General features: G+C 35.5%; 3 protein-coding genes across 4 annotated transcripts; 2 read left to right on the top strand and 1 right to left on the bottom strand.

Annotated features, from left to right (window-relative positions):
- Positions 1–8,395: 8,395 nt before the first annotated feature.
- LOC121428680 (LIM/homeobox protein Awh-like) lies at positions 8,396–22,145 on the bottom strand. The gene is made up of 5 exons (XM_041625480.1): positions 21,378–22,145; positions 16,808–16,992; positions 15,999–16,225; positions 11,913–12,317; positions 8,396–10,719 (listed from the first exon to the last, which is right to left on the bottom strand). The coding sequence occupies exons 1-5, from the start codon at positions 21,477–21,479 to the stop codon at positions 10,640–10,642; spliced, it is 999 nt and encodes a 332-aa protein (XP_041481414.1). The 5' UTR covers positions 21,480–22,145; the 3' UTR covers positions 8,396–10,639.
- A 42,992-nt stretch (positions 22,146–65,137) lies between these two features.
- On the top strand, positions 65,138–69,118 carry LOC121429116 (TNF receptor-associated factor 2-like). The gene is made up of 3 exons (XM_041626029.1): positions 65,138–65,297; positions 65,779–66,094; positions 67,251–69,118. The coding sequence occupies exons 1-3, from the start codon at positions 65,176–65,178 to the stop codon at positions 67,482–67,484; spliced, it is 672 nt and encodes a 223-aa protein (XP_041481963.1). The 5' UTR covers positions 65,138–65,175; the 3' UTR covers positions 67,485–69,118.
- Positions 69,119–77,592: 8,474 nt separating this feature from the next.
- LOC121428304 (TNF receptor-associated factor 2-like) lies at positions 77,593–140,550 on the top strand. Of its 2 annotated transcripts, none has more exons than XM_041624860.1 (6): positions 77,593–77,686; positions 96,800–96,988; positions 105,963–106,026; positions 106,656–106,754; positions 110,740–110,916; positions 139,004–140,550. In XM_041624860.1, the coding sequence occupies exons 2-6, from the start codon at positions 96,831–96,833 to the stop codon at positions 140,267–140,269; spliced, it is 1,764 nt and encodes a 587-aa protein (XP_041480794.1). In that variant the 5' UTR covers positions 77,593–77,686; positions 96,800–96,830; the 3' UTR covers positions 140,270–140,550. The 2 variants fall into 2 exon arrangements, with proteins under 2 accessions (XP_041480794.1, XP_041480793.1); XM_041624859.1 differs by lacking the exon at positions 77,593–77,686 and adding an exon at positions 94,704–94,800.
- The last annotated feature ends 3,629 nt before the right edge of the window (positions 140,551–144,179 follow it).

The following is a 144,179-nucleotide window of genomic DNA, read 5'->3' as shown; positions in this document are numbered from 1 at the left end:
TTCTTTTCTTATAAAATCATAAAGGCTGGGAATGACTGCCCCTCGCCCCTATTGCACTGCCGATGATCATACGCATACATGTATAAAAATATTTTTTAAATCCATTTTTCAAGCAAGTAGCTTTCTCATACGGGTAACATCTGGTGCAATCAGTCACTCGATTCAAGCATCCGCCAATAATCCATTTCTCAATCTGCTGATTGATAATTGATTTTTAATCCAATGCCAATAATCAAGCGTTTTGACTCGTTTCAGAAGTCTACCTGCTCGAGGCGATGCCAGCTTAACCCTATTTGAGCCGGGTTATTTAGACCCATCTTGCCGGCGGCCGGAGGGGTCGGAGTGAAACCTGCCATCTGAGATCCCGGCCGTAGATCGTCCATGATGGCTCTTGTTGGAGGGAGGCGCTACCTTTTCTAAAGCCTACGAGGTTCACAATAGATGCCCAGCGCCAATCTTAGTTCCAACCTTTTCATAAATCTTGTTTAATATCAAACTTACAATAACAGTTGAAATGTATTGAAATCTGATTTACTGCTATCAATTTGTTGTATGGAAATAAGTATCACAAGTCTAAGTGATAGTCCATTGACTACACGTTCGAGACTAAAATCGGCACCCTGTCACTGTCTTATGAATCTACAAAATTGTTTCGTCAATAATATGACTCCGAATATATTGTTTTATATTTTCTTCAATTATGAATAAATTACGAAATTCATACATTTATCAAATGTTCTGATACTCAGTTCTATGTAAAGATGCCCGTTTTAAAGATTATATTCGACTGTATAATATATATGTCAAAAGTGCATTTTATTAATTTTCCTTTATATAATTTATTGTTATCTATACTTATTTATATCATATATTTATATATTTTCTAATGTCTGCTTATAGAGGCCAAGGGGATTATTTTTGTTATATAAAAACAACTAAAAAGAAAATCTTCATGGTTTTCGCAAAAATAATTGTTAATGGTTCTCTCGATTTTTGGTTTTGTTAAGTCATCATGACGTTAGAATGGACTTTCTCTATTTAAAGGACAAGTCCACCTCAACAAAAACTTGATTTGAACAAAAAGAGAAAAATTCAACAAGCATAACACTGAAAATTTCATAAAAATCCGATGTAAAATAAGAAAGTTATGATATTTTAAAGTTTCGCTTCATTTCACAAAACAGTTATATGCACATCTCGGTCGGTATGCAAATGAAATAGTTGATGACATCACTCACTCACTATTTCTTTTGTATTTTATTATATGAAATATTTTGATTTTCTCGTCATTGTCATGTGAAATGAAGTTTCATTCCTCCCTGAACACGTGAAATTCCATTATTTTAACATTTTGTGCTTCAGGCAAGGAGGTCCTAATCGTCAAATTCGTAAAAATTGAAATATTGTATAATTCAAACAATAAAGAACAAAAAAAAAATAGTGAGTGAGTGACATCATCGTTCTCTCTCATTTGGATGTAACTGGCTCGTTCATATAGCTATTTTGTTAAAAATAAGCAAAACTTTGAAATGTCATAACTTTCTTATTTTACATCCGATTTTGATGACATTTTCAGCATTGAGCTTGTCTTGATTTTTCTCTATTGATTCAAATCAACATTTTTCTGAGTTGGACTTGACCTTTAACAATAAAATGTCACTTGCGAATTGATCATTAATAACTTACGATTGTGATTTAAAATACAAGACTTTCTGTCTAAAACAGCGCTCCGTCGAATATTTTGCACGATATTAATGATGAATATGCTGCATACCAAATCATGTATCAATGATATTTTTTTCTCAAACAGTGCTACACACATTTTTAGGAGATTTGAGAATTGTTCCTCTTCCCAGTGAATATATATAAAGAAAGACTATTAAGGTAAACTGCATGCTGCCCCTCTTCTATAAAAAATAAAGTAAATGCAGAGAGGGGGATGGGAGAAAGAAAATAACGGCATTTGTATTTTGCCTCCTTCGTCTATTATACCCCTGTGTATTTTACTGCTGGTGGATATCATTTATAGCGTAATAATTTATTACATAATCTACTCCCCGTTTTGATTTCATTTACTTTTTTGTTGAATAAATTGTTGACCTCTATAACCGGAATATACCAGAGCATGAAATATTGGAGAAGAATCAAATTGATGATAATTAGCACGGCGTCTAATCACTACTAAAGTACCTATCCCTTAAATAGTACTTCAATTAACAAACATTCCAAACCGATGTTAAAATTCTTTTCAAACTCAAGATCTTTCTAATGATTTTACTGGCAGGGGGTTTTCTTTGGTCCTGAGGTAGCTTTTGTACTCCCATCAGAGCATGTTCCTTTTGGTTCTTTTTTCCTCTTTTTTCGTCTGGATATATTAAAGTGCGAGAGCGCTTAGCATTTGGGGCTTCAGTCTGCGTAACCTGTCAAGATGATATCACATTTAAACAACTGATTGACAGGATAACGTGTGCGGGGAAACAATCTATTCATGACATTAGGCCGGTCGATACGTGACCAATAACCCTACTAGAACCATTGTCATGTTCCATTTAGCGATGAAGTCAATTGAGCGACAATGCTCTACGTACGCATTCTACGGCGGACTTCCAGTCCACGCCACCGCCACGGAGGCGCCACCGGCTTGCTCTTCTGTTATCCACCTATCTCTCCCATCCCATAAAGACATAAACTATCAATACAATAGGAAATCTGTTTTACTCCTCCTCCTTTACACATTTCCTTTTCAGCTCCACATACTTACCTCCATGCCTCGCTAGTTCGCTTAAAAAAAATCATTTTGTCACTTTCTTTGTTCTTTCATTTCGCTCCCATCCTCCGCATATTTTCGTTTCTAAAATGGATTCAGAAGGGTTTAAGTATCCAAGTTCTTTTATGGGGTTAAAGCATTTAACCGGAGATTAAAAAGGGGAGCAGCGGTGTGATAGGATATTGGTTTGTGAGGTCTGGATGGTTCGAAGCTGGCAGGTGACTGACAGGTAGGGGGTCTTTGTTGCACCCCTAATACCACTCCCTTACCCCTCGTCAATCCTCCCGTTGGTGGTGATGGGGGAAACCATGCTCTATGTTTAATCCGCTCTAATGAGCTCTAAGCCTTTGCTTCTTGTCCAGTTTTCGTCGCCTTTTGTTCGATTTGTTGGGCTTCACCCCTTTCACTCTAACTTTATGATGGAAGGATGGAAGAAAAAAGAAAGAGGATTCACCTCCTCCATTTCGCCTTAAATGTGGAAGGATAGAAGAGTGGAGGAAAGATAAATAATAAAGGGAAACATCAATTTGTCATCCATACGAATAGAAACTGATAGAACATTCGAAAAACAAATACATAAATCACAGATCTACTGGGAATACATACAAGAAAATCTACAGATTGCATAAAAATGCATACAGTTCGTGTTTCTTACATACAACAAACATCGATGAATCTGGGCTTGCCATGGATAGCTGCCTGATGGGTCATTTTTTTCGCCATTTCATGTTTCTTTTCGAAATCTGGAACATTGATATTTAAAGGACAAGTCCACCCCAACAAAAACTTGATTTGAATAAAAAGAGAAAAATCCATAACACTGAAAATTTCATCAAAATCGGATGTAAAATAAAAAAGTTATGGCATTTTAAAGTTTCGCTTATTTTCAACAAAATAGTTATATGAACGAGCCGGTTACATCCAAATGAGAGAGTTGATGACATCACTCACTCACTATTTCTTTTGTATTTTGTTACATGAAATATGAAATATTTTTATTTTCTCGTCATTTTCATGTGAAATGAAGTTTTATTCCTCCCTGAACACGTAGAATTTCATTATTTAAACGTTTTGTTCTTCAGGCAAGGAGGCCATCGTCAAATTCGCACAAATTGAAATATTGTATAATTCAAACAATAAAAAACAAAAGAAATAGTGAGTGAGTGACATCATCGACTCTCTCATTTGATTTAACTGGCTCGTTCATATAACTATTTTGTTGAAAATAAGCAAAACTTTGAAATGTCATAACTTTCTTATTTTACATCCGATTTTGATAAAATTTTCAGCATTGTGCTTGTCTGATTTTTCTCTATTGATTCAAATCAACATTTTTCTGAGGTGGACTTGACCTTTAATGAGACTGTACTGAGAACGTTTTTACACTGTAAAAAAAGTTTACGCAACATTGGATAAAATGGGAACATGTATGTTGGTTGGGTAAAACTATACCAAATATTTTGTAAATTTTACGCAATGTTGCGTTGAAATTTACCCTTAAAATTTGCATTTAGCCCAATATGGGGTAAGAAAAAAATTTCCCAGCAAACATGCATGTTCCCTTTCTACCCAATATCGGGTAAAATTTTACTCGGTGTTTTTAGAGTAGATTAATTTTTTTTAAACATTATGGATCATAGATTTGATGATTTATGGCCTACTTTGATTTTGTTTGCATGGAGCTGAAAAACATCTGTAAAAAACAAGCTCCATCAGAACAAATGCCATGTATACAAATAGCTTGCTTTTCAGTAATATAAAAGTATAAAAGAGGAAACTGCAGCGTAAACAACATCTCCAAATAGACAAGATAAATATCAGATCTTTAAACTTATTTATCGCAGCTTACATTACTATAAAACGATTTGCGAAACCGCGTCACTAATTGCCCGAGCCGTAAAAATGTGGGACCTTTATTATATCTTTCCAATTCAAACTTTCAAAGAGCATTAAATTCTTCTCAATAAACATCTCTCGATATCTGAGACCTCAATCCATATACGGCCAAGACTGAAAGGGAAATGTTTTAAGGAGTTTGTTGAGAGGGGTGTGACAAAGAAAAGGGTAGCGGGATGCCACACTCGGGGACCTAAATGCTTGAATAGATCGACGAAAGCAGACATGACAACGTAATGATTTTGGGAAAGGCTTTTTTCGCTTTGAGAAAGGAAGAAAATGATTCTCAACAGGCACAAATTAATTGCCATCCGGGGAGCCAATTGCTTCAAAAGGAGATCGGCTTTAATTTGAAAATCGAATTCTCAGGGTGTTGGAAGAAAAAATAAGATATACTAGAGGATTGATGAGGTAATCAATATTGGTTGATTAATAGAAGGGAAAATTGAGGGATGTCTAAAACCGAAGACATCTCATTTTGACAGAGGTATTGATTCAGTGTTTGCGAGGATAGATAGCGAAGGGCTATGTCTGCATTTTTTTTCTTGTGACAAAATGATGTACAATATTGCAAGAAAACAATATTTCCGCGATGATGCTATTAAACTAAAATCTGTACGGTAGATAAATCGTTTATACTTCGATCAATCAACCGATCAATTAATCAGATAATAAAAGCTTTTGGTTATTTTTATTACCCGAATTATTGTAAAACGGAAACAAGTTTATTATTATATAGAAACAATTATATTTTATGAATGAACATTTATAAGGAATGTATCTTAATTCGTTCATATTTTTAATATATTTAATCGTTTACTGATTTTTAAAATATACATTAAAAAACCGGTTTTGTGGATATTTTGAATTATTATCAGTATTGGCATGTCTTTTCAGATCAAGTGCTGGACCTTCATGTGAGTGTACTGATCTATCACGGTTCGAGATTATACATTCGTTAAAAAAAGGTCTGTTTTAGATCACTTTCTCTTCACTAATCGTTTTAGAATTACATTTACAGAACTCTGCCCCCCCCCAGAAAAATAAATATAATTATATATAGATTTACAACTTGTTGATTTTATGGAAACAATAAAACATTTCGTCAAAATTGTAATGCAGTACTTCGCATTATACCGACTCAGACCGTATTAACAGTTGCAATCTCGTTCAACTACGTGGTATAACATTTTGACATACTGGTCTATCATAATATAATTCCATCTTTTGACTTATTAAAAATTTGGACCCCAAAATTTGTTAATATAACGTCTGACATGGGAGAAAATGCTGATAAAGAGGCGATTACTGGTCTTAGCAAAAAACACTTGTTGTTTTTTGTAAGTTCTTCGGAGACGATATGTGTGTATAGGCTATTGCTATTTGATGAAAATTTCGACGCCAATTCTGAACACAGACGTGGTGTGTGGTTAGGTATTGGTCTAGAGCATTATGATGGCAAAATATCGCATTTTTCATTATTTTTCACAATCATTTTCAGCTCGCCCACTTTGCTCACTCGTATGATAGCAATAGTATTGCTTTGACCTCTCGAAGTTCAGATTTTGAGCAATGAACTATTGGTACCCCATTGCTATTCTGTTCCTTCCAGCCAGCGTAAAGAATTTTATCTTCCAGCGTAAAGAGTTTTATCTTATTATGGTAAATTGAAATACATCCTTACTAAAAACCAAAGCTGAAGGGTGCTCTAAAAACGAAAACCTCTTCAAACACCCTTAAAGGAAGAGGTACTTTAACTTTTATCTCCTCAAACAAAGGATGCCCATCCCTTATATCCTCCCCATCTAAACTAACCCGAGTACAGACATCTTTCTTCTTGGCTTTTTAGTAATCTTTGTTGGTCTACTTCATGAAGTTTCACTTTTGAAGCTTTACATCTGACCGATCGAATGAGAGGTCTGCCCTCTCTAAGTAAACATCATATACTAAATGAATTCTATAACGGAGATAATAGGAAAGGAAAACTTATTGTTATTCTCCAAAATGAACAATAACTGGAAAAGGACGTCAAGAGGGGGGTGTTTGAAAAATCGTCTATACACGGGCTGAAGAGACAAGGTTTTGAAGAGCTTTGTTTCGAGAGGGGCTGAAGGTCTTGAGGATGATATTGGGTTCTTTAGAGGGGATTGACCTCCTGTGTGGAAGGAAAGGGGGTTAGAAGGGGGTTTCAGCGTGAGGTCATTCATAGATCTTCTGTTCGACGCCGCGGGGAGGCTGAAGTCAAAGGAGCTGCATCGCAGCGGGATGCGACCGGCTCAATGCCCGCGGGATCAAGCGATAGAGAAAAGCTTCTAAGAAGACTAGTATTGTCTGCTGAAACTGTTCGATACATCTTGTTACAGAATTAATATTTGTGACATGAATTGATTCTACAAGAATACATTATCGAATCCAATACACTGTATTACAAACCTATGGTGTTAAAAGCAATAGTTATTGTTGTGAGAGGCGGGTAAGAGGCATCATTAGGTGTTGAAAGTGCACTACAGACAGTCATGACAGAGTTTAGAATGTAACACCAAAATTGTGTTGATATATTACACCAATGGATGTTGAATTAACACCTTCATTTAACACCAGTGTGAAGTGTTTGATGTAGTCTTTTCTCAGCACCAACTGGTACGGTATAAGTTTACATGGTATTGAATGTTCTCGCAGTTATTATTTTCAATCCAGGGGTAGAGCAAGGGTATTTCATTTACATAGTTCTCAACGAACCCCCCCCCCCAAAAAAAAAGGGGGGGGGCAAAAATTAATTGTTCTATACGACTCAACGCTCTCCTCTTCACATCCTCTCTCCTTCCATTATCACCTTCCCCTCATTTTCTCGATTTCCCCATTTTTAAAAAAAAAATGATAATAATAATGATAACCCATTGTGTCCAGCCAGATGGAAAAGATGAAAAGCTTGATCAAGAAATTAGTGACAATACGATGGATGCCATTGGCACTCTTCTGATGTTTGAACAAAATAGAGATTTTCGATGATTGTTTTTTATCAGATTGCTTGATTGACACTTTATAACAAAAACATTTGTTCAGAGATAATGTTCTTATAATTTCAGCAAGGCATACTTCTATTATTTTCTACATTCTTATATCTGTAAGCCTACATTCCTATTTACATGATGCTTTGAGAGTAATTTTTCACATCGAAAATAAACAAATATTTTAAGATAATCTTCCTGTTACATCCGGACCCCCGCCCCTCTCTCCCACTCTTCTCGTCCCTCCACTCTTTTTCTCTTTTATCTCTTATCCCCCCCCCTCTTTGCCCTTTATAATCATCCTCTTCTCAACCGTTTTTCTCTCGATCACATTTCTCATCTCAATATTTTCTGGCTTCCGTCCTATTTTCATTGATCATGATGATTACCAGACATACTTAAAAAAAAATTGAACAAAACATCTCAATTTTAGCAAGGCTGTGGATATCTATATATAAATAAAAACATACGCAAACAATCTTGATCATTGACTGGATTTTCACGATATTGTTTTGAACATTTAATCATGCCTCTTGTAACAAAGTTTGTAGATTCGAATATAATTTCACTTTCAATAATACAACACATCACAAAGAACAGGGGTCAGTTTCATAAAAGTTGTTATAATAACACATTTACGATGACAGTTAAAAGCTACTGAAATCCTTCGATCTGATTGGCTGATAGTAATTTGTTATAGACATTGAGCATTTGTTATTATAACAAGTCCTTATGAAACGGGGCATAGATCAACCGAAATGGCTTTCGTACAAGGAGAATGAATATTAAACTTATCTGGGATCATATACTTCACGACAAAAAAGTTTTCAAAGTAATACTTTGCAAACTGCTGTTTTAAGTATTTTTTAAATTCGCTTGAATGGTTGAATATTCTAGTTTACAAACCTTAGTTCTTAAATTCAAGTCTCGACCAACGTGATAACTATATGGAAATGACAACACAATTTATGATCGTAACTAAGTAAGTAAAATTACGTCGTAAATAATAGATGCGTTAAGAGTTGTGCACAGTGTACATGCTAATTCAACAACAAATAAGCAATCATAATTATCAGCAATATATACTTTTCTTCGAAAAGTGCAATTATACCAAACAAGACTTTAAAAATATTACAAACATAAAAACGTATTTATCAAATTGTACACAGGTGATGGTCATATTTATGTAAATCGGATTAGATGAAAGTGCCTTCAAATAAAGAAATTTGTTAGTAAAAAAAGCAGTTTCAACATTTAGAAATAAACGTGATGTTTTTGAATAACCCAAGTATTGGTGCATATTGTGACGAAATCCGAATGGTTAAACTCAATATTTTTGTTTTTGTAATAATGATGATAATCAAAATGGGTCATGCAATATATGAGGCCGGACGTATTGATAAGTTTGACCAATCTCATTTATGATTAAACAACAGTCTCAAATGGTTGTTTGCGAAAAGTGAAACAACCTTTCATTGATTTGTAAATGAAAATAAATTTTACACATCACTGAAGAATCGATACAAAAAACATAGACGAAGAAACAAAATATGAATCCGGGATGAGATTACGTAACGTTGCGCAGATCACCTGCGCACAGGACCAAACTGACAACAGCTGTTCGTCGCTTCGCATGACCCCATAGCGTACTTTTAAAAACTCATCGATTGACTTTGTTTTAACCAATATTTAAACGGAAATTGGCCTTGTCCTGCCATATCAAAATTTTTAAACGATCGTTTTGTATAGATTTATTTGTTCGATTAACACACCCAACGTTTGAAAACCAATGCAATATGTATTTTTGGCGCCATCGCACTTTTGGCTCGTACCAGTGAATGTACTTTAGTTTCGATGCACGTCTAATGTCATGATGAGAAAGGAATCTAAAAATGCAGGTCATTGACTGATTGGTATGACTCTCGTCGAAAATGACACCACAATCTGGTCAAAATGACTAGGTTCTCGTCCACTATTTAACTAGATTGTAGGTTCAATTTTTATTTGAGAACTATTATTCTAAATAAAATAATATTTTGATAGAATTCAGATAATTTTTACTTGATAACTAGAATACTATGGCGCTCATACAGTCGCAGGCTATCTTGGCATATAACTCTTTCTCCGCCCCTATAATAATGTCGATTTTACCGTAACTTAATCTTGAAATTTTTCACTTGCGTAAACCCCCATTCCCGCCCCCACAATATTAGTACCCATCTCTTTATCATCACTCTCTTTCTCGCCATTGCATTCTTTCCTATATCCCCTCCACCCTCTCTCGATCCTCCCTTTATCTCAAAGATTGTGAAAAAAAAAGTTTCTTTCTATAAATATAATCATTTTCTGTACAAAACAAGCTTATTGTGCGTGAGTGACAACAAATTCATGTTTTTGCAACAAAAAGAAATGAAGAGAGAACTTTGGTATTGTGCCTATGTGTAATAAATTCTAATTTCTCGGTGAAACATATAATCTTAAAAACAAACTTCACAAGAATAGATCACATTTGGAAAACAAAAATTGTATATATACAATAAAGATTTGAAGGTTATGGCAGAAAAAATACTGTATGTCAACAACATTTACCTACAAGCTTTAATATTGCACTGAAACTTCCATTAAAACATAAATATAATAATTATGATACATTATCATGTAGTGACACTATATACCTATCACCAGTAAAAGCTCCTTTCCGTCTACCCCCTCCCTCTCCCTTTTGTTTCGATCAACAGAAAAAATTGATGACAAGTATTACACTGTTTCCTGAAGAATTATGCAGAATGTCCTTTGCTTTGGATATTTTCATTCTTATGTATAATTTCTCCATAATTTTCGAGAGATAAAACGTTCTCTCATCTCCTCCACATAAGAAGGTTCTAGTCTTTGTTTTTTTGTGCTTTCTTGCAGGTGACATGTGATTGTATCAGGTGATTGCATCAGGTGATCGTGTCACGTGATTATGTCATGATGAGGAAGAGATGGCGAGTTTCTCACAGAGGCAGTAGATCATTCCACATTTCCCGCAGGATTCCAACATATCGACTGTAAATAATACAAAAAAGAATATAGAGCAAAATGATTATATAAATATCATATAGTCATACACAAAGTGAAAGTGATAGTAGTGGCCGAATGAGGTTAAACATGCACTGTAACAACTGTGGTGTTAAAACTGACACCAATTGGTGTTAATAGAGGACCACATCCTGAGGTGTTAAAATAACATCCTAGAGATTGAACATAACACCAAAGAGGGTAAATGTAACAACCATAAAGGTGTTGTAATAACACCTATAGGTGTAAAACTAACACCACCAATTTAACACCGGTGTGGTCCTCTATGTACACCGGTTAACACCACAGTTTTTGCTGTGTGGGAGCGATATATCCTATTGAATTAATAATAATGATGATTATCAAGATAGTGACATGAATGATGATTATGATGATGACAATGAGGATAATACTAATAATAATTATAAATAATAAGCCATAATTGATGATATCGATAAGACTCGTGAAAACAAATTAATGAAGGCGTAAACACTGAACCCTATAGGGTTGGTACAATATAGCAGCATCACAGAGGATGCTAATTAGTGCAATTTTGATCATTATTTGCGCACCTTTAAGGGTGCAATAGCCTAGGTGCAGAAATGAACCACGTAATAAGGGTTCAAATTTGAACCTTTTTTTAATGTCGAGTATTATGCACCTCAAAAGGTTCAAATTTGCACTTTTTAGGAGCAAACGAGCTTTTCTTGGTGCAAATTAAAATTAAAAAGTTGCATTTTTGCACCTTTTCTAACTAAGGGTGTAAGAGTACACCCCCAAAAGGTTGGTACAAAATGTTCATTTATTTAGGGTTCAAGAATTTCTTAGTGGGTATAATTCTATAAGATGCAAATCAGTTAAAGCAAATACTCAAATTAATATAGGTATATACAGATTTGACGTACAACTTACTTTTTAAGCACACTGGCGTGCCTTCTTTTTAATTTCTTTTAAATAGATAGTGGGTTTTGAAAATCGATCTCTTGGCAAAATAAATGCTCCCTGCACCCCCCCCCCCCTCCCCCTCTCCGCTTCGATTTAGGATTTATCTCAATCATAAAACAAAAATGAACAGCCTTCAGCAGCTTTTGCAAAGCTATACTCGAAAATAGCACGACCAATATTTTTTTCTGAAAATATTTCCTAACTGCATGCTCAATAACCATGTAAACACGTCTTACCAAATTTTGGCTGCAAAGGGGATGATTTCCTCACGGCGAGTGACATACCTCCACCACTTCCCCCGTTGTACCCGTCCGATCCGGTCAGTCCAACACCATCACCACCACCTGTGCCGCCACCGCTCCCCATCCCTCCGGGCGTGCACTTCCCGCCTGTCTCCATACCGTGCGGTGTGCTGTGTTTCTTCTGCCGTGCCCGTGAGTTTTGAAACCAGACCTGTGTGACACGCTTACTCAGCCCGGTGATCTGGGCGATACGTTCGAGGTCCTGCCCGTCTGGATTGCTATCCACGTTGAAGTTCGCTTGCAGCACTTCGAGTTGGTCCTCGGTGAAAGTTGTTCGGATTCGCTTGGTCTTTTGCTGTGGACGTTCGCTACCGCTTCCGTCACCTCCATACTCCGAACCTGATTGTGAAAATAAGAGAACGATGAAAAACAATTAAGACATTTTCTGTCAAATTATTGCAGCCTATAAATACTGGAAAATATCAGCAGACAAAAATAAGCAGTATACAAATGCGTCGTATATAGTCCCACAAATTTTTATACAAAATCAAGTTTATTAAACTTAATCGTTTATACAAATACATTAGGATTCAGACAAGCGACCAAACACTGCCATTCAAAGAACAAAATATAAATAAAACTATTTTAGATTATTTGAATTATTACATTGACAGGGGGGTTTACCTCGCTTGGAAGATATCTACTCTATGCTCGTGATTTAAAAACCAAAAGTTTTAATGGGTCAATGATATCACACACTCATCATGCTCATTAATATTCATTACTTGAATGTATTTGAATATATATATATATATATAGGCCTATATATATATATATATATATATATATAAAATAGGCTGAAGATAATGCTTTCATTGCCAATATAGTTTTTATTCTTTACTCAACTATATTGGCAATGAAAGCATTATCTTCAGCATATTTTGTTACCTTACAGAAGCCAATACGTGAAACTTTAAGATATATATATATATATTTTTGTTTATTTTCCCTTAAATAATATAAAGCTTGGTTTGTTTCCTTATGTCATGTTTTTCTATTTCCTACGAATCAATAAAGATAGTTCTTATCACCAAAGTTGTCAAAAATCATAAGTATTTTGATATCATGATAAAATACAAAAGAACTTTTGAGTGTGTTACCTCATTGGCTCCCTTATTTTCAAACAGGGCATAACTGGTTTATGAAAATAAGCAAAGTTTATATATATCATAACTTTCTTATTTTACATCCGATTTTGATGAAATTTTCAGTGTCATTTTGTTGATTTTCTCTTTTCATTCAAAACCAGTAGTGTAATTGCCCAAGTAATTGTTGGTTAGACTGATTAAGGCAAACATAGGTAGGGTATAGAAAATTGTTTTTCCTCGCTTCTATATATATTCAAAGACAATTATGAAAAAGATAAAGAGAGGTTGCTAGGCTGATAGCGAATTAAGAATGGTATTAAAATGCATAGCTTCTCTGACGTCAAATAAAACCTTACAATATTTGAACTAAACAAACACACTGTCACGCAGTGGCGTACGTAGGATTTTTCACAGGGGGCAAATTTGTCCGCTAAAAAAATTGACAAGCAAAAAAAAGTCTTCAACCACAAATAAAGGATTATACCCCAAAAAAAATTGACAAGCAAAAAAAGGGTCTTCAACCACACATAAAGGAATTTCGAACCAGAAAAAAAGGAGAAAAAAAAGGTCAAGTTCAAAGAAGCGGGCCAGGGATCAGTTGTGACTTGTCAGGTGGGGGTGCAGGGATACAATGTACGTCCCTTGCATGGGTTGTGACTCGTCAGGGGGGGGGCAGTCTGTCCCCTCTGCCCCCCCCCCCCGGTAGGTTCGTACTGCCACGTTTAAGGTTCATCATGACATTATGAGCCTATACACACAACTGTGGAAGTAGAATGTTTATAGTCGGGGGTGTCATTGCTCCCCTCCCCCCCCTTCTCCCTGATAATTCTGAGATTCATAAATTTTTTAATGACTGGGGTGAAATTCAAACCCCACAAAGATTCATTCATTATTTTCTCAAGAGGGGAACTATAATAAGTGAAGACAGGAAGGCTCCCTTAAGATTTCAATCTCAACTCCCAAAATCCAACGTAACTTGCTTTTTCAACCAATCAGACGCGAGTATACAAGAGGATGTTTCATATAAAAAGGAAAATGTAAATAGTCGAAGCATTTTAGACTTGTAGTAAACACATGAGGTCAATAACTAAGTACTGTTATGAAAGGTGTCACTATCCAAACGCTACTATAATGTCTTCTCAGCCGATCAAAACAACAGAAAATTGTTAAATATGACAACTTTGATCAGACGACAATTTTGATGAATCTCCCCTGAATATTCATCATGTTGATGTGACGTAATCTGTAACCGGTTTCTTATACTCTTGTGGTTACTACACAGTTTCTATGGTAACATGGTTAGCAGATCTCAGCAGTCAAATGAAATAAAAGTTTGCATGGATTATGACAGAGCTACCATGGTAACCATAATCGTTCTTTATGAAACAGGTCTGTATTAAAAAATCAACAACACGGTTACAGTAAAGTGGTAACAAGCGCCCTGAGCACTCTCCAGAGTAGAATTGTAAGAGCCTAAGAATAAGAGCCTAATAAAAATCCTCATCACTCCGAATAGAATATATTTGGAAAACTATATTTGGCGGAACAAAGGTGATTAAAATTTGAACGTAAACCCAATCAATTGAAAAACATGATAACAAAAGAAAGAAAGTTACATAGTTAAACTCAAATAATAAGAAGATAGAAAATGCATCAAATTGAATTACAATTGACAATCGTAATTTGAGGAAACTGAGGAAAAATCTTTTAATTGACTACGAAAACTTTATAGACCTATCGCAGAGAAGTGAAATCACGTCCTGAATATATTTGTGAGATAAAAAATAGAACATTTGAAAAACAAGAATTAATCCAGCTATATGCACATACACAGGGACCTGTGAACGATTTCTTTTGCAAGGGGTGCTAAAGTAAATTTGAGAGAAAAAAAAGAAAGAAAGAAAACAAAACAAAAGTTGTTCACTACAAAATGAGGGTCGTTTTGGTCCCAAGAATTTGACTAGCAAAAAAAGGGGGGTTAAACAAAACAAAATGCTGATCATTTTCCTTACATTTTTTTCATTTTTTTGAGGGGTGCTGCCTATAGACGATACTACACCAGAACCCCCTGCGAAAATCTTGGTTGCAGTGCTTCAGCACCCCCCTTCCCAGGGCCATGATAATACTACCAAGACCATTATTCTCAGACACATCCCTCCTACCCCCATCTTAATAAGCCGAGTTCCTAAATGATAGTTATGGCGTTACTGGTTTTGGCCTTTCTTGTCTTGACGAATGTAATTACGATTATTTAGCAGCGATGTCTTAATTGCATTGGCCTTTACTAATGATCGTCTATTGAAAGATAATTCTCTAAGACGCGTTTTCTGACAACATTAAAATTACTGTAATCACTGGCTTCGTTGAAGTGTTCTGTTTGAATTTTTATTTCAAACATATTATGCAATGTAATCACTCGTAACTGAGGTATAAAAATAGTTCTTTCATAATAAGTTCTTTTCTTTAGAAACAAAGGAACATTGTGGGAAAACATGCAGGCATATACACAGTAAAAACCCTGTTTAAAACTTGTATATGACGCTGTTTATTATATGAATTAAAACACAAAGTTTAATTCTTAAAATTTAATTCTAAATAAATTAATCATGGTTGACTGTTAAACATCTAATGTATATAAGGTTCATAAAGTAAGCAACGTTGTATAAAAATATATGCTAATTTATAATACATTAAATAGGGATGCGTCAAAGCTGAGGTGAAATGACAGTTGCTGACTGATGATTACAAGTCAAATGCAAACAGACAAAGTCAGTGTTCTATCTCCCCTTTTGAATTACATCCTAAGGTCCCTCAGATATGACCAAAACCTGTTAGTCTTCTACATGTTCTAGGTGCTTACCTACAAACTTTCTTGCCAATCAGATAAACTTCATAGTCTTAATAATCACTGCAAAGGAAAAAAAATGCTTACCGCTTCCGTCTCCGTTGCTGCGGCATGTTGCTTCCACCAACTCGAGATAATGCGACTTGCACAACACCCTATTCTCAATCATGGCAAACTCTTCCCCCGTTGAGAGTTGTCTCTTGCAGTTGTCGCAAGCAAAGCAAGCGAGATGGTAGACGTGCTCCCTCGCCCTCCGAACCCAGTCGCTTGAGTCGATGCTCCGAAGGCACCGGGCACACTTGGTGCCGAACTCTCTGGAATCAAATTTGAAAAAAAGGATATGAATTAATGTTACTTAAAAGTAATGTATTTTTGGGCCCAGTAAGAAATACAGGTCTGTGATTATTATGATATCTTCTTAGTCGTTATCAATATCATCATCACCATCACCACCGCCGCCAACACCACCATTATCATCACCATCATAATGCGTCATCATTATTATCATAAACGTCATTTGTCATGCATCGTCATCATCATTATCGTCATCATTATCATCATCAACATCATCATCATCATCATAAAGTCATCATCACCATCACCATCAGAAACGTCATCATCATCATCATCATCATCATCATAAATTATCATTATCATCATCATCATCATCATCATAAATTATCATCATAATCATGATCATCATCATCATAAATTATCATCATTATCACCATCATCATAAATCATCATCATCACCATCATCATCATCATAAATTATCATGGCGATGATGATGTATGAGCACTTCAATCATAACAACCGCCGCCACCACCATCATCACCATAACAATCGTCACCAAAGCCACTGCCCTCAACATCTTCATCATCCAACCTCTTCTCACCTGGAATAGCATCTCCTGCAGAATACATTCTGGTCCTTGAAGTAACAGCTCTGATGTGAACTCAGACTCTCCTCACATTCCAGGCATCGAAGACACGATGAATGCCAGCTAAGACCACGCCCAATCTTCAATAAGAATCGATCAACTATAGGCTTGGAACAACCAATACATTTCTCAAACTTGCTCTGGAGATGAGGGAAGGAGAGGAACAGGTGGAAGAGGAGGAGAAAGACAAGAAGAAAGGAGGAGATAAAGAGGATAAAGGGATTAAGTCAGATATTAACAGCAACAATGATATACTTCTGTTAATGAAAGCGATAATGATGATAATGATGAAGATGATGATGATGACGATGATGATGATGGTGCCAAAATGACCATGAATCCAATTAAATACTAATCAAGTCAGAGAGATTTCTAAATATTTATATAAACATACCAAAATTTCTGATAAAAAGATGAATCATGGCATTTGTATTTCAGCGCCATAATCATCTAATCTTATATGTAGTGTTGAATCGAACAATCAAACTGCGTTTGACGACCGTTTTATTGTAATTGTGATTAAGAAAGAAAGCGTGACAAATTCTTAACGGTCGTAAAACAAATATAAACACATCGGTTGGTTGACCGAGATGGACTATGGTACGAATAAGAGTGACGTTCGGGGATCAATAAAATACTAGTACGTAAATCCAACTCAAACGCTATCAAAGGGATCCTTGTAGATTCAATGCACAGATCAGTAATTGGTATCATGGGTATAGGCCTAGTATTGTAAAATAAAAACCATACACAGGGCCTGCTCGAAGCCACAAGTAGCTTTCGTTAGAGTTATTATCATTATTGTTATTAATATTATTGTTATTATCATTATTACTAATCGCAAGTAAAACAGGTAAAAGAATAAATTTTTGCTGCAGTTTTCATTTATTCAATCATCTTGTGTTGTATATGATTTTTATGAATTTTGATGAAAATGTGGAAATTAAATTAGATTAAATCTATTCAATAGAATGAGGATGTAAGGAAGAAAGATCAGAGTATATATACAGATGGAACATTGGATAATATATTTATTTTTCAGTGTTACGGTCATACACTGTCTAGAAAGAACAAGAAATGCAAAGTTGTCTTAAAGAAAGATTCAATGTCAAAATTAAGATACACTTAAAAAAATGAAGTGCTAATTTAGCACTTACAGTGCTTGTATATAGTGACTGCACAACGAGGGCTGATATTTCAGATTAAATTTAAACTAGAAAATCAGCACTCGTAGTGCAGTCACTATACAAGCACTTAAAGTGCTATAATAGCACTTCATTTTTTACAGTATATAATAATTTGTTTTATCATAATCATAAAAACTACACTTTCGTGCGAAAAAATATTTAGACACAATACTTTCGAAAAATGTATATTTCACTCCCATTAGGCACTATACTGCATGGGTTTGACGCTTAATATACTATTTGTGTGTCGTTATCTTTATCGTTATCATCATTATTCAGACTTTCTTTTCTATTGCTTTTTGTAATATGATAAAATATCAGAAAATTAGGACTTCATGAAATGGTCATGATAATTAATTTGACTTTGGTTATATTTTAATAAATTTTGAATGAATGGGACTTCAATATATTTTAGGCTGTGGACAGATAGTAGAAATATATAAATATCGAATAGTTTGAATATTTTTTTTCACTTTTGTTTCAGCTAGTATCTGTGCGAGTACGATAACTAAAGAAATTACTCTCACATAATTTCCCCCTCGAGCAGTAATAAACGGTAAAAATTGACTTCCGTTTTTCCTATCTATTTATTGTCTTATTATGAATGAAATATGTACTTTAGCAATCAGGATAATTAATTATTTTCGAGATTTCCATGTTCTTCAGTAATTAGTTTCCTCTTATGTCATATCAGTTATGATGGCAATCCTTCCGCTAAAATTGTAAATGTTGTAATATTTTGGTGGTGGATAATTTTTTATGTTGAATTACAAGGATTTAAATATATCCAGATCGGCTGTCAACAGTGACCAGTCGAATATTAGATTAAGATTTAAACTACACTGTAAAAAATGATGGGCTAATTTAGCACTTATAGTGCTTGTATAGTGACTGCACTACGAGTGCTAAATTTCTAGTGTAAATTTGGACTAGAAAATCAGCACTCGGAGTGCAGTCACTACACAAGTGCTAAATTATTGGCACTTCATTTTTTTACAGTGTAACGGTACAATATTTGTATTCAAATCATTTCAGATTTAAAAGTTAATCATAAAGATAAAAAATAAATAAAAAATTGAACTGGTCACCATCAAAAGTCGATCTGGATTTATTTCAAATCCTTTGAATTTAGAGAATATACAGTATAATGCCAAAACCGTAGTAAACAGTATTATGTTTGTTATGTTATGATTTTTTACGAATGATATGAATGTATGCAGAAGAGAACAATATATAATCACTTTCCTTTTGATCAAATTGAAATATACAGGGCTCCTCTGAGCCTTGATATTGAGAAAATCAATACATGATTACTCATAAGGAAAGCAGAAATTCTTACACTGTAAAAACTGTGGTGTTAAAACTGACACCAATTGGTTTTAATAGAGGACCACATCCTGGGGTGTTAAAATAAAACCCTAGAGATTGAACATAACACCAAATAGTGTACATGTAACAACCATAGGTGTTGTAATAACACCTATAGATGTAAAACTAACACCACCAATTTAACATCGGTGTAAAATAACTGGTGCGGTCCTCTATGTACACTGGTTAACACCACAGTTTTTGCTGTGTATAAAATATTAAAAGAGGAGTTTTATTTATTTCCCCGAGAGTGGTACACTTAAAAAAAAATCATTAGTTGCAATTTTAACCAGCACGAGAGTTGTTCCGTGTCTGTATCAATTTAGGGCAATACGGGAAGCATATTGTCAAGTAAGGCTTAAAAAATAAGCAGCAATTGCTTTAGAATGGGCAAAGTTTTCATCATACTGAAACAATAAAAATACCCCCAAAGAAATGCCCAATGTTGGTTGGACACATAATTACCCACATGGATCATTTTGACCCAATAATTTTCAGAGTGGTATCAAACACATGTCGGCGGCACTCGGCATTAATTTCACCCCTTTCAAATCGTAGTTCAGCATCATTTTGTGTTTTATCATACGAAATTAATATGTTTATTATCGACATAATTAGTATTACATTAAAATCACATGATGATTTTAATATCTGGAGATGTGTTTCATTCGGTTTTGTTTTACATCGTACAATTTAAAAGATAACCTCCAAATATAGTTATAAACTCAACTGACGAACTGTTAAAAATTTTGGTTCTTGCTGACTTATTTTAACTTCCGGTCAAATCGTATATACACACATACAAACACTATTGAGTTTCATTCATAAGTTTACCGAGGTATTCTACGATATGTAAGAATCTGGTTGTGATCTGTCAACTAATGAATTTACCAAAAACAATTTCTCTTCATATAAGAAAGTTTATGAAGATATCAAAAGCGTTAGTACAAACAGGCCGAGGGTAATATTGTTTGTTAATCATTGAATTGGTATAGTGTAGTTTTCATGATCTGTGTAGAAATGTACTAAGTCAGCTTTCAGTTTCAAATAGTATTTTTTAATGAAAAGATATTTCCTATTGCATCACTTACATGTTGAGACATAAAGCAATATGTTTATGTTTTCCTCCATGATTATTTATTTGCTTTGGTAGGGTCTGTACTTCAGAGGATGGTTGTGTCAAATATTTTCAAATCCTGAATTGACCTGATTCAAAATGATAGCCTTTTTTTCTTCGAGTTTCGTTTCACAATTCAATAATATTTAATATCAAAATATTATATAGAGGGGGTACTTTTTGCTGTCTCTTTGAAATTTAAAATGTCGTGTACAAGCTTATACTAACATTATTATTTGATTCAATCCTGATTTAAATTATATTATCATAAAATCGTTATTGATAATAATTTGCCAAATGGTTATAATTTTTCTTTTAAACACTATCACAATTCATATATAACTTTATTAAAACGATTTTGAAAGTAAATAGTTTAGCAGTCTACACGCTTTTACGGCAATTTTGATACTTCTTCGTGGACAAAATAAAACGCTCTGTAAAACCAAATCGACGAAATATCTATAACTTCTTATTTTTTTTCATTTGAAAGCATATTTCAAACCTGATTTGTCATGGTTTATAATCTTTGAGAATGTGATGAAATCCATAAATATAGCCCTGGAAGTCATGATCATTATGACCACAACAGACGAACTGTCTTAGATACAAGACATTGAGTATTTTCTGAGAGGCGACTGGACAATTACAGGGTACATTGTAAAGCAGTTTACATGCCTATTAAGTATAGTTTAAAATAAATAAAACAAAACATACGTTTAATTAATATTAAAGAAAATTTTAGTTGGGGTTTTAAGGAGATAAGTTCATAAACTAAAATGTTAAGGATAAATCGGTAGAATATGATCAAAGAGGAGGAGGGAGAGAAGATAAGTGAAACAGTTTTGATGCAGACCTCTTGTGTACACGGTGTATCTATGGACTTGGAATCCAGTTGACTCATCGTTTCCTGAACCGTCCCCGCCGCGGCCGCCGAGCCGTGCGTCTCAAGACCCATAAAGACCCCCAGTCTCTTACCCCCAACTATTCCAAGTCAACGAAATCAGGTCCTCAAATTAAGATGCTCCTGAAGTTGTCTAAGTCCGAGAGATAAATCATTTGTGATGAATTCCTGCCATCGTTCTTGTATGGAGAATATGCGTCATTCTTCTTAACTTTCCAAGACGAAATGGTGAAATGTTTATCTTTCTAAATTGTTTACGTTGGCGAATGATTGTAGATAAATAACTGCTTGCAATTTTTCACCAAAATTAAGCATTCAATTCACAAAACAAGACGAGAATGCGAAGATTTGAACATTACTCTACGAACATTCTACTGAAGCAAAAAGAAATAAATCGTCAGTCCTTAGTTCAATCCAAATCGCAAGATCACTGCATCGGGAAACGGCCCTGTAATTATTTATGACGACTGAATATGCGTGTTAAAACAAACGCATGTGTACATGGCATTCTCTATTTGCTTTCTGGTGGAATATAGCTCTTGAAATGGATTTATTGATGGGCTGATTATGTAATACCTTACGGAGAGGCGACACGGATTCGTCCGTTGACCGCTACGGCTGGAAGCTTTGGTCAAGCTGGCGTACTATCGACTGACCGTAGCTATCAGCTGTCGTGTCATGTATTACGCCTTCTGTTAGCTCTTGACCAATCGCTGGCCTGAAGTCCACTCAATGGCGGTCACTCTACTGGTCAGTTTATTCACACCAATAGCAAAACATTTCCCCTGGTATACACAAGTGTATTTTATAAAGTGTACATTGAATCGCTTTGGGGCATTAAGTCATGTATAATCCTATTTTTATCATGCTAGTTTGAATCATTTTATCTCCATGGTTAAATACTACTTTGCTTTTATGTTTGGATGAATTTTGATTTTCATTTACATAATTGGTCCATAATATAATATAATATCTATTATTTTATTAAATGCACAAATGTTCATTTTATAATGCGAATTTTGTTAGGAATGGTTTATTGACATACATTCTGTTACAAATACAATTGTTATGACCTTTTATATTTTGTTTGACGGGTTTTTTTAAATAAAAAAAAATACTGGATAGCTATTGGTGTTTTTCTGAATGTTCTGTTACAAAATAACTTCATAACATTTCGGTTGCACAATTTACCGTACGCCTACAGTACAGACAAAATGAATTCATAACAAGAGCATGATTCAGATTGTAATTGAGACTAATTAATTTCGAATGGATCACACATACAAAAAGAAATCGGTATATATTATTCAGAAAGCAACTGATGTGAAAGATAACAAGTAAGGATAATTGCAATATATTCATGACATTTGTTGCTTTATATATTTCACATTAGGTATATATTTACCAGGACCAAGATGCAAAACAGTAATTTTATCTCTGATCTTGTGAACCTGTTTAAATATGTATGAATAATAAATATTTTGGATGCGGTATTTGAGTGGTGCCTATTTTTATCTTAGTTAATCATTGAGTATTTGATAAATGTGGATTTAATTCAATGCAGTTATGCGAAAACAGCCGAATTTTATTAAGAAATATTTCTATGTAAACCATCGCGATAATGACACGGCAATGTTTACCAGTATGTCAAGGTTACTCATCATGTTTTGAATCTTAAATCTAAAGTCTCTTATCCATATTTTATAGGGAAAGTTTGTCTTAAATCGTAGGCATAGTGATTAAAATAAACGAAATGAACATGAACTTAAGTGTTGCAGTTGACTACAGGGTCATCCTTGATAAAAGCAAGTGTCTATTTTGAAGATCTTTTGAAGCGTGCCTCGAGATCCCCCGTCAATCTTGATCCACTTTATAAATGGGATTAAAGAGACAAAACCACACCAATTAATTGACACATCAGCCCTCTAAAGGAACCATAATGCTTTTAAAAGAAGTCCCAGTTCTACCTTTGAACAGAGGGTGGATCCTATTGGAAGATGACCAGGGAACGTGGCTTTATAGACGGTCAAAAGAACAACGGAAGGATTATCCTACCCTAATTCCTTGATCACTTTCAAGTCGAAGTGCTTTTGTCTTGACCATCGTACCTCTCAAAGGCCATCCTGTCGAATGAGGTGACTGACGGCTGGGAATTCATCCTTAACATTCCAAGCTTCATCTTATTTTATGTGCTTCCCAATGTCGGAAAGTCAGAACTCTAGCATGCAGTTGGAGTTCTTAAATTCTAGGAATTCTCAAAACTTGGGTTTCTTGAAGGTTCATGTATAACCATCTGATATTTTTAATAATTTGCACAACTTGCTCTTGCAAAGAAAAAGACCATTGCTGTTTTTTTTTCAAGACACTTAAAACTCAATTTACCAAAGTACAGTGTTTTTTTTTTTCTAAAGCATGTAAAGTATCGGCTGAACTGATGTCGGTTAATATCACATTGCTCATGACTGGTGACTTCATGGTTTTCCAAATTATTCACCATGATTGTTACCTCCTTAATCTCTTCTGCTTTATGATATTAACATCATCGAATCTACTATTATACTTTCAATGATGTACAATAATTTCTCTTTGAATACAGCTCTAAGGGATTAGTATAACTTGATGCTAATTAAACTAAATTTTGACAGCTTTGGCGTTTATTTACTTATTTCCATTCTGGCGACTAGTCAAGTTTAAAGAATGTGCTGTTTTCAAGAAAACTCTATTTTACTTGATCTTGTTTATTCAATTTCGTTTATTTCAATATCCATGCAATTAAAACACATGGTTATAGTGAAGTAATAAATTGTATTTACGTTATTTTATCAATTAAATTTGTCCAGTAGCTTATACTGGCATTATACAGAAGGCGTTACAGGATTTTTTTCTGTCCGTGTCATTTTTTTTTTTTCATAAAACGAATACTTGAATCTCGATATACACTGTTAAAAATATTGGGTCAAATTTTACCCAGCACGAGGGTTGTTATAATTATGTGTCCAATTTGGGGCAGTATATTACCCAATACGGGAAGCATATATTGTGTCCATTAACATGATTAAGGTTAAAAAATAAGGAGCAATTACTTTAGAATGGGCAACATTTTCATCACACTGGATAAATAAAAATGCCCAAAAGAAATGCCCAATATTGGTTGGACACATAATTACCCTCATGGAACATTTTTACCCAATATTTTTATAGTGTAAATGAATTTCATAAATAGATTGGTATTGGACGGGCTGCTAAAACACTGATTGTAAGGTGCATTCCAATCTTCATCCGTAAAAAATAATAACCATACAGAATTGATCAGTAGTAATGAGAGGATGTATTGAAAGGGAAAGGGTAAGCTCGACAGAGAGAAAGAGTTTTTGATTTACGAAATTGTAAGATATACGCGTGGATACCATTAACAAATAAAAAGAAATCTATGTTTCCATTAACTCCCTTTAAAAAATGTATATTTCTTTCATGATTTCCTATAGGGGCAGTCACACTTCCTCTCCCAATGCATACCCCCCCCCGTACAAGGAATCGAATATACATATTTTTCTGCGGATATATAGAAACAAAGTAAGTTCATCCAAGTGACATGATTTGAGGCCATAAACCAAGCGATACAGACTTAAAACCACTTCCGAAACAACCGAGGATAGAAACCACTACGGCACAGACCTTCTCTAGCATGTCTAGTGGTTGTAATACCGCCATGCCACGGTCATTGTCCGCGAATCCTCTTGGTGAATGTGTTGCGTGTGTGCGGGGGGAGAATTCACGCCCATTGGTCAGTAGTTTTCTCTCAGCGTCGCGCCGTACGGATAATTCAAGAACAGAGTAAAATGTACTGTTAAATGTCCGTCATGACAAGGAACGATCAAGAAGGCTTTGTCAAACAATTAAAGGTCAAGTCCACCTCAGAAAAATGTTGATATGAATCAATAGAGAAAAATCAGACAAGCACAATGCTGAAAATTTCAACAAAATCGGATGTAAAATGAGAAAGTTATGACATTTCAAAGTTTCACTTATTTTTCACAAAATAGTGTTATGAACGAGCCAGTTACATCCAAATGAGAGAGTTGATGACGTCACTCACTCACTATTTCTTTTGTTTTTATTATTTTGTTTGAATTATACAATATTTCAAGTTTTACAAATTTGATGATTAGGACCTCCTTGCCTGAAGCACAAAATGTTAAAATAATGAAATTCCATGTGTTCAGGGAGGAATGAAACTTCATTTCACATGACAATGACGAGAAAATAAAAATATTGCATATTTCATATAATAAAATACAAAAGAAATAGTGAGTGAGTGATGGCATCAGTTCCCCATTTGCATACCGATCGAGATGTACATCACCGTTTTGTGAAATAAAGCGAAACTTTAAAATGTCATAACTTTCTTATTTTACATCCGATTTTGATGAAACTTTCAGTGTTATGCCTGTTGAATTTTTCTCTTTTTATTCAAATCAAGTTTTTGTTGTGGTGGACTTGTCCTTTAAGTGGTGAGTCAAAACAGCAGTCGAGACCTTCATTCTGGACAAACGATACACTTAAAGTCCTCCATCAGCTCTGAAAACTAGGATGAAACCGGTGTTCCGTTCACAAATTTTCGATGAAGACTTCTTAGCTGTTATTTCTTTGTTTGATCATTTCATTTCATTCACATAAAATACAGGTGATTACAATATAACATAATGAATGCAATTATGTACAAATTGATACAAATAAAATAAATCTAAAGAAATTACAGTGTAATTACAATGCCTTTCAATCAAAAAGAAAGGAAGAAAGAAAGGGTATAACATGCAGAAATTTAGCAGATGAAAATGAAAAAAAGGGAAAGTAAAGTAATGTCATGTGGCCCTGTAAAATAAGTTCTCTTATACGGAAAACAAAGTATTGTATTATAGATATTATAGATAATAAGTTACCGTTCTAAAACAACATAGAAAACCGTATATAGTCCATGAGCGAAAACCCTATAGTATTCGATTGACTGCATACTGCAAGGAAAATGGCAGCTTGTATCAACCCCTACGATTCGATCGATAATCAATGTTTATGTCCTAGTCAAGTTAAGTGGAAAGTCTGTTAAACCATGGACCTACTATATAGGTTCATGGTTCAAGGTATGTCGTTGAGAGGTAGATGGAGAGATGGAAGGGCAAAAAAGAAAGTGAGAGGGGAGAGGAGAAGGGGAGACACTTAGAGAGGGGAAAGGGGAGCATAAGAGAGGGAATAAAGTAAGGGGGGAAGAGTCGGCCGATCAATTATTATCAGAGCTATTTTCGGCGGAGCAAATATCGGACAATATTGGAGCAGTTGTCGCCGGAGCATTTGTCGCATTTTGGTAAAGGAGGGGGAGGAAGAGAGAGGGAGAGAGAGAGAGAGAGAGAGGGGGGCGGTATAGAGAGTGGAGGGGGTGTTCAAGTATAATTTCAATAATTAAATTCACAGGATTCCAGAGATTCTAGAAGCCCGTAACACAAAGCTTAGTGATGATCGTAGAACAAATTTTTACGATTGATTGCATTGACTACAATGTATAATCAATCGTGAAAATCAAGCGTACGATCAATCTAATAATAATTTTTAGATTTTGTGATTTATTTCAATTCGTTATAATAAAAACAGAATAAAAAAAAAGCGTACGATCAATCGTTATGCTTTGTGGTACGGAATGGCAATTATTGATATTTCAAGTAAATTGTAAAGGGGAAGTTCACCCCGACAAAAAGTTGATTGTGAAAAAAGCTACAAAAATGAAAATAAAATAAAGAATATTGACGAAGGTTTGAACAAAAATCAATCAAAGAATAAAAATTTCTTAGAATTTTCATTTTTTGATATGTGACGTCTTGGGCGATCAGCTTTCCTACATTATCGTAAAGTTAAAAAAAATCAATGAAACATAATTTTCTCAGCAAATTTAAAATTGTTTTTTTACTGTACCTTCAATATTTCAAAAGAAAAATCATTTCACACGGTTCCTGAGATGAAAACAGAAATAAGTTATCACGAACCATTAAAAATTGAAATTCGTGCTTTTTATATTAAATAACATATGGGGTATAGCTGCTCGTTTATGACGTCACAAATCCAAAATTTTAAATTCTAATAACTTTCTCAATCTTTAATGGATTTTCCTCAAACCTTCACCAATATTTTAATAATTTTCCGCTATCTTTACCAGAAACTTTTCGTCAGGATGAATTTCCCCTCTAAGTTTATCGATTCACTATAACCCCTCCTTGAATTCCACTTTCATTCTCTTCTCTACTATCCCTTTTTAAATTGAATTGATTTATCTCATTGTTAAACACTAAGTTTTATTATTATTTATGAGAAATTTTACCATTTAAAAATGCTTTTGTAATCCAAGGCACAATTTAGTTGTCAAACTATACGACATATGGAGATTTGTACACGTATTGTTTCTATGTTTTTTATTCTAATTAAAATCCTGACCATCTATCTATCTATCTTCTCAGAATATGCTTTGAAAATAGAGAGTATTGCCTAAACTGGTATAGACTGCACATCTTTTATTTGTGATTTCACTTTGTTTTCAAGAAAAAAAAAGGATAATCAACAAGGAAGGAGTAAACAATATCATGAAATTGATTATTGCCGATATTAACATAATGCATTAGACCGACTTTATGATACAATATGCTGAATATTCTTGAGTGAATATTGTATGAGATCGGTGGGTTCATTTTTCCTCTTTTCAACTTTACCACCTCACCAGCCAAACCCCATGACCCCATTTCCGCAGCAGCATGCAGTGAAGCGAAAATACTGACAAAAGATGGCAGCATACACTTTTTCTCTTTCATTGTCCATCAAGTGTTTGCTCAGACCATGGACCTAATATAGTAGGTCCATGCTCAGACGATATCATATCTTGATAAAAGAGATAATCGTGAAATTAATTGAATAAACAAATTACACAGGGTAAGTGAATTCAATTTAAAATGGGAAAATAGCGGCATTAGCGTGGCTGCCTAGAGTGACAGTAAAATACCTGTATTAATAAACTTCATGAGACGTTCATTTATCAAAACCTTATGGTCGGATCGCCCTTTACGTTATGAAATATAAATAAATGAATAAATAACACAAACTGATTGGTATTATCACAATTAATACTTATTGAATAATCTATCAATTTTGGTGACATGTCATAAAGAGCTGTAAGTTTGGTTACACTGCTGAAATGGGCAAAATTCATACCTTTGAAATTCGTGGTCAGGGTTTGTTTTCTCTGCCTGTAATTTACCTTTGTTTTCCATGGATGTAATTCAATATTGTTCATGACCAGGGCTCATTTTGCTTTTATTACGTATACACATATTTTTTTTAATTCTTAATTAAATGATGATATAAGCAATGCATAAATGAAAATTCCAAAAAAGGGAGATAATGTAAATAACAAATTTTGACAATGTCTATCTCAAAATAATCTTCTTGTATACAGAACTGTTCTGAATGTCATACATCTTCAGAGCTTATTTTAGAAGTTATATATCACAATACAACTTGGAAAAGAAATCCCTTGAAAAGTTACTCTCAACTTACATGCGTTTTCCTATGCCCCCTCCCATCTCTCTCTCTCTCTCTTCCTCAATCTGCTCTTCCACCTTCCACCTACATGGAATACATGTATTTTTAGTGTATCATTTTCATTATATCCATTTCTCTTTCATATTTGTAGTTGAGCTGTGTTGTTTAGCTTTCAAAATGAGATATCGACATGATAGATTAGTCTGCAGGCACAGACCCTGATTGGAACTTTGATCAACAAGTGTGCCTCCACGCAAAGACTAGCACATACACAACTTGCTGTTCCAGAGAGCCTTCAGTACACAATGCATGAGTAGGCTGCACATTCAGACCCTTATTTCGAGTGAAGGGTTTGCCCAGCAGACTAATGATAGATAGATAGGACAAGGGAATGCTGTACTGCATACGTTGTCAACATTTTAAAAAGTGTATACTCCACCATCCGTTTTCGGGTATAGACCCGAGTATAAGCTCTTGACATGCGACAATTTACTAGATCATGAACTCCTGCCTTGAAATGAAATGAAATTGGATTAAGGGAAGGTTGTGATTATGACATATATAACTCTGTTAGTTAGCTTCATGGAAAGACTATTGTAGATAAATCACTATAATTGATGGAAGATCGTATGAAAATGAATAAGAACATAATTATTTTATTACATTTCATTTGAATAGGGGATAAGTGTAACCTTTCCATATTACTTTGCCATTCATATTCCGTAGCATCCGCTTTTAGAACCCCCAATCCTAAACTCTTTTTAGATTTGAGTTTTTAAAAAATTCCAAGATATAAATCATCAATTGATTCAACTCAGTAGCGTACAGATGGGCCCCCTGCCCCCCCCCCCATGAATAAAAAAATCACGACCAAGAATAAAGAGAAAAGGAAAGAGAAAGGGTGATTTTTTTCTGAAAATTGTGTCAAAATTGGATTTTATAAAAAAAAAGCTCTAAATTTTTGCTCACTCGTTTCGCTCGCTAGCACCATTTTATCAAAATTTGCCCGATATGTCATATCTGGCCCCCTCAAAATTGTTGGCTCAATACACCACTGATAAGAAATGGACTCTAGGAGGCTTCAATCTACAAGCCCCACTTTGTTAGCAGCCTCTGCCATTCCCAAACTCTTTGTATGATAACAATATTTTAACTTTAACCAGTAAATTGTAGTCGTATAAAATAAACGAAACGGTGAAAAAAATCATGCTGTGTTTTTTCTTTATTTGGGGGCATTTGTTTTTATCAGGATACAATGTAACACTAAATGAATAAACAAATAAATAAGTGAATAAATATATTAATTAGTTAATGAATTATCAATTGATTAATTAATCAATTTAGAAATAGATGAATTAACTAAACAAATACCAGAACAATGATAATTGCGATTATACGCTTATCAGTTCTAAAAAAGAGGCGCGGAAGATACAAGATGATCGGTAACCGAACAGTCGATTTAACATATTTCTTTTTAATCATAAACATAATCATAGTCTCTCCAACCACACATAAAGGAAGCACAAATAATTGCCACGCCACACAGTTCATCGAAAGTCATCAAAAGAACTTAAACATTAGCTAAATAGCGATATCGATAACAGGTAATTAATCGTGCTGGTGGGAAAAAAAATAAACACTCCGGTGAACCCATTGATTCGCAATGAATTGTAAAATTTCGAATCATCGCTTGCTTCCAGATATCATCCTATATCGTTGCATTGTTGAGCAGCCGGCATATACAGTTCATGCAGAGATACATGAATCTATATCTGGGATTTATATACAAAAATAGGGTCGAGGCCAAGGTGTTGGATGAACTACGAGTCGTCTTGCTGAACTTCCTTGAAACGTTTCAAATAACTGGCTCCTACATACATTTTCTTCCATCGTTCCATGTTTATGTGATATTATTTCATAATAATGACATTAAAATCTATTTATTAGGCCTACACATTTGAGAAAGTGGATTATCGTCTTATTGTAGCATTTAACCAGTTGGGGACAGTGCGGGAGACAGTGATTGACGACTTAGCAGACTTGTCGAATTTATCACGGATAACAGCTCAATCAGACGTAAGTACATGGTGTACATTGTTTTAAATATAATATGTCTGATTGAAAATTGTATTGAATATTGAAATTAACATCATGCTCTGGATCAGAGAAGGATTCCGATAAGTCATATTGGGGTTATATAATACGTGGAGCGATTCAGTGATAGCCTCTTATCGAGGCCCTGTCGGCTGATATAGCCAACACTAACTCCGCTCGCCATGACATGCATGACTGGATTCTGAAGGCGAGAGCAGTCAGTCGCGTGGCTCGTTGCCAACCAAGCTTGCTCGTTGCTCTCGACAAATCTCTCGCTTCGCTCAGGATCATAATCGACAAACAAGTTTGTAGATGTTTGTCGATGTCGAGACCCGGTCGGGAACTAAGCGAGAAACTTTTTTTTTGCTTGTCATTTTTTTTCCCAGGAAAATGTGCCCCTCCCGTTTAGGAAAATCCTGGATCCGTCCCTGATCGACATGAATTGAATATTATGTACTTTTTAAAATCTGTTCTCTTTATTTTATTTTTTAAAAGTAGAATTTGCTTTGATCAAACTATTGGCCATCCAAAGATTGAATTGCAATGATTGCGTTTGTACAATGTTGTACCAGGGCCGTATGAGAGGTGTTACATCCCCTTGTCGGCAAATTCATATACCATTTGACAACATGGAGTATAGGGGAGAGAGAGACAGAAAAAAGAGAAAGAAAGAAAGAAAGAAAGAGGGGGAGGGAGTGCCTGATACTACCTTCGAAGAAGCAGAATGTAGTAGAATTGCAAAGATTTCCAGTTGGCACATCCAAGTCTATAAGGACAGACTTAGGGCCCTACCAGTCAGCAAAATACAAAGTTAGCCAAAAAAGCTAATGAGTTTGCAAATTATACCACAATAATAAAATTGGGTATATAAATAAAATGATCGTTTACTCAACCTGTTTTTACAATTATTGTAATCATATTTTGCGTAAATGGTTTTCATGGCAAACTTATTTGTTTTTGTCTTTTTATATATTAAGTTTTACAATTCTTCGCGTAATTTTAGTGGTCTAGACTTAATTGATGTAGTTTGTAGATTTCTATAGGTGTTTTTCATAGATGTACATTGTTGTCAATTACTGATGTAAGGACCCCCATTGGAAATAAGCCATCTCGGCTTTCATGGGCAATCCTGTCAAGGTATACACTACTGTTCATATTTTCATGTACTTGTTCACAGTTACCTGACAAATAAAATCAATCAATCAATTATTGACAATTTGACCTACACAGTAGTTTTGCATAATGAGGAGAGGCAAAACGAGGTAGGCCTAAATAAAATTGGGTATATGTAGGTGATTTTCCAAAGTCAAAGTTAAATAATTGAAGCCATAATAGTTGGCAAATTATGGAGTAGGCCTATTAAAGTGGCAAAACACTATAGGCTATAGCTCTACCAGTCGGTAAAATACTGCCCAGTTGGCAAAATTCAGATTTGAAAAGAACAGAACAAAACTCATGTTCAGCCATGTTAGTTGCAGTTGGCATATCCATGACAAGTCAAGAAGTTTGCAGTTGGCAAGAAAAACATCCCGAATAAGTTAATAGTAGGCATATACATTTTTAAAACTAAATTTTACCGTAGATTATTTTTTAATTAATGGAGTCAGAATGTGCTTTTCACTCTGTAAGAAGCTGTCCCCTTATGGGGGGGGGGTAACTACATTGGGAAATAGAAAGTTTGCAGAGTTGTCAAAGGTTACATTTTTGTTTGCACCCTTGAATGCAAACATTTCTGCATCCTTATCATTTATAGACATAAATTTTATTGACATCATCAGACTTAATTGTAAAGTGTATTTTGATCATTTATATATTGCTACACTGGCTTCCAGTTCCCGAGGGGGGGGGGTTAGGACATCCGTATACATATATTGTATTTCATCCTGTTCATGTCATCATTGAAACTATGCCATTATATGTATTGCCATGATGACACTCGGGTCTGCCTCGTCAAGACATTTCGGTCTTTTGCAGTTTCCCAAATTTCATTTTATAATTATGTATGTTTAATTGCTTTGTTACTATGTATTTCTCTGATATTGTATCTTGTATTTTTATTGAATGGAAATTGAATAAATTGAATTGAATTGAATTATTAAAACATTCGTTTTTATCACCGTAATTATTACAAGAATCTCAGCACACACTGGCTAATACAGACTGTAATGTTTGAAACATTAATTTATTGTGCATATTTCAAACACACGGTTATCACTCCTTTGTGAACCTCATCATGCTTTATTAGTGTTCATTGATGGTAATATACTTGGAATCCAAAATAGCAAATAGAGTGGGAAAAATTATAAAAACGAATGGAAAAAGAGAATATAGAAACACATGCAGCCTATAACATGTATAACGACACTAAAATTAAAAGACTAATTTTCATTTCTAATGTTTAAATCATAAATAAACACAACATGGAAGGTAAGTTCCCCTTCAAGTTTAAAGAACCCAATTTAATTTCCAGCATAACAAATGATTCAAGTTTAAGCAAAGCTTGGGATGCAGCTAGGGTTGTTAGGAAGATTTTTGTTTCGAAAATTAGCGACATCTCGTCACCTGGTTCGGTTTGATTTGGTTTTATTCACGATTTAAAAAATACATAAATATAAGCAAAATAAACGCTACATGATCAAATTATTATATACAATATAACAATTTAACAATTATTAAACTTAACAATGCATTTAATACAAAATTATATATCGCATGGATAGACCCGTTTCAGAATGGCTATTAATAGCCAACCTATTCTTTCCAGGGATTCCGAGAAATAAATAAATTAATTCAACATTACAATATGAAAAATTATTGATAAATACATATAGAACAAATTAATATAAAAATGTAAAAGAATTGACTTTGGGGACACCACAACACCAAGGGCTGTATTATATGAGGGTATATACACTGTGAAAAAATTGGGCAATATTTTACCCAATATTTTGCCCAACGTTGGGCCGATAGTCAACCCTACCAACTACTGGGCAATATTTTACCCAACGTTGTTGGGGCATTAATGTGCCCAACTGTTGGGTAATATTTTGAACTACATTTTGGGGGACATTAATTTGCCCAACTTTTTAATAAAGTTATTAACCCAACATCTGGGCAAGGCCTACACTCACTTCGTGTACCTGGTCCGTGTCGATCCGGAGACCTTATCCGAAAGTGCTTTGCATGCACAATAACGCTGCATACAAGTGCAAGTGCATATCTCAAGTGAGTGAAGCAAAAACAAAACAGCGTCAGATATATGTCATGTATGTAGGCCTATTCTGACAAATTCCTTACAAATTATGCTTAACGTAAAGTCCAAAATAAAAAAATTAAAAAAACGTTTAAGCAACTCATCTATGAAAGATTCAGCGAGGCTCCCCAGCCCCAGTCATCTAGAAGCTCCTCCATATCTTATCGACCGTGTGTAGCATGCTGCAAGCGCAACTCGTGATCGTAAAGTTTCGCAACATTTACCACTCAGCAGGGCAATTACTAGCCCAACAATTGGACATCTGTATTTTGGCAGCGGCAGAGTAAAAATTTGCCTAAGTATTGGGCACATAATGCCCAACAAAACAATAACCAACGTATATATTACCCAACAAAAAAATGACCAACGTAAATTTACTCTTTTTTTTCACAGTGTAACCGTGTACTTATTACTACCATCTTAAGGGCTATAACGATATATTGTAATGGATAATGAATTACAGTAATCATGCAAGCGAGTGATCGCCTAAATTTATTTGTTTCTAACTGCGCAGTGTAATGCCTAATTCTATGTTTTTAGAGCTTATCCTGCATGTGCATTTCATTGTGATTTCTTATACTGAGAAATACTTCATTTCCGCAATGTTTAAGCATTAATAGCTCTATGGTTTAAGTAAGAAGACCAGCTTGTGTGTCACCTTATAAACCTTGCTGTTCGTATACCGTAACATCCGGTTTTATATCATGCACGGTATTCGATTCCACTATGCCATCTTAGAATCCCCAGTCCTTATAATTAAGTTAAACAATTCTCAGAGATAATGATCAAAAGATTCAACTCTCCATCCCTGAAATCTGTGCATGCCTCGTTTCATTTTCTTGTCGATCAGTTAAGTGAATCGTTGTTGTTTTGGGGTATATAAGAATAGAGAGGCTGCACTCTACACAAGCTACGCTTTTAAGCAGCCTCCTCCACTCCCATACTGTTTGTATGATATTTAGTCATTGTGAAATTTATCTTTAAAAACGGTTTTTCCCTTTTTGTGGGATGCGCTGTATATTGTACGTAGAAATTTACTCTATGCGTTGTTGCTTATCACATTAAGATGTACGAACGAAACGCTGAAATACAAGAAATTGGAAAAATCATGCTATGTTTTCTTATATTTGCTTGGCATTTTTTTAATGCTGACCAGAATACACTCTCTATAGATTTATGAATTAAGGAAATAAGTAAACGAGTGAAATAAATAAATATCATTGATTAATCAAGTAACAATAAAAGCAATGTGCAATGATATTGCGATTTCACACCTATTAATACATGTCAAATAATAAAGTTATGAACATTATATGCGCGGATGATACTAGATGATCAGTTATTCGAACAGTCGAGCTAAACATTTATTTTTATTATAAACATAATCTCTCCAACCACAAAGAAATAACCCATGGGATTTGTATACACATGCCCCACCAAGGTTCAATGTCATAGAAAGTCATCGACAGAATACAGTGGCTCTTTTCAATAATGAAACATACCTTTGAAGAAGTGCCGTGTGAAATTTGAAATCATTCTTTTCACGAGAGCGACACGTGGAAAAGAATAAACTCAAGCATGAAGTCATTTTATTTGCATTCGTATATCATATCATGACTGTAATTGTAAAAGCGACTCATTTGGGTCATCACTTCACTACTTGCTTCCTAATATTATCATGCTATTATTGGTGAGCAATCGGAATACATATTAAAAACATACTAGTATTTATTTTACGTCATTAATCTGTATATACAATACGGAGGACAAGGTGCTGAATATGACACTGCGTTCGAGCATGGACCTTTCACAAGTAATAGGTCCATGATGGAAGTACCATCATGGAAGTAATGGAAGTACCATTCACTAATAAATGACGTCTCAAATTAGAACTGGCTTACAGCCAGCTACTGTAACATTCCCTGTGTAAGTGCCATATTTTCTTATCATATTGATATTTCCCTATGGGCAATTCCATAAAATAGGCACGTCCGACCCCCAATATGTGATGTGGGACCTTCATGAAATTTTCTGTCTATGATTTCTTGTCCTTTCGACAGTCTGTAATGTTCTCAAAGGCCATGACTTGATCAGTTTGTGAAGTGAAGTAAGACTTGAGAAAGTGGGGGTCGGACGTACAAAAAGTTCTATCATTAGAATTGCCCGTATGTGGATTTTTACAGATCCGGCCTTGGTGCAATATACTCATTCAATTTATTGTTTGTCAAGTAAATTATAATCTGCATTCATTTCGTTATATAGTTGTTTTGTTGTGTGGTGTTTTGTTTATACATTGGTATGAAAATCTTGCTTCTAAATAATCTCCGTGCCCATTAATTTACATTGTTCTTTGTTCGTCTTCTCTCTCTTTTTTTGTGTTGTTGTATATTTCCTTGTTCTTCATATTTAAAATTTTCTTTGTTTAATTTTCTCTTCGTTTATTTCGAATGTTTTTCTTATACATTTTCTTATTATTTTTCTTGGCATATTTAATGTTAAAAAATCCTTGGTCATATTTGGACTTTAACCTTGTTCAATTTTGATATTGTCCTTGTCCATATTTCAATAATCATTTACAGTAAAAACACCATTTAAACTTTTATACACAGCTATTTAAACTGTTATACAACGTTTTTTTATTTAACGTTTAACAGTTCACACAACCGTGTTTAATCTATTGAAGTTTAAAGAATGAAATCAAAATCTGTTTTTTAAGATTTTAAACGCTTATTGTTTAAAGGCATTGTAAATGTCATTTAGTGAACAGCGTTGTATAACAGTTTAACATGTTTTAAAAGGATTATTTGTTGTTAGTTTCCCTCGTTCTTCCATGAGGTATTTTTCATTTTTGTTTACCTTCCTGTGTTACAAACAATGAGCATTCTGCCTTGTATGTTTTATATGATTTTTTTTTTTTTGGGGGGGGGGGTTGGAATGAATAAAGATTCTCTTTCTCAGTTCACTTTCGCAAAACACACGCACACAAATGAAATATCGGCAGGCCTATATGTTACCATGATTACAATATAAGAGGCTTTCCATTTCGTTATGAAAATCTGTGTTGTTGGATCCTCCTTCCCTTGACTACAACAAAATACATAATCTTTTGTAGACGCACTCTGATTAACATGTTTTAAGTTACTAATTATAAACGAGTATGTTTTTATGTCTTTTTTTATTATCAACTGTTATCTGGTTATAGGTTACGAAATGCGGATAATGAAATAAAACTTAAGAAAGATATTTGTTGTCATTTGTTATTGTCTTGATGAATAAATCTACAATTAAGATTTTTAGCTTCACGACGAGATTAGGAAGAAACAACTGTTTTAAGATCCCAATTATAAAATTTATTTATTATATTTTTTGAAAAAAAAATGGAAAGGTAAGAGTTACGTCCCATTTCATACAAGGATGTTTTGATGCCATTTTGAATATAATAATCATGCGTGTGGTACAGTATTATAACTTATGAAATAAAGGCGCGGATTTGATACCAGATAATGCGGATGAGTCACCCGTGAACATTTTTTTAATTTGAATATTATGTCACATCTCTGTTTTATGCTTACATGTCCCACCAGGGCATGAGAGAGATCACTTACATCATGTACAGGGGATTGCCGCATCAAGGTTCATTGAAAAACCACGGAGGAAAATTCTAATCACAATTTTTCTCAAGATCTGTGCACTTTGATAATTAGTGCATCCAAGAAATTCGCTAGTATTCGATTTCCAGCTACAGGCCTATATGTCATTTTTTTCTTCAAAGTAACCACTCTAAGCTGGCACACCTCACACTATTCAATTTTATTTTTTTTAGCATCAAATTATAAATAGGGAGAACATAATGCTTGAACTCCTCAGGTAGGCCTATGCAGGTTATTATAGCTGCTTTTAGACAGTAGATCCAAAGTTAGAAATGTCGACACCCGGGAAAATCTCAGTAATTAAGAGCGTTCGGGAGAAGGGGGGGGGGGGGTGCAAAGTGCACATGACAAAAGTTTCCCTTTTTGTCAGACTTTTTTTTACATGAAAGCGTTTCCTGGATAGGAGTTACACTATTTTCAGTTTTGTTTGTCTTTCAACCACGAATTCTCAAAACTTGTTAACCGGTTTCAATCAAATAAACTTGTTCTTAACATCAACAAAACAAATTTCATTGTATTCCACTCCAAAAATAAGAAGGTCGCTTAATGCCCCAATGTCAATATTAATAATACAGTCATTATAAAGAAAAGAACACGTCAAGTTTGGGGGCATTACCTTCGATAGAATATCTGAATTGGAATATAACCACGAGACTTAATTGCTCCCGCAAAATGTTTTATTACCTTTATATAAATCATTTATTTTATCTTATTTATCATATGGCAACAATCCTGTGAGAACTTAAAACAAAACACACCCAAACACCGTATTATCACTCCAAAAGAAAGACTTTGCACAAAATCTCATCATAGCACACACACGAAACCTATATTTAAAAATTATGGACTTAAAAAAAATCACGATATTGATAAATTGGAAATCGGAATATTCATGTATAAACTAAAACAGATGTTACCCAACTATTTTCATACGATGTTTTCACTAAATCGTGATATTCATTCCTATGACACGAGAAATTTAATCAATTTTCATTTAGCAAATCCATTCAAAACCACAACATATCGCCACATATATAGGTTCAGACATTTGGCATTCTTTGCTAATGGATGTTAGAAACTCTTCTTTATTATCTTCATTCAAACAACAGTTATAAAGGCAACTTATTTGCATACATACATGGGTGGTGGATGGGTGGATTATTAGTTATAAACTATCGTATAAATACATTATTATCATCATTGATTGATTTTTATTTCCGTTTAAGTATTCCATACAATTTTGTATTCCATCATTTACTGATTTGTATTTTTCTGGGTGACCCAACTTTACAAAAAATTACAAGCACACTTCTTTCATATTAGCATCCAATTTTCCTAATATGTATGAATAATACGAACTGTTGTGATTTTTTAAGTATGACACTGATACATCATTATTGTATTATGTCTTGTTTTTATGCTTTGTAAATTTTTGCTTGGCAAAAAGAAGCTGCTGAAAACTGCTTATCTAAAAAAAGAGCCAATGGAGTAAATAAGATCGAAAGCTTAGGCCCCTCTTGACTCTCTAAATTTTTGCTTGTGTATTCGAGATTTTGTATTTTTTTAAATGAAAATTGATAATTAAATTCATTTCAATTGTTGTTGCTTGTCCCTTCTAATGAGATGGTTCATTATTCACCTCCAAATGTACAGAGATAAATTGTTTTTCTATGTTTAATTCCATGAAAGGTAATAAATCAGTTTGTTCAATTTACAGTGTTTTAAAAATAATGTCTTTGGCTGACTTGATATCCATTGTAGAAGTCGATTCGTCTGGATACACAAACGCGACCCTGCGCCAAAGCAAACCCAGTCAATGAAAAGTGCGTTGACCTGGCTGGCACACTCCGTAAAATTCTTGTCCACGATGTTGAACTCGGGATTGACGAACAAAGTTGAGTAATAGTGTTATTGTCTCATACAGTGTTTCAGACTCTCAGTGCAGTATCAGTATTATCTATGTTTATGTGAAATGTATTGTGAATGTGGTCATTGGAGCAACAACGTAATGAATATTTGGAGGACTTGTTTGATAAATTGGGCAACTACATGTATACTCTCATATTATTCTCAAGGCAGGCCAGGCAGGCGGCTAGCTGATGACAAGCAACTAATCACATGATCTCGCGAAACATGCCTCCAAGATCGTGGGAATTTTCTTTTTACACCAATCACATCGTTGGTGTCGTGCGTGGTTGGACTACTAGGTCAGTGGGTGAGATCGAGGGTTTACCCTAGCACATGGAATAATATTTGCATTGACTCATGCTTTTACCATTTTCAAAGAAACTAATCTTAATATGAGACTATTCATTACAATATAATCCATCAAAATTTGGTAATTTTAATGTAATTTTAGGCATTCATAAAAGGAATGACATCTAAATATCCCCCTTTTCCATAAATGGACGCGTCCGTAAAAGAGCAGTCAATGGAATATGGATGTAAACATCTGGCCCCTTGGCAAAAACCACAACCGTGCGTGAGAGGAGGATAAAACCGGCGTGGATGTACTGACTACTGGCTTAGAATCTGGAGGGATAGGGCCTACATATTACAAGTGATATTTTACACGATATTTTATAGACGACAACAGATACTTTTTTCTTCCATCACTACAGTCAAGAGGCCAGTTACAGTCAAGAAAAACAGTATCAAACGAGAAATAAAAGGTGAGGAGTTGATACCTTTTACCTATTGCTGATGTTTGCGATTTTTTTCCAGTGATTTATTGATATAGGCCTTTACCATACCGTTTGTATATTTGCAAGTATTCTTTGAGCCTCCCGGATGAGTCTCCAGTATGACATTGGAAACTTGGAAGTGATACTGTTTAGGAAGTAGAAAAGGTTCTGCCGTGAACATGTTTCCGCGAAAATCATGCTGGCGAATGTCAGTTTGTTGTTGTCCAATGAAAGAGACCAGGGGCGTAGATAGCGGGGGGATGGGGGGGGGATGCATCCCCCAGAATTTTAGGTGGGGGGGATGGTGTGTACAATCATCCCCCAGGTTTCTGTGGGGGAAGAAGCAAAACTATACAGTAATAAAGCAATGAATGCTAGTTAAAATCAATCAATAATAATAGCAGTAATAATCATAACGTACAGCAATGACAAACATGATCAAAATTGGACTTTTATTCAGAGTCAATCATCTTATATGCATTTACAACTTGCAAGTTTTAAGAAATAACAACTGTCTTGCGTCGTCATATACATTTAAGGATCGTTATTCAGAGTTTCACCAAGTACATTTCCTTATAATAATTATGTATTTGCAAAGGAGATAAGTTCAAAATATTTCATTACAGATTTAAGAATGTGTCGCTTAATCACTCCCTTTCAGAGCAATTGCTTTCATAACACATTAACACTGTTCAAACGAATTAATAAGAAATTACATATACACATACACTGACCCTTTTCCCTGCTGGCCATGTACTCAACCCTACTTTGCAAAGGAAAGGTGAAATTTTCAGTCTCTATTAAAGGAGCGAATTAGTAAATGAATGATTTTGGAATGAAAGTGCAAATTTTGGATGGCCTCAGTGATATCCGAGGGTTTTTTTCACTCAATATTCACTCTTTCATATATTCACTCCTTAAAGAGTGAACTATTTCACTAATTTTTTCAGAGTACTTTGCGCTTTTCAAAGAAGGTAGAATCATCCTATATATATAGACATGCCTTAATTCACGAAGGCAGATTGAATCAATCCATGGATAAGATTAATTTATGGTCTAAGTTAGCGTTACATGTACTGATTATTGAATCGTTCAAGAGAATAGGAACTTAGCAAGTATGTTCCTTTCGAGCGTGTTACCTGATACTGCCATATGAAGCATTAGTATGCCTGTTTTTCCTTCATGTTGGGCATTATAATCCTTTACTGTTAAGGACTGTTTTGCATAACTATATTGGGTGAAAATAAACGTCTTCCAGTTTCAAGAAGAAGTAAGTCGAGGCGCAATGTATTTTGGAATTACTTATACCAGTGATTTCTGTACGTGCGCAGTCTTCTAGGTTTGAAGGTTATAAACTGTTACATTTCCTTACCTATGTTTTTATCATAATCATCATAATAATAATAAGAAATGAATCGAAATTATAACAAGTTACTATCTATACAGTTTACTTCCGACAACCCGGTGAGGTTTATTTCATTTCCATACTTAATTCAATCAAGCCTTTGTAATCATGGTAATTTTAAACAGAGTGTGCTTATCATTTTAGTGTCCGCATATCTGCACGTGGATAAGAAATATAATGTTGAGCTTTTTTTATTTTACCCCTATTACTATAATTGTAATTGATATTTTTTAGTTATTTGGCTGTTTATTTGTTTATTCCTTTAGTTGTTGATTCATTCGTTTGATCATTAACAATATCGCTACTTTTAAAAGAGTAAAATAAGGAATACTAGTTATTCTAGATCATGTTTAGCAGGACTGTCATGACCAAGATGATAACTAGACATCCGACAAATGACATTTCTCTTATGATCATCTTTACTCATTGTCATTAATCAAACAAAAGATTACTGCCATGAAAAATGTGCAAGGAAGTTTGTTTATTACTGGATGCCCTGTTTATTGCTGAAAGCAAAGTGATTAAAAGACACACGAGATAATCCATGAGGCAGATCGTGTTATTTTGTTATCTTTAACTCGTCTGCTTTGGCCCATGATATTTTGTTTTTATCGAGTACGTTATCTCCTTCATTCTTTATATATATATATATATATATATATATTATATATATATATATATATATATATATATATATATAAATATATAAATACATATATGTATATATAAATATATAAATACATATATGTATATATAAATATATAAATATATATATATATAAATATTATATATATATATATATATATATATATATATATAAAGTATGACCCAGCTAGGGATCATCCCCCCCCCCCCAGGTCTAAGGACCTGTCTACGCCACTGAAAGAGACGCTCCTTGGATTTTCTGTAAAGGTTGAAATGGTTTCATCATGGAGCTATTGGTTTCATGTTCTTACTATATGGGTATGGGTATGGGGGCGTGGCTTGTTACTAATAGCAAGCCCAATCAAAAGTCGTTCCATGTGAACAGTCAGCCGTATATAGTCGTGAATTCGTGTGCTGTTCAGGTTCTTGCCTAAATTATCACGGATAATTGGACATTCAGATGTATGATGTAAGTATGTTGTAGACTATATAAAACTGCATTTACCGAAAAGTGTTCTACTACATGTGTATATAGGTATGTTTAAAATATCACGTTTGAGCATATAAGAGAATATGCTCATCATCGGCAGCAACTGAGAATCGGTATCGATTGAATATTGTTTTATTTAATGCTCAGGTTCTTGCCTAAATGATCACGGATAATTGGGCATTCAGATGTACATGATGTAAGTATGTTGTTATTAGCATAGAATGTCTTTCAGTATTGCAATTGATATCATGTTGTCAGGGGCCCGGAACAGATGAATACAATCACAATCAGATAAGTCATTTTTACGTATTTGTACGCGGTTTTGGGAAAAAAAGTGGAGGGCTGAAGCCCCTCCCCACCCCTCCATCCGGGTTCCGCGGCCCCTATTTGTTGATTAGACTGTGAAGGAGTGCGGCATGTTTTGATCCGATTCAGTTTGTAGGAGACGCGGGCAAGTAGTAGAATTGTTGATGGGAGCATGGACCTACTGTATACATGATTGGAGCCACGTTCACTGGAACGCGTGGTAATCATGTGATACCGATATATGAATTGCGACAAGTTGCCTTTGTCGTGCACACAGGCAGTGTGCATGTTTTGCTTGCTATTTTTGATTTTTTTTCAGAAGAAACTCATTTTACTATGGAATTAAAAGATCATTTCTCCCCAAAACATTACCAGCTAAAAATATATCACATTAGTTTATACTACGTTTAAACATAAGAGAATATGTACTATAAATCATACTCACCATCGGCAAAAAATTTAGAATTTGCTTTGATTGAATTATTTCATAGAGAATATCAGAGTACAAAGACTAAATTGCAGTAATTTCAGTGTTTAAAAAAAGGTCCAAATTTGCAACAATATCACCACTGGAATCTCCACCTAGTGAGAAACTTTTTACTCTGTAAGAAGTTGCCTCGTGGGGGAGGAGGGGGTAGCTACGTTTTGAAATAGAAAGGGTGCAGAGTTGTACCATTTAGCCCTTTAGCATGTTTAGCAAAGGATATATTTCATTTACAACAGTGGCGTACCTAGGATTTTCCACAGTGGGGGGGGGGGGCAAAACCGTCCGCCAAAAAATTTGACAAGCAAAAAAAAAGGGTCTTCAAGCTCGTCAGGGGGGGGGGGGCAAAAAAGGCTGTCAAGGTCGTCGGGGGGGGGGGCAGGGATACGTCCTTTACATGGGCTGCCCCCCCGTAGGTACGCTGGTGATTTACTCCCTTTTCAATACAAAACATTTCTGCATCCGTAGACATCAATTTTATTGACATCAGACATAATTATTGACAGCAGACATAATTATTGAAACATTCATTTTTATATGCCTGCCCTCGAGAAGTGAAGTTCGCGGTATTGTTGCAAACCTTGCAATATCGTGAAGTTCGCGAGCAAACTTTGCAATTTTAAATCGCGAATTTCACGATTCTCGTTGCAAAATTGATGTTTGAAAAGTTTGCTAAGAAAGTTGCGGAATTTACAACTAAAGTTGCACGGTTTCAACGAAAATGGCGAACTTGACGACTGAAGCCGAATGTGATCGACCGTTATTCAGAGCCATCATAATATTGTCTAGCACCATAGAATATCAGTACACTGGATAATGTAATATTTTAAACATTATTTTTGTGTGCATGCATGATCTAAAGCACACGGTTGTCACTTCTTTTGTGGATGCATGGACCCTATCCATGGTGGATGTTAAAGATGGTAAGATACATGTAAACCGAAATAGAATGAGAGAGAGAGAGGGGGGGGGGGAGGAAGAAGAAATGATAAGAAAGGAATAAGAAAATAAGAATTATATAGGAGTATAATGCGAAGTTAAATGTAAATGCAAAATACTTGTAGTGTACTGCAACTCTAGAATGAAAAAAAAATATGCGAACTAAGTGATTTGCCCATCGTGCATTACCGATCTTTTTTTGCTGTATCCAGTTAACGGCCTTGATCTATAGAGTCACTAAACTGAATGTTATCATGCTCAGTATATTTCTCTCAAACCTCCCCCTATATACCCCCATCCCACCCCACCGGTTTGTGTTTCAAATCGATCCAATTCACCCTTGATTTACGTCCTATGGGCCATTGTTCCTCTTCCACATTCCAGGCACCCTGTGAAAAAGACGAAAGTGGTAAATTTGGTGCTTTGTATAGGAACGGCATTTTGAGGTACTACTTTACCAGAAGAAGAAAAAAGTAAATAAGAATGTTTTTTTTTGTAATTATTATATAATTATTATTATCACTCTTGGGATGGAACACGTACCGTAAACGGCTATCTTCCTTAGAGGTGCGCCATGATTAATGTGACCTATAAATATATTTCATCACTGGGGGAAGCGATCGCAAAATAATGACGTCAAACTCATACGGCGTCAAGATTGTGCTTTCGGTTTTGAGAAGAATGTGTTTGGGTTGCATTGTTAATTTCTACACGTATAGGAGCATTAACATTATCAAATGTGCTATTCGAGAGGCTTATTAGACTAATAGGAATGAAGAGTAAGTAAATCAATATTGATTAATATTCTAGAGAAATGTAGATAAACTTGCATGTTGCTTGTGTCAAAAGTAGACTGCATGTCCCCGGCAAGCGGGGGCATCCCTATATGATTTTTTTGCTGGTGCGTATTATTTTCCCTATATATGCAGCACCTCCTTTAATTCTGGTGGGTTTGAAAAACAATGCGGGATGTAACCATAATGATGTACGTTTTTTAACGAACCCCCTTTTTTGCCTGTCAAATTTGTCTAGACCAATATTACCTTAATCTTCATATGTGAACCCGTATTTTTTTTTGCTCGTCAAATTAACTTCAGCACCCCCTGTAAAAGAAAATCGTTCCCAGTGCCCTGGAAGGCCGGGGACAATATTGTCACACATTATTTTGTAACACATTTATCCCCTAAATTTGTCTTCTGAGTTTTGTTAAAGCTAAATATTAGCTTAAACCTAAATGAAACGAAATGTGCATATCTTGACTTGGTATATCAACAGATTTGGGTTAAATTAAACAATTAATAAGCCATTACCATTTCAAAACAAGAGGTCAAGTGTTACTATTGCCTCAAAACACGGGGCAATTGTAACATACCTATGGGGCAATTTTTTTTATCAAAGGTTATATGCACTTGCAGATCTAAGCTTGTTAACATTCAAACAGATTTGCCCCATATAATAATAAAACATGACAGTGCTTGGCTCGTTTACTTTATATTTCCAATTGCTATATGGAGAACGTTTTGACGATTTTTTTTCCAGGTTGTTGTAACAACCTGTAACTTTTAACTGTAAAACTATACATAATTTTTTATTTGGGTTCTGTATCTTCTTTAAATAATTATATTTACCCAGCATCTCTTTAAATTGACGACTGTGGTGAAACAAGTTACATTTTTTGTTTATTTAATGCATTCTTTTCCACATAAAGTGATAACATTTCTTAAAGAGTGGAAAATGACAACTTTGACTATAACCAATAAAAAGTACGTCACTTTTCGGACAAAATCATTATTTTCTTTTTACCTTGTTAACAAAACTCAGAGATCATTTGGTACGAATGGCCCGTACGAAAGACCAATTTCAATTTATTCCCATTAATTCACTCTCTATGTATATTCCAGCTAATAAAAGTATAATTATATATATGCCTAATACATAGGGGTATTACTTAGGCATTTTTTATTACCCGTTTTTACTTATTTTTTAATCTGTACAAAATCATGTGATGCGAATTTGATTTGATTATTATAAATGGAAATTATCTCTATTGCACAGATAATTTCAAAATTATTCATTTCTCACGGCTGGGCCTTTCGAAAAGATTTCCTTTTCCTCGTAAACAAAGCATTATGATTGACAATACGTTCAAATTTAAGAAGTTCTCATATTTGAGCTCATCGACATGATCGACGAGCCTACTCCTTGCTTTTATTTCCAAGTCTGTTCAAATTACAATTTTGACATTAGAAGAACCTATAACACAAGCTCTCCTCATGTTTTTAGCTTTTTCTTTTCTAGTAAAGTGATGAAAACTATGAAAAACAGCTAAAGAACAAAAACACTGTAAAGGTTCTGATTATCATGAAACAAAAAGAGAAAGTGATCAAGCATAGGATCTTTTTTTTTATAATTCGGGAGCTGAATATGAAATAATGTAAAGTTCTGCAGTATAAAAAAAAATTTATTTAATACAGTACATAAATGGAATATAACTAGGATTAATTCAATTATGATACAAAATCAAGAATAATCAATCAGGTATTGGCTAAAAGTAATTTTTTCATACATTCTTTATGTCTGTACAAAAAATCAAATGAATTTTGAAACAATGTATATAAACAGTTTTATTCATCGTTTGTTTGTGTGTGTGTATTATACATGTATGTGTGCTTACCTTCGTCGCACGAATATTGATGTCCACTTTCTCAAAAATTTGAATCTTTCTCAAGTGTACCAGTTGTAAAAGAGAAATCCCATTATTGTTTTTTTTAATTTCCTGGATGTTTTTGGATATATTGTGATATGCTGCAGGAATACCGATGACAAATGAACACTGAGCTTGTTATTTTGTGAGGATGATAATATAAAGTGACCCTTGATCATAAAACGTATTTTCGTTATAGCTACAGGGCATATTGCTTTAATGATAACCAGTGGCGTACCGTGGGTCATGGCATTGGGGAGCACCAGCAAAAATTTGATTCACCTAGTGAGCGCGCGAAGCGCGCTCAGTTGCTAGGTATACTGACCTAATAGAGACATTTTAAGGACAGTGTCATTAAACGGATATGTATGCCACTGATCAAATAATTCAAGAACGAAGCGCGAGCTGAAATTGTTTTATATTGAGACCTAATTTTTTTTGTAATCATGATACGTACCTGTCTCGCTAAACAAACAATGCGAGCGCGAAACGCGAGCTGAAATGTTCGTATATATTGACCCCAAACAGAGACATTTTAAGCACTATATGTTAGAAATCCATTAAGAGTATACATTATCTCACCATAATCATCTAATGCGAGTGCCAAGCGCTGGCTGATTTTGTTAGAATTACATCTAAACACATGAAGCACTTGTAGTCATAATCATGATTAAAGGGATGATTCGGGCTGAAAATATTTATATCTTAATACATAGAGTAGAATTCACTGAGCAAAATGCCGAAAATTTCATCAAAATCGGATAACAAATAATAAAGTTATTGAAGATAGCTGATGATGTCACATCTCCACTTTCAATTTTCGTATGTTATTACATAAAATCATAACTCTTTCATTATTTCATACTTGTGTGAATAATATGTCTCCATTATAATGAAATAAGTTGCAGCAATAAATATCTAATGCACTAAATCAGTTGTCAATCCAATTTTTCTAGTTCATGGAGGATAAAAAATTGAATAAACCTAATTTCATATAATGAAATATAAAAGAGCAAGTGAAGATGTGACATCATGCATCTCACTAATCAAATATTGCGAGCGCGAAGCGCAGGCTGAAAATTTAGGAAATTCAGACCTGAAGGCGGGCATTTTAAGGCTTATTTGTTTCAATTCACGAAGACCATACATATTTCACTAACCAAATGATGCGAGCGCGAAGCGTTAGCTAAATTTTTTGTTTATATTGACCCCAAACAGGGATATTTTAAAGACCATTCAGTCAGACTGCAGGTCCCAAGAAAGTGGCTTCTTTCATCCAAGTGATATTGACTTGCATGGGTGTCGATCACGGGGGGGATGGGGGGGATATATCCCCCCCAATATTTCAAGTGGGGGGGATGGCCTGTATTATCATCCCCCCCAATAATTTAGGGTAGAAAAATTATAATAATGATGATGAAAAAATGAAAGTTTGATCATGATGATTATAGTATGCCATCAATCAGTTTGTTTCCCTCGCAATTTGTGTATATTGCTATTAAATGAAAACATTCTTTTTCAGGACTATTAAACAGATTGGTGGAGGTTCAAGATGAAAAAGAATTAAATGTTTATGTATCTGATATTTTTTAACACATGACATAAAAGGACCCCAACGAAAATCAACTTTTGTTGATAGGGTGTTCCATCCCACCAGTGGTGAATAAATTATTTTAAATAAATCATTAACTGAAAAGGGTGGAAAAATAAACGGGAGTAAAAGGGTGGCAAGATAAATAAAGGAATGACGGTAAGCCCGATGGCGCACGAGAAGCCACACAGGTTGTAATTTGTGCTAGTCTTAATTGGTCCGAATCTGCATTTTATCATCATGCATTAAGAAGAATAAAGATATTTCCAGTCAGGTTAGATTTAAGAGAGAAGTTGTATACACAGAGGCGTCGATCCTGGGTGGGTGGGGGGGGGGCAGGGGGCGATCGCCCCACCAATGAAAATATTGGGGGGGCAAACATATCGTTTTACCCCCCCCAATAATTCCGCATGTGCAACTAAAGAATAAAATAAGATTGTAATGCTACACTGAAATCAGCAAGCGAGATTGAGATACCAACTCGATTTTGATTTAAAATCGTGCTCAAAATGTCTGCTTTTCAGACTGGAATATAAAAATTTCGGCTCGCGCGCATCATGTACCAAATCCCATACTTTTCATGATTATATAGGTGAATATAATGTCCAGTTTTCAATTCTAAACCTCAAAAGAACTTTGATTTTGCAATAATCTTTTGTTGGATATAATAATATATCTTCCATGAAAGTGTCCCTTTTTCCAGATCAAAATATCAAAATTTTCAGCTGGCGCTCGCATCTATTGTTCTTCTAGATACCCATCTTAATCAGTGGTACCAAAAATGCTTAGAATATCAAGCTTTCAGGTCAGAATATAAAGAAATTTCAGCTCGCTCTCTTGTGAGATACATGTCGACCCTCCTCATGAGTTACTACACCTAAACAGGTACATTTTTCCTGTTTTCACGACATACTAAAAAAATTTAGCTCGCGCTTCGCGCTCGCATTGTTGGTGAAGGTGAGATATGTGTCTCTTTCTCATGAGTTATATATATATATATATATATATATATATATATATATATTGTGATCGAGCGCCTTTGGAACGTTGATTCATAATTTGGCCCCCCCCCCGTCTGAAAAATGAATCGACGCCCCTGTGTATACATCATGCTCAATAAACAGATCACTATGTACATAGTCCAGTCAATTTTTGTCATTTTTTTCTCGGTATGAGTTTAGAATAGGCTTACTTGTAACACAAATTGAATTTCAAAAAAAAAAAATTATACAAGTATAGTACACTACAACAATGAAGGAATTTCCAAGAACACCATGCATATCAACCACTCCCAAATGTCCTAACTTGTGATTTTAGAGGGGGTAATGTTAAAATATCCCAATCCACAAGAACATTTGTGTCAATCATCCCCCCCAACCAAGAATACCGATCGACACCCATGATGACTTGAGTTGTTTTGCATATTTAATGAGCTTGATGCGGACCAAAACACCTCTTTTCATTCGGTCATTGCTGCTCTAATTGTGCATCGAATTTCATGAATTTGGTACCATTGTAAAGAAGAAGAATCATTCTTTGAGGTCATGTGTTTGGATTTATTCAAAGATTTTGTAATATAGGTTAAAATTTTGATCTATAATATTTCACCTGACAACAGCTGCTATTTTTACACTTTATTTATTTTTTAGCCTAAATGATTTTCATATCATCATGATTGGTTTGATTTTAAAAAATCTGAGCTAGAAGGTCACACTTGTCACCTGTGTCTGTGATATGTTACAAAAATGAAGCCCAGAAAAAATTGCGTTCGAAAATAATTATTTAGTGCTTCAAAAATCAAAATATAAAGTGACCGGAAACACCATCTTAATTTCATCCCACTATTTAGGCGTCAATGAGACGCCTATTTACAAAATCGGGGTTTGCCTTGTAGTTTTAGCTTTTCATTCTCAATAATGGTTGTTTTCAGGGTTTGTTAGTTCTAATACATGCCCTTGTACACATGTTTCATCTTGGTTCGAGAATTTTTTAAATCGGCTGCTCACAAAGTTAAACAACACCTTTAAGTGTAGTCATGAAAAAGAAGCATGTCACTACATGAAACAATAACTCGAAGCGCGAGGAAATGTATTTGGTGTATATTGACTTGGGAGGTTTTAGTACAACATGATTATATATCTCATTAAACAGACAATGCGAGCACCAGGAACAATGAAAACATAGGCCCTGAGCAAATTGTGTTTCATGAAGTTATGAAAAAATATATATGTAATATAATATAATTATGATTATGATAACGAACAATAATTTCTTCTTTCCCGCTACGTTTTTCTTCCATTCTCCCTCTTTTTCTCCCTTTCCCCGTTTTTTTTTTTTTTTTTTGGGGGGGGGCACGTGCCCCATGCCCCCGTAATTACGCCACTGTTGATTACAGGCAATAATATCAGTTTCTTGATTAGAGAGACGGTCCCTGAAAAGGTAGAATGTTTTTTGTCAACTTGTCAGTATGGGCGTGGCTTGTTGGTAATAACGAATTGAACCAATCAAATTCCTTCCATGCGTGGGAACAGTCAGCCGTATAGGATCGTGAACTCATATAATGCTCAGGTTCCAACATTTTCTACCATCAGGATGATTAAGGCAATTGTCTTGACAATATGCGGAGAGAATGCGTCTCTCCATGCGAAAAATAAAAATGCTAACACCATAATCGTTATTGAATATTCATATCCTCCTCAACCATGGCGAAGCCATTTTATAAATACATAATATTTCTTATATTCTAAAGGGAAATTACAATAAAATGGTAAAGCGCCTGTATATATAACTATAATGAAATTACAAAGTTATTACTATTGTAAGAGTAGAAATAATCAATATATGTTTTAAAATAAGAGATATAAGTTGAACTGTAAAATCAAAAGGGTTCACTAACCCAATACTACTTTGTTTATATCCACTTCATCACTACGTCACACTCACAAGGTTTCTTCCATGAAAATGACCATTACGGACTCAAGGTTTCTCCTTCATACTTGGTTCTCTCTTTCTCTCTCCCAGTCTCTCTCTCCCACTCTCACTCACTGTGGTCTTTCTTAGCACACCCATTTCCTTCTTATCCAGAAATAGTATGAGTCAACTGGTCCAAGAATATAGAAACATTGTGATTGTCATATCAAGTCCAGGGTATAAATACAGTTGTACAAAATAGATATTTCAGATAGATTTTGGGGTTATTGAGCTACCGCTCCACCCCGCATAAAATCATACAGTTTGTTCTCCTGGCCCATCCCATGGCCGTAAACAAAGGAGTCCTATAGCTTTCACATATATTGTTATTTATATTTCTTCATTGTATACTTCTCATCAATATTACATCCTTTCTACCTTCAAGAAAGGATGAATAAATATATTATATTGGAACTGCATAATCATCGTCTTGTCATCTTTATTCGACTGTAACACTAGTATATATATACGCCATCGAACGCTACCATAACTACGAATATATTATCAACCATCATTAAAAACTTTTAGTGTTACACTATCTGTATTAAGATATAGGGAGGCGTTCAGCTTCAACATACACGTATTTACTATAAAAAGAAAGATTCATAATAAGTACATTGTTTGATAATTATTTTGTGTACATAATTATGCATACATGCATTTTAAAAATAATAGTGTTACACGTATATCTTTTGAATCAGTGTACTATTTGGAAATAGTGAGTGAGTAATACCAGAATTATGCTTGCCAAAATTACCACGGATAGTAGGACATTCAGTCGTAAGTATGCTGTTTTTGATATAGTATTATTTTGGATGAGTATATTGCAATTAATACCATGTTGCAGATCAGAGAAGTGATCTGACAAAATGTTTTATGCGATGAGTTTGTAAGAGACTAGAAGCAGAGAACGACACATCACCATGATCACCGTGATCATGGTGATATATAGCCTCTAGTCGAGGCCCTGGCGGCTGCTTCCCGAGCGAAGCGAGGGATTTCCTATAGGCCTGGCGCTCTGCTTCTCTCTCTCTCTCTCTCTTGCTTTGCCATGTTCGCTCGGAAAGCAGCCGACAGGGCCTCGACAAGATGCTAGGTGATATATCGATATTCGGCAACACTAGACGAAGACAAGTTTGATCGTCCACTACACGGCAGTGTGCATGTTTTGTTTGCTGTTTCTGCTTTTTGAATAATTTTTTCAAAGGAAGCTCATTTTTTACTATAGAATGAGTACGATCTGTCTCCCGGTTCAAAAAGACTACGAGTTTTAAAAAAGTAATTCACATTATGTATTCATTTATTTATTAAATGCTATCATACTCATCATTGAAAGAATTTAGCATTATGTGCTTCAGATTATTTTTTTTTTCAAATAGAATTTCCTTAATTTTTTATTTAGAAGAGAGATTTTCCCACTCCAATGACTGATTTGAAACTGACTTAAGTGAAAACAGGCAGATTGATCTCCTTTTTGTGCAACTTATAACATTCACTCTCAGAAACTGTAGCGTAAATGAATAGTTACATTTGGCTATACATTTGGCTATTTTGGCTATGCAGAGATGCACCCTTTGGGAAAGATACCAATTTGCACCCTTTCTGAATGCAAATATTTATTCATCCTATACCATACTGTAGGGTAGTCACTATACAAGCACCCTAAGTGTTAAATTAGCAATTCATTTTTTACAGTGTATCATCATAATTATTGAAACATTCATTTTTACCACCGCAATTATAACAAGAATCTCCCGACAGTTTCTTAGGATCAGTTGAATTTATGGACAAATCAGTGGTGGATCCAGAATTTGAAAATGGGGAGAGGACCGAGAAATTGGGGAGGGGCGCCACCAATATTTTCCAAATTTGATAATAATAATGATAATATACAGCATTTATGAGGCATCGCGATTCATTTATTTTCCTATTCAATGGCGCACTATATTTTACCCCGGCTGTATAGCTCCAGCTGCTAAAGGCGCTTGGTGTATTCATGGAATTAATCCTGTCGGGTACCCATTCACCTCACCTGGGTTGAAAAAACCACACCGTTTATGAGATTCGCCCTCTTATTGAAAGACGAGATTCGTAACCACTAGACCACGACGCCCCACAAATTTAGCAATGTTATTAATTTGAATTGAATTGAAAGTTACAGAGGGCACTTCAATAAACCCCAATGATATTACATCACAAAAAAATATATTCACTCAACCATGAATATACGTTATGTGTTTTGTGTGGAGTGGTTAAAATAATGAGAGCATAAGCATCATAAAATTCACCAAAAACAAACTTCCCTTAAATCTGTACTTACACGATCCGAAATAATATTGTGACTTTCAAAAATTTTCATTTTTGCTTCAATCTTTGATTATTCATGTATGACTCAACCGACAAATCTCATTTTTTCACAGGAGTTGCTCAATGTGTGTTGAAAATTAGGCTGTGAAATATTATCGGCCTATCTCAAAATTATTCCGAAAGTTACAGCATTTGGATTAAAGGGAGGAAGTATTTTTGTTGAGTGTGTAACTATTATCACTCGTGGAACACCCTAAACGGCTTTCTTCCACAGTGGTCTGTCATTATTAATGTTACCTATAAAATAGATCAATGGAATTCATGCATGACTTGAGGTCACAACATATTGCGGACGATTTGAAAATGAATGCTTTTGCATAGGCGGATCCAGGGGGGAGCCCGAGGGGCCCGGCCCCCCCCCCCCTATTGGCGGAGCAAAAAAAAAGAAAAAAAAGGGGAAAAGAAAGGAAAAAAGAAAAAGGGAAAAGAGAGGAGAAAAGAAGGAAGGCAAGCATAAGAGGAGGAAGATGAGTGAATAAAATAAGATAAGGGGAAGACTTGGAAATTATTATTTTTTTTTAATCTTTCATGTCGGGATATAAAATTTTCGCTCGCGCTTTGCGCTCGCATTGCCTTTTAGGTCAGTGGCGGACCGTGACCCCGAGGAGACCCCAAAGCATTGGGGGCACGGCATTGTTCACAAACAATGCAGTGCCCCCCCCCCAATGCTTTGTCTCCTCCGGGTCACGGTCCGCTACTGTTTTAGGTGATATCTTGCTCAATATGGACCTTAAAATATCAAATTCTGAAGTCAATATACAAAACATATTTCAGCTGGGAAATTGAACTTTCATTATTTTGTTTTATTTACAAATTGATTTTTTTAAAGTGTAAAAATTTCTGTTTTATGGTCTGAATATTACCAATTTCTGCTTGCGCTGCGCGCTCACATTTGATTTGTCAGTTACCTATTATTTTCCTGTATTCCATGAAGTTCTCAAAATATCCCTATTTAGGTCAGATTGTCAAAACGTATCAGCTAGCGCTGCACGCTTGCATTTTGATTAGTGAGTTATGTATATCTCAATATTAATTCTAAAACAAACTACTTAAAATCACCATTTTTGATGACTATTAATCATAAATTTCTGCTCGCGATTTGCGCTCGCATTGATAGATTTTAAACTCATGCATCTTATGCATAATTACAAAAGTGCTTTAAATGTCCAGTTTTCAGGCCATAATATTAATAGATTTTGCGCTCTCATGCTTAGGAAGAGAAATAGGAAGATAGTCATCATTTTCTTATGATGACATAATGTCCTTGTAGAATATCCCGGTCCTGCACATTGGCTATGAAGTGCATGAAATTGTGTGGCAGGAGTGTAATACTCTCTGAAAAAAATAATTTTTGACAAATATTTATTTTCCTGATATTCAAAACAGCCGCCATAAGCCATTGTATATTCTATTATGTACAATATGAATAGGGAAAAATAATTTTCACAAAAATGAGCACTAAACTGCAAAAAATCGCGATGTATGACAAAGAAATATATGCAAATCATCATTATTAACGAGATATATCATTATTATGTCATAATTATATGGGAACATTGCTGTATTTTGATGTCTAAAATAGCCGCCACTGGCCCAAAGAGTATAATGTACAATACCAATGGCCGGGGCCCAAAAATGACAAGAGTGAGCACTGAAATGCATATTAAGATAAATGAGTGGAATACTGACTAAAACATAATCATTAATATGCCAATTAAGTGATAAATGCTGTATTTTGAAATTCAAAATGGCCGCAATGGGCCCTATATTTATCATGTACAATGCGAATGGAGAAACTAATTTTCACACGAGTAAGAAACATAAAATGCATGTAATTGTGATCTACGAGTAAAATATTGTCTGACAACATGTTTTATAGCATTATCATTTTCTGTTTTCATGCATGAGATAAATGCTGTATTATGAAATTCAAAATGGCCCCTATAGGCCCTAACAGTATTATCTACAATGTGAATGGGGACATATAATTTTGTAAGAATTTGGATTTGCTTGACTATGACATGACATCCATATAATCCTGTTGTATGAGTAAAATGTTATTTGAAAACATTTTTTTTAATTATAGCATGTCTTCTGCCATATAGGTGATAAATACTGCATTTTGACATTCAAATTAACCCCTACAAGCCCTAACCATATTATGTAACTTGCGAACAGGGAAACTAATTTTCACAAGAGTGAGAATCATAAAATGCATATAACTGTGATGTACAAGTAAAACTATTGTATTGAACATGATTTCTAACTAAATACATCATATATTGGTTGTGGAGGTAATAAATTCTGTACTTTGAAATCCAAAATGGCTGCCATAGGTACTAAAAATTATTGTGTATAACATGGGACATATAATTTTGACAATTCGGCTTTGCTTGACTCTAAATATCGCATATAATTGTGACTTGTAATATAAGGGTAAATTATTGTCTAAAACCATGGTTTCTAACGAGATACATCATGTTGTGTAATTAAGGTGATAAATGCTGCATTTCTAAATTGAAAATGGCCACCATATAGGCCCTTATCGTATATTATACAATTTGAGTGGAGACAAATAATGTTCACAAAAAGGGCATATGTCAGCCATTTTGAATGTTGAAATACAGTATTCATCACCTAAATTACACAAAATATATATTTTGTTATAAATCATGTTTTCAGACAACATTTCACTCATACATCACCATGATCACCATTTGGCACCGGCATTTGGCCAAGCAAAGCCAAATTTTGTTGAAATGATTTGTTCCCATTCACAATGTGCATAATAAGGACCTGTAGCTGCCATTTTGACTTTAAAATATCAGTATTTTTCACCTAACTGGCAGAATAAATGATATGTCTTAATAGAAATTATGCTTTCAGACAATATTTTACTCATAGATTACTATTACCTGCATTTATAGTGCTTACTTCTGTGAATTATTGGTTTCCCACTTTGCATTGTACAGGCAAAATACGGTTAATGTCGATGGCGGCCATTTTGAAAGTCAAAATAGAGTATTTAACACAAACTTGAAACCTGACTTACCTGAGTTATATATTTCGTTAGAAAATACGTTTCTAGAGAGTATCCCATTAATTCATCACATGTATATGCAATTTAGTGCTCACTCTTGTGATTTCTTTGCTCCTCTTTCTCATTGTGCATAATACTTTTCGGGCCTTTGGCAGCCATTTTGAATATCAAAATAAAACATTCATCGCATACATGGCATATTAATAATATATTTCGATAAAAATTATGTTTTTAGTCAGTATTCCACTCGTTTGATGTTAATATCATGCATCTTACTCTTGTGAATTTTTTGGCCCCCATTGCCATTGTACGCAATACTGTTTGGCCAGTGGCGGCTATTTTAGATATCAAAATACAGCAATGTTCCCATGTATGACATAATAAATGATATATCTCGTTAGTAATGATGATTTGCATTTATTACTTCGTTCATATACCGCGATTTTTTTGCACTTTTTGTTAGTGCTCATTTCTGTGAAAATTAGTTTTCCCTACAAGTGCCTATGGCGGCCATTTTGAATATCAAGAAAATAAATATTTTGTCAAAAATTATTTTTCAGAGAGTATTTCACCCCTGCCATACAATTTCATGCATTTCATAGCCAATTTTATGATTTTCATTGGTAATTTGCATATTTTAGCGGCCATTTTGGATTTTGCCAATTTGCGGAAAATGCTCAAGGTTACACGAGTTTCATCATTCAGATTCAGGGTTGGGCGGTAAATACCGGTAGCGGTAATTACCGGTGGTAAATACCGGCAGCGGTAATTACCGGTGGTAACTACCGGTAAATACCGTCCGGTAAAAAAGATGGGCGTCCGGTAAATATATAAAAAACGGGAAATATGATTTATAATTTTTTTTTCAATAATTTTAGTTGTTTTTAACCTCAACAAGTGAAAATAAGTGTTCTGAAATAATTAGAATCACAAAACTCATAGTAGAAACACACAAACAGATAAAATCCATACTGCATACATGTACATACATGTACCCAAACACACATAGGATCTAAGTCCACACACACGTAAACAAACTCAAATTATGTTCCTGGAAATTGAATAATCATATTAAAACATATTTCTCCGGGGTTTAACTTTTTCCTTTAACCCTAAATCTCCCAGGGTATTTTTATTCTTGTCATTCCGGGGGGGGGGGATAAGATCTCAGCCGCGAATTGTGCCATCGCAAAAATTTGCATGATCATAGAGAATGACGTAATCAGTTGCATTGGTAAATTTCACTGAATTCATATACATGTATTCTTATTTTAATTTATTCATGAATACTTTTTTTCATACTTTTTGCTCTGATTTACTAAACTAGTCTAGAATGCAATTTTTTGCTGAAAATATTCTTTATAGCATTCCTAACAATTGTGAATGAAGAAAATTCTGGTACCAAGACCGATTTCTTATGTATTTTATTGTTTTTTAAATTTCTCTTGTATTTCTTTGTTTTTTACTGTTTTTTTCAATGGAAATCGTTCCAGACTTAATTCTGATCATAAACAAGCAAAGTTAATTAAGTTTAATCAGTAAAAAAGAAATAATGATACATTTATGAATTTTGGCTAAATACACAATTTGCATTGGATTTGTACATGAAATCACGTTTATGAGCAATTTTGGGTCTGACATGCACTTACATAATTTTGCGTAATGTCGTCACCGTGTACCCGGGCGTCACAAATTTGGTATCAAAATATGCGTGAGACTTGAAAGTAAAAAGTCAGTGAGCAGCGAGGTCAAAAAATTTTGCGCAGCAGATATAAAGCAAAAATTGTCGAGGGGGGGGGGGCATTATGCCCCCCGAAGGAATTAGGGTTAAGAAATATAAAATGAATTCAATAACAACATAATTGGCATACTTTTAGCTACTGCATGTTTCATGGGAAATGTAAAATAAATAACTTGTACAGTTTGTCATATTCATATTGATTGAAAGCTATTGTAAACAAATCAATCTTGGAGCACGCTCCATTGTTTCCCTTTACAATAGCTTCTTCTCTTTTTAATCAGTCACAGTGAGATCAACAAAATTTCAAAAGAACGTCTGGTGCACATTGAGACAAGGATATCCTCGATATACATGTACATGTATGACCAAGGAGATGGTATGATGAAGAAAGATATAGCAGAGATACAATGTAGTGACATCAATGAGGATGACAGAGAAATTAAAGAATCTAAATTAGATGTATATTTGGGATCTTTTTAGTATTTTATTTTTTCCAGCATTTCATGATAACAGACATAGATAACACCCAAACACAAACATAAACACACACACAAACAAACACACACACTCACACAAATGGTACACACCAGAGCAACCATACTGGCCACCTTTCTTTTTATATTCAAAATTTGACAATCCCTATAGAAAACTGAGTGGAAAATTATATTTCCCAGTATTTCCCGGTGAAAAGTGGTAAATACCGGAAAAAAGCGGTAAATACCGCTTATTTCCCGGCGTCCGGGAAATAAGCCTCCGAAGCGGGAAATATGCCAACCCTGTTCACATTCGTAATCAGCACCCTCGAATTGACAAGAAACCACCAAAAAATATTGTATATATAAAAAACATGGTTAAGCCTCTTCTATCCTGGACTATATGCTGTTTTTAAATAGTATATATTTTGGATTAGTATATTGCAATTAATACCATTTGCAGATCAGAGATGTAATCTGACAAGTAATATTTTGTAGGTCCATGATCCGATTCAGACTAGAAGGAGAACGATACATCACCGTCATCATCATCATCATCATGTTGATATACCGATATTCGATAGCACTAGACGAATAGGGACAAATTTGATCGTCCAATTCAATTCAAGGTTTATTAAAAACATGAGTCGCAGCCAAATAGCTGAATTTGTCATGTATACAATATATTACATATTTCAAACATTAAAAAGCAGTAACCTTTGTAAAAACTGACATGAGAAATATGTAAAGGGAAAAATACTTAGGCAATGAAAATCTATATACGTGTACATACATGTAAGATAATGAGGAAACAGTAAATTAAGAATAATAAAAACAAAATAAGTAAGCTGTGAAAGAGAGTTGATTTCCTCATTCATGAAAAAAGTTGATATTGCAAGTAGGCTAGTATTGCTTTCAAATGAGCAATGGGTTTAATACACGGCATTGTGCACGTTCTGTTTGCTGCTTTCTGTTCAGAAGAAGCTAATTTACTATGGAATGAATACGATATGTCTCCCGATTCAAAACGACTACCATTTTAAAAATAAATAATTCACATTTGTTACATGTATACAATGTTTTCGTTTAAGTAAATAAATGCTTTCATATTGGAAGAATTGAGCATTATTTTGTGTTTCAAAGTCCTTTTTTTCATATAGAATTTCCTTTCATTAAATTATTTTATTTAGAAGAGAGATTTTCGCAGTTTGATAACTAATTAAAATTAAATTTAATTTTCAGATATATTTATTTGCTTGAATTGTTCGGGTGTTGTTTCTTTGATATGTTCTCTGTTAGTTTGAATATTCCTTCTTCAAGCTAAAAGAATTTCGTTTCAACCGAAGTATGGGAGAGCGTGGATTTTTTTAAAAAATCCTTTCATTGTGTGCTACAAAGGTTATGGTACCTTTTGAACAGTGCCACACAGATGGGCGGGGGCTCGGGATACCCCCCCCCCTTAATTAAAAAATCATGACCAAGAAAAAAAATTGAACAGGAAATAAAAGGAAAGATACAAATTAAAATATGATATCATTTTCTGAATATTATGTCAAAATCTATCACGAAATTTGATATTGTAATAAAAAAATGGGAATATTTGCGTGCTCACAACTTTTTAAATACTTTTTACCCGGCGATCTGCCAGCTAGCTCCTTCAAGATTGACTCAATACACCAATGTCAATGAAAGACATTAATCCCTGCCTGTGTTTCCAATTAAACTTGGTCAAGGAATCAATGAGCCCTTGAAAAATAGATTAATGTCTTTTAAAGGTACATAACATAATTTGTTTCACATAATAAAAGGATTTGAATAATCACAAGTTTTCCCAACCAATCAATAATGCAAATCTTCTTGCTTGGGTTGACAAAAAAAATATTATTTTCTCAGTTAATTAAAAGTTAAAAGTTAAGAGCAGTTTAAATGAAAAAAAAAACAAAACAAAATAATTCAAGTAAATGAATAAATTTGCAAATAAAATTTGACAGCATAATTCGAAAATTGTGGCACAGATAATGACAAATTCAAGAAAAAGTCTCCTGATTAGCAAGAAGTCTGATCACCATATTACTCATATTCTGCAATTCTGGCGCAAGCCTCTTTTTGAACCCCCGACAAAAACGTCCCGTGTTCGCTGAAGCATGAACGAAAATTATTATTTTTTATTGCATTTCAAAGATAAGACCTTATATTAACACCAAAATATAGACATCATAATTTGAAACAAAAATTTTATAGACTTTACATATCTGTCCCGTTTTTGTCTCACCTGCATAGCAGAGTGAGACTATAGGCGCCACTTTTCCGACGGCGGCGGCGGCGTCAACATCAAATCTTAACCTGAGGTTAAGTTTTTGAAATGACATCATAACTTAGAAAGTATATGGACCTAGTTCATGAAACTTGGCCATAAGGTTAATCAAGTATTACTGAACATCCTATTAGAGTTTCATGTCACATGACCAAGGTCAAAGGTCATTTAGGGTCAATGAACTTAGACCATGTTGGAGGAATCAAAATCTTAACCTGAGGTTAAGTTTTTGAAATGTCATCATAACTTAGAAAATATATGGACCTAGTTCATGAAACTTGGACATAAGGTTAATCAAGTATCACTGAACATCCTGCATGAGTTTTATGTCACATGACCAAGGTCAAAGGTCATTTAGGGTCAATGAACTTTGGCCGAATTGGGGGTATCTGTTGAATTCCCATCATAACTTGAAAGTTTATGGATCTGATTCATGAAACTTGGACATGATAGTAATCAAGCATCACTGAACATTTTGTGCAAGTTTCAGGTCTCATGATTAAGGTCAAAGGTCATTTAGGGTCAATGAACTTTGGCCGAATTGGGGGTATCTGTTGAATTCCCATCATAACTTTGAAAGTTTATGGATCTGATTCATGAAACTTGGACATAATAGTAATCAAGCATCACTGAACATCCTGTGCGCATTTCAGGTCACATGACCAAGGTCAAAGGTCAATGAACTTTGGCCGAATTGGGTGTATCTCTTGAATTACCATCATAACTTTGAAAGTTTATGGATCTGATTCATGAAACTTGGACATAAGAGTAATCGAGTATCACTGAACATCCTGTGCGAGTTTCAGGTCACAAGATCAAGGTCAAAGGTCATGTAAGGTCAATGAACTTTGGCCATGTTTGGTTTTTTTGTTGAATAACCATCATATCTCTGTAAGTTTATTGGTCTAGTTCATAAAAAGTGGACATAAGAGTAACCATGTATCACTGAACATCTTGTGCGAGTTAGAGTAGTTTTCAAAGTCAGCACTGCTGCTATATTGAACTGCGTGATGCAGGTGAGACGGCCAGAGGCATTCCACTTGTTTTGATACGCACTGTAGATGAATTTTTAATTAAGCCCCAGTCAATATAGACATGGATCTACACGGCAATGCCGGCAGGATCCGGGGAGGTCCGGGATCGTTTTGCCCCGGATTAAGCGTCGACGAGCGTTGATGATAGCACACACGGCATCTTCACAAGGATCTACACGGACCTGCCGACAGAGCACGTCGTCTACACGGATCATCTGGTCGTCAACAAGGATCAACACGTCAGCAACACGGACCTGCACGCCAGCAACACGGACCAACACGTCAACTACCCGGACCAACACGTCAACAATACGGACCAACACGTCAGCAACACGGACCTGCACGTCAGCAACACGTCAGCAACACGGACCTGCACGTCAGCAACACGGACCAACACGTCAGTTACATGGACTAAACGCCAGCTACACGGACCAACACGTCAGCTACCCGGACCAACACGTCAGCATTACGGACCAACACGTCAGCATTACGGACCAACACGTCAGCTACACGGACCAACACGTCAGCTACCCGGACCAACACGTTAGCAATACGGATGAACACGTCAGCTACACGGACCAACACGTCAGCTGCACGGACCACCCCGGATTGCTTATCTACCCGGCAGTCCATGGATGACGCCGGATATTTTTGACAGTCAGAAACTGCCGTTTCCAAGTATCGTGACGTGAGAAAAAACTAGAAATTTGACGTGTGGCCAACGGACAAAGATGCCCCCGCTTAACGCAATCATAATCATTCAATATGGTCGAACTTAAAAACCAATATGCATATATACAATGAACAAATTTTGACTTTTGATCTAAAAGCTCACCCTTTCCATAATAATCTCTGACAGAAGATATAAAAGTTAGGTTATTTGATGTGACCTGCCTGTATTTTGGTGTCATTTACCCTGACACCAGATATTTTAAAATTCTGGTGAATAGTTATCATTTGAATATGCGGAAACCAATTCGCATATTTAATGAGCTGTGACCTTTGACCTGTGGACTCCGAATTCGAACTTAACCTGTATTTTTGTGTCATCTACCTACACACCAATATTTTTTTAAATCCATTAGATATTATTCGAGTTATTGCGCGGAAACGAAGTGGGGGACGGAAGGAAGGACAGATGGATGGACAAGGGCAACGCTTAATGCCCCCTCCGGACCCTCTTTGTCCTATCATACGCCTTCAATGTGGTGTGTATTTCCACCACCATGATGGATAGAGTGAAATATCTGAAATATCAGTAATTGGTGAAAGGAAAATGAAACCCCTTGATCCGGTTATATTAAAAAAAATAAATAAATGAAGAATGAATGAATGATAAAAAAGTTGTTTGAGCATTTACATCGCTATTGCTATAGTAGCTCCGATCCTTTTAAATATAAGTTCAGTTGAAATTTCATTGATTAACATGATTACTAAAAAAAAAACGACGCCATTCACAATACATTGTTGGCTCATTGTTTCATATATCATTTGAAATGCCTTGGTCTGGTCTTGGCCTTGGGTATTGAAGCCTTGGCCTTGGATATTAAAGCCTTAGCCTTGGAGATTTGAGCCTTGACTATACAATGGTTTAACATGCATTTTTTGGGGGGGAGGGTTCAAAGTGGTAGTATAGGATATCTACTTCAAAAATCCGAAGGGTTCCACCTGAGCGCCCTTGAGCATTCTCGATTCTATTGACGTCATAGACTCATAATAAGCAATGCCAGCTAGGGGCGAATCCAGGATTTCACAAAGAGGGGGGCACATGTGATTTGAGGCAAGTTTGACATGCAAAAAAAAGAAGGTTTTCAGCCGAAAATTAAGGACATTTCGTTCACAAAAACCTTAACAAGCAAAATAAAAAGTAAGAAAGTTGTTGAAAAATTTAAATAATTTCTTTGAATGAACAGTTGATATTATGAAGCTGAAAATTTTACCCAGTGATTTCTTTTTCGACACTCTTCTTTCGTAGAAAAAACAATCTGAAGATGGGTGGCAAGAAGAAAATTTGTCGATCTGGTGATTCTGTTGGTCACTGCAGATGTGGTCAAAATTTTACACCAATCAGCGAAGAGACAGAATGCCCAAGTTGCACGGAAGAGCGCAACAGGTATTTACAAAAATTTCCATGCTCAGGGTATAATCTTCGTCTTTCTTATCTATCATTTCTAGTTTCTTCCGTCGCTCATATATTTCTCTTTTCTCTATTCTTTTCTCTTATGAAGACAGTGATGTCTTCAAATCTCTTGTTTGTAATTGTATATACAATATGATTATTGTTGTTCCTTTACTATTTGTTTTATTATTAATTGTTAATTACTTTATGAACCTGACAGTTATTGTTGCATGGTTTGTTATGTTAAACAATTAATAAAATCACCGTTGAGGTGAAAATTATTACTGAAATAAGGATTCACTGCTCCGCTCTTTGCAAATACTTTGATATGATTTTTTTTCGACTAATGACAATGCATGGAATTGGGAAATGTTTCTTGGAACGAAAAATAAACATCTTGTTTTGATATAATACTTGCGTAATGATGAAAAATAATGGCTCTGCCATGCAATCATTTTAATTTGTAATGTAATAGGTCACCATGGCGGACCATCTCGAATCTACTGCCAGAGGGTGAAAGTTCGTGTCTTTTAGATCCAGGAATATTAATTTGGTTCATCCTAGCACGCTTCATCACAGGTGACATCACTAGTACAGTATCAGGATCCTTCCGAACCAGTCAATACGGGTACAAGCTGTGTGTGGAGCTAGATGTTTTTACCAACCCTATTGGGGACCGGCGTATCTTACTCCGTCCAATTGTTCTCAAGGGGCCTGACGATGCAGTAAACCAATGGCCATTCAGGGAGTCGATCACCTTTAAGATCATCAACCGAAGTAACCCACGGAAGGTAATAATAAAACAATAGGGACGAAGTATGACTTGTACTATTGTGTCAGTCTCTCGTCTTTTCCATGTCTTTCCTTCCAGATGTTAGGTGGTTTATTTTGGTATTGGCCATTGAATAATTATGAGACATATTTTGCATGAACATAATCAATAGCCACCTTCCAATCCGATATACATGTACGCGATTTGAATTATGCTATTATAAGGGTTACAACATACAAGTATTATTGATTTTGCAATTTTATCAAGTTACATTTAATTCTGAGGTTCAAGTGTTATGGGCATGGGATGGATTTAGCAGATCATGTGGAATGTGCCCACCCTTGAGAAAGCAAGCTCCCAACTATACGTATAAGTTTCATAAAGATTCTTCGATCTGAGCGACTTTCCTCAAAGAAGTTAAATGTAGGTTACGGATATATTTTGGGGATTTGTTTTGCTGCAGTGGCTGCAGTGATTTTTAATGTAGCTTACGCTGCGTGGAATTCTAGGACTAATCATCGGAACCCGGGTGGGGGCACTCGACCAAAAAAGTGGTGGGGGTGTGCCGCGGGCGAGACAAAAAAAGGGGGCCTTGGAGCGGGCTTATTGTAAAAAGGAGGGTCCTCGGAACGGGCTTCGGAACGACAAATGTTTGTGAAAACGGGGGTCCTTGGAACGGATCGCCAGCGTGTGAGTGCGTATGCATCCCTATGGAACGGTCATGCGTGCATGATGCAGCTAGCGCGGCCTCCGCCGGGGGAGCTCTGCGGCCGCTTTTCACCAAAATTGCAGCTCATTCAATGCGATCGGAGCGGCGTAACGAAAAATATGCGAAGCTTTGGAGCGGATTTCTCTCTTCTTTTTTCTCGATAAGAAGAAAATGCTATGCCTTGGAGCGGCTTTCTTTGTTCTTTTTCTTAACAAGGCAAAAATGCTATGCCTTGGAACGGAAATTTGAGTGTGAAAATGGGGGTCCCCTCCGCGGCACACTGAGTGGCCCCCCCCCCCCCGGGCATCGGAAGCGGTTCATCAACATCCGACACATTCATAGATCTGACTTCTTTCCTTGCTTTTGATTGGCTGAGAAGTAAATGAGAATGACTACTATCATGGTAACTGTCGGATAAAAGATCTGAGATTTATACACGTTTTTCATTATTGTTTCCCGTTCACAGAACAAGGTTCTCACCTTCCGGACAGATCAGGGAGGCATATCGAGACCCCAGAACGGGATGAGAGTTGCTGCCTCCGCTGGCGTTGAATGTCCAGACATTGGTCAGCTCTTCAGGGATGGTTTCATCGAGAATGGTACACTGGTCGTCGTGTGCGAATGTCATTCGTCAGATATACCAAGACAAACGCGAGAAACTTTGCCGACATCGTGCGAAGTATCAACACACTGTGAATAATTCAGTTTTATTTCCTTTAGATATTTTTTTCCAAGAGGAATGAAAATCGTAACAATTATTCTTGGTAAATGATAGAGTTATTGCATGTGTTTTAAGCATATAGTTGAAAAGACGTCACGTGTTTAGATCGAAAACTATTTAAAAAAAGATATATCACAAATATCACTTTGGTTTTTGACAAGACATGTGACTGAGACCACTTGACTGGTTATCTAATGAGTACTAATATTTCCTAGGGATAATTCGTTTCGATGGCACTCCTCGATCTTCAAAAAGATCACACCATCTTATTGAAAAAAATGAATAATGGGTTTTAAATATGCTACTTTGAAATACTGCTTGTCGAATCGACATGTGAATGGCTATCTGCGATATTCGTTCCAAAGTTCTGCGTATTACGTGTGGTATTTTACAGGGAATCATTTTAGGCCCAATTCTATTCTCAACCTATATCAATGACATATCTATAGTATAAAAGCTGACTGCAAAATATTATTGTACGCATATGACAGCGTACGTGTTCAAATTCCAATCTAACATTTTGTTGAGGAAAAAACTTGGCGAATTGCTGTCTACGTGTGTCCATGGAATGACTGATGATAGGTTTTCGTTACACATGGACAATACGGAAATCATTATATTTTGTTCTAGGATTAGTTATAAAAAGTCTTTTGAATTTGAATTTACACACAATATTCAGAGTATTAAGAGAAAAATTATATTAGGTCATTGAGATGGCAAACTCCGTTTCTTTTTCATCTTCAGTAGAATCAATCGTAAAAAGAGCGAATGCTCATCTGAATTTTCTCTACAGGTATCAAAAATGTATGGATCAGTAACAAGACATATCTGTTTTGCTCTTATATGCTAACCCTGTTTGGTTAAGTAGCATTTACAAATCAGATCAAAAGAAGTTGGGAATCGTACAGAACAAAATGATGGTCAGATTCATTAACTGTTCTGGTTCCAGTACCCATGTTAGCTACACCAAGCTCTCTGGAGCACCGAGGTTTCCTTTCCAAAGATCATATTTTGCACCACATGCATTAAATTTTTCACATTAGATCAAATCACAATATCGGATCAAACTTTAATACATACAAAAAGCAACTATTTCAACTTCAGCTTGGCAGAAAGAGTAATAGCAGGCCTATATAGGTAACTCATTTGAATTCTCTTTCCAAAAGGAAGCTTTGTCCATTTTCAAAGGAAATTGATAGAAAATATTTCTCTTGAGAATCGAAGGAAGATGTAAAGGGTATGCGGTTTATTTAGCCTGAATACAGATCAAGTTCTTTTATTTTCCCTGCCAGTGATATGTTGTTATTGTATATAATATTAGTGAACATATTTGATCCATAATCAACCATCTCTTTATTGTATTGATTTTTCATACTAATGATTTTTCTCATCGTGTAATTAGTTTGACTGTACTTTTTTATCAGTATAATTCTATACGTTATAGGTCCCACTAGAAATAAGCTTTCGAGCTTTAGTGGCTATCCTATTCAAACCTACTGATTTTAATACCATTCTTCATATATTTTTCGGTGACTTGCCATATAGGAAATAAAATCAGTCGATGATTATCATAATTATAAATCTTTATTTCAAACTTTAAAAACGTGACAAAGTAGAAATGGGTATCAAATTTGTTAAATTGTTCTACAGTGCGTATCCGAAAAACGGGACAGTTTTGAAAAGTCTATAAAAAATTGTTTCAAATTATGATATCTTTATTTTGATGTTAATAGATGCTCTTAGATCTTATCTTTTAAATGCCATTAAAAAAAATTGTTCATGCTTGAGCGAACACGGGACGTTTTTGTCGGGGGTTCAAACAGAGACTTGCGCCAAAATGGCAGAAATGAGAAATTTGACGATTAGACTTTTGGCTAATAAGCAGACTTTCTCTTAATCTTTTCATTATCTTTGCCATGATTTTCGAATTATGATGTAAAATTTTATTTACAAATTTATTTATATACCTGAATTATTTTGTTTTTCATTTAGACATATTTTACCTTTGAATTTTCCTTCATAAGTAACATAAGACTATATGTCAACCCAGGTAAGAAGATTTGCATTATTCTGAGACTTTGTAATTATTCAAATCGTTTTATTATGTGAAAGAAATTATGTTATGGTACCTATAAAAGACATGAATCCTATTTTCAAGGGGTTATTGAATCCTTCACCAAGTTTAATCATGCTCTTGACAGGACAAACAGGAAAGGATTCATGTCTTTCAATGGCAATGATGTAAAGCGAGCAAGCAAAAATTTCCACTTTTTAAATTAAAATATGCAATATTTTGTGATTTTGACATAATATTCAGTAAATGATATCATATTTCGCGTTCTATGTTTTCTGTTATTTTTCTTTCCACTTTTTTTCTCGGTCATGATTTTTCTTTTATTTGATGGGGGAGCACCCCGAGCCCCCACCCTCAATATGCCACTGTTCATAAGCACCATAACCTTTGTAGCACACAATGAAATGATTTTTTAAAAAACACGCTCTCCGAAACTTCGGTTTTAAAAAACTTTTCTTGCCTAAAGAAGGAATATTCAAAGCTAAAAGAGAACATTTTAAAATGGAACAACAGCAGAAATATTCGAGCAAATAAGTAGATTTAGAAATGAATTTTGACCTGATAATTCGAAAATTATGGCAAAGATAATGAAAAGGTTAAGAGGAAGTCTGCTGATTAGCAAGAAGTCCGACCGTCATATTTATCATTTTATGCCATTTTGGCGCAAGCCTCCTTTATAACCCCACACAAAAACATTCCGTGTTCGCTCATGAACGAAACTAAATTATTTTAATTTCATTTCAAGGATAAGACTTCAGAGCACTTATTGACACCAAAATATAGAGATCATAATTTGAAACAAAAATTTTATAGACTTCAAATCTGTTCCGTTATACGCACAGTGTAGTCAGTGGCGGATCCAGAGGGGGCGCCCCGGGCGCGCCCCCCCCCCCCTATTTTCGCCGGATTTTTTTTTTTGATGGTTATATTTACTGGATTGGTACAATGTAGTCAATTTCAAGGGCTAGATCTAGTCAAAACTATATTTTAACTTACACTCATGGCCTTTGTGTTCGCACAAATGCACCTCTGTCATACTGTATTGCAATATGTAAATTCCGGAATTCCAGAAAGTTGCACCACTTGTAATCGGGAGTTGCAGTGCAGTGACCAGTGTGAAGATGTTGGATTGGATATCATTTTTTCCCGAAATTTTGTGTTTTTTGTAACATGCGTTTGTCCGTCTTTATGGCAAATACATGTAAATTGTAAGTAACAGATCGCGAGAGAAAGTGTCAACGATGCGAATGATAATGTCTATCCCCGAGATTATTCTTCACTCAAAGATGAAGCCCTATATCGGCAGGCGCGTAGCCAGGGGGGGAGGTGGGGCGGTCGCCCCCCCCCACCCCACCAAAACGTCCCCGAAAAGAAAGAAAAGAAGGGAAAAAAGAGAGGAGAAAAGGAAAAGGGAATGGAGGAAAGGAAAGAAAGGTAGCTATGTGTTTTTTTTTCTTTTTATTCTTTATTTGTTTCTCAAAAGAGAAACTCCACTCTTCTTGCTCTAAATTCATATATGAATTTTGCTTCTGCGCTGCGCGCGGTTAAATGACAATATTGAAGTTCTCCATTGTTTCCCCCACCTTTTCTCTAACCCTGTTTTTCCACCTCAGCTATGTGCTTCTTGCCAGTTAAAGTTAAAATTGTATACATTAGGGCATGAATTTGAGTAAGGTTAGGCCGAAGTAAATATATGAAGTTATCTTTTTTTTCAATTGATCGCGCAACTTCTGGTCTGGTCGGCTCCGAGCGGGTAAAATCTTTATATCAGTTTCTGCCGTCACCTCCATAAAGTCAACTTCTCCCGCTTTTCAGCTCATTACTAAACAACCATAATTTGGGGGCAAGCAGGTTCCTACATGTAATTTAAAAAGAGGAAGGTATGGAATTCGTGTCTTATTAGATAAAAAAGTACAATATTTTTTATCAAATTGTATTAAACTTCATGTCATTTCCCTGTATACATTCATCTCCTGTCCTGTTTTGCGCCCTCAGTTTGAAATTTTGAATGACACTTAAGTTTCTTTATATTCAAAATGAAGCGCTTCAGGATAAGTAAAAAAATTAGGCATCCTTTTTTATATAGATAGATAATTTCAATAAATCACAGAAGTCTCAACTTTTTGCGCACTATTTTCCTTGTAATGAAGTTCAATAATCTTAGAAAATCAATTGAATTAGAGCCGATTGGGTATTAGAGATATCTACATTTGATGAAACGTCCGCCCTTTGAAATTTCAGAGTTTCATTGCTCTGCGCGGGGAGGAATATCTTCCTCTACCAATCTTCTCCTCTTGTTTGCGAGTTAAAAATATGCACTGATGCTAAATTGTTTGTAATCAAATCTGATCTTTCCAAAGAAAGTTTCAATATATCTTTGAGAATACCCTTTTCTCGGGACCCTTTTTATGGCAAGAAAAATTGATAAAATACTTTTATATTATCATTTTAATTTCCTCCATTGTATACCTCTTTTGTGCGTTCACAATCACTTTTGAAAACAAGGTTCAAAATCGCAATATAGTCAACCGAATTGGAGGTACTAGAGACAAGAGAAACGGCTCCTTTTCATTTTAATTTATGAAACACTGAAAGCTTCGCGCTTCGCGCGGGAGGGGGAAACTCCCCCTCCCTGCACCCACCCCCTAGGGAGCGCGCTTCGCGCGCTCTGTAAGTGTTGGCACGCTTTGCGTGCATTTACCGCCCCCTCCAAAATGAAATCCTGGCTACGCGGTTGTATAATATCGGGCGCCACGTGCGCAGCATTATCTTATGCCTTGGTCATGTACGTTTTCACTGAAATGTATAGGTCATGAGGTTGTGCAGAATGACTGGATTATTGAAGATGATTTGAAAATAATACGAGGGAAAATGTTGATTACCAGAAGATGATGTCGTTTTTTGTCTCACCTGCGAAGCAGAGTGAGACTATAGGCGCCGCTTTTCCGACGGCGACGGCGGCGACGGCGGCGGCGGCCGCGGCGTCAACATCAAATCTTAACCTGAGGTTAAGTTTTTGAAATGACATCATAACTTAGAAAGTATATGGACCTAGTTAATAAAACTTGGCCATAAGGTTAATCAAGTATTACTGAACATCATATTAGAGTTTCATGTCACATGACCAAGGTCAAAGGTCATTTAGGGTCAATGAACTTAGACCATGTTGGAGGAATCAACATCGAAATCTTAACCTGAGGTTAAGTTTTTGAAATGTCATCATAACTTAGAAAATATATGGACCTAGTTCATGAAACTTGGACATAAGGTTAATCAAGTATCACTGAACATCCTGCATGAGTTTCACGTCACATGACCAAGGTCAAAGGTCATTTAGGGTCAATGAACTTTGGCCAAATTGGGGATATCTGTTGAATTCCCATCATAACTTTGAAAGTTTATGGATCTGATTCGTGAAACTTGGACATAATAGTAATCAAGCATCACTGAACATTTTGTGCAAGTTTCAGGTCACATGATCAAGGTCAAAGGTCATTTAGGGTCAATGAACTTTGGCCGAATTGGGGATATCTGTTGAATTCCCATCATAACTTTGAAAGTTTATGGATCTGATTCATGAAACTTGGACATAATAGTAATCAAGCATCACTGAACATTTTGTGCAAGTTTCAGGTCTCATGATTAAGGTCAAAGGTCATTTAGGGTCAATGAACTTTGGCCGAATCGGGGGTATCTGTTGAATTACCATCATAACTTTGAAAGTTTATTGGTCTAGTTCATTAAACTTGGACATTAGAGTAATCAAGTATCACTGAACATCCTGTGCGTGTTTCAGGTCACATGTCCAAGGTCAAAGGTCAATGAACTTTAGCCGAATTGGGTGTATCTGTTGAATTACCATCATAACTTTGAAAGTTTATAGATCTGATTCATGAAACTTGTACATAAGAGTAATCAAGTATCACTGAACATCCTGTTCGAGTTTCAGGTCACATGATCAAGGTCAAAGGTCATGTAAGGTCAATGAACTTTGGCCATGTTGGGGTTTTTTGTTGAATAACCATCATATCTCTGTAAGTTTATTGGTCTAGTTCATAAAAAGAGGACATAAGAGTAACCATGTATCACTGAACATCTTGTGCGAGTTAGAGTAGTTTTCAAAGTCAGCACTGCTGCTATATTGAACCGCGTGATGCAGGTGAGACGGCCAGAGGCATTCCACTTGTTTCTGTAGTTTATAACAATTTACTGTGCATTTTGGGGAAAAAAGAACCAAATTTTATGCATGTTGCCATACGACTAAACAATTCTCGTTTGAAACACACATTGTAAATACACAAATGACAATAAACAGCATGGATTATTCAGAACTTATCGATTACAAGTCTCAGTTTCGTATCATTTAAATTTGACGTTTCAATCACACGATGCAAGCAAGTGAAGAGCCTTTGCCAAATGTATGTTTTGAATGACCGCTTATACGGTGTGTGACTGGAAACCAGCTCCTAAATGAGTCAGTATGTGTCTTTTATTCATGAAGTTACAGTGATTTAAGTGTGAATTTTTCTTGTAAAAGTGCTCTCAAAATACGACTTTTGTACATGATTTTTTGAAAAAGTCCTTCCCGTGGGAGGGGGGTATCCCCCCTCCCACACCCTCCCCCGCTCAGTCGCTTCGCTCCCTCGCCGTTGGCGCCCCCCTATTTCAAAATCCTGGATCCGCCTCTGGTAGTGGTAAGTTCGTTTTAGGATGTATACACAATATTATACATTAACGTTGTATGGCATGTTACGATGATGAATAAGAACTTGATATTCAGCATAATCCTCTAAAATAGATCTCATACTTAGAAACATGTACGTTTCAAAAATTGGCTTCTGATAATGTTAAAGGAGAGCGAAACTTCGCATTCTCTTCTTTCAGGATCTGAAATAACCAATGTTCTTTTTATTTGCAGCTTCATTTCTACTGTTCTACGTGTGAATGAACAATCTCCCTTTAATAGTCATGTAGGCTTTGCCAATGCTTTTTTGACTGAAAACTCTTGTTTTTTAATCTTAATTCGTTCATCATAATATCATTTGCCATTTTAGCCCACCTTCAAGAGTTTTCATAACTTCTTTGTTTGATTATGATTACATTCATGAGCTGTATTTCTTATATTTATTATCATTTGATCTATTTATCTTGTTCATAGTGCAAAACATTTTTCCATTCTATATTTTTTTCCTAAACCTCTTAATCTTTATTTTGAAATATAAATTTATTATAGTTATTATTATCATTGTACGTAGTAGTATAGTAGTAGTAGTAGTAGTAGTAGTAGTAGTAGTAGTAGTAGTAGTAGTAGTAGTAGTAGTAGTAGAAGTCGTACACAGTATATAAAAAAATAGCACGTTAAGCAAATCACTCTAGCAACAAATACAAACTTTTCGAAATTACTTTTTTAACAACTTGTTTAAAACTTTTAAACATCTTTCTTCCTCGCACACACTATCATTTCACTCTGGACTGTTTGGTGAAAACTTACAAACGGTTTTCTCGTTGCAATGCCTTCTTTTGAATTGTGTCATAAGTTCAAACACTCATTCATATTACGAAAATGTGAAATCTTTCTCGCTTGGCTGTTCGCTGGATCCCATGTTTGGGTCCTGCGTTTGGGGCCAAAATAGTGAAAATATATAACGGTTTTTACACCTTCTTCTGCATTTCGTTGCGTGAATTGAAAATGCTAAGTTGATATGGTGAAAACTGAAAACAAAAATAGAATTCTTGGATACGATTCCATGTTGGGGGAATGTGGGTGTAATAATCAATTTTAATGGTGAATATGTCCAGTTTTGTATCACATCAACTCGACCTCTGGCCTATGTCACACTATGTCGTCAGCTCAAATTCTATAATTTTCACTAGTGAAAATACAAAATTTCATTCATTGCTCGCTCTCTGCGCCTACAATTTAAAATGACCCCTGGCTTTACTGCAATGTCTTCTTGCATCCCGTAATACGCGTCCAAAATTGTTTCACAACGGCAAACAATTCTCGCTCAGCCGCTAGACTTAATATTTCGCCTGCTTGGCTCGGCGAATTTCTCAATTTTAAAGAGCGCCACCACTCTTCATAAACTGATGCATACTGATTACATATCCCAGTTTGATGCGTCTGTTTATGTATGGATGACATCTGCAGTGTAAATAATGTTAAAAACAAATCCCCCAACATTGAAATGGATGAGGATAAGGCATTAAACTTAGCAAATGACAACTATTTGGCATTAACCTTTAAGATTAAAATATGATTTCTGTTATTAATAAAACAAAATAAAACCCTTGACATTCGCTTGTAATTAAAGCCCATTCAAGTCATTCCAAGTCTGGTAAAATCATGATTCATTTTGCAGCATTATGCAAAGAATAATGCTAAGAATCTAAGACGGTTAAAATCTGTTTTGAAGCATAATAGCATATATACAAGATTTGTTATGAAAGCTCCATTTGCAAAGTCACTTGACTATCAAACTCATAACCTTGTATACCGTGGAGATATAACAACTCATTGCGACGTGAAAAGAGGCGGCGATGCGAGCCAAAAAAAGAAGAAACAACCATTTTTTTAAATCTAGAATTATGATCATGACTTGTAAATTTTGATATCAATAATCGTTAACTTTGACTCTGCGAGTGGAATGAGTGAGAGACATATGCCAGAGGAAAGAGAATGGGATCAAGTATAGGACCTTCTTTTTTATAACTCGGGTGCTTAATATGAAATAATGTAAAGTTCTGCAGCACGAAAAGAACTTGATTTTGATACAGTACATAAATGGAATATAACAAGGATTCATTCCATTATGATATAAAATTGAGAATAATCAAATTGGCTAAAAGTAAATTTTTCATATATTTTGTATAATGGGTGTACCCAAAAAATCAAATGGATTTTGAAACAATGTATATAAACAGAAAAATATTGTTCAAGGAGTTTTCATTTAATTCTTTGTTTGTATGTATGTGTGTGTGTATGTATATATATATATATATATATATATATATATATATATATATATATATATATATAGATAGATAGATAGATATAGATATATACATATATATATATATATATATATATATATATATATATATATATATATATATATATATATATATATATATATATATATATATATATATACACACACACACACACACACACAAAGTATTGTAATGTGCTTACCTTCGTCTCACGAATATAGATGCCCACTTTTTCCAAATTTTTTGAATCTTTCTTATAAGTGTCACTTCATGTATACCTGTTGTAATACAGAAATCCCATTATTGTTTTTTAAAATTTCCTGGATGTTTTTGGATATATTGTGCTATGCTGCAGGAATACCAGTGACAAATATACACTGAGCTTGCTAGTTTGTGAGGATGATAATAATTATAAAGTGACTCTTGATCATAAAGCGTGTTTTCGTTATGGATACAGGGCATTATTGCTTTATTGATTACAGGCAATAATGTCAGTTTGTTGATAAGAGAGACGGTCCCTGGATTTTCTGTAAAAATGGAATGGTTTCTTGTGGGTGTGGCTTGTTGGTAATAACGAATTGAACCAATCAAAAGTCCTTCCATGAACAGTCAGCCCTAATCATGGTCGAGAACTCATTATAATGCGCAGGTTCCGACATGATTGGGCACTTGTCCTGACGATATGCGGAGAGAACGCGTCACTCCATGCCAAAATAAAAATGCAAAAAAAATGCTAACAAAAACGCAATAATTATTAAATATTCATATCCTCCTCAACCATGGCTAAGCTATTTTACGAATATATGTTTTCTTATATTCTAAAAAGAAATTTCAATAAAATGGTAAAGCGCCTGTATAATTATATAACTATAATGAAATTATAAAGTTTTTGTATTAAGAAATAGGGAGGCGTTCAGCTTCAACATGTTTCTTATAAAATAGATATGAAAGATAAGTACATTGTTTGATAGTTATTTTGTGTACATAATATGCATTTTGAAAATACTAGTGTAACACGTATATTTTTTTAATCAGTATACCATTTGGGAACAGTGAGTGAGTAATACGAGAATTATGCTTGCCAAAATTACCACGGATAATAGGACATTCAGTCGTAAGTATGCTGTTTTTAATATAGTATGTATTTTGGATGAGTATATTGCAATTAATACCATGTTGCAGATCAGAGAAGTAATCTGACAAGTAATATTTTGATACGATTCAGTTTGTACTAGGAGACTAGAAGCATAGACACATCACCAACATCATGTTGATCAGTGCCACTGAATATTCGATAGCACTAGACGAATACGGACAAGTTTGATCGTACACTACACGGCAGTGTGCATGTTTTGTTTGTGCTGTTTCTGCTTTCTGTTCAGAAGAAGCTAATTTCTACTATGTGAATACGATGTGTCTCCCGGTTCAAAAGACTACCAGTTAAAAAAAAATCACATTTGTTACATGTATACAGTGTTTTCGTTTAAGTAAATACATGTAAATGCTTTCATACTCTACTCGTCACTGGAATAATTGAGCATAAGTGCTTCAAAGTCTTTTTTTCAAATAGAATTTCCTTTCATTAAATTGCTTTATTTAGAAGAGAGATTTTCACAGTCCAATGACTGATTTGAAAATGACTGAAGTAAAAGGAAAAAAAAATGTTAAAATGTCAAATATTGGATGAGCTACTTTGTGGGCACTACAAGAAACTGTCGCGTACATGACTAGATACATTTTGCTCCAAATATAAGGTGCAGACTGAAGTGCACCCTTTGGGAAAGATTCCAATTTGCACCCTTTGGAATGCAAAGATTTATTCATCCTATGCCATACTATAGGGCAGTCACTATACAAGCACTGTAAGTGTTAAATTAGCAATTCATTTTTTTTACAGTGTATCATAATTATTGAAGCATTGTTACCATCGCCATTATTACAAGAATCTCATGTTAAGTATGTAATTATTATCACTCTTGGAACACCCTAAACATGCTAAACGGCTATCTTCCACAGTGGTCCGTCATGATTAATGTTACATATAAAATATATTAATGCCTATTAATGCAATATACCAGTTCGTAGTTACTTCATGGGCAATTTTGGTCAAATGACCTTTCATTTCTTTCATCATGATAGGCAGATTTCAAAGCAAGATATTACGTAAGCTTGCCTTACATAGCAGGATGAAGAAATTGAATAGACCAGGTGACTAGAATAGCACACCAATGAACACTTAATGAAGGTATTTGTTGCATTCCTACTTTGAATGCATATCTTAGCATGTTGCACAATGACAAACTGTGAAATACCAGTCGTTCGTGGAAGCATTGTTTTTTTTTGAGGATGTAAATGAAAACGACAATTCAAATGAATATATGAATAATCAAGACATCAAAGTTGGTGCTTATCTCATTAGATTTTAAAGCACCATGTCACTTTAGTACGAATGACCTTCTTCAATCTGATCATGCGTAGAATCTTTTGATCATGCGCAGAAAGGAACTACGAACTGGCTTATTCCCGTTTCATGAATAGGGATCCACACTTAACAAGCCCTGCTTTACAGTGGATCCCTAAATTTGCTCAACGTTTATTTAAATATTAAAGATGAATAAAAGAGATTATATGCACAATGCTTTATCATGAATAGTCTACAGTTATTATTATGATTATCTAGTTCATTGTAAATATCATTATTAATGTGATTATCATATTGTTTAGTGTCTGTTGTACATATCTATTTATCTATGTCATATTGTCATACTGTATATTCATTTATATCTTTGTAATGGTTTCTTGTATTGTTAAAATGACTTGAGTTGAAATGAAAATAAACCAAACTGAAAATGAAACATGACTTAGGGAATCGTCTCGATAACGTCATATAATTTGAAAACGAGCGTTATTCAGAGGCACGTGCATGTTTTATTGTCCATTCCCACCATGCCCACGTGGGAGTACCAGCACCATAAAAATTAAGAGTGAGTTCATCAATATGAATCCACGGGAGAAATGATGTGGATAAACTTGTATAGGTTCTTCTTTATCTAAAAATTCTTAAAATAATATTTCGCTTGCGTCGATAAGTACGGTATTAAGGTAAGTTAACTTTATTTTGTTAGAATGATACACAATGAATCTTCTTTGTTTTACTTCCATGAGCTTTCATTATAAAGTTAAAAACTGCTCATGAGTAATATGTAACCACAAAAGACGAATTGCTAACAGATGCATCTTTGGTAATGAACTATGCCTTATAAATGAAATTGATAAAAATGCATTTGCAATATGGAAGATGGATGTTTATAATGTAATGGTGGCAATGGCCATGATGTGATATATGATGCTGAGAATATAGAATATAGATACATATGATGATATTAATGATGATGGTGCCGGTGGGTATGATGATGATGATGATAACCTTTTTCCCGAAAATTCTCATGAAATGTCCGCGTTGCAACGTTTCATTTTTCTTCTAAATTTAATACGTTATTAATTCCGAAGTCAGATAAGGCCTACGCAACATCTTGCAAGTGCATATCAGACCCAAATTACTCAAGACATGATTTTAATTTACAAATCCACCCAAAATTCGAACATAAATTTATGACTTGATTCGCGAACGAATTCCATCAGAAAAAAAGAAAGTCTAGAAACAATAAAATACATAAGAAATAAAACCAGTAAATTTGTACATAAAAATTTTCTTGAGAATTAAGACCGTCATGATTTAAATAAAGTAAAATTCACCGAGCAGATCCATGAAAATCCCATTAAAATCTGATAACAAATAACGAAGTTATACAATTTTGAATTTGAGCAATATTTTTTTAGAACAGTATAGTTATAGTTATATGTTCATTCTTTATTATATTATATATTCATTATTTGGACTAATGACGTCATAACTTTCATTTCTTCTTATGTTCTACATGTATATATGATTATCATGATTATTACATATTTTCATACATGTGAATATGTCTCCTTTGTTACAAAATGATTTGCAGCAATGAATATCTTATTAAATCAGTTGTCAATTCACTTTTTTTCATTTTTGATGAGAACAGAAATATGATTAATGTATAATAAAATACAAAAGAATAAGTGGGGATATGACATCATCACCTCGTACTTTGCATATTCACAAATATATGGATATAACTCTTTTACCTTAATAATGCAAATTTTGAAATGTAATGATTTTGCTATTCCTTGTCCGATTTGGATGAAATTTTCAGTATTTTTTGTCTTATTTTTCATCTAATTAAATCATATATTCAGCCTGGAGTAAATCCTAAAAAGAAATATAGCTCACAATTCAGTAATTTAGGAACTTTAATTATAGATTTACAGCCAAATTCTTTGGCAATAATCAATTAACATAATGAATAGTAAATAATTCAAATAGATTTTGAAAAATCATTAACAATATTAGATTAGGTTCTTGCATGGGTAATTATGTACGCTGACATTGTGATTTTACAGCCGAGATCGGAGGGGGGGGATATGTTCCTGATATTTTGTTTTGTACAGCACACTATGAGAGAAAATGATCTCTGTAACCAAAAACAAAACAGTATAGATCGCACAAATACATCTGAGTTAATTTTGTTGGTCTATTTTATTTCCACATCAAACTATATGAAATATGACATAAAATCTATATGAATACTACAGGAGTACATCTGAACCATTTCATTAGTCTATTTCTATATGGGGTCAGTTTTCATCATAAAGAAATAGCTGCAATATTACAAAAATACATAATTATATTCAGGTTAAAAATGAAAAAAATGCCATTTCAGATTAATTCAAACAAACATTTTTCTTCCAGTTTAACATTTGACTTGTAACGATATTGGAAATTAGGGGAATTTATAGTAAATGATTGTATAATAGGACGGAGGACAAACTAAAATTTATGTGACCATTCAGCTTGACTCATTGTTTGTCATTTATTTATAGCAAACGAGTCAGGGTGTTGCTGTAAGGGAGGGGGCAACCGCTCCTATATATATTTTATGTAGTAAAAAAGAATATGGAGATAGCGCCTTACTATTGAATTGAAAAAAAAATGACGTACACCTAAAGGTCGTTTTGCCGTTATGCTCTTAGGACATATTGGTCGTTATGCTACTTAACGCTATCTAGGCCGGGGGGGGGGCCTCGGAGGCCCCCCCCCCTCAACGAATCGCGCGATATTTTCGCCGTGCGAAATTTTTTGACCGCGCCGCTCGCTGACTTTTTACTTTCAAGTCTTGCGCAACTTTTGAGACCAATTTTGCGTCACCCGGGTACGTGGTTCCGAAATTACGTAACATTGAGTAAGTGCATGTCAGACCGAAAATGGCTCAAAAACGTGATTTCGTGTACAAAGTCAATGCAAATTGTGCTTTCAACCAAAATTCATATATGTATGATTATTTTTAGTTTTGCTAGTCTAAATGTATTTATTTTATGCTTTTTATGATCACAGAAGAGTCCCCAACAAATTTCATTGAAAAAACAATGAAAAACAAAAGGTCAAAAAACAAAGAAATACATAAGAAATTGCAAAAAACAATATAATACATAAGAAAATGATTTGATGTCACAATTTTTTTCATGTACACTTGCTAAGGACACCACAAAGAGTTTCTATACCAAAAATTAGTACATTTGGAGCTTTATTTAGGGAGTTAGAGGAAAAAGTATGATTTCGCATACTAATTACGCATAAATTAGCATAATCACTTAATAGCGATTCACATGAAATAAATTACTATACAATCTTGTAGATTATGTCCCAGGCAACCCGTGTGCCAATTTTCGGCGCGATCGCGCGGTCGACGGCCGAGATCTTAGGGGGGGCCTGGGAGGCCCCCCCCCCAGCCATAGGAACTCCCAAAATACCCCGGCCTAGATAGGGTTAAAGCCCCTTTCACAATTGACGCACGACCATTTGCGACCTTTTGGTCGTGCGACAGGCTGCAATAGGCAACAATCGCTAGTCATCTCATAAGATCGCACAGAGGCTTTCACAGTTGCAACAGCTGTCGTACAACAAAAACAACTAGCAAGCAGACCCCCTTGCACGAGTAAGTCGCATATGCTCTTATGCTCGTGCGATCACATGCGAGTGTTGCACGAGGGATTGCGAATACATGCGAATGAAACGGTAGTGCAATGTTGTATACCGGTGCGATCAGTCTTGCAACAGTCGCACCAAGTCGCAAGACAGGTCTCTGTACATGTAGGTCGCTTGCACATGTACAAGTGTTGTACGACCTCCAGTCAGGTAAATGCGACTACTTAGTTGTGCCACCTCTCGAACCAAGTCGTACAACGTTGAACAACACTCGCACGATGATCGCTCGACCGATGGTACGACCCGGGGTACGGCCTGATGCAAATGAATCGATCGTATTTGATCGCGTTCGGATTTCAAACATGTTCAAAGTTCAGATGTGACCAGTCACGACCACCTCGAGTTCGTGCGACCGTCTACAACGACTGCGAGTGCTCGCAAGACACCAAGAGATCGATCGTGCCTTAACAACAAGAAAAACCTGTTGCCGGCGGTCGTAAACAGGTCGTACGTCAATTGTGAAAGGGGCTTGAAAATTAATACACATGGGCGGTACTACAGGGGCAGGGGGCGACCCCCCCCCCTCCCCCGCGGTTCTTCAAACAGTGGACAAGGGGACACAGGGAAGAAAAGGGGTAGAAGGGAGAAAGGAGAGTAGGGATCTAGGTCTTGTAAACATGGTAAATGTAGGCTCCCCCCCCCCCCTCAGGCAGAGCGCCCGTACGCTCCTTGGAACCAATAAATATAAAATAAAGGGGAAAAACATAAAGACAAATCCGACAGAAATGCACTGCGGTAAATATCCCTTTGGGTGGCAAAGGTTGATGATGCCACAAATACAAAAATAAAAACGGTTATAATTTGGATGGATACAATTTTATACCTATTTTTTTTCAAAACATGTCATGGAATCGTAAATCAGATTTAGATATTTACAAAATTTCTGGTATATGGCAAGAAGCAAATAACGTATTAGTAATAAAGCCGGGATGGAGGATTCCAAGTATCGTAACGAGTTTATGATGTCAACCCCCAAACAACCCCACAAAATCAAACCCCGTTTTTCCTGTCAAACTTCAGTGTGATGTGTATTTCCACCACCAAGATGGATAGAGTGAAATATCAGTAATTGGTTAAAGGAAAATAAAACACCTTGATTGGTTGAATTAAAACAAAAGAACTAAATCAATGAAGGTTTTAATAAACATTGAATAAATTATATGAAAGTTTTATATGTGCATTCACATCGCTATTGCCAAAGTAGCTCCTCCTATTGACAACGCGATGACATCTGTATATACATCTTTGTAATATAAGTTCACTTAAAAGACAAGTCCACCCTCAACAAAAAGCTGCTTGAATAGAAAGAGAAAAATCAGACAAGCATAACTGAAAATTTCATCAAAATCGGATGTAAAATAAGAAAGTAATGACATTTTTAATTTTTGCTTAATTTCACAAAACAGTTATCTGCATATCCTGGTCGGTATGCAAATGAGGGGACCGATCACATCACTCACTCACTATTTCTTTTGTACTTTGTTAAGTGAAATATGAAATGTTTTAATTTTCTCCTCATTGCCATGTAAAAAAAATATTCCTCCCTGAACATGTGGGATTCCATTGTTTTAACATTTTGTGGTTCAAACAAGATGGTCCTATTTGTCAAATTCGTAAAAATTGGAATATTGTACACTGTAAAAACTGTGGTGTTAAAACTGACACCAATTGGTGCTAATAGAGGACCATACCCTGAGGTGTTAAAACAACACCCTAAAGATTGAACAATACACCAAAGAGTGTAAATATAACAACCATAGGTGTTGTAATAACACCTAAAGGTGTAAAACTAACACCACCAATTTAACACCGGTGTAAAATAACTGATGTGGTCCTCTATGTACACCGGTTAGCACCACAGTTTTTGCTGTGTATAATTCAAACAATTCAAAAACAAAAGAAATAGTGAGTGAATGACGTCATCGACTCTCTCATTTGCATATCACTGAATTGTGCATATAAGTGTTTTGTAAAAAAATAAGCAAAACTTTAAAATCTCGTAACTTTCCTATTTTACATCCGATTTTGATGAAGTTTTCAGCGTTATTCTTGTGTGATTTTTCTCTATTTATTCAAATAAACTTTTTTATGGGGTGGACTTGAATTGACATCGTGTTCAATGTCTTAAAATCTGAGGTGATCTTTTTCGACGTTTGAATTTTCTCCGAAATTGTGTTTTGAAAGACGTTTACATTTACAACCGGGAATGGAGGACTAGTAAACACATCCTTTAATCATGTGTTAATTGTTTCTCGTTATATCTGCGTGTTTTTTTAATTTCGTTTTCAATCATGATTCATGTTGCCGTTTAAATTTGGAAACAGACACTGAGCACACCCTAATAGTCTTTCGCAAGATCCTGTATTTTTTTATACATAATTCAAAACATTTTAATGAATTATTGTAAGAAATAAACTGAAACTGAAACGGAACCTTAGAGGTTTTGGTTTATAACGTGACCTTTGGTATTCTCCTGATTTGAAAATCATAAAGTAAAGATGAGGCGGGAGAAAAAACAACAACAGCCAGTTTTGTGATAATATCAGGGAACTGTTCAGTTTCACATTAACAGTCGGTACTTAGAGTTTTATATGTTCTTGTGGGAATTCCCCGGCTCGCATCACGTTTGTCTATGTACGGGGATTCCCCGAAAATTTCAATGATGTAAATATACATGTAGAATGGTTACACTTCATAATTCCGAAGGTTCGTAATTCCGAAACACGTAAATTTCCTATACCTCGATGTTCGTTAATCCGAAAACGAAAAAGGGTTCGTTAATTCGAACATTTGTGGCATAATTCTGAAGGTTTGTTTATCCGAAAAGGAAATGAGGTTCGTAATTCCGAAGGTTCGTTAATCCGAAAACGAAATGAGGTTCGTAATTCCGAAGGTTCGTTTGTCCGAAAACGAAATGAACAACGAACCTTATTTCATTTTCGGATTAGCGAACCTTCGGAACAACGAACCTCATTTCGTTTTCGGATTACCGAACCTTCGGAATAACGAATCTTATTTCGTTTTCGGATTAACGAATCTGGGAAACCCAGGATCTTTTCATCTGATCATCTATTTTACAAGATTTCGACACGATGAGATCCGGGATCTTGTCATCTGATCATCTCTTCTAAAAGATGTCGACACGATGAGATCCGGGATCTTGTCATCTGATCATCTCTTCTAAAAGATGTCGACATGATGAGATCTGGGATCTCGTTATCTGATCATCTCTTCTGAAAGATGTCGACATGATGAGATCCGGGATCTCGTCATCTGATCTTTTGCTATCAAGATGTCGACTTCCCAAGATACTTATCTCAACATCTCGGTGGCCCTTTTAAGCTTCCATAATCAAAAGATGAAAGAAGTTATTTCTGATATTCCAATCAGCATGATGAACTTTCAAAGGAAATAGAATGTCGAGATCCTTCCTCCAGATCTGGGTACCAAAGAAAGACAAAAACGAAAAAAAAGAGCGTGATTCTTTACAGCATTTTACGCACTTTGACATGGGCTTCAGAACAGGGGGGGGGGTGCTTCTAGGGGCAGATCCAGCGGGATAAGGCAATAGTTTTCGGAGGGGAGCACCATTCCCTGTAGGAAATAAATTCACTTTTCAAAATGGAAAATGCCCATTTTCAAAATGAAAAATGAATGTGCCCTTTTCCAAAATGAAATTTATATACTTTTTAAGGTAAAACATAATACATATAAGGTAAGAAAATCAAACATTTTTAGGCTCGCGCTTTGCGCTCGCTTCACTTGCCACCTTTCACACTCCTCAAGGATGCTAGGGTCCCCTAACACAAAAGTTAACGCTCAATCATACACTTGATTTTTAAGATTGATTGTACATTATAGTCAATAAAATCAAACGTAGAAAACTGCTCTATAATAAGCTTTGTGTTAGGGGGGGGGGGGTATAAGCCCTACAGATCTGCTTTTCGTGTGCAAAATTCTTTCCCGCGACACCGGCATCATACATGCATGTACATTAAGACTGATGGCTGGAGATATTCCAAAGGGTTCGAAATGCAGGACCTTAAATAGATTATGACCCGACATGGATAAGAATGGTTTTTTCAAACTAATCGATTACATATTGAGTGAAACTAGGGGGTGCCGTATTGATGTTCGACCTAGGGGGCGCCCAATTGATATTCGACATAGGGAAGGCGCCGAATTGATGTTCGACATAGGGAAGGCGCCGAATTGATGTTCGATATAGGGGGGGGGGCGCCAAATTGATGTTCAACCAATAATTAAGGGTGGTGCCGAATTGATGTTCGACATGGGTGCGGCGAATTAGAGTTCGATATAGGGGGCGCCAAATTGATGTTCAAACAGGGGGTGGCGGCAAATTGATGTTAAACTTAGAAGGTGCCGAATTGATGTTTAACCAAGGGGGGCGCCGAAGGTTGCACGGGCCTAATCAAAAGTGGCAGGCCATAGATATTCATTCGAGCCAACCCATTAATCAATTTTTAAATTTGATCTAGCTGATTGCCAAAAAATGAATGAATATGATTGACAATCTAACACTGATTCTAGGGAGGGTACCTACTGAACTTCTTTTTTTCCAAATTGGAAAGATATATCACCACTATGGAACTAAATTTTTACTGGCGGAAGAATTAGGGTAATTTTACTCTCTCAAGTGATGATATTGATCCCGTCAGGCGTAGTCTTCATAAATGCTGATTTATTTTTAAAATGAGCCGGTCGAGGTACCCCTTTCTGGTCAGATATGGAATGTCAGACATTTATCCTATCCTCGGGTAGTAAACATTCAACCCTCGAATTTCTTCCATATTTTTAATGATTTTTTTTTAGGTGCCACTTTAACACACGAGTCTATGGGGATTGAATTAGGCCTGTGATACCCGAAATAATGATAATAATAATAATATGCAACATTTATATAGCGCTTAATACAAATGTTTCTAAGCGCTGCATACTATTACCATGATTACCCCGGCTTTAGCACGGCTACCCTGATCGGGCGCAACGAGCATTCAAGGAATTCCTTCCTACCGGGTACCCATTTACTACACCTGGGTTGAGAGTGGCAAATGAAGATAAACGCCTTGCCAAAGGACGTTAGCGCTGCGGTGGGATTTGAACCCCGGACCTTTTGGTTCAAAGTCCGAAGACTTATCCAATGAGCCACAATTCACACCTCGATCTACATGATGTTCGACCTATGGGCTTCGAATTAATGTTTGTACATGGGCGCCAAATTCATGTTTAACCTATAGGGAGGGGCGCCAAATTCACATTCGATCTTTGGTGCGCCAATTTGATGTTTGAACGGGGGGTGTCAAATTCATGTTTCACATGGGGGCACCAAAATCATGTTTGCTCGCATCAAATTCTTGCATGGTGAGGTGCCCATCATGTTCATGATTACCAAGCGTGCTTAGAAAGTTCAAATTTAAGGTCAGAATATCAAAAATTTTCATCTCGCTCTTCGCGCTCGCATTATTGTTTAGTAAGGTGACGATCCTGTTAATGGTTTGGGTCCAAATATAAAAAAATTTCAGCTCACGCTTCGCGCTCGCATATCGTGTTTTGTCAGATCCTCATTCTGTTCATGATTACCAAAAATGCTTATACTTGAATGACTAAATTTTCAGTCAGAAATTCAAAAGATTTCAGCTCGCGCTTCGCGCTCGCATCAATGTTTAGATATAGGCTGTGATTATAACTGTTTTGTGAAATCAAGAGAAACTCTGAAATGTCATATAAACTTTCTTATTTTACATCAAATTTTGATGAAATTTTCAGTGTTAGGCTTGTTGGATTTTTCTTTTTTTTTATTAAAATCAACTTTGTGTTGGGGTGGACTTGTTCTTTAAGCTAGCGCTTTACGCTCGCATAAAATAATTTGTTAAATACCCATCCTGTTCATGATCACCATATGTTTAGAATGTCTTAATTGTTAGGTCAGAATATCAAAATTTTTCAGCTCGCGCTTCGCACTAGCATCGATTGTTTATACACATCCTAAAAATGTGCATAGAATGTCCAGTTTTTTTAAGCTCGCGCCATTTTTCTGAAAAGTTCTAAGTGGCGCCAAACTAAGGTCAAGCTTGATAATGAATGCGTATTATACATCTGGGCATCCGACTGATCTGAGGGTCCGTTTCTAGTTATGATAACAAATTTGCAATAACAGTCTAAAGTTACTGAAATCCTTTGATTTGATTGGCTGATAGTAAATTTGTTATAAACATTGTTAATTTGTTATTTAAACAATACTTTCTTTATGGAACGGCCGGGTTTCAGATCATGTACTCCCCAGCTAACTCATAACATTATCATAATAACATTTTTACAGATCTTAGGAATGCTTTCGAAAAACATTTCTTTAAACATATGCATAACATTAATGAAACATATTCCCCTCAAGTTGAACGTTGAAAAACGTTATCATAAAATCAAGCAATGTTTTGATGGCCTGACAAGAAAACATTTAAATGACATTTTTCAAAAAATTAAAAACATCTTATCAAAAAGTCTCATCTTGATGCTAAAATGACGTGAAAAAGCATTCTTAAGAAAACAAAGTAACGTTTTTATAATGTTACATAATTAATGTAAAAATAACGTATTAAAAACGTTCTTAAGAATAAAAGCTATTGTTATAAAAAGTCACAAAAATGTGTTTTCAAAATGTTTCAACAAAACATTTTTGAAAAATGTTTTTCTGATGTTCTTTAAAGTTTCAAAAATGTATTAGAAACATATTATTTTTGACGTTTTGGTGATATCATTATAACATTTTAAGAGAAACTCTAAAACATTTATCTTACATCTTTATAATGTAATATCTTGGGTGTAAAAATAGCATTTAAAAAAAAAACGTTGTTAGAATACTAAAACAGTAATGATAAAACGTTCTTGAAATGAATTGAAAATATGGTTTTACAATATTTTAACAAAACACTTTTGAAAAAAAGTTTTTCAAATGTTTTCAAAAAAAAATTCCAAAAATATATTAGAAATGTCCTTATTTTTAAATTTTTGTGATGTAATATAAATATTTTTGAGAACAAAATAACATTTTTCTAACATCTTTACAATATTATAAATTGGATGTGAACTTATCATTCTAAAACGCTGTTAACATTCTGACAATAACATCAAACGTTCTTGAAATGTTATCAAACTATGTTTAAATAATATTTTAGGTAAACGTTTTTGAAAAATGTTTTCCTAACATTTTTCAAAAACGTTACTGAAATTTTTAAATGTTTTTATGATATGATTTTTACTTTTTTCAAAAACTCATGATTATATTTTACTAACAATTTCTATAAGGGTATATATTTGATGAAAAATTAACATGTTAGAATATTATAACAATAACATCAACCGGAAACGTAGTGAAAATATGTTTGTAAAATAGTAGAACAAAACATTAAAAAAATAATATTTGTCCCAAATTGTCTTTATAATACAATTTTAACCTTTTTTTATCTTTACTACCTTTATAAAGTTAAACATGGGATCTAAAATAATTTTTAAAGGTTGGTATAACATTCAAGCAATAACATCATTCGTTCTTGAAATTTTTACTACAAAGGAGAAATATTTCGTTTCTATGATTTAACATTATGGACAACCATCTTGATATGTTTTTATGATATCATAATAACGTTATAACGTTCTAATATGATTGTTTGGAAAACATTATGCCAACCTGGGAAAACGTTGGCCATCTGGAAATGATTTATAGCAGTCATGAATATTCATGAGAACAGTGAATGACCAAAATTTCAGCTTAAATAGATATAACAATTAACGTGATTAAGTTTACGTACTCGTTTCACCATCAAAAGTTTTACAAAAGTATGTAGCTTGATTACCATATCATTTTCATAAAATACATGACAATTAAAGATTCGTATAGGTGAAATTTTCAAGGTTAATTATAGAAAAATTGTGATTAACCGTAATCTGCCAACAAGTCGTCACATTTATAGGACTCAATGGTAGGATTCAGTGGATAGGTATAGGATAGGAATAGGTTAGGATAAGACAATATGGGTTGTAGGGTAGAGTTCTAAAGAGGAACTTGAAACCAGATAGTATTTTTAAAACATTTTTAAAGCATTCACTTGAAACATCAGTAAGAAATCACCTTTGCGACATTTTCTTAACATTATTAGAATAACATTAAAGGAAAAGTCCACTCCAACTAAAAGTTGATTTGAATAATAAGAGAAAAGTCCAATAAGCATAACACTGAAAATTTATCAAAATCGAATGAAGAATAAGAAAGTTATGACATTTTGAAGTTTTGCTTATTTATTGCACATCTGGTCGGTATGCAAATGAGCAGACTGCATGACGTCCGCATACATTCGTAATTCCGAAGCTGCGTTATTCCGACGGCTCGGTTATTCCGAAGGTTCGTAATTCCGAAGGTACGTTAATCTGAAACTGACGAAATAAGGTTCGTAATTCCGACTGAGGTTCGTTAGTCCGAAAACGAAATAAGGTTCGTTAATCCGAAAGTTAAATAAGGTTCGTACTTCCGAAAATGAAATTAATTCATTTTGGCAACAAGAACGATGCTGTTTTTGCAAGATACTAGTAACAGGCAATGACAAACTAACGAACGAATATATATGTGTGTGTGTTGAGGGTCGTAGGTTCGAATCCCAGCCATTGTGCAAATTCCTTCAACAAGAAATTTGTCCACGCTGTGCTGCACTCATCCCGGGTGAGTTGAATGGGTACCCAATATAAAGAAATTATTAAAGGACAAGTCCACCCCAACAAAAACATGATTTGAATAAAAAGAGAAAAACTCAACGAGCATAACACTGAAAATGTCATCAAAATCAGATGACATTTTAAAGTTTCGCTTCATTTCACAAAACAGTTATATGCACATCTCGGTCGGTATGCAAATGATGGAAATGATGACATCACTCACTCACTACTTCTTTTGTATTTTATTATATGAAATTTGAAATATCTTGATTTTCTCGTCATTGTCATGTGAAATCCCGGGGGGCCACTTCCATTCACGAGTGGACACCATGCGCGACCATGGGGTCTCGAAAAGCACCCTAAACACGTAATTTCCATATTCTGAAAAGGCACCCCTTAACAAGTATTGGCGTGTGAAACCCTACCCTTAACAAGTATTGGAAACAAAACGATACTATTGGCAAATAATCCCTGAAATGAACCCCTAAACAAGTACAAGAATGTTTTATTGTTACGGGTCCTTCGGTCGTCGGCTTTACCTATTTGGTTTAGTACGACCCCACCTTCTACACCTCGCGCAAATCGGACTCTTAACACGAAGTGTTGGGACAAAAAGGACATCCTTTACAAAACATTTTAATTTTGTTTGATCATCCCCGCAAATTCGACCCTAAACACGTAATTTTCCTAGCGAAATAGATACCCTTTTTCATTATTTTTGCGTTTTTGACACCCTTATCACGTTACGTACGTAACGTGCCCTATCGTGAAAAAGACATCCTTTTTACGTGTTTTTTTGGTCGCGCATGGTATCCACTCGTCAATGTAAGTGGCCCCTCCGGGTGTGAAATGAAGTTTCATTCTTCCCTAAACACGTGGAATTCCATTATTAACACTGTGCTTCAGGCAAGGAGGTCCTAATCATCAAATTTGTAAAAAAATGAAATATTGTATAATTCAAACAATAAAAGAAAAAGAAATAGTGAGTGCGTGACATCATCGACTCTCTTATTTGGATGTTACTGGCTCGTTCATATAACTATTTTAAAATAAGCAAAACTTTGAAATGTCATAACTTTCTTATTTTACATCCGATTTTGATGAAATTTTCAGCATTGTGCTCGTCTGATTTTTCTCTTTCTCGTAATTTGCTCGCAACATCTCTCAATAATGCCCTTTTAACAGTAATTAAGTCCATTGACCAAAAAGCGAGTTTTACAACTTCAGGTTTGATTTTTTTTTCCAAACCGCTTGCTCGCTACGCTTTCTCGCGAAAAAATGAAACCTAAATATATATGTTGTCAATCAGAAATCAATTAAAAAAAACTTTGCTCAACTTAATTACTACAACACACAACAGATTATGGTGAAAATATCCGTTTGCACCAAAATGCCATTTTTGGCATGTATAGGCCTAAGTGCACTTTTTTAGAGCTTATAATTAAAATTTCTGCTCGCGCTTCTTGCTCGCAGCTGTTATCTAGTTACATAGCCATCTTGTTTTGAAGCTCACAAACATATTGCCCATCATGATTATTTTCAACGAAAACTATAGATCGCGCTCGCATTATTTAACAAAGGCTTATGATAAATTATTACTACATATTAACTTTATTTCATAAAAAATTGGCTATTAGGAAGAGCACCATTTCAAAGAAACAAACAAAAATCAACTTTCAAGCTACCGACCCGGGAAATTATGGGTGGAAACATTCCCCCCCCCCTATTGTCGAAAGTTGGATCATCCGCCTGGGGGGGGGGGTAGCAGGGGGCACTTGTACCCCACAAGAAATAACAGGGAAATGTCTTTTTTCGAAATGATGGGAAATTCATTTTTATAATAAGTACTCTTTTTAAAGTATACATTTTAGATTAATTTTCAGGAGAAGCTCTTATTAAAAATGACATCCCCTCCACTCTGGAGGTTACTCGCAAACGACCAACACCCTTAATCCCCTAAACCATTTGCTTGGGAAGCATTTGCTCAGATAAAATCGAAATAAAGCGTATGTTTGATCCGGGCGACTATTCTTAAATCAATAATGCTTTGGCCACAATACCTTTGCACAATACACACACATATATCATCGTTCGTTAGTTTGTCATATCTTGCAAGAACAGCACCGTTCTTGTTGCCAAAATGAATTAATTTCATTTTCGGAAATACGAACCTTATTTAATTTTCGGAATAACGAACCTTATTTCGTTTCCGGTCTAACGAACCTTCGGAATTACGAACCTTATTTCGTTTTCGGATTAACGAACCTTCGGAACAACGAACTTTATTTCGTTTTTGAAAAAATGCCACAAATGTTCGGATTAACGAACATCGAGGTATAGGCAATTAACCTGTTTCAGAATTACGAACCTTCGTAATTACGAAGTGTAACCGATAACGTCATCCTCTCTATTTCTTTTGTATTTTATTATATGAAATATGAATGTTTCAATTTTCTCCTCGTTTGAAACACCGTTTAATTCCTCCCTGAACATGTAGAATTAGCATTGTTTAATACTATATGGCTAGGTCAAGTTGGTCCTTATTGTCAAATCTGCAAAAAATGAAATATTGCTTAATTCAAACAATAAAAAAGAAATAGTGAGTGAAGGACATCATCAACTGTCTCATTTGTCACTTAATTGTGCATCACTGTTTTGTGAAAAATAAGCGAAACTTTACGTCATATCTTTTTTTTTTACATAGGATTTTGATAAAATTTTCAGCGTTATGCTAGTTATTTTTTCTTCATTTATTCAAATCAACATTTATCTGGGGTGGAATTCAGTTGACCTTTAAACGTAAGCAACATTAAAAAAAAGTTTAAATTATGTTAAATGTACTACGGGTTTCAGAAATGAATAAGAACGTTTTTATAGAACATTAACTTAAAACATCAGAAAGATATCATTGCAACATTTTATTAATATCAAAATACATTAGGAAAATGATTTTTTTTATGTTGCAATTACTTATAGGGCTACCTGAACAACAACAGAGCCAGTGCTTCCACTGCTTCCACTCTTCCTGGAATCCGGAAATTCCAGGAAGTATATCATTTTCGAGAATGATATTATATTATCTGAATATTATGTGAAAATCTATCACAAAATTGGATATATTTAATTAAAATGTCAAAAAAATTCTCACTCGCTTCGCTTACTCGCAACTTTTTATGCCGTCCCTTAAATTTTTTGGCTCAATTACGGCACTGGGCCCTATATTTCATTTTTTTTGTGTACAAAGTGAATTACAACTTAAAGAAAAAAGAGTAAAATTCAGGATTCATTTTGAAAAGTGGAAGCACTGAACAGGAACAGAGCTAGCCATATGCGGTCATCAGCTAGTACGACGTGACAATTCAAAATCTGTAAGTTCCATGATTATAGGGCCTATAGTTTACTTCGTTACCAATTATTCCATTTAATGTTACTCATCATCATGAGTAAGTGGGCCAAAAAATCATACAAATTGTAGCAACATGGATCATTTGAAAGACCAGTTCTTCATCGTAAAAAAACCCAGGGAACTCCGGTCCGGAGCTCCCTGGGTCATTACTGGTCTGGTCATGCGGGTAGTACCGGTACGGTACGTACCGCGATACCGTAGTGGTATACGGTATATACCCAGTTGTGTGTCCGGACGATCAATTTTTGAAAGTCGTTTAGAAAAAAAATACAAGCGAAGTTTCATAAATTTTTAGTACAAAAAAATGCCACAAAATGTTAGAAAATAAGGCATTATCGTGATATAGGTAACCACCGTTCACTTACAGCAGCGCTTTATTCAGTCGCACGCACGGTTCCCTATTTCCACCTCCATTCACTTTGTACACAAATTTGTACACAAATGTGCGTACACAAATCTATAGTATGAGTGGTTTCCAAAACCACGATTCGGCCAAAATATGAATTCAATAGTTGTAATCATCTTCTATTTTGTTCTCTAAGTATAATATTATTTTCGGCCAAATCGTGGTTTTGGAAACCACTCATACTATAGATTTGTGTACGCGCATTTGTGTACAAAGTGAATGGAGGTGGAAATAGGGAACCGTGCGTGCGACTGAATAAAGCGCTGCTGTAAGTGAACGGTGGTTACCTATATCATGATAATGCCCATATTTTTACTTATACTATAGTTAGACGACAGCTGGCAGTGCTAGTGTGGCAGCGGTCTGTTTCGAGGATTAAAAGTTTTTTTATTTCTCCTCGTACCATCCACAGACGGCTCGCTATCGTGCAGCCACCATTTAGGGGACTTGCAATGCAAAATTCCCCTGTCGGGGCTCTTTAATTTATGTCTTTAATGAATAAAAATTTTGAAAATTAACGTGACCAAAATGCAAATTTATATTCCCTCTGACTTGGCATTAGGCCTAAATTGCCAATAAACGGAGAAAAATGAAGTTGAAAGGAACAAAAACAGTGACTTACCTCAGCTGTTGCGCATATTCACTTCCCTGTTTTATCCGATCCATTGAGTCCCCTGTACAGATCACGCTAGAACTTTGGTCTCTGTATTTGGTGAGTGAAGCCAACAGAGTTCTTTTGGAAACAGTACAGTACAGTCCACTGTCTGGTGTATTGACGATGGATACTGGTGTCTGGTGAAGTGCAGCGTGCAAGTGTATGTACATTATCCGAGTTCAGCTGAACAACCAACAAAACAGAGACCAAAGCTTTTGGTCTAATTTTTAGTGTAATCTAAAGTCTAAAGACAAAAAAGAAAGCTTCAAAGATATAGTGTCCGGACACCCGACCCCCATCCTACTGGTGGTAGGGGCCAGGGGGACTGGTGTCTGAGTGATGGGGGTCCGTGCCGCTTTGCGGGCCGGCGCCCAGAAGCTCACCATGTATTTACCCATACTCACGGGACAAGGGTAGATTATGGTCAAAATATCTAGCAAGATAAATTGTGAAAACAGAAAATAATTACGCAGTTACCACGATTATATGAAGGTCTATAGAGTGGTAGAATCCTGACATCGAGGCACAGACTGGAACCTCAAAGAACAAAAAGTTCTCTCATTCTACCCCAGTCTCCATCGGCCATTTTTGTTATGAATCATAACAAAATGGCTGATCGAGACTGGGGTAGAAGGATCGAGAGAACTTTTCGGGAGAGGAAAATGTCATGTCGGCACTGACAAAAAAATGGACATAGTTTGTTGATCGGTTGACGTCGTGATGTTTCTTTTACAATTTGAGCTTACAAATGTGCCAGCCAATCAAGTTCATGTTACCATTTTCAGTTTATGTTGATTTCACCCTTATGATTCTAAGTGTGCAGTCAAAGTGTGACAAAAAATCCAAATTTTTGCGAGATATTTGAAGGAATAACCACCAACTTCCTATTTCTCTTTTCAGAATAATACTCTGTGATACAAGTGTAATTTGAATGGGAGGTGCAGAGCTAACCTTCAATGAAAACAAGAAACCCTCGTTGGTTTTCCAGGAGAGTCAGTGTCAACTCTGCAAGTACACTCTCCGAGACCCTCTTTCAGCCTCTTGCAGACATCCATCCTGCAAAAGTTGCCTGGCAGTCCTTTTCACCCGGTAATTTTTTCACATAGAAGTGGGTCTCACCAGTGTTGCAATTATCAAGAGTATTAAAGAAAAATATAAAGCTCCCTATAAAAATCTTTTAAAAATAGGTGTTCAAAAATTGATGGAAAGCAGCTGCATTCCTAAATTGACTAACTATTGTGTAAAGTTCAGATCAATTAGGGTTCTACTGTTCTACATGAGCGAGCTCATATGAAAAAAGGCCATATTTTCACACCTCAAAACGCACAGAGGTAATTCCTCAGAGATTTTAAATGTGAAATTGTAACATTCTTGACTTGATCATGAGCCCTATTAGTAGTGGTTCAGTTTTTTCATAGCATGACACAAAAATTAATAAGCTGAGTAACGTTGCTCGACAAATTTTAGAAGCAATATACACCGTTTTTTTTCATAATCCAAATGGCTATATTGCATTTTCACATCTTGGTAGCGAGATCACAATTGTTCACAGAAATCCAACTGTGCAGAAACAAGAAGAGTGTCTTTATAAGAAATAAAAATGCCTATTGTAGCAGAAACAGATTTTGCTATTAAATCTTGTGGCTTTGCTCATTCCAGAATGATTGATAGTATTTATTCCATTCTTCATGAAACTAAAGAGAAAAACACAAGGTTTTGTGAACAAGTTTAATATTCGCTAGAGGGTATTCATTTGTCTCGCAATCTACTATGGTCAACAAGGAAATTCGTGATCACTCTCGCAAAAAGTGTTCACTGGCTTTCTAGGAAATTCGTGATCACTCTCGCAAAAAGTGTTCACTAGCTTACAAGTTCACGAGCTTTCGAGTGCCGCTGCAACTCTTTATCAAGTCACTTGATAAAGAGTTGCAGCGGCACTCGAAAGCTCGTGAACTTGTAAGCTAGTGAACACTTTTTGCGAGAGTGATCACGAATTTCCTTGTTGACCATAGTAGATTGCGAGACAAATGAATACCCTCTAGCGATTATTTCAATCCGCAATAATGAACCTATTTAGTATTAAGTTTAATATTGATTTCAATATCTGGAAAATATTTGAAAAGAAAGAGTACATACTGTATAAATGAATGAGGAGGCAACTACTAGAAAGGCAAATCCTTGTTAGTGCTGCCACCTTTACACAACTGGAAACTGAAAATCTGACTTGTTAAATGATGCAATTCAATTCATCAGATTGAAACAAAAGAGGGAAATGCAATTTATATCAAACTGACAAAAAATAGATACAAATATTTACGATAAGTACCTTAAAAAGTTAATTTATCAATTAAATTTTCTTTTTAAACATTTATAGTCCATCAGTGAACACTCAGCCTGAATAATTTTCTTACAAAATCGTTATAGACGTTGTAATGTTATGCCATTTTGCTATAACCAGGCATGATATTCTCCCAACTAAAATCAATTTTTTTTTTTGGAATAATTTTTTCATATTTAAAAAAATATATTTATTATTTTTTTTTTACGTGAAATCCTTTTCCCAAGAATGTTCTTGTGCTGTTTTTTACTGCCTTTTTAAGTCAAATGATACAGCTATCATGCAGACTTGCCTTGAAAAATCACTTTTGATTTCTTTACTCAGCAAGAGCTTGTAACCTCGAACGGGCATCTCTGACTTCGTCGGGGACTTAGCCACTCTTTGCTACTTTTCAGATTTTTTTTCAGAGGGGAATATCATGCCTGTTTAACATGTAACCTTTTCTTTCAGAGTTTTGTAAAATTGAAATGTCAAGATACAGTTGAGGGACTATAGATTAATTTTGCATATATGCTTCATAGGGGGTCTTATGATCCAGTGTAAACCTTTGCATGGGGTACATTTGTTAGTGACAGGTGCTAGTTTGTTGTAGAACTTCGAAGTTATTTTTGACAACCAAGGCCTTTTGGGTCATATGCTCTTTTCCGCTAACAGAAATACTATTCGGTTCTCCTAATAACTGAATGAAATCATTCATCATTCATTGATATAACTGAAGTTGTGCATGTCCACCAGGGTTTCCCCTACTCCCATACAAATTATTATTTTCATTATTATTAATCATTATCATCATTATTATTATAATTATCATTATTATTATTCCTGTAAACATGATCAAGTCCATATTTTATTATTATTAATATCATTCTTATTATTATTATTATCATTGTTATCATTATTTTTTATATTATTATCATTATTAGTAATATTATCATTATTATTATATTATCAAGAGTTCTGTGACATAGTTCAGTGCACACAGAATGTGCACAATCTCAAACATTATAAGGGGCTCCCTTTCTAGTAGACTTGTTAAGAGGTTGAACGCTGCATTTTTGAGTACAAATGTCCCACTTGGCACAAATGTTCCTTGAGTCAAAAGAAAAAGATTCATCCAAAGAGACACGCTGTATCTATGCAAATAAGCAAGTAATTTGCATAAATTTGCATATTATGTCGATATAGGAAAAACAAGTAATTCAGAATAAATATTTCACCAGAACTGCCCTAAAATTTGAAATAAAGACTTAGGGTAAGACAGGGAAGAAAACTGTCATAAAATAATTGGGCTATCCTCGTTTATTATTACCTAATTTACATAAATTATGCAAATTATAATTTAAAAAAGAGTATTTTTCAAGAATCCTGAACTGTTTTATAAATAACGGCAATTAATACGAAATGTCAACATTCTACATGAAAGAGAATATATTAGCGAAAACATCGATATGTTTCATGACAGTATTAGTGTCTTAATTTGCTTAGAAAGAGGGCAAATATGTCAAAATGTATGACGTGATATTGCGCTAAAACGAGACCAAATCAACCTCTATGTCACAGTCACACTCACGAATCGGACAATAAAGCGATCTATGGTATGTCATTCGAGATAACACAATCTCAACAAAATAGCTTCCATCGGCTTCTCGTATCGCTTTTGTTGGTGTGTCTGCCACATCGTAATCTGTGATACATACGGGCAAAATGCATTTCGGTATCGGTAAAACACTATTAATTTTGTTTTATTTGTTTCTCTTGGAAAATTTACAGGAGACATTGCTTTGCAGGTTACTGCTTAAATGAAGCTCTGGCACATGAATCATGACGAATGTACCCCACCTCAATCCATATTTTAACTTTGTTAAAATATATATCTTTTGGAGACCCCAAAGTGGCAAAACTGCATCTCCCCGGCATTCCCGCTACTTTACAAAACCAGTTTGACTTGTATTATCTACTTGGAAAACACAGATGTATGAGACATCAGACAACATGATTCCTGAAAAAAAAAGAAAATTGTTTATTTAAGCCAACGGGAGCCTTTCGAATTTACCCCATCCCCTCTCTGTATTTCGACTTTAAATACAAAAAATATCTTGTTTTAAAGCCATCGGCAAGGCAAATTGCGTTTTTTTTTGTAATAAAGCAACTTTTATATCTATATCTTTATATTTACATTCATTATTATTGATATTATTATAATTATTATTAATATTATTATTGTTATTATAATTATTATTAATATTATTATTGTTATCATTACTATTATTGTTCGGCCGTTTGTAATAGTGCTCTAGCACAGTAAAGGCTATAACCCAACAGGAGCATGCCTAGGATACCCTTTCCCTTTTTGGTTTTATGTATTAAAAAATAGTTTATTGTCTTTAGAACTCTTAAAAGATTACTTTTGTTTGTATTGATACCTTGGAATAGATTGAGGAGAAAATACTCTTCAACTGACATGTAGAGGAGCTGAGGTAAATTGAACAGCCACACGGCCCTTTATTGATTCCACTCTATGTTGAATTTAAATATTTTGAGAGCCCAATCGGAAGAAAGATACATTTCTACTCAGTGGCGTACCGTGGGCCACGGCATGGGGGGGGGGGGCACCAGCAAAAAAAATCGAGTCACTTAGGGAGCGCGCGAAGCGCGCTAAGTTTTTAGGTATACTGACCTAATAGAAACATTTTAAGGACATGCAGTGCTATTAAACAGATATGTATCTCATCACTGATTGAATAATGCGAGCGCAAAGCGCGAGCTGAAAATTTTTGATATTCAGACCTAAAAAGTGACATTATAAGCAATTTTTTTTTTGTAATCATGATATGTACCTGCCTCGCTATACAATGCGAAGCGCGAACTGAAATTTTTGTATATATTGACCAAAAATGGGGAATATATTTTAGGAATCCATTAAGATTATACATATCTCAGCAAAGTCATGTAATGCTAGTACCAACCTTTGCTGATTTTGTTAGAATTACATATAAACACATTAAGCATCTTTTGGAGACATGGTAATCATGATTATCATACGCATCTCACTAATCAAATACTGCGAGCGCGAAGCGCGAGCTGAAAATTTCGGAAATTCAGACCTAAAGAGAGGCATTCTAAGTCTTGTTTGTTTGCAGGAATTCACTAAGACTGTACGTATTTCATAAACTAAATGATGCGAGCGCGAAGCGCGAGCTGAAAATTTTCGATATTGAGATCAGAAAACTAGACATTTTAAGGACCAATTTTAGAAATTCATTGAAGAGTAGACATCTCACCAAACAACTAATGCGAACGTTAGCATGGACAGGAAATGTTATATATTAGACCTTAAATAGGGCAATCAATTTAGGTAGTCATAAAAAAGAGCAAATGTCACTACATGAAAAAATGATGACTCGAATTGCGAGGTAATGTATTTGGTGTACAGTATTGATTTGAAAACAGGAGGTTTTAGTACATCGGGATTATTTATCTCTTTAAACGGTCTATGCGAGCACCAGGAACAATAAAGTCATAGGCCCTGTGAGCAAATAATGTTTCATAAAGTTTGAAAAAAATGCTTTTTCATGTAATATAACATAATTATAATATAATATAACATTTATAATGAAAATAATTTTTTCTTTCCCCACTACGTTTCTCTTCCTTTCTCCCGCTTTTTCGCCCTTTCCCTTTTTTTGGCCAGCCGATTGGGGGGCACGTGCCCCCCATGCCCCCCCCCCCCCCCCCGTAGTTACGCCACTGTTTCTACTACACACAGTAAAGCCTCTTTGCGTTCTCCTCTTGAAAAAAAAAACAAACATAGAAGGCATTGTTTTATTTCTCATAATATAAGTTCGTGTACGTGACGGTGGCCTGTCGAAGTTGCCAAAAACCGTTTATTTTGTTTTGACAATATATATTTAGAATATCGTCTAAATGAAGCCCTCATCTGGAAAAAGGCACTTATTAAAAGCAGCATCTACATTATATAGAGGAGGCCTTGGCACTTGGAAGAGGGGGCTGAAGCTTGTTTGATTTCTTGGGACCAAAATTTTACATTGAACCTTTTTCGTTTTTCAAATTTACATCAATTAATTTTACAGGAAATAAAAAGGATTGCACTACAAAATGATTTTTTTGGGTAACGTTTCTTTTTTTTCGTTTTGTCACATCTGCCGGAATTCCAGGGGGTGCTATCTATCGAGAATAACACACGCAGCACCCCCGCCCCCCCCCTCGTCCGGAAAATCTAGCAATAAAGGGGTTTGAGTATTTTAGAGCTTACGTGTGGCTTTTTTTCAATGTACTACAGCTCTTCTACATGTCATTTATCATAGAGTATTTTCTCCTCAATCTATTCCAAGATATCAATACAAACCATGGGCGGAAATCCCAGGGGGGACAGGGGGACGTGTCCCCCCTACTCAAAATAGTACGGGGGACACAATATCAAATGTCCCCCCTACTTTTTGGGGTCTTTGGTGATGCTAAGAAATATATCACTCAAAATGGGAATAAAACGTACGTTTTGGGACGAGATGACCTTTTTTTTATTAATTTTTTTTTTGCTTGTCAAATATATTTTCGTCAAAATGACCTTTAATTTTAGGTAATAGCGTTTTATTTTTTTGCTTGTCAAATTTTCCAGACCCTTGTCCCCCCTACCTTTTAGGAGAAATTTCCGCCCCTGATACAAACAAAAGTAATCTTTTAAGAGTTCTAAAGACAATAAACTATTTTTGAATACATAAAACTAAAAGGGAAAAGGGTATCCTAGGCATGCTCCTGTTGGGTTATAGCCTTTACTGTGCTAGAACATTATTACAAACTGCAGAACAATAATAATAATAATAACATTAATAATATTATTAATATAGATAAATATGAAATATAGATATAAAAGTTGCTTTATTATACCAAAAACGCAACTTGCCTTGCCGGTGGTTTTTAAACACGATATTTTTTTATTTAGTGTCGAAATACAGAGGGAGGATGGAGTAAATTCGGAGGGCTCCCGTGGACGTATAGGCTTAAATAATAATAAAAAAACTATCTTCAGGAAACATGTTCACTGATGTCTCATACATCTGTCTTTTCCAAGTCGATAATACAAGTCAAACTGGTTTTGTAAAGTAGCGAGAATGCCGCGGGGGATGCAGTTTTGCCACTTTGGGGTCTCCAAAAGACATATATTTTCACAAAGTTAAAATATGGATTGATGTGGGGTACATTCGTCATGATTCATGTGCCAGAGCTTCATTTAAGCAGTAACCTGCAAAGCAATGTCTCCTGTAAATTTTCCAAGAGAAACCAATTAGAAACAAATAAAACAAAATTAATAGTGTTTTACCGATACCGAAATGCATTTTGCCCGTGTGTATCACAGATTACGGTGTGGCAGACACACCAACAAAAGCGATACGAGAAGCCGATGGAAGCTATTGTGTTGAGATTGTGTTATCTCGAATGACATACCATTGATCGCTTTATTGTCCGATTCGCGAGTGTGACTGTGACATAGAGGTTGTTTTGGTCTCGTTTTAGCGCAATATCACGTCATACATTTTGACATATTTGCCCTCTTTCTAAGCAAATTAAGACACTAATACCGTCATGAAGCATGTCGATGTTTTCGCTGATATATTCTCTTTCATGTAGAATGTTGACATTTTGTATTAATTGCTGTTATTTATAAAAACAGTTCAGGATTCTTGAAAGAATACTCTGTTTTAAATTATAATTTGCATAATTTATGTAAATTAGGTAATAATAAACAAGGATATCCCAATTATTTTATGACAGTTTTCTTCCCTGTCTTACCCTAAGTCTTTATTTCAAATTTTAGGGCAGTTCTGTTGAAATATTTATTCTGAATTACTTGTTTTTCCTATATCGACATAATATGCAAATTTATGCAAATTACTTGCTTATTTGCATAGATACAGCGTGTCTCTTTGGATGAATCTTTTTCTTTTGACTCAAGGAACATTTGTGCCAAGTGGGACATTTGTACTCAAAAATGCAGCGGTAAGCCCCTTTTTTGCAGTTAACAAGTCTACTATTCATCGGGATTGTTATTCGCCCGAAGAAGCCAAAAAGTAATTACCAAAGCATCACGACAGTGAGTTGTTAGTTTCATTTTTTCTCCTTCAAGTTTTACACTACTGAAAGAATTTATGAGATGTATTTATATCAGTTTATTGTTATTATTTTTTATTGAACTAAGGCAACAGCTTACTTCAAGAACAGATAAATATTTTTTTTAATATTTTGATTGAGAAGTTCTTCTGAGAAGGATGAACCCTTTGAAGCTATCCAAGATGCTGTTTTTTACAAGACTGCTGTTTACTTGGATCAGGAAACAAAGTGTGCTTCATCCAGAAAACACTACATGTAATTGAATCAAAATTTAGTGAAATCAATTTTTCATTTATCCTAAATAACTATTTTTGACAAATTTATTTTTCATTACTTTTTATTCTTTTTTTTTTTAATTTTTGTATTTAATTAAAAAAAATTATTTTTGTTTCCTGTTTATTCATCTATTTAATCTTTTTTTTTTTGGGGGGTAGCTAAAAAAGTAAATGACTGTTATTTTTTTATTTTGAATTCAAACTCTTGTCATCAAATAGGGAGTTACAAAATTTAGGTTTTTCAATCTATACCAATGACATTTTGTATAACAGATTCAGGACCATGAATTTACAGAGCATGGGGCTTGAAATCGTAAAGGAGGGTTTTAGGCTTAACTTATTTCTGGTTACCGCCTTGAATGGGGGGGGGGCTCCAAACTGTGCATAGGAAAAAAAAAACCCACATCCTCCTTGTTTTCCCCCAGATATCGAATCGAACCTGTCATGTGAAATCTGATCCTATTATCACTAGTTGACCTACATGCACACTTTTTCCTACAATTAACAAACCACCTCTCCCGGATCAATGGGGAATTCATTCTGGGTTAGGCTTGTCTATGATGTGACAACCCTTTGTTGATAAAGAACTTAATTATAGAGAATAGGTAATCAAAACCTTTTCCATAGCCAAGATGAAATTGAAGCTTTTATTATTATTATCATTATTATTATTTGTTTAATGTCACCTGTGCCTGGGTGATAAAAACCAAACTGACTCACTATGATCCGCAGGTCTCTCCTCTTAATATGACTGATGGGGGGGGGGTGCAGGTGGACTACTACACGGGGGTTTCCCCCTACTCATACACAAATGGTGCAGTAGGTTCTTAACGTGCAAAGGTAGTGACTCTCCTCCACACGGGCCTTCATTTAATGTCTTAGATAGATTACAATCTATACTTACTACAGATTTTTCCAGACAATGTTTGCCGAGTAAGTTTGTTTAAAATTTCAATTAATGTAACTTACCTATCAGTCAGCTTGCTATAGCTTAAATGTCCCTTTTCAAGTTCAATTATCAACAATTAATAGTAGCCTTGAATTTAATTGATGTTGAACACTTTTTACATGGGAGGTAGTATCACCGATTGATTACAAAGATAACATGAAAATACCAAATTATGCAAAAGGTTGCAATTTTTCTATGTTCTATGAATGGGCAACCAGAATAAGGAGGATTTTTTTTCTAAGGATTATGGGTTCTAAAGATTAGGGGAATGTGAACAGGTAACAATGTATATTGAATACTAAGTTAAAACTTTTTTTGGGCAAAATTAAACACTAAGGAATAGCCGTCTTAAAAATCTTTTTCTTCGATGTTTAGGGACCTCCCACCAATTGACAAAGTACTGTGTCCAACATGCAACTGTCTGCTCAAGCTAAATGAGGTATGTGTTTTTGAGGTTACCCCCCCCCCCCTCCCTAAAAATATGAAAAAAAAACACTAGACATTAGATTATTACTACTTAAGAAGTGGTATTGAGGTATTTCATACATTATTTTATCACTATCAAGTTGTACTCTTTTAAGTATTAATGGGCTGTGAGATGTGACATTAAGCATTATTATGAATCAACAAAAAGTGACATTGTATTAATAATATAAGTTATAATATTTTTCTTCTATTAAGCCTTATCTTCTATTATAACTTCAAAAGGGGACTTATATTTTGGCGAGAGCGGGAATCTTAAATTTTCAACAAAGTTTATAGACTTATCGATCTTTTTAATCAGGGGTTGGCATGGTAGCCCAATTTTATTTTCTCTCAATAGATGTCATATTCCCTGGACTTCTGATTAATGGAAAAATGTATGAACATGTATATTGTACTCATCCTGAAAATCGATATAAATTTATGATGATTGTAACAGAAAAAAAAGATAAATCAAACATCCACTGTAAGAGATTGGTTTCACCATTTGTTGCACATGCTAATGTTGGTAATTCTTTGATTTAAGCTGCAGCTGAGTCCAACAATTTTTGTTTTAGCAATAATCATCCTCAATTCTTCTTTCAGTTAAAGCCTGATGTGGCAGCTCAAAAGAGGCTACAAAAGATTAAGTCATGCAAGTGTAAAAACTGTAGCTGGAAAGGGTCCTACACTGATTATATTCAGGTAAGAAAATAAAAAAATGATGTTGCTGATAATAATTACATGTATCATAATATTAATAAAGAAAAAAAATAGTGGCATGGGGGTGTTGTGGTCCAATGTTCCTGACTCTTGCCTTTCAAACAGAGGGTCATTGGTTTGAATCCTAGCCATGGCGTGTTTTCCTTCAGAAAGAAATTTGCCCACATTGTGCTGCACTCAACCCAGGGGAGGTGAATGGGTACTCAGCAGGATAAATTCCTTGAATGCATGAGTGCTGAAAGGCAGCTCAAGGAAAATCCGGGGTAATAATATTAACAATACATGTACGCCTCGGAATAGATTGTTTATAGATTGTGCTATACAAATGCCTATATTATTATTAGAAGAAGAAGTAGTAGTGTTAGTAGTAGTAGTAGTAGTTGAAGTAATAGTAGAAGTAGTAGTAGTAGTAGTAGTAGTAGTAGTAGTAGTAGTAGTAGTAGTAGAAGTAGAAGTAGTAGAAGTAGCAGAAGTAGTAGTAGTAGTAGTAGTAGTAGTAGTAGTAGTAGTAGTAGTAGTAGTAGTAGTAGTAGTAGTAGTAGTAGTAGTAGTAGTAGTAGTAGTAGTAGTAGTAGTAGTAGTAGTAGTAGTAGTAGTAGAAGAAGTAGTAGTAGTAGTAGTAGTAGTAGTAGTAGTAGTAGTAGAAGTAGTAGTAGTAGTAGTAGTAGTAGAAGTAGTAGTAGTAGTAGTAGTAGTAGTAGTAGTAGCAGTAGTAGCAGTAGTAGCAGCAGGAGTAGTAGTAGTAGTAGCAGTAGTAGCAGTAGTAGCAGCAGCAGCAGGAGTAGTAGTAGTGGTAGTATTTATACGCTAAGAGAGATTTACTTCAGAGTTCATCTGTGTGCATGTGTAGGGCCCGGGGGGGGGGGGGGCACTCAGTATATATGCATAGTGGGTATGTGCCGCGGAGGGGACCCCCATTTTTACACTCAAATTTCCGTTCCAAGGCATATCATTATTGGTCTAATTGAGAAAAAGATCAAAGAAAGCCGCTCCAAGGCATAGCATTTTCGTCTTATCCAGAAAAAAGAAGAAGGAAATCCGCTCCAAAGCTTCGCATATTTTTCGTTACACCATTCTGGTCGCATTGATCTGCTACGAGGAGCTGCAATTTTGGTGAAAAGCGACCGTATAGAGCGCTTTTTGACCATCGCCTCAGCGCGAGCGCACCCGGCGGAGGCCGCGCTAGCTGCATCATGCACGATTGCCCGTTCCATAGGGATGCATATAAGCACTCACACGCTGGATCCGTTCCAAGGACCCCCGTTTTCACAAACATTTGTGGTTCCGAAGCCCGTTCCGAGGACCCTCCTTTTTACAGTAAGCCCGCTCCACCACCCCCCCTTTTTTGCCTTCTCCGCGGCACACCCCTACCACTTTTTTGGTCAAGTGCACCCCCCCCCCCCCCCCCCGGGTGTAGGGTGATCTGAAGTACTATGAGTGATTGTTCTTTACTACACGTAGAGCATTGACCAAGCTAGCTTGCTCGCTATCTAGATTCCAATCAGCTACAATGCCCATAAATTTCTTTGTCAGACTGGCTGGATGTACATGTACCCATCATACCCCAAAGACAACTAAAGTAACTAAGATCCTATTAATGTAGTTGTATTATTATACATGTATCTAGTTTCTTACACCAGATCTGTAGTGTGCTTATAACCAGTTCTTCTATGTTCCATATACATATAATTCGTAAGCCAGGCATCTGCATGGCTCGTCCTAGATTGAACTCGAAAGATGGTCTTGGCAATGCTGGCAGTGTATGGGCCTGTCACAGCCAATGGGCCTCAAACAGGCTAAGTAGTTGTTATTTTTCAGGGAGTAACATAAAAATTTTCAGAGATCAATGGCAAAGAATACAAAATGCCAGTAGTGCCTAGCAAGCTACATGTAGAGATTCGACATTTGCAAGCATGAAACCGCCTGTGCTACAAGCATTTGTGATACTTGGCTTAATTTGTACATGCACAATGTGCATACATACATGTACGCGTGTGTACTTGTTAAATTGACAAAGCATACATTCAATAATATTCTCCCACAAACATTGTGATTTATGAAGATTATATATCAGAATTATTTGTATTCTAATGATCACTCGGCCATTCTTACCCTTGTCTGGGATATAGCCAATATGAACTTGTTCCTTGAAGAGCATATTCTGGAAAAATCCCGTCATGGGTCCACAGTCCGTTGTTCACTTCCCGCCATTTTTGTCAAGTAATGAGGTCATTACAATACAGGGGTGAATACCGTGATTTGATTGGTTGGGGATTTTTTTTCTCCGCTGAACTAAGCAGTTTGAGCGGGAAAACTATGAATGGTGTGTGCGTGCAACTTTGTAATGCTGATTTGAGTTTCATTTTCACAGTATATTGAATGCTGCTGGTGGGAAGATACTTTGGATGAACATGCAGTTAAAAGATATGGGCATGCTTCAATTGAATAATCATTATCATCAGCTTCCCAAATAATATGAATTGATGTAGGAGTGAACTGATCTATAGGATACACAATTCCATTTAGACCATGTCGAATGCATCATTTGGAATTTATCATAAATTGAACATATAATACCTAATTCACAATAGGCAGACCCCCCCCCCCCTCCCTTCTCCCCAACCCCTTTCATGTGATCATCTGCGCCATATTCATAATACTGAATATTTGACCCTTTTTGATGGTCTTAGATCTTAAATTGGAGGCCTTCCCTCTTTTTCTGAAATGTTTTCTTCAGGGGTAGTTATGAAATCTTCCCTAGAGTCTCCTCCATTTACAGGGGTGGGTTGGGACAATTTTGCTGTCTTCATTCCACAAAAACCTGTAATCTATGGGACAAAATCCTTTTTTCACCCTATTTAGGGGATATATCAAATAATGTTGGATAAACATAAGTGTAAATATACATAAAAAATAATAAGGGTGGACATACATGTATATGTACGGTAAGATCCTTTCTCTCATATTAGAAAATAGGACCCCTTAATTTACATTTAGCCAATAAAACAGGACATTTTAAAATCAGATTAAACCATGTGGATACATGTATTTATGCTTAAAATTTCAGGAAATATGAAGACATAAATTTTATGATTTCTATGACAATTTAATGACATTTTATGAAATTCAAGTGTAAATAGAATACTCTCTAACCTTGAACATACTCATGCCATGGTCATGCCTTTAGTATCCGTAGCACATGTGAATATCTCCATGCATCAATATAAAAGTGCATCAGAGAAAATATATCAAATATTAATTTAATTAGCAATGTGATGGTTACTCACCTTGATTCATTCATAGTCCATTACCAGAATATACCACAAATTGTGAGAATTTGACAAAAGAGTATAAAATCAACATTCACCGGATGCGAAAGCTTGTATTGTCCGCGTCCATGCATTTGCCGCCATTTTGTCATGCATGTCGCGTGCAGATGGGTGTGACATGATCTATTGTGAGTACTCATGACAGAATAGTAGAGGGTAGGCATTCCATTTTCAAAGTATAGCTCCCTTGATTTAAAGGTTCATTGTAGCGTGATTTTATCATTCAAGGTTAAATGATAGATGTAAATATCAGAAATGTGTTTAGAGCCTTTAGACAAGATATATATATAGGATGGATCCAGTTTTGATCGGGGAGCAGTGGTGTACAGACATTTTCTCCCAAGCAAAAAACAATAAAAGAAAACATATCAAGGGTCACCATCATAGAAGAGAAATTGCCCCCTCCAACCCAAAAAATGGTGATTGGGGAAGCCCCCCCCCCCAGATAAATGTACAGCTTGGTTTCAAACTTTCAATTCATATCGCAAAACATAATCACATAAAAATAACTACATTTTAACTACCAGTGCATTTTATCGTTGACAAAATCAAAGTTTTATGCAGGGATCTCCATTGAGTAGTGTGTTATTTTCTATTTTTCTATTTCTACTTTTGATTCAAAACCCCATTACTTTTAGAATCATGAGCGAAACTGTGGCGGAGTCACGCGCATTCAATGTAAGGTGTTGGGATGCGGGAAATGGCTGCCAGAGAAACGAGCGCTTGACGTCCATCGAACAGACGAGTGGTGTCCCATGATACTTATCATGAAAGCAAGGCTAAACCATGCAGAAATTGTACATCTCAGTATGAGGGTAAGTATAGGATATACTGGCCTTTAGTCACATAAATGTAAGCCTAGTTACCACCCATATATATTTTCAACTATTCAACAAATTGCTTGCAGCTTTTATCTTGATGCATTCATTCCAAAATTTCTATGACCCATGTATGTTAAAAATGAGATAAAGAAATGTAACTCCAAGGAAAACCCTTAGCCTATTTCCATACCCCAAAAGAAAAAAAGTAATGGTACTTAATACATGCAGATGAAAGTTTTGCTGCTGGCAGCTTTTATCTTGATGTATTTATTCCAAAGCTTGCCTGACCCATGTTTCTTTTTTTTTTTAGATAAGGAAATGAAATGTAACTCCAAAGAAAATGCTTAGCTTAATACCATACCTCAAAAAGAATTTAAAAAAGACAATGGTATTAATCAATGAAGATAAAGTTACCTGGCTTTTTGCATTTGATTTTTAACACATGCACTACTAGGAGCTAATTTATTTTTTGTTCCATGGCAGAATCCAAGTTGTACCTGAAAGAAATTACTCACTCTATACATTGTATCATGAGGGTCTGAATACACTTTATCAAAAAGTGGCATTTTTTTCGTTTCATTCATTGTATTTATCACATCAAAGTAATCTCAATATACATGTACAATGAACAATGAAACAAAAAGATCGAAAACAAGGTAATATGAATATATCTTTGATAAGATGATCATTGAAAGCTCACAAATAGCTTGTGGGAAATGATACTCATTAAAAGAATTATAAATAGAACGTACCTTTGGTTTACACCAAAAGTTGAGGTTGATTTATAATCAATAATTGAGATCTATACATTACATTCATGCCTGTGTGTAAATACCTCCCGATACCAAGGGGTATTATATTCAGGTTACCTAGCAACACGTCGAATCAAAGAAGGCAGCAATATGTGGTAAAATACATGTATCAGTTTCACTTACCTATTCTTGGAATGGCAGTTCAGATCAAGATGCTATTACCATGTCCATACAAATCAATAAACAGAAACAGCTGAATAATAATATTCCAAAATACCAATGAAATCGTAGATGAACACTATAATGTGTGACAAAATTGATCATCCAAGTATCAAATGACTGTTAATGGATACAGACAGACAGCATAGAACTTGAGAGTTCCAGCAATGTGTTGATCAACAGTTACGCAATATTTGTTTTTTTCCCTGGAGGGCTGGAGACGTCATAGCAGCTGCTGCTTTGATTCAATTATAAGATTTAAAAGAGGCATTAAAATATCAATTGGTTAATATCAAAAGAAAGCACTCTTGACCTCTATGGGCATTTCCCCTTTTTCTGATTTGTATTACTCATCAGTGCTGCTTGTGGCAGAGAATGAACCTGTTGGCTTCTGTGTTTATTTAGGTCCCTATAAATCATTGTCCCTTGTCTTTTTTTTCTTTGCATGTGACACAGAGGAAAGTGAGTGATGCATGCATGCACAGATACTGTACATATATTCAAATATAAATCAAGCACCCTACCCACCCCCCTCCTTATAAAAATGTCATGTTCCTCATTCTGTTTTACAAATGATTTTGAATTCATTCATTGACTCTCCTTCATAATTTTCATTAACCTATACTTTATCCATCCATTTATAACTACTATAGGTGCTGTTAGCCACCTATGTATTTGAATTTCCTTTTAATTGTAAACTAAATCTACAATTCAAGTTAGGCCAACTTATTATTATATACAACATTCCTGCCACATCATAGCACTATATGACATATTAGGACTACGACCAGCTTCACAGCCAATGTAATTAGTACTTAAATTATGAGTTGGACGAAATCCGCCTCAAATATATCTAAACATGAATTAATCCCACATATTTTATTTCCCTTTCAATTTCTTTCCTCACTGACTATTGATTTTCTGCATGATGATGTAGGTAAATGGTTTGTGTCCAAAATAAAAATTGGGACTTAAAGATAAATTCAACACAGATGTTGTTTGAAGGTTTGCATGGTGGCATGTACAATTGCTGATGTGGTTTACGGTACACCATGTGGAGTGTTATAGAAACAGTGGATAGAAGAGAAGAAGTGGATAGGCGAGAAAGTGGAGATTTGAGAGTAGAGTATTCTTTCTTGAAAATAGTCCTGAAAAGGACTGTAAACCAGAAGGAATGTTGAGTGAGAACAGCTTGAGTAGTAGAGCTGATGATGAGATGCTGGCTTGAGTCGGCGAGTAGAGATGATGAGTAGAAGGGAGACTCGACGTTTCGGACAGGTTGACTGTCCATGAAGACGGACAGTCAACCTGTCCGAAACGTCAAGTGATTTTGTTTAATAGGAGGATGACATCTCATATCACATGTTGAGAAACACTACTGCTTTGCCAAATTTCTGATTGCCCTAAAACTGTCTAATTCTTATTTCAGAGTGAATGAGAACAATTTTCACCATTTATAACATACATTCTTATGCCATGTCCTGAGTTATTTATTAATTTATTTATTTCGGTTTTATTTCAGCAGGGTAGCCCTTTCAGTTACAAAGCTGCTCTACCAAGGGGCCCTGCACAATATAAAAACAAATACATATAAATAACAATTTACACACAAAAAACTTACAACTATATACTTAACTACAATTATTTACTCAAGTAAAATCACATTAAATTGAAATTAAAAAACTAAAATCACATACAAGCAGAGTATTTATATTAAGTTTGATAGGTAATTAATTATATAGGTACACATAAGACATCAAGACTTTGCCAACTCATGGCTCTACCCCCACACCAATTTCTTAGCATTCAGGCTTGAATATTATTTGGTTTTGTTGATTATTATTTGTGAGGAATTGCCGCCGCACCCACATTCCTAGGTAGACTTAAATCCTGATTTCATTATGAATGTGTTGATATTCAATAAAATTCCTGTTTCATCATCCATAAAGTAAGGTGGAATTATTTCATGTGACAATGCATTTTTCAAAATGGATAAGAGACTTTACATAAAATAGGGGAGTGATATAGAGGAGGGGGTGGGGGAGGAGGCATCTGCTATTAATCTGTTTATTAGTATGTATGTTAATCTGCAAGGTCTATTTTGTTACTTATAATGGCTACTTTCTTTTGTACTTTTCTGGGACTGAATGGCACTCAAAGCCCTGTATCTTTCCTCAGATTCATCTCTGATCTAAAACCACATAGACAAACCTGTTTATTGAACACACCCCCATAGTTTTTTTCTGAACAAGAAAGAAATCTTCCATTTTAGATTATACTATACATGTACACGTATGCGATATCATGCATGTACCTAGTACAAGTACATTTTGAAGTGGTCCAAAGTCCTTAAATAGAGTGTTTGTTTACTGAAATATGAAATGAGAACTCTAGAAAAATATATACTGGTAGTTTTGAAATATGGACCCTGTAGTTTTTTGTAGCTATGTTTTCAATGATGTAGGGCACATTTGCATTTTACACAACTTTTTTACCTCTGTAGAACTTTTAATGTGTGAGTTATTTACATGTAGATATATGTAGGAAGATATTTGACAGGATATTTTTACTTATTTTCCTTCAGAATCTAAATATTTACTTTGCATTATGGTGTACTTGTCTGTTTCAGTAGACTATGACTGAAGGACTGGGTTCATTTGTATTTGATGATTTATGACAATTCACATAAATGAGTAGATTATATCAAAAGAACTTCGAACCATGGGAATGAAAATATATGATCGGTGGTGACAACCCTCTTTGAAGGAGAAAACGACAAAGGTCTTTTTTTATGTAGTCTTTAAAGGGGAAGTTTACACTGACATTAAGGGGTTTTTGTTTAATTGTAAGAGCAGAAAAATAAGTATTGATGAAGATTTGGAAAAAATCCATCAAATTATGCAGTTCAATGATTTTTTTAAAGCTTTGATATGAAAGCTTGATGTCATATGAGCAGCTCAACAAGTGTGTCTCCATGCAAAGGCCAGCGCATATAATTTTTGCTGAACTTTCAATTCGAGAGGGCCTTCAGTACACAAGGCATGCGTAGGCTACTCATTCAAACCCTTAATTTGAGTGAAGGGTTTGCTTAGCAGACTAATCGCAGAATTTATAATTGAGTTATGTCACATGACAAAAGTGGCAATTAAATCACTCAATCGTGAGATGCCCCGAGGCTACATGTATTTGCACAATGATTCAAGGGTGATGATCCAGCAAATAAAAAAACCCATTCTTATCATAGTAAATACAATACATGTACATCGTAGGCCTTCGTAAAAATAAAATAATAATCCGAGTATGAAAATTTGCTGTTCCTCCCAAATCTTATAGGAATTGAAGGAAAAATTATATATTTATGATAAAAGTAGCAATATTTTGAAGAAAAAAATTTGGGCAAAATGAATTAGTGAAGCTGACTGTCAAATTTTAAAATAAACTTTGGTTTCATGGTATGATATGTGCTGATGTACATCTACATGTAGAAGAAAGAAACAAACTGTTTTAAATTGTGAACTTTGAAGTGATCTCAACAGGCTTTCTCTGAAAAGATTTTGAAGCAGTTAAGAATGCATAAAGGTACATGACAATCATATTTTAATTTGTTTATTAAATGGTACCATTTTCATTTAAAATCTATTTTATCATAATTTAGAAAGTTTATGGATCTAGTTTATGAGATAAAGACAAAGGGGTAATCAAGTATGAATGATTGTTTTTCATACGCCGTAGGTCACATGACCATGATCAAAGATCAATATGGGTCAATGGACATAGTATTTTATTTTATGAATGTTTTCTTTTGTGAATAAATCAATAGCTGTTTCCTAAGTCAGGACGGCTGCTATATTCATTGAGTTGCATAATTCAGGCGAGACTGCCTGGGGTGTTCTACTTGTTTTTCCATATGTTGTAACCATTGACAGTTCTGACAATTCTGCTTTGTATGAAGACGCAGTTGATGTGTTCAGCTAAATTTTCTCTCAAGTACTTCCCAAATTTTTAATTGTGTATTTTGCCTGGTTTTTAATGGAACAAAATATTCTACACTTACTAAAGGATCTGGACTAAGATGTGAACTACTGTACACTACCAATTAGAATTTCTATATATTTTTGTTGATTGAATACAAACCTGACTTCAAAGTCATCAAACAGTTGCTGTAGTTACAGTCACTCTGAGCTTATCAACTCCCAGGATTTAGTAGTTGGTATCTGGCACACTGAGCCAAAAATTTTGATAGGGCCAGATATGGAGTATTAGGCAAAATTTAGAAAAAGATGCAGGTGAGCAAAGAAATTTTGACATTTTTGTCTCGCCCACCAGAGGTGAAGGCGAGACTTAGGGATCCAAATATCTTCCGTCCGTCACAAACATGTAATGACACATAACTCCACAACCGTAAGTCCCGTTTCAACCAAACTTTGTCATTTTCAAGTTTACATGCAAGACTCCCTTATGACACCTAACTCCTCAACGGTATGTCTCTTTTCAACCAAACGTGGATGGTAGATGGACTTGGGGGACCTGCATGTAATGCTGCAGTCTGAGGTCACATGGTAAGGTCAAAGGTCACTTTCAGGTCAACGTTAAAGTTTACATTTAAGATTCTCTTATGACACCTAACTTCACATCCGTAAGTCGCTTTTCAACCAACTTGGTGGATGGTAGATGGACTTGGGGGACCTGCATGTTATGCTGCAGTCTGAGGTCACATGGTAAGGTCAAAGGTCATTTTCAGGTCAAAATTAAAGTTTACATGCAAGGCTCTTATGACAAGTGTTATTCCATCCCAGTCATTTTACAATGAAGTTTCGATATAATTCTCTTGCGTGCCCTCGCAAATTATGATATTTCTGGTTATTTTCATAAGTGGGCGAGACACAAAATTGCTTTTGACTTGTTATTACAAATACATGTATATCATTTTCTGATAGATTTTGACATAATATTCTCAAAATAATATTTCACCCTTCTCTCTCTTCTTTTTTTTCCTTCTTTATTGGTCGGGATGTTTTTGTGGCGAGTGGGGGCAAGTGCCCCCTAAGCCCCCTGCCCCCCATTCTGCATGCCACTTAATATCACTGTCAGCAAGGGGAAGTTTGTGATGGTACTAATGAAATGAGCGAAAGAAAAAGTGTTGACGTAGCTCCAACCAATCAACATTAATTGTAAATACTCTACCCGGCCTACCTGGTGGTAGAGATCTCATCACATTTTCTATTCAAGGTTTAATTGATAACATGTTGTCGTCTCATGTTACAATAACCGAAGTTCATTAATATTATTGGACCCATTCGACCATCCATGGGAAGATAATTTTGTTCAATTAATTCCCATGGGGTGCACACAAAGCTATTTATGTCCTACCAGTAGTATTTGAAGCGAATTGAGTTCAATGAAGAAATCGTTAATTCCATCCAGGGGTATCGCTCAGTTTACTTGTTTCATTGGATAGTTAGCGTGAGATGATTCTGATTAGTAGAAAAACAAAAATTGGGGAGGGGGGGCTGGTCATGCGCCCATGATTTTTAAGCTAACTTTCAATAGTGAAGATTCAAAAGTCAAAACTATTAATGGGGGGCGGGGGTATCCCCACCATTGTGAATTTCCGCACTTGCTACAAACTAGCGATGGCCTTATCCCGTTCTTTGGCTCTATGTAATGTATACGATTTCTTCAATAGCGCCGTCTTCGGTGACTTGTAGTGCACTTGAGATTAATTAATACGATACGACAGAGGCGATAGAATGCACGATCTCTCGGCGAGCATGGTGTCACAGACCTGAAATACGTGCAAAGGTAGAGGGAAAACTACAAAATTGTATTCAATAATCGTGTTGTTTACCCTAGTGATAGTAACTAAGCAACAAGATGAGCACTTCATCATATGCTTGCTGTTTAATATCATGTTGACTACTATCATAGAAGATACAGAACAGGAAATTTATTGATTTGGATCAATCATTATGGATTTGATCAATTTGCTGGTATGGGAAACACTCCATTCTTTTGTGTACTAACTGCATATATGGAGCAGCTATTGATTTTTTTTATAGACCGGTTTTCCCCAGAGTATCACGTTTTATTCTCCCATGAAATGTAGTGCTGTGCATTTTTTGTTTTTTATGAAAGTATTTGGGAGATATTTTTTTTATAAAATAGGGGAGCACACAGTAACTGAGGTCTTTTCAGCTTATAACAAAGGAATCTTCTGAAATTTCATAATTCCAATTTAATTTGCTTTTCATGTATGGCTGTAATGTAATCACCGATCACTGAATTTCCGTAGATGCAGCTGTCTTTAGGTGTCTTTACAAATATAAACATCCACACTCACATTCACTTGAAAGTTGTAATGCTCTAATATCATCATTCAGGGCTGTATACCACTTCCTACAGTGAAGTCGAAATGAAACGTATTGTTTGAACAAATATGCGAGAGCACTTCCAGCACTGGTTGCACAGATTTGCGTGCAAAGTCAACTCCCTTTCATAGTGTGCTTTTCCATCGTAAACTTCGCTGATGAAGTTAGCCAGCGTAAGGGGAAAGTTTCCAGTATGAAAGATACACAGAAGAACTTTGCCAGTGAAAAGGCCAATATGAAAGCTCTCCAGAGACCTGCTGTGATGTCGTCAGAGGTCAAATTTCATATCTCCAAAATCCCCTGAGATTCTGGGCACTTAAAGCGGATGGCTGATCAATCCATAGACTTAAATACCCTCAAACATACATTTTCTTTTTTGTCTCGCCTGCATAGCAGAGCGAGACTATAGGCATCGCTTTACCGATGGCAACGTCATCATCAAATCTTGACCTAAGGTTCAGTCTTTGAAATGACATCATAACTTAGACTTAGAAAGTATATGGACCTAGTTCATGAAATTCCGACAAAAGATTAATCAAGTATTACTGAACACCCTGCCTGAGTTTCAGGTCACATGACCAAGGTCAAAGGTCATTTAGGGTCAATGAACTTAGACCATGTTGGGGGAATCGACTTTCGCTGGGGAGATGTCAGTGCGAAAGGGCACAATATTCTCTTCCCTGGGGAAGTGAGGAATTTGTGCCGGAGAAGTTTGCTGGGGAAGTTCGCAGGGGGGAAATGAAGAATCTGGTAATTAAGGGGTATAAGAGTCAATCTTGAGCGGGCTAACAGATCCCAGTGATCTTCCACTTTTTCAGCACACTGGGGATTCATTGAATAAGAATAGAATCAAGACACTTTTTTTACAACTCATTTGATTTATCTGCTCCAGTTAACTTTTGTCTCTGCTGTTTTTGTGTGTTTTTGTAAATCAGTCGAAACTAATATTTCATCAAGGTGAATAAAATCATTAACAGATCAGATGACAGACATAATACAACTGTCTTTGCATTTGATCTCTTTAAATTTGTTTATCGGAAGACTGTTATCTGTGTGCATCTATATTTGTTAGCAACGGTAAAGACAGTAGGCCTACATAGTTTTTGTGGCTCAACTTACCCCACAGATGGGGCAAGTTAAGGCATTTGACATCTCCTTTTTCAAAGGTGACAATGACTTTCAGTGTGGGGATAGAAAGTTATACATACATGTACATGTACGTGAAAAGTATTTCAGAAGAATTAAATTCTGAGGCAAGGTAGTTATTTCTACAAGATTATTAATCATATCAATTCTATTCAAAAAGAAAAAAGTGTCGCAACTTACCAGGCCTTCGCCTACATGAGCACTGCCCCCCCGGGGGGGGGGCCACTTACATTGACGAGTGGATACCATGCGCGACCAAAAAAACACGTAAAAAGGATGTCTTTTTCACGATAGGGCACGTTACGTACGTAACGTGATAAGGGTGTCAAAAACGCAAAAATAATGAAAAAAGGGTATCTATTTCACTAGGAAATTTACGCGTTTAGGGTCGAATTTGCGGGGATGATGAGACAAAATTAAAATGTCTTATAAAGGATGTCCTTTTTGCCCCAACACTACGTATTTAGAGTCCGATTTGCGCGGGGTGTAGAAGGTGGGGTCGTACTAAATCAAACAAGGTAAAAGCCGATGACCGAAGGACCCGTAACAATAAAACATTCCTGTACTTGTTTAGGGGTTCATTTCAGGGAATATTTGCCAAGAGTATCGTTTTGTTTCGAATACTTGTTAAGGGTAGGGTTTCACACGCCAATACTTGTTAAGGGGTGCATTTTCAGAATATGGAAATTACGTGTTTAGGGTGCTTTTCGAGACCCCACGGTCGCGCATGGTATCCACTCGTGAATGGAAGTGGCCCCCCCCCCCCCCGGGCACTGCCCTCGATCATGTCATTCCTACCACAAATTTAATTTTTGGATTGATATTCATCTCCATTGTTCACTTGGATACACATAGACTATCTTGTTTGACTAGTGTGCTTTAAAAAAAACAAGGTTGTTATGCACTGGCCTCCCATTCAAAGCCAGGTGAAAAAGGAAAGAAAATATTGGGAATGTAGCATAAAATAACTTGCTCCAAGTTTATGATCTAGTGTGGTAGAAAATGAAGAACAATTCTGTTCTTTTCCTCTGAAATGCAACATTCTTCTGATATGAAAATCATTTATTAAGAAACGGTACCTTATTCATTTGTCCATCAGTGCAAGGCAATAATAATTGGAGTTTCCAGCCGTATCCAGGTGGTAATGTTTCACAGTATTTTATTTTGTTGTGTTTTTATTTACATGTGTATGCTGGGGAGCCATTAATACTAGTTTCATACCCCCTCCCCCCCCAAATCCTTCCTGTATTTTCCTGGAAAGGTCAATTTTGTTTACCCAAATCTCTCTAAAAATATGCATTTTCAGATAGAGAAAGAGTGTTCAGAACTGTACACATAATCCTACTACAGAGCAGTTTGCATTTTGGGGGAGAGAGACATTCAATATTGTACAGCGCAATATGTACCAGCCAGCTACTTTAAAATGCATGTTGTTGCTTAGCTGTTAAAAGGTTGTATCTCACGATGTAAATTTTGTATATGGCAGCTCAGGAAAAGTTGTATTTTAGAAATAAAGAAATAGTGGCAAACTCGTATGAAAACAGTGTCCTAATTTCTATGGATAACGTTCCTATAGTAGAGAATATTCTGTCATAATTCTAAAATAAAGCATTTCTCAGCTGTCAAAATAAACTATCAAATTTTGAGATACAATGTTCTAGCAGCTCAACGATGCTATTACGTGGCAAGCCAGACAGAATCAAATCGTTGCATACATTTAGTGCAACTCAGTAGGGCAAACCTTACACACACTGCACTGCATATAGATGATAGTGATCTCCATAATTTATTTACCGGTATGCACATTTTCTCCTGTGCTTTCAATACACTAAATGTATGTACCAATCCTAATCTTTTTGACATTATTACAGAACTCTGAGAATCTTTGCACCTGCATACAGTTGCATCGATCATTCTTTATGTATTCCATGCATGTACATGTTTTCAGTGAAAATATATATGAAATGAAAATAAATTATGAATGCTCAGTGCAAGATGAATTGAATGGAATATGAATTCAGAGTTTGGGGAATTAACAACCAAATAAGATACTCAACTCATGATGAAATGTACAAAATGACTGCTGTGGTAGAAACTATGTACAAGGGAACCTCCCACTTGCCTGATCGTACATGACTCAGTTTATATTTTCCCTTAAGTACCTCACAAGGTAATGACTCACATGTACATACTTCACCTACCTTGTAATGAGCTTATACTGATCTGCACATAACATTATGTTGAGCAATAATTAGAACAATCTAGAATAGGGCTATACTTGATGGCCCGAATTCACAAAGGTGGTTTTGAAAACCTACGGTTGAGTCCATGTTTTATGCAGATTTCATGTATAAATTACGCTTAATTTAGCGCGTACCGGGCGTGTGTATAAAACATGTCCAGTGCTGATGCGCACTTTTGTCACAGTGCGCCAAATTGACGCCTGTTACCATGGTTAGATACGATATTTTATTCACGAGTCCACTGTTTGAAGAGTGGACTCATGAATAAAATAGCGTTGATAACCACGGCAACAGGCGTCAATTTGGCGCACTGTGACAAAAGCGCGCATCAGGAATGGACATTTTTCATACACGCGCCCGATACGCGCTAAATTAAGCGTAATATATACAGGAAATCTGCATAAACCATGGACTCAACCGTGGGTTTTCAAAACCACCTTTGTGAATCCGGGCCGATGGGGTCTTTTTTTGGGGGGGGTCGAATGATAGCACTTGGGTGGGGTCTTGTAGCCACATGATTTTAGAAAATAATGTTGCCTGGGAATTAAAAACATTGGGAAAAATTGTATTCAACGTGTTTTGTTCTGGATTATGAATTGATATGCTGAAAAAATGATATGAATAAACATAAATGTTCTCTTGGAGTTTTTTTCCTAGAAATTTTTACTTTCATTATATTGAAAATTGATAATTTTTCTCTGAATGAATGATGGAAGAGAACCAAGCATACAATGTATGTTCAAGTGCTAGGTGGAATTTGAACACCTACCAGTGTCTACTATAGTCTAAACATTGATCACAAATTTAAACAATGATATTACTGAAATGGTGTAGCTTTTCCCTAGCTCTTGAAAAATTCCCCTTCTCTCTTTCTATCCCTAGCTGTTTAATATCTCTGTACTCTCTCTCAATTACCCTGTCTCTCGTTAATTTTTTTATTAAAATGGAGTCTAATAATGCAGTCCATATTGATGTATTCTAAAATGGCCGTTCATCTACCAGTATATGATAATGAGCTTTATTGTGCACAGAACCTTCATTGTCTCTATACAGTCACTCTTTGTGCATAAAAATGTCCGTAAGTATATGTTGCACAATACATGATGGATGGATGGATCGTAATCTAATTTATTTTCTATTGTAAATGTCAGATAGTCTACTTCAGTATCACCCACGTCAATATCGCCCACGTTTGTAATTTATTTTTAGTAGGCTTTTTGTCAGCACTGCAGACTGTGGATATGTATAAATGATATCTCATGCTTAATATCATAGATTGAATTTTCCTTTGAAATTAAGAGTAGTAGCCATGCAAGTATGTTCACCTTGTTCATTTAGACTGACCATATATAATACTGATAGTGGTCTGTCATTGTAGACTAGTGATGTGGTTTGGAATTCCCCAATATATTTTTGCTGAGTTGTTTTGATGGGTATTGGATCATAAGGGCAGGCAACTCCCATTAAAGAGAGAATGTAAAGAAAGGAAAGGTTAAATACCATGCAACTGCTTGCTGCTGACATGGACCTTTATAGTCTGCTGGGCAAACCCTTCACTCGAGTTCAGGGTCTGAATGTGCAGCCTACTCATGCCTTGTGTACTAAAGGCTCTCTCGCTCTGGAACAGCGAGTTTTGTATAATGTGCTAGTCTTTGCATCGAGGCACACTTGTTGATCAAAGTTCCAATGAGGGTCTGTGCCTGCAGACTAGATGGACCTATGAAACATGTACATGCACACTAAACTGGCAAAGCTATGTGTGGGGAATTCCCTCATATATAGCCTACATGTACAATTGTAACTTCCTCAAGTGAATTTGGATATAACTAGTTGTTATAAACCCACAAGAGGAGGAAGTATATGTACTAAATTTAAGTCTTTAGATGTGTTTACAATTATTTTTTTCTTCTCTTCCTCTTCTTTCCCCATAATTACCAAAATCATGTAAACAAAATCCACATCATGAGGGTCGATATACAGTCCTAGGTTAAAATGATGATGTAAATAAGAAAAATCCAGTGCATTTGATCAGTATGGGTAAACGGTGGTCTGGGACTCAAATTAATCCAGTTTGCTATGTGCTCCTCCAGCACCCCCTCCCTTAAGAAAATGATAGTTGGGTATCTGTAGTAAAAGAAAATGTAACATACCCCTCCCCCTACACGGCCCCCCCCCCAAAAAAAAAATATATAGTCACACAAATAAATTCAATGCAAGCAGTTTCAGCAAAGGGTGTAGCCTATTAAACCCTAACTCAAACCTGTAGGTGGAAAGAAATACAGGGCTCCATTCAACTAATACCCCTTTCATAAACCCATCCTCCAATTAGCCGCCTAAGAGTAATGCGGATAATTTAATAAAAATTGCGTTCATAAACTCCAAAAATAATCTGCACTATTTTTACGAACGCCCGTCCTGAAAAAGGCGGATAATCGTCATGGCAACCGCACACACCCCCTCCGATGCGGTTGTGTTGGAAAAGGGTGACCTTGTGACCGCACCATGGCAATTATCCGTATTACTTTTGAAATGCGTTCATTAAGTCAAAATCTGGTCACGATGCTGCTATTATGCAGATAATTGCAGCATCAAAATAATGTGAATAACTCTGGTCCTCCGATTTTACGACAAAATTATGCTGCTATTAGCCACATTGGGTTTATGAAAGGGGTATAATATTCATTTGTGTATCTTCTCAGTTTCATAGATTATAATTCTTGAGTTATTTTCTCAATTGTTTTGTTTTGTCCTCAACAAATCAAAGGGTTTAACTCAATTTGTCAGAGCTGACGGGTTTGTGCAGAAAACTTTCATGTACACCGTCAGGATGAGTGAACCAACAGTGTTTATACCAGATTAGACGGCATTAAATAGATGTAGCTTAATTCCTGAGAACTGATCACCTGTAAACAGAAGACTTCTCACATAGCTGATATGCAATGAAGGGTGTGACAATAAGATCTGTACAAAAGGAAAATGTTGATGTGTTTATAATTCTAATAAAAATTTCAATAAAAAATATGAGTACAATGGATATTAAGAGATGAACTACATGAACTTGAATTCATGCGGGGAGGATCAAATATATTGCTGTACACATGCGTGACCAAAAAACATGTTTAAAGGGGTGGTTTTTTTTCAGTTTTGGAGGCGGGCTGCGCGTGTACTCATCAAGGGTATCAGAAATGCAGATGTTCATAAAAAATGGTGGCTTTGAAAGACTGGTCAATGGTCAATCGCAGGCTCAAAATTTATTTAGGGTATATTTTTCTCCAAACCTTGTTTTAAGACTAGCCAAACGTGTTACTGTTAAGGGCATATTTTTCCCCAAAGTTTTTTCCCCCCAGGGCTTTTTCCTCCTCGTTTCTGTACAATGTATTCCTTTGTGGTATTTTAACCCTAACTGCACTGGGGGGCATGTAATACCCATGAATATAGTTTTGTCTATTCATCTTAATGTTAACAAATAGACAAAACTAGTTGTTTAGGGGTCATATTCTGGCGACAACTTGTTTACGGGCCAATGGTTTAAATGAAGCCTTGGAAAAACTTGTTGAGGGGGTTATTTTGCAAACGGAGAAAAACTTGGTTAGGGGGTGTTTGAAAATACTTTGGTCATGCATGTGTACAGCAATACATTGACTGGCCCTCCTGGGAATTCATGCTTAGTTCAGCTATGTTTACAGTTTGGAAGTTTGGAATTTAAATGCTTAATAGAACTGAAGTGTGCCGGTCTTTCAAATGGCTGTTGTTTGGGTTGTGTAGCATGCCCAAGGGGGGGGGACTCAGTATATAATGCATAGTGGGTATGTGCCACAGAGGGGACCCCTATCTTAAAACTCATTAATTTCCGTTCCAAGGCATAGCATTTTTGTCTTATTGAGAAAAAAAACAAAAAAAGCCTCTCCAAAGCATGGCATTTTCTTCTTATTGAGAAAAAAAACAAGAAAGAAATCTGCTCCAAAGCTTTGCATATTTTCCGTTACGCTGGCATTGATCTGCTATAATGAGCCGCAATTTTGGTGAAAGCGGCTACAGAGTGCTGTCCGACCATCGCCTCTGCGCCAGCGAACCCGGCACCGGTGGCGGGTTAGCTGCATGCAAGTTCCATAGGGATGCATACGCACTCACACGCAGGCGACCCGTTCCAAGGACCCCTATTTTCACAATCATTTGTGGTTCCGAAGCCCGTTCCGAGGACCCTCCTTTTTACAATAAGCCCGCTCCAAGGCCCTGTTTTTGTTCCCCCCCCCCCCCCCCCCGATAGCATGTATCAATGATAGACAAGTATCCACTGATTGTAGATTCACTGGCAGTCGTGGATTCCTCCATAAAAAATTTCTAACATCAAAATTGTGTCAGGGGGCTCTGTGCTTCCTTGCCTCTCCAACCTCCCCCCCTTCCCTAGTATTCTAGTATATATATATATTACATTTACTAAAATCCTAAACCTGAAAGTTTGGATATATCATACCCACTCTAGGTGTCTATATTTCATAATATGTCATTAAAACAATTATGCACCTATCGCATTCATGAAGGGTGAACCACAAACAGAAGTGACTAAAAATCACTCTATGGAACCTCTTGTAAATGCATCACTGCTTTGGTCAGATCATGATTAGAGGTATGTGCCTTCTTCATTTTCATCATTGAATGCACTGTATACAGCCACAATAGCCAAAAGGAATTAAAATGTGAATTGTATATCACTCCGCCCCCATCTGATCAAACACACAGTACAGCGACAGTAGCCAAGAAATAAAAATGTTAGTTGTATATGACTCCGCCCCCATCTGATGAAACACACAGTACAGCCACAATAGCCAAAAGGAAACAAAACTGTGAGCTGTACATGACTCCGCCCCCATCTGATCAAATACACAGTGCAGCGACAGTAGCCAAGAAATAAAAATGTTAGTTGTATATGACTGCACCCCCATCTGATGAAACACACAGTACAGCCACAATAGCCAAAAGGAAACCAAACTGTGAGCTGTATATGACTCCGCCCCAATCTGATTAAACACATAATACAGCTGTGGGAAGTTGAGTTTTAGCCAAAGTATTTTCTTCTATAGATAAAGATATTGAAGCTCGATTTGGCGTGCTCTTAGTTAAAGAAATTTTAGGGATGGCTATGCAAAGTTTGTTTTCAATAGGGCGTGTCATCTGGGTTGCATGGTTGTTGGATTCCTGTTTTGTCAAACATGACTAAGAATCGCATCCATCTAGTTTTTATGAATGAAAACAAATCACCGTGTAGGGTTCTTTGGATTCCTTTTTTTATTAATTACAGCTGAGCTTCTGTCTTGTGTTCATGAATGAAGACTAATCAGTGAGCGATACTCCCGTAAAAGATAAATTAGTTCCACCTAGCAACATAGTAGGGGAGAGAGATAGGGTTCCCATGCACCCGAATGATATATTTTTTTAACCTACATTTTTGGAATCCGTAAGATGTCTAAAGAATGAATTTTGATGTTCCCAAAACGAAATATTGTCCCATGGGGTTCAAATTCAAGATGGCGTCCAAAATGGCCGCCATATTCATGGGATTTGGATTTTCGTACATAGATTCTTACACAAACATCCATTTGCCACAAAATTAGTGTCATATGTAAGACAAATAAATTTTCTACAAGTTGATACTATTCATGGGTGATGAAAAGGTAATTTGGCTGAGATTTTAATAAGAAAAGTGCAATTTTGAGAATTTTTTCAAAAAAATTGAAAATTTGTGAAATACATAATTTACCATAAATCTAAAGAAAATAGCGGAATCGCCTCGAAATTTTCTAAAGAACTTTTCTAATATACAACTATTAAGTGGACGAAATTCCAAATTGATATCATTTTTAGTCACAAACTTGTAATGTCTCAAACTTGAAAATTCAATTTTCAGAAATTTAGCTTTTTTTTACTGCATATCGGAGACTTGGATATACTATTGTATATTGTCGCATTTTCAACCAAGAAAATGGAAAAAGGCCTTAATAAAATGCGATATTATCTATTATTTTTTTAGTAGAATTTACTACAATCCTTTTATTCTTCGATTTAAAGTCGGTTGATATAGTTTTTGAAAGAATTAAGACTTTTTGCCAAAATTTGTATGTTTTTGGTAAAAAAAAATACACATGCACTGTTATTGATCAGATTTATTATGAATATCAGTAATAAATAAAATCTCAACATTCGATATTAAAGAGGATGTATCAACGAGAATATTGGCAGGCTTCATGCCACCATAAGTATCTTCATTTGCTTCAGATAGAAGGAAAATATGTTGAATGTATTAAGCGATTTTGTGCTAAAGTGAGGCCAAAAGCAACCTCAGTGTGGAAGTCACACCCATGAAAACGATTACAAAGTGATGAATGGTATGTCATTCAAATAATACAATAGCTTCGATCAGCCTCTCGCATCGATTGTGTTGGTATGACTAACACACCGTAATGTACAGTATGTAATGTGCATGGTAATAGAAATGTATCTGATTAAGAAGGATGCAAAGACAAAAAAGGTGTTTTTGTAGCATTATAAAGAAATTTATTTAATGAAGTCTCTTGGAAACAATTATAAGAAACACTTGCACTGCAGGTAATAGAGATGAAGTTCTGACACATCAATAAACAACTCAAAGGAATATGTCGAAGCTATACCCCACTTTATCTGTATTTTTAATCTATGGCATGTATTCCTAAATCAGTTTTATCGAAGTTATGACATTCCAAAGTTCAAAATTTTGCTTATTTTTAACAAAATGGTTATATGAGCGAACCACTTACATCCAAATGAGAGAGTCGATGATGTCACTCACTATTTATTTTGTTTTTATTGTTTGAATTATACAATATTTCAATTTTTACAAATTTGACGATTAGGACCTCCTTGCCTGAAGCACAAAATGTTAAAATAATGGAATTCCATGTTTTCAGGGAGGAATGAAACTTCATTTCACATGACAATGACGAGAAAATAGAAATATTTCATATTTCATATAATAAAATACACAAGAAATAGTGAGTGAGTGATGTCATCAGTTCCTCATTTGCATAACGACCAAGATGTGCATATAACTGTTTTGTGAAATGAAGCGAAACTTTAAAATGCCACAACTTTCTTATTTTACATCCGATTTTGATGAAACTTTCAGTGTTATGCTTGTTGATTTTTTTTCTCCTTTTATTCAAATCAATTTTTTGTTGGGGTGGACTTGTTCTTTAACAGAACTTTTCAATGCGACACCATAGGAAAACAAATTACAAACGTTTTGAGGGTATTCTGAGTATGAGAAATTGAGTGGGTTATCTTTATTCTTTACGATTTAGAACAAACAATTCTGATACATTTAAGTGACAAAAATGACAAAACCTCTTTCTGTTGACCAATGTAAAGAGGGGGAGGGTTCTTTTGGTACATTGAGATGTGTATGGTTGTGTTATTAATCTATTTAATATTTTCAAAAGTAGAAAATGTGGTGACGAATCAGTACCACGGAAAGGGCCTCCTGTGAATTGCATTTTACAATTTGCAACAATTAACTTATATCATGTCAAAATGTAAGCTTTATGGTTCTTAGGAAGGACTAGACAGACAGGCAGCCAATCTTAGAAGTCACTGGCAGGCTCATGTGCTAGATTTGGGCGATCTTTTTGAGCTAAAACTTTGTGCCAATGTGATCTTGAAAGATATATTCCTAATCCAAAAGTTGTAAACTTGGACTGGAAAAGCAATTTTGCTTGCTGCAAAATTCTGGAGTATTTTATTCTCTTTGAGAAAAAAACCCACAGAATTTTCTTGGTTGCCATCCGGGCAACCATGACCGCAGTTTTGGTTGCCAACGTCACCCGGCAACCGCTAATTTCGAGCCCTGCTTTGGAGTGGGGATGGTGGATGGAATTTCACTCACGTGTGATCTGTTCCTTCGCAAGATTCCTCCGTTTTGGCTTTGATACTTTGATACTATACCTGGGTTTCACACAGACCTTCGATGCTTTAGCTAGTATCCAAGTTTGTTACCTTGGATGTATAACTCTCACTGGCTGTCCTACATACAGAGGTTGTAGATCAGAACTTGCATGTCGATAATTCATTTCCTTCACCTTGTCTTGACTATTCATGAGAAAATCAGTGGTAGTAGAATCTCTCGAGAAATAGTGACTTGATAATGTGGTTCTGATGGGTCTACCAAATAACATTTCTGCTGGTGATCTCAAGTTACTTTCGACTGGTGTTGCTCACAGGTTCATCATTGCTAGTTGACTGTCTTGGCCAGTCTGAGAACAATTTATCAACAGATTCTTGACTGTACGAACCATCCTCTGAGCTAATTCGTTTGATCTTGGATAGTGTGGAGAAGAAGTAGTGTGCTTGATATTCAACTTTTTTTCTTCTGCTGCCTTGCTTGATGTTTCTGGCATGTGTCACACTGCTTTATCAACTGGTCAATGTCCTTGTTGATGTTTGACAAGAACACTGTCTCACGAGCAATTCGTCTGGTACTTTCGATTCCCATGTGTCCTAGGTGAAGTACGATGACTTTACTACCCGTGAAGAGTACTCCATGTGATAATCCGATGTTATCTCTGTACGACCAATACTGCCTAAGGGATTTCGATAACTCTTGGACTGTTTCAGGCCAACTCTGAGTAACTATCCGCCATAATGATCTGGGAATTGGATCATTGGCCGTTTCTCTCTGAAGTTCTGTCCTCTTGAGTTGTCCGAAGAGTAAAAAGTCGATCGCATACGCGAATCTTTTTCCTCAGAGCAGATGGATTTAACTCTGACACCTAACGGTACATCACATTGGGATTAGGAAGTCGACTCAACGGATCGGAAAGAATCATGTCGTTTCCAGGTCGGTAATTGACTTGACACCGGTTTTCTTGGACTTTGATAAGCGATCCCTGTAGATGTGGCGGTGCACTTAATTGTAATGTTTTTTTCCATATAATTTCCAGTGGTCTGTCATTGATTATGACTGTGAATTCCTTCCCGAACAGGTATTATAAAAGCGTTTGATACCAAACATTAGGACTAAGATTTCCCTCTATGTTTGAGTAGCTGGACTGTGCAGTGGAAAGACTTTGGATGCAAACGCAGCAGGTTACCTTCCCGAGGCAGGCATGCTCCTAAATCTTCCATTAATGCATCTATCTCCACAGTTCTCTCACTCTCTCTCTCTCTGGGTCATAGAACTGTAGGCATGCACCTGATGATACTGAACATTTTAGGCTGTACAAGGAATGTTCATGATCATTGTCCCAGATGAACGATACTTCCTTGTCAAGAAGTTATCGAGTGGTGCTGACTTTTCCCACAAGTTTAGGAATATATGCTGCTAGGTATTTGAACATTAAGCATTTCTGAACATCCTCTTTGTCCTTGGGTAATAGTACTTGGGTAATGTTGGCTTCTACCTTGCGAGGGTCTGGGTAGATATCTGATTTTAGTGCACTTTGAGCCAAAGAAGTTGATGGCTTCTTTCTTGATTGTGCACTTGGAGCTGTTGAACACTAAGCCTTCTTGCTTTGCTGTTTCCATGAACAAGTACAGATTCTTGTCGTGTTCCTCCACGTTGATCTTGATCTTGTGTGCTGCACTTGCGTGGTGCGTCTATGATAGGTTTAGTGATGTCCTTGACACGTAGCATCGCTTTTCCTTTGAAACTACCAATAGCATCGAAGTGCTCTAGAAATGCTTGTTCGAGATCCTTATCACTTTTGATAGGTGATTGGTTAGGTTTAGAGTTAGGTGTAGATGTGTCATAATTGTACATTGAGTGCATAATTCCAAGGTCAGTGCAACCTAACAACCCAAGGATAGCTGAAACCCAAACATCTGGTACATAGAATGTCTGTGTTGACCATTTTGGACTGTAACATTTTATGTCAAGTGTACCTTTACATTTAATTGGAATCTCACCATAAGCTTTAAGTTTTACTGGTGTTTGTTTCACTAATGATTCCCACTTTCAACTTTATATTTCCTTGGCGTACGCACTATGATTGTGTTAGTACTTGCACTTGAGTCAAGTCTTAGGTAGAGCTTATGTTGACCGACTATGTGGACATATGTCAATGTTAGCAAATGCTACTGTACCTTCTGAATTTACAACTGTGTGTGGCCCATTGGTGTGTCAAATTATGTAATGTTGGATGAACTGCCTTTTGACTAATAATGATCATGATCTGTGATATTATTGTGTGCTGTGTCCATTTCGCTGATTGGTTAGTTCTTTCGACCTTCTTTTGTTTTGTTAAACGATCATCAGATACCGTGTCAGATCTTCGGTCACCTAAACTATGTTATGGTTTTCGACTATGATCACTTTGTGATTGACGACAGAATTACCCCAAATGACTTTCACTGTGGAGAGCCGATTCAATTAATATTGACCCCCAAATAGTTCATAGTTGTCTGAGAATGATAATTGAGGGTTTTTCCTTCATTATGAAAGCAAAAGGAACAGAGTTGTAAACATAAGAGATATACAATAAACAGAATTTTCAAATTTTGGCTCTTTATAAATTTAGAAAAGAGTTAGAGCGTGTTGGAAAATAAACCTGATTTTGGAATACAGGCCATAGATTCAAAATACAGATAAGGTGGGGGTAGCTTTGACATGTTCCTTTCAGTTGTGTATTGATGTGTCAGAACTTCATCTCTATTACCTGCACTAGTATATAACTGTTTCCAAGAGACTTCATTAAATAAATGTCTTTATGATGCAACAGAAACAACTTTTTTGCCTTTACATCCTTTTGAATCAGATACATTTCTATTGCCATGCACATTACACACTGTACATAACGGTGTGTTAGTCATATCAACACAATCGATGCGAGAGGCTGATCCAAGCTATTGTATTATTTGAATGACATACCATTCATCACTTTGCTATTGTTTTCATGGGTGTGACTGACACGCTGAGGTTGCTTTTTGGCCTCACTTTAGCACAAAATCGCTTGATACATTCAGCATACTTTCCTTTCTCTGAAGCAAATGAAGATACTTATGGTGGCATGAAGCCTGCCAATATTCTCGTTGATACATCCTCTTTCATATCGAATGTTGAGATTGTGCATTTATTACTGATATTCATAATAAATCTGATCAATAACAGTGCATGTGTAATTTTTTTACCAAAAACGTACAAATTTTGGCAAAAGTCTTAATTCTTTCAAAAACTATATCAACCGAGGGACTTTAACTCGAAGAATAAAGGGATTGTAGTAAATTCTACTAACGAAATAATAGATAATTTCACATTTTATTAAGGCCTATTTCAATTTGCTGGGTTGAAAATGTGACAATATACATTAGTATATCCAAGTCTCCGATATGCAGTAAAAAGCAAAATCTCTGAAAATTGAATTTTCAAGTTTGAGACATTACAAGTTTGTGACTAAAAATGATATCAATTTGGAATTTCGTCCACTTAATAGTTGTATATTAGGAAAGTTTTTTAGAAAATTTCGAGGCGATTCCGCTATTTTCTTTAGATTTATGGTAAATTATGTATTTCACAAATTTTCAATTTTTTTGAAAAAATTCTCAAAATTGCACTTTTCTTATTAAAATCTCAGCCAAATTACCTTTTCATCACCCATGAATAGTATCAACTTGTAGAAAATTTATTTGTCTTACATATGACACTAATTTTGTGGCAAATGGATGTTTGTGTCGGAATCTATGTACGAAAATCCAAATCCCATGAATATGGCGGCCAAATTGGCCGCCATCTTGGATTTGATTTGATTTGATTTGATTTTATTTTATTTCTGCATTCACATCAATATCAGAATTACAAAATACATATATATACAATATTTACAAAGGTTATAACAAAATAATAACAGTCGCATAGTATAAATATTGTAAATAAATATTAACAAAAAAAAGATGTGTCATATATTTTTTCAAAACAAGATTATAAATGAATGCAGGAGACCACCATCGTGAGCGATTAGGCTTGATGATGATGGAGGCCTCATAAAAGGTACGTAATAGTTCTTCATTGATCAAGTGGGTGCTGTGCAGGTGTAGGTGCAGGTGCGGCAAAGAGCAGTTGAAATATTACGTTTAAGAGGGGGCTGCGTAAGATGTAATAATAAAACGTTTAATGTTAGCTTTCAAGGAGTAGATTGTTAAACATGATTTGATATTGTCTGGAAGATTGTTCCAAATATCGGGACCGTGATGTCGAATGGATTTGTGGGTTATTAATAATTTTGGGTTAGTGAGGTGGAGGTTTCCAGATATGCGGGTTGGGTAGGAATGGACAGACCTGTTGAATCTAAACATATTATTAAAAGACTGGGGAAGTTGATTGTTAAAATACTTAAACATGAATACAGCAATTTGAATCTTATTAATATCAAAGATTTTTAATGTTTTGAGTCTGTGAAACAATGGGTCAGTATGAGCCAAGTAATGTGAGCCTGTACATATACGGATAGCTCTTTTTTGTAGTTTAAATATAGAGTTTAGTTTAGAAGAGCCACAGTTTGCCCAAACGATATTGCAGTATGATATATATGGAAGAACTAACGAATTGTATAATAAGAATAAAGTTTTATGAGGAAGAAGGAATTTTAACTTTGAAATGATTCCAATACTTTTTGAAACGCACATTGTAACATGGTGTATGTGTTGGTTCCAAGAGAGAAATTCATCCATAATTACACCTAAAAATGTTGAATTGGTTTTCTGTTCTAAAGGCGTACCGTCAATGTTAATGTAAATCGGTGTGTTGATATTATGAGATTGATGTCTGAAATACATAAAATGTGTCTTTTTTGTATTTAAAGAAAGTTTGTTGGCCTTAAACCAGTTAGACACCTTGTACATTTCACGATTTACTACATTGTTTAATGAATTAAGGTCTTGATGAGAATAAAATATATTTGTATCGTCAGCAAATAAGACAAATGACAAAATAGAGGAGGTTTTTATAATATCATTGATATAGAGTAAAAATAAAAGAGGACCTAAAATCGACCCCTGGGGAACACCACATTGAACTAAAAGAGAATCAGAGTCATTATTATTAAAAGTGACATATTGCTTTCGATTATTCAAGTAATCTTTGAACCATAAGAGAGATTGGCCTCGTATTCCATAATGATTGAGTTTGGAGAGTAAAATATCGTGGTTAAGAGTATCAAACGCTTTACTTAAATCACAAAAAATACCAATTACGTGTTCTTTATTTGCTATGGCATTACTTATTTTGTCATAAATTTGAAGTAAAGCTGAGTCTGTTGAATAATTTTTCCTAAAACCATATTGATTCGAATTTAGAATATTGTGTTTGTTGATAAATTTGTAAAGTCTTGTGTATACTATTTTTTCTAGAATTTTTGATATTGTTGGAAGTAAAGAGATGGGACGGTAATTACTTATTTCGTGAGGATTGTCTTTCTTAAAAATTGGATTGACTTTAGCTATCTTAAATAAATCTGGGAAAACGCCTTGAGATAAGGAGTTATTAAATATGTGAGCCAAGGGGCTAGCAAGAGGGTGAATTATTTGCTTAAGTAAAAACATACTGATGCCATCAGACCCAGAAGATCTAGAATTGTGAAGGGTACGGGCAATGTTGACAATTTCAGAAGGATTTGTTGGGGTTAGAAAAAGAGACCCCATTTGAACCCCATGGGACAATATTTCGTTTTGGGAACATCAAAACTCATTCACTATACATCTTCCAGATTCCAAAAATGTAGGTTTAAAAAATATATCATTCGGGTGCATGGGAACCCTATCTCCCTACCAGACTAACAGCGTAGGCACTTTTATTTTGTTAACTGATTAATGGTTGGAAGATATGCAAATTAGCTAAAAGGTACATTGTAAATAGGTATCTAGAAAGATTGTTGAAGGTGAAAGATTGAAGGTCTTAATGATTGCAAGGCGTATTAATTCTTAGTGATACGGTTAGGTTGGTGATGTGAGCAGAATACCTGTAGCATCGGGCAGGTTATCAGGATTCATTCCTTCTTGAGCTTGCATTAGCGTAGCATCACATTTTGTGGGTGAAAGTTCGTTGCCGGTGATTCCCAACACTTTAGATCTTCCGAAGTGTGCAGTACAAGTAATTTCTACACTGGAATTGAATCCAGCCAGTGTGTTGGAGTGTTGGTTTACGATCACGTGACGAGTGGGTGTTGATCCTGGGTTTTTTTTGTCTCACCTGCGAAGCAGAGTGAGACTATAGGCGCCGCTTTTCCGACGGCGGCGGCGGCGTCAACATCAAATCTTAACCTGAGGTTAAGTTTTTGAAATGACATCATAACTTAGAAAGTATATGGACCTAGTTCATGAAACTTGGCCATAAGGTTAATCAAGTATTACTGAACATCCTATTAAAGTTTCATGTCACATGACCAAGGTCAAAGGTCATTTAGGGTCAATGAACTTAGACCATGTTGGAGGAATCAACATTGAAATCTTAACCTGAGGTTAAGTTTTTGAAATGTCATCATAACTTAGAAAATATATGGACCTAGTTCATGAAACTTGGACATAAGGTTAATCAAGTATCACTGAACATCCTGCATGAGTTTCACATGACCAAGGTCAAAGGTCATTTAGGGTCAATGAACTTTGGCCGAATTGGGGATATCTGTTGAATTCCCATCATAACTTTGAAAGTTTATGGATCTGATTCATGAAACTTGGACATAATAGTAATCAAGCATCACTGAATATTTTGTGCAAGTTTCAGGTCTCATGATTAAGGTCAAAGGTCATTTAGGGTCAATGAACTTTGGCCAAATCGGGGGTATCTGTTGAATTACCATCATAACTTTGAAAGTTTATTAGTCTAGTTCATTAAACTTGGACATATGAGTAATCAAATATCACTGAACATCCTGTGCGCGTTTCAGGTCACATGACCAGGGTCAAAGGTCAATGAACTTTGGCCGAAGTGGGTGTATCAGTTGAATTACCATCAAAACTTTGAAAGTTTATGGATCTGATTCATGAAACTTGTACATAAGAGTAATCAAGTATCACTGAACATCCTGTGCGAGTTTCAGGTCACATGATCAAGGTCAAAGGTCATGTAAGGTCAATGAACTTTGGCCATGTTGGGGTTTTTTGTTGAATAACCATCATATCTCTGTAAGTTTATTGGTCTAGTTCATAAAAAGTGGACATAAGAGTAACCATGTATCACTGAACATCTTGTGCGAGTTAGAGTAGTATTCAAAGTCAGCACTGCTGCTATATTGAACCGCGTGATGCAGGTGAGACGGCCAGAGGCATTCCACTTGTTTTATTTTTGTCTTTGTGCTGGACGAATAAAATCTTGACAAGTGTACTGATCATGAATCCATTGCCCCTTGTACTCCTTGGAGTGACCTATTCCGAACTACGACACAGCCACAATATTTATCCTAAAGAAATAAAAATATGAGCTGCATAAAGGTATATGACTCCGCCCCCATAACTCTTTTGTAAAACTTACTTGGAAATGTGTTTTGAAACATCATGTTTTTAAACAAGCTTCTACCTGGGAAAATTTTACATAAAGCACATCCTTATTAAATGTAATAGTTCGTATTTAGTCCCTGTAGTCATTTTGTCGGCGTTCATCCGATGTGTCATATCAGTCAATTACGGTATTTAAAAAAGATTGATATAGAGATTTTGGAAGAAAATAAAGTCCTATTGTATTCATACTATGCATTTTCTTTAGTTATTGAGATACAAAGGGATTTTCACAGCAATTCATACAAATTTGTAATAAAATGCACAAATCCCATTGGAAACGTGTATTGTAACAGAGCAATATGATGATTTGACTGACCGCAATTTCAATGCGCGCGGTCAGCCAAACCATTGTATCGGTACTGGTCACTGCATTGACTTTGCACTTGAAAACATAATAATATAGGATATTTATATTGCACTTATTTCCAACTTGTTAGGTGCTCAAGGCACTCCTATATTTCCCGGCTAAGCGATACAACGTTTTGACTGATCACTCGCATTGAAATCACCCCTTTTTCCCCATGACGTTTTGGTACAGGAAAAATCTAAGCCGCTCAAACTGAAATTACAACCATGAAGCTCTTATGCGATATTTTCTCTGATCCTTAATTTAGTGTAAAAATTAAGGATACTAATGTCAAGCAATTGTCTTTGTCTTTCCAACTATATATTATTCTCGCAATGAATATGTTGTAAGGCTGGGGAACTACGTGTGAAAATTATAGTCAACTTTGAAGTCAAATTTCTCTAAAATGGGTTTAATTGCACTGTTGTATGTGCAGTGTGATACGACAGTTTGGATGACCGCCGACGATTTTGTATGAAACAAAAGATGGATATAATTGCAAACCTGATATAATGCTGTCTTTTGACTGTTAATAATTTTATATTCCAGGAGAAACCTTTGAGTAAACTTCATGTGCAATATGTCTACCTCCCTGGAGAGGGGGTGTAACTCCGAAGTGAGAGTTTAAAGAACTGAGTAAAAGTGTAAAACATGAGGCTTTTGGAACTAAAAAATACGTGGGAAATGTGAAAAATGGGATTGCAGATTGATGAATCTAAATTGTTTTATTAAGTCTATGAAAGGTGTCATGCACGCTAGCTGTGTGATATGGAAAGAAGTGAATTGTAAAGCTGTGTGTGCAGCTAGTGTTGCGATGCTCGCGCTGGACACTTTGGGCAGGCCTGGGGATTGAGATGTTTTTTCTGCACTGAACTTCTGTCATTTGGAGTATCTAGCAGGCATGATATTCTCCCTAATAGAACTAGAATTCTGATTTTTCAAATAATTCTTTTCAGATTTTTTTACATGAAGTCCTTTGCCTAAGATCATGCTCATGCTGTTTATAACTGCTTTTTTAGTCAAATGATAAAACTGTCATGAAGACTCACCTTGTAAAATCACTTTCGATTTACTATGCAAGAGCTTATAGCCCCGACCAGGGCACCTCGGACATTGGCTTAGCAATCTTTGGTTTTTTTTTTTTTTCAGAGGGGAATATCATGCCTGATCTACAGAACTGAAATCAAGGTCTGGAAAAGGGAGGGGTCCATCAAAGTGGCACGTACCACTAATGCCTGTTAGTGCCTCCCCCTCCCCGTCTACATTTAGCAGAGCCTTATAGGATTCCATTTATTGATGATATTGACAGTCTGGACCTGTGACATAATTAATGCGATTAAATGTACAATTACGCAAACTCAAAGTCTATTGTAAACTATGTTCACAAGTTCCAGTCAATAGTAGAAATTAAGCATAATTTTTTGTTACAATCTCTAGATGTACAGTATGTTAATTATTCCTTATTTCTTTATTATTTGTTTCTTTGTATCACAGGAAACCTGGGACTGGACATGTGGGCTTGTCTTGAGAAGTGACAAAACGTCTGTCAGAGACTTAATTGAGAGGTTGGTCACTGTCTTCAGTGCCCTTGATCCTAAAGTACCAATCACCCTTGATAATGATGAATATGCAGCGAATCAGACCAGTGAACCAGACTGTTCCAGTGATTCAATGTCTAATGGCAGTAATCAATCTGAGATTAGATCAGATGAGAGAAAGGACGTAAGACCTAGACAGAATGGAAGCAGTGGAAAGACTAGCCCTGCTGATGAATGTGATGGAGGAGAGTCCTTGAAAACTCTATCATCATCATCAGTTGCCTTCAGGTCGGAAGCATCAGCAGCTACCAATGGATTCCTTTTAGGTTCTAGTGTTGGTGATCTTGGATCCGAGTCTAAGGGGTTTTCAGGAGCAGTCAGTGAGAAAGATATCTTGAGAATAATACAAACAGAATGCAAAAAATCAGAGAGAGACCTGGAAAGGATAAAGAAGGATACAATGGATGCACTGAAGATATCAGAGCAATTGAAGAATATGCCTAAAGCTTTTGCAGCCATCGCTGACAAGCAGGAGGTTTTTGAATCGGTCTTGGCCACATTCAACAAAGATGTAATGAGGGTTCATAGTAGATTAGACAAGCTAAATCTATCACCTAGCTTGATGAATCAAGGAATGAGTGAGAAGCTACAGAAGAAATACCAAGAGCTTGAGCGTGCTCTTTTATCGCTTCGACAGGATGGAACGAAAGTAGAAGAGCGATTGCTGAGATTAGAGACCTCTTATAGTGGAGTCTATCTTTGGCCTATCCCAAATTACTCAGAGAGGAAGAGAGATGCCATGAATACAAACATCAAATCAATCTATTCACCACCCTTCTTCACAAGTCAGTATGGTTATAAGCTATGTGGACGAGTGTTCCTGATGGGAGATGGGGTTGGAAAAGGTACACATATCTCACTGTTTCTCACGATTATGAGAGGCCCACATGATTCAGTGTTGCCCTGGCCGTTCAAAGAAAGAATTACTTTCCAATTAGTCAACCAAGATGACCCAATCAACAAGAGTATCGTAGAGGCCTTCAGACCAGATCCCGCAAGCTCTTCTTTTAAGAAACCAACGACGGAGAAGAACATCGGAGCAGGATGTCCGTTGTTTGCCAAGATCCAGATGATTGAAGATCCGAAGTCAGGATTTGTCAGAGACAACACCATTTATTTGAAGATCATTTCTCAAACATCAGATGTCCCCGAGATCAAGTAAAGCCAGAAGCAGTTTGAAATAACAGATCCCGTTGAAATAAGATCAGCCTACAAAACTGCCTGGGCTTCCTTTACTTTTGTGAAGAAAGTCCAGTGGAGACCCCAAGCAGTTGCGTTCGCGTCGCGGTCTCTGTTATGTCTTACTTAATGGAAAGGAAAGTGATAAGCTTCTAATTTAGAGAACTAAAAACAAAAAGTATTAGACCTAGCCCCTAAGCATACATAGGACTAATGATCAAGACCTACATACGAAATACCGCTAGTTAAAAATTGATTGTTAGGGATTTTATAATATGCCCCAGGGCAAGTTTGTCTATTAAAGTACATGAATCACAGTTAACAACAGTGCTTGTCAAACACTTAGTTATAATCAGAGAAAAAAACACTATGATATTTGCAAATTATAGAACACATTGGTATATGAATGTTTACATACATCTTTCATATATTATAATCATATGTTCATGTATAGATATATATGCATACTCATTTAGCTCACAACCTGTGGTGCACTCCGTCATAACCCATGCTATAGCCTTGATTATCCCGTTATATATATACACTTTTGATCCATTGATATATCATTTAGATTAAAGGAGTACTCCAGGCTGTAAGTGAGATTTTAACAGATATAGTAAAATCAGACTCAACAAAACAATAGAAATTTCATACAAAGCAGAAAAGGAATAAAAATGTTTGTTTGTTTCATTACTGGAGAGTTCTTTGCATGTCTTCATGAATTTGCAGTGAAAGAGCTGATGTATCTGTTACCTTTTTAATTTTGATAAAGATTTTTATTAAATCTGACTGCATGCATAAAACTGATTTCAGAAAATATTGGTATACCGTTATTAATTAACTTCATAATTTTCCTGCATTTTTTTCATAATTATATTTTACTTATAAAAATGTAAACCTGTTTGCCCAAACTTATAAAAAAAAGTACTTTCAATTGAAACTATGGGTTCGCAGAGTCTTTGTAGGCCTGATTAATGCTCTTGACTTAATTCAGCTTGCACATTGAGAAAAGAACACACTTTAAATTGTTGAAGGATGGTAAATTCAAACTTAATTCAATGGTGTTAGACCTTTGTTTATTGAAATGAATCCAGTTTATAAATGGTTTCAAATCACTGTTGCATTGTTATATGTAATAATTTAGCAACTTTGAAAATGTGCACATTTGTAATTGGACATCAATGAACAAATAACACTAATTTATTCACACCATGAAAAATTATGAAGACCACCCTGTGAAAAATGGCCAATTGCATAATTTTCAGTCAATTCCTTTGCATTGAGTTAAGCAACTAAACTCTGCTTGAATACCATCTATCCTGGCTAACATCTTCCAAATTCCAATTTGGACATGTACTGTACATACCGTAGTGAAAAGTTGTAGTATTTTTTTTTTTGCTAGTTGTTTTCATTTTTCATGTAATATTTAGTTGCAACCAGCCTTAACCCATTCTTCATATCATGTTTTATAATGTATATATAAACCCCTCAAAAAAAGTTTGGAAATCTGAGTTTGGCCATTAATTTCTCCCAACTCCCAATTTTACACAATGCATATTTGATGTCATTCAAAAGATCATTTAATTCTCTTTGAAATACCATGATTGTTATGATCATGCCATCGCGAAAAGAGCAGGATTGATAAGTGTTGGATGAAGCCTGAATTGAAAAGCTAAAAAAGAGCAGAAATAGTCATGAAGTGTTAATACAGAACATGATTCTTTTCTGTGTCAATAGAGATGAAAATCCATTCAAATCAAGCCCCTGCTTCTTCATTGTTTATGTTTTGTTGTGGTTTATGTGGTGATGACATGGTTTGAGCAGGGAAGTGTTGGTTTGAGTTTGTTTTGAAATACCCATGCATGTTTTTTTTGTGTGTTTGCTTGTGCAGAGGTGTGTTTGATTCCATGTTAATGCAGAAGTTAGGGTGCATGAAAACAAAAGGAAACGCTGAGAAACTCGCTCGTCAGCACAGAAAAAAAGAACTGACTTTCAATATTATGTCATTTTGCAACTTTTTAGTTTTTACTAAATTTGCCCCACTTTTCAAGGCACTGCACCTGCTTTGGAACCATAATCATATCATGCAGGGTATCATTTTAAAGAAAATTAAACTGATCTATCGGGTATTCGGTGGTATCAATTCCACATTAATATTCACTAAAATTGAGGAGGGATAATTGATCAAAGTCAGATTTCCAAGCTTTTTTTGAGGAGTTCACAGTGTTCTGCTAACTGTAAAATGTATATTGGCAAAGCAAAACATTTTGAATTTGTGCCCGTTACTCAAGCTACTGGTAGTCTACGTAGAGAACAATATAATTTTCTTTTCAAAGGTGTGTTTGATTAAAACTGAAAGGATAGATCCTTGAAGGCTCTGTCACATTGTTCCGTGCAAGCCTTGCGTGTGACTTGCTGGTGACTGTTTCTGCAACCTGCATGTCGCTCACAGGCTTCCCGCATTGACAGTATCTCACATGCAATTGCCTTCAGAAGTGCTTGCAAGTCCTGTGTTTGAATCTCAACCATGACCTAGCATCCTTTTGCAAGCCGTTAATCCACACTTTGCTACTCTCCACCCAGATGTTAAATGGGTACCTGGTAGGATGTGAAACCCTATGTAGTATGCCTAGCAATTGAGTCTTGGAACTCTTGTTGGAATGCTCCCCGGGGAGTGAAGAAAGTGCATACATTGTATGTGGGTATGCAAGGATCCGATGACCAGGGTAAAAATGCATCTGTTAAGTGCTTAGAGACGTTCAGATGTATTAAGTGCTATATAAAAGTGGATTATTATTATTTGCACACAGACAAAATTTTGAGCATGCTCAAAACTTTGTTGCATGTGATTGCCTGCAAGGTTTGCACAGAAAGATGTGACAGAGCCTTAAGATACATTTTAAAGATGAATGCTAAGAATAGCTATATTATATGATATTGATTTATGTATCATTTTATTTATCCTAGTATAAATTTGATTTATCCTAGTATAAATTTGATTTTTATTATTACTGAATTTGGAATAATCACCGACTCTCTGTAATGATTCAGTGGAATGAAATAAGTATATAAACTGTGTGTATATAAAACTTTATTCTAATTATTTACCCATTGTATGATTTCCACTTGTCAATTTCCTTATACTTTAAATCCATCACTTATTTAAAATCTTGGTATCCTGTACAGTCAAATTAATCCACTCCAATTCATGTACATCACAAATTCTTTTGAGCAAATTTGAATCTTCTGCAATTACTTATAATCTTTACAAATAGTTGTAACTGATGTTCTGTTGATAATGACATTGTTTTTCATTCATATTAACCCTCAAGACTATTGATTGTGTTTTTCTTCATGTTTATTTCATGTGTTTGTATGATACGTTTGTGATAGGTCCATGGTATTACAGATTTATTTTATTTTTTTAATATAATTATTTGTAAAAGCTCCTTCCTATTCAGCTCACGCTATGAACAGTCTTGAAATAAAATAGCATTTTTATAATTTAAGATTAAATTGTTGTTTATTTAAAATTTGTTGACTTCAGATATGACATGATCTACAAAACTATAGGATCGAATTCTGTGGAAAATCTCATTGCTAATTTATTCGTAAAATCAAGTTTTATCTAATTAACGAAATAGTGCCCCTAAAATGCTGTTTTGTTCACAGACACTTTATAGGAATCTGATCAAATGTACTTGCTTGACAAAAAAATTCAATATCACATTTATTTTATGTATTTTGTTTTGTAAATTTCCAAGGTATTTCTTTGTTTTTTTTACTTTTTGTTTTTTATTGTTTTGATATTGGAAATTGTCAGGGACTTTATTTTAATGATAACCAAGATGAAATCAATTGATTTTAATCAGGAGAAGGAAAAATAACGATAC

This window comes from Lytechinus variegatus, chromosome 15 (assembly GCF_018143015.1).
Source record: "Lytechinus variegatus isolate NC3 chromosome 15, Lvar_3.0, whole genome shotgun sequence".
NCBI lineage: Eukaryota > Metazoa > Echinodermata > Echinoidea > Temnopleuroida > Toxopneustidae > Lytechinus > Lytechinus variegatus.
This window is presented reverse-complemented; position numbering and strand designations above follow the sequence as displayed.

Bases quoted from the DNA above. Each gene is read 5' to 3' on its own strand.
- LOC121428680 (XM_041625480.1), bottom strand. From the start codon at position 21,479: ATGGGTCTTGAGACGCACGGCTCGGCGGCCGCGGCGGGGACGGTTCAG. The intron at 16,993-21,377 runs GTCTGCATCAAA...CCTCATCTCCAG, and splicing joins ATACACCGTGTACACAAGAG to AGCAAGTTTGAGAAATGTAT. The intron at 12,318-15,998 runs GTAAGCATTTTT...TTTCACAATCAG, and splicing joins CAGCAACGGAGACGGAAGCG to GTTCGGAGTATGGAGGTGAC.
- LOC121429116 (XM_041626029.1), top strand. From the start codon at position 65,176: ATGGGTGGCAAGAAGAAAATTTGTCGATCTGGTGATTCTGTTGGTCAC. The intron at 65,298-65,778 runs GTATTTACAAAA...GTAATGTAATAG, and splicing joins TGCACGGAAGAGCGCAACAG to GTCACCATGGCGGACCATCT. The intron at 66,095-67,250 runs GTAATAATAAAA...TCCCGTTCACAG, and splicing joins ACCGAAGTAACCCACGGAAG to AACAAGGTTCTCACCTTCCG.
- LOC121428304 (XM_041624860.1), top strand. From the start codon at position 96,831: ATGGGAGGTGCAGAGCTAACCTTCAATGAAAACAAGAAACCCTCGTTG. The intron at 96,989-105,962 runs GTAATTTTTTCA...TTCGATGTTTAG, and splicing joins CTGGCAGTCCTTTTCACCCG to GGACCTCCCACCAATTGACA. The intron at 110,917-139,003 runs GTAAGTATAGGA...TTTGTATCACAG, and splicing joins TTGTACATCTCAGTATGAGG to GAAACCTGGGACTGGACATG.